The sequence below is a fragment of the Nelumbo lutea genome, chromosome 6 (assembly GCF_056320005.1).
Source record: "Nelumbo lutea isolate HS-2025 chromosome 6, American lotus-T2T, whole genome shotgun sequence".
NCBI classification, from domain to species: Eukaryota; Viridiplantae; Streptophyta; class Magnoliopsida; order Proteales; family Nelumbonaceae; genus Nelumbo; species Nelumbo lutea.
In genome coordinates, this window is record NC_142689.1 from 53871013 (window position 1) to 54015191 (window position 144179).

The window sequence follows — 144179 nt, forward strand, 5'->3', positions numbered from 1 at the left end:
AATTTGGTGGGTTGGCACTTCTAAACATCCTAAATCTAATGGATGTAATGGATCTTTGATCAGGGTATAAATTAATTAATTTAGTTCAGATCATGTTCTTAGCTTATGGCTTTCCAATCAACAAGATGGCCTAAAATGAAATCTTACTTTTTCAATAGTCAAATGGAGGTGTTTAGTCGTAAAATTTGACATGGTAGTGTTTTCTGGTTTCTGAATATAGTGGTGAGGTCTGATTGGTCGTATGAAGTTGGGATAATAGGTGATAAGCTCTAATTAATAAGATTTGTTAAAATAGGACATTGGCTTTATGAGAAGTCAAATGGGTGAATTTTGAATTACAATTTGGTGAGTAGGCATGGATTAAGGGGAAGAGTCAAGTGGATATTTCTTATTTGAGAAAAATATGATCAATCTTAGTAATCATTTTGAGCCCTCAGAATGGAATCTTGATGTTTTTGCGGTTGATCATTGTAAATTTGTGGTGAAATTTACTAGTTGATTGTTTCCTACTGATTTCGAGATGTTGGATATGTTGGATTTGATTTTGAATGGTTGAAATTTGAATATTGCATGAATCTGAAGCCTTAGAAAGAAAGTTAGTGTAATGAACAATGGATTTTTAGAGTTTAGTCATGAAAATTGACATGTAACCAAGTTATAGTTTTCCAAGTCTATGAATGGTGTCTAATCAGACGTTGATGTTGATCTCAAGGTTGTTATTTGCCTTGTGGATTGTGTCAAATGAGGGCATTTCAGGTTTTAAAGAGTGTCAAGTCAATCTGGTTATGTTTCTAAGTTTTCAAAGTCTAAAAAGGGGTACAAAGAGGTAGGGTAAAGGGATCGAGTAAAAATTGGGTGCTAACAATAACTCCTCTTTTTTCCCCCGAAGACAATCGAAGTATTTATTGATTGAAATTTTTAAGAAACATTTACAATAGGTTTATACTCTTCCTTCTGGGTTTGTAACTTCTGGTATATTCTACTCATCGGATTGCCAAATTAAACTGTTGCATTAATTATTGAAACCTCCTTTAAAGTTTGGTAATTGCAAACACCTCCCCTGAACTTTGTGATACTGTTGTAATTAGACCCCTTCATTAGAATCTTTTGAAGAGGCATGTAAATGTCCAAAATACTCATAGGCCTTGTTCACTTTTCAATAAGTTACTTTCCTAGGTAAATACACTTACCCAAGTATTTCCCATGAAAAACTTATCCGATAAGTGCATTTATCCATGATCTTTTATTTCCCATGTAAATAAGGTAATGACCATTTTAGTCATAATAATCTTATATTAAAAAGGGCATTTTTGTCCCATTCAAATGTTGGCAACTTTGCCCTTAGGTGGAAAAATAATTTACCCACCTAAGAGATGGGCATCACTCACCCAAGTGCCCAAGAAAAATAAACTTTCCCTAGTCCCAAAATAAATCTAAAATAAGAACATGGATTCTTTGTCAATGAGAATCAAAGTCCCATTGACCAACTTTCCCTCCTCTCAAAATCTAGAAAAAAAACCTCCCCATACAGTTACTTTGATAAAAATGTTTATTCTCCCTGTTTTCTCTACAAATTAATCACTACCGCACACCTTTCCAATTTCTTTTCTAAAATTGATTTATTTTTCAAATTTGCCCTTTATATCAATCGCTTTAAGGTAAAGCTACAACTTTAAATTATCTTTTTTTATTTTCATAAAAGTTATCTTGTCTTTCTATAGAAACCAGCCTCACTAATAATTGAATGTGTATTTTGAACATTTTTATGCTCATTTTAAAGGATTCTAATAGAGAGGGTCTACCTCTCAGAACCTGTCAGAAAGTTCAGGAAGGTAATTGCAATTACCAGACTTCAGGGGAGGTTTTAGCAATGGTCTAAAATTTCAGCGGGGAGGTTTCAATAACAATATACCCAAATATTTTATACCTGGTTTTTTCGGAACCTCATTTTCTCATTCAGACCTCTAATTTAAACCAATGAAAACCGTCCAATGGGAGAAGGAACGAGAAGTTTATTGAAAAATCGGTAATTGGCTGATACAGACCGATACCATAAGCATAGATTTGCGGATAACTGGATATGGATGGAATGACTAAATTTCAGCCACTCTGTGCCACATGTGGATACTTTAAACCTTAGCAATTATTTATAGTCTAATAATTGGGCCTTTTTAATGAAACGGAGCCTGCCTTTCCAATGTCGTCTCTCTTTCAGGCTTACTGCACTGCACGCACGCACTCTCATTAGATTAGATAATATTTTCTAACTTGATGAGATTCACACAATTGCACTGATGAACGTATTTACTTCAATGGTCAGGGACAAGAACACCATAGACCACGCTACTTTCCAATACAAATTTCAAACAATAAGAAAAATAAATAAATAAGTAAAAATAAAACACAAGAACACACAGACCACGCTACTAACCAAACACCCCTAAAAAGGAGGGGACAAGGAAAAAGAAGAAAAATTAAAAGGAAATATAAAAAAAAAAAAATGAATCGCTTGGAAAAGCAAAAAGCAATCTCACCAATCAAACTGCATAAACCAAATATCATTCCTGGGAGACCACACATTTGTTTCATTCCCTTGCCTCCACCTTCAAGTTCCCCATTTCCAATACTATTTGAAGGTTAGCACAGGCTATAAATTGCATTATATGCAAGGGATCTACAAACAACTGTATGCCGCAATGAACTTTACAGGTTTATGCAGCAATAGGAGGATCCTGCATCCAGTAAAATGTTAGCTTAGAAAAAGCAACTGATCCAATAAAAGAAAAAAGAATATGGAATGATCAAAATAAATAAGAATATGGGGAACAAGGATCAGCTATGACATAGTGAAAATAAACTCCTAGTTATTAAAATGAAATAAGGGGCTGAAAATTCCTTGAGAACACAAGTTTAATAAAGGTTTCATCCAACAGTTAACAATAAATAAACAAATAAAAGCAAAATGCTAAAAAAAAAAGTCAACGTGTGAAAAGGAAAACCTGCACTTTTACCACAATTTTGGATGGTAGCCATCCATTGTAAATAGCACATCAGGATATGGTCATCCAGATGTATCAAGACCACTAATAGAATTTTTCTCTTGACAATTTGCCAACAGTCGAATTACAGCAAGCCAGAAAATTAAGATCATACAAGGGGAAGATCATAGAAAATGTGCACTCCAGATCTGCTACAAACAAAGGTGTACAACAGGCTACTTAAGTACTTAACCAAACAAGAATGAACACACCAGTTGATTGGTTACATAACCCATTCTACACACCTTTGTTTGTAGCAGATTCCAGCCTGAAAATGTGATCTTAAGTGGTAAAAAACATAGCTCTTGATAAAACAAAAGGGAGGCACAGGATTTGTTCAGTTCTCTTTTTCCTTCCCCAGTTTTTAACCACATTTGCATCAGTTCAGGCCCTTCTGTTGTCATTAGCAATAATCGTTTCAGGCTCTCCACGCTTTTCAGAAATGACTCTTACAAGGATGTAAATAAGGCCATGAAGTTATAGGGACCTACCTTCGCAGTCAAATTTGACACAGCTAGCTGAAACTTTTCTCTAGTTTTTGTACCTGCTACTTGCCCAACCCTTGCCACCTTACTGAAAGCTCCATTTAGCCAAGCTGCTCCTGCAGTTACATACCTGTCCAGGCATAAGCAGATTTATTCTTAACCAACTAACGCACCAATTTGGAATTCAGTACAGTAACTTGGTGTAACTTGATAAGATGGAACCAACTTAGGTCACTTCACAATTACAGCACTATTGAGCAATGGTTACTATCAGCTATTCCATCAAGTATCAAAAAATGAGTAGATTGGAAAGAGTTGACTGCAAGGAAATATAAATATCATTTTCCTCTTTTTATTTTACAACAAATTCTCCAACATGAATCATTTCCCTTTGGCCCTTGATAATGGTACTATGTCCCATCAAACACTGCCAAAACAACAGTAGAAAGGAAAGTTGGTAAGATGATAGGGTCCATAATACAATGCGGTGGTAAAGTGAAATCATGCTCTACAAGATAGATGAAGTAAATGTGGAAGGGTAAAGAAATCAATCTGCACCAATCTTAATTATTTCTATACTGCACCTCTACTCTAGTGCCAAGTGAGACTGATGAGGATCAACCTGCACCAACCTATGCTCATTTGGCATCGTTACGAAGACATAGGGCCCACATGAGAGCTGGGTTAGTAGTGGATCAACTTGGGAAAACCCTAGAGTCTTCAATCAACCTTAAGGTGCTCTTTGTGTGGTTGAGTTTGTTGCTGGATAGGACTTATTTAGTTTTCTTACATTTCTGGACAGAAAGGATATTTTTGTAATTTTGCATGTTTGGGGGGGGGGGGGGGTTATGTTTGGGAACAGGTATTAGTTTAGTAATTTCCCTTTGTTTGGCTTAATGTCTGTAATTGTTTGGGGCAAGTTTAGTCTAATGTAACCTCTTTTTGTGCTAACTTCGGGGGGGCAAGTTTCTTCCTTTGGAAGCTTCATCTCATTAAGCTTGTAAAGCTCATTTGGAGAATAGTTTTGGCTGATGAACAAAGAAAGTTTCTCCACAGAACTTGGTGTGATTGCCAAGATGGAGTTGTTATTGCCCTCACCCTTAGGTGTGATTGCCTAGGGTTTTTATTTATTTCCATCTCTTCTATTCTTTCTAGTTTCTACATTAGTTCTTTATTTGTGCTACACACTTAGACATAAGTCGGTTACAAGAATAGTGCTGAATCACAAAGATCCTGCATTAGCTTGGTATCAGAGCAAGGATCAGAACTATAACAACTCGTAGTGGGAAGAACTTTAAAGGGAGATTGACTGATAGGCAACGGGATGATTTCGTTTACATGATCATGAAAAGGGTTGATGCATTGGAGGCTCAAGTCAAGGAGTTACAGCAAGGTTCTTAACAGCCACAAGTTAATGGTGCAAATACCACTAGAGAGGCTTCTTCTAGTGCCCCAAGGAATGGTGGGGAACCCATGGCTGAAGCTGAAACAAGGAGGGAGAGGGTTTCAGCATCACCGATGCTAAGCCCACGAGCAATGCGGTTGTACGAGAGGCCTGAACCACAAGTCCATGATCCACAAGATTATGGGTATGACAAAGATGATTTTGGAAACTTTGACGGTGTTGATTTGCAAGATAATGATGTGGATGCTTCCCTTGTGAATGTGGTGAGACAAATACTTTCTGTTCCAAAGAAAGAGGAGGATTGGAGGCGGGCTACTATTTTTCAAACATTGGTTAGGTGTGGAAATCAAGCTAAAAAGCTTATTATTGATGGTGGTAGCTGCATGAATGTGGTATCTGAATCAACTGTTGAGTGCTTGAAGTTTCCAACAAAACCACATCCTTACCCATACAAAGTTTCTTGGATCGATAACACCTCCCTTCTAATAACTAAATGGTGTCTGGTCTCTTTTTTCTATTCATCAATATTTAGATCCTATTTGGTGTAATGTTATTCCCATGAATGCTACTCACCTTTTACTTGGACGACCTTGGCTATATGATCAGGATGTATGCTGTGAAGATATATCTTGATCTACACTATTAGAGTAGTCCTTGTTGTACAGTACCGTATTCTTATTCTTTTATTTGTTCTTTTTATCTTTCAGCCCTGTAAGGGCATTCTTGTAACTGTACATATCTTTTATCTCTTTAACAAAAGAGACTCTTTGGGGGTGGGGGTCGACTATTCTAGACACCCCTAAATCTGTTTTCTTCTTGCTCTCAGTTCAGTTCACATGGTATCAGAGCAGGTTGCCCTTTGATCTTCCTACTCTCTGATCCACCTTGTTTTTGTGATCTATTGAGAACCTGCATCTCTGCGGAGTGGTCCTGGACTGTTTTGATCTCTCCAGGAACCCCTTTTCTGTTTTTTGCGCATCCAGAGAGAGATTTTATTAGATCTCTCTCGTTTGAATTCCTTTTGTAGCAAGATTTGAAAGGAGTTGCCGCCTAGCCCTTCTCAACATACTCTGAAATTTTTACGGAGATCCATGAAGTTTTGAGAGAGATCTGGACTCTTCTTCTAAGCGGCTGCGCCCAGACTTTCCTTTTCTAGACTGTATTTTCAGTTTTCCTTTGTTTTGGATCTTGAACAATCTTCGGTGAAAGTAAGGGGTTTCTATCTCAGTTTTTTTACTCTCTTGGATTGATTACAGCCTATTTTAGTCGTTTTTGGATCAAGTTTTACTTTAGTTCAGTTCCTTTAAACTTCAGCCAAACCCTATTTTGTGCTACTTTCTTGCTGTAATGACTTCAAACAGAGGTGATGTCATTCCTGTGAAGATGAATGGACAGAACTATGTGATGTGGAAGTTCCACTTCGACTTTTATGTTAAAAGAAAGGGTTTAGAAGGATATCTGAATGGAACAGTCACCGAACCAGCTGAGACCAAGGCCAAGGCTTTACAACAATGGAAGTTGGATAATAGTAAACTTGTTTCTTGGATTCTGAGTTCTATTGACTATCATATATCTGTACCCATGAGGAGAATGAAAACAGCATATGAAATGTACATGTATCTAGAAAAAGTTTATCAACAGTCTAACATATCTAAACAATATCAGATAGAATCAAAAATATTTTCTCACAGCCAAGGAAGCACTTTGAGAAATATCTTCGGAAGCACTTTGAGAAGAGAAAAGTGACTCAATTCTTGATGAGACTTAAACCTGAATATGAGATAATTAGGTTCAACATTCTAAGTAGGGGAACACTTCCAGATATGGATTCTGTTTTAGGAGAACTTCTGAGGGAAAAGACTAGACTTCTCATTGCAGCTTGGGTTTGATGGGAAGATGGCTGAAGTTGGGGCTAAAACAGCCTTTGTTGCTCATGGGGGTAAGAAGCCAACCTCAAAGGACTTCTCCAAAACCCAGACTACCCAGTACTATAAGAAGAATAATGTGTGTACCTATTGCAAGCAACATGGTCACATCATTCCAGATTGTCCAGTCTTACCAGCTAAGGGCTCTCAGAAAAAGACTCAGCCCCGGGCCTATCGAGAAACAAATGGACAAGCAACAAACACTATATCTACCAAGGGTGAGTCTTCAGTGAAAGGTGATTCAACAGGTGTCATGGATGAAGAAAGGGTTCGACAACTGGCATCTTCTACTATTTCCTCTGCTTTCTCTGCTATTGGCTTGTCTAGTAAGTTCTCTGCATATTGTTCTTCCCCTTCACATGCTTAGATTATAGATTCAGGTGCCACCAACCATATGACAGGAGCCTACCTCAATCACCCAATCCCTTCCACTAAAACTCACCATAAACAATATTATTACTGCTAATGGTGAAAAGTTAGACATCATTGGTAATAATGATTTGTCCCTTCAACTGTCACCAACTAGATTCTTCCCACTCTCCAAAACCCTCTTAGTACCCAACCTTACTACTAATTTGATTTATGTTGGCCAACTTGTTGATGAAGGAAATGTTCTCATTTTTTCTCATGATGGTTGCTTGATACAGGACCGGTACACTGGGAAGGTGAAAGGGAAGGGGCGTAGGCTGGGCCGTCTGTTTGCACTGGAGTTCGAGAAATCTCAATCAATGGCATCCTCAGCTTTACTTAGTTCTTCTTTGTTGATTCTATGTTGAGTTATAGAAATAATGTTTGGGATTTATAGCATAATGGGTCATCCATATTCCCAAAAATTAAAATTTTTGTTTGACTCTGGTTTGATTAAGAATAAAATTCCTCTTGTTCATACTTTTGATTTTCTTGCACTATGTGTTGCTTGAGTAAAAGTCATGTTTTACCATTTCTTCATACATCTGAACATGCCACTAAACCTTTTGAGATAATACACAGTGATGTTTGGTCTGCTTCTATTACTTCATGATTGGGGTATAGATATTTCGTATTATTTATAGATGATTGTACCAGATATACTTGGATCTATTTTCTACGACACAAATCAAGAGTCTTTGGTGCATTTAAATTGTTTCATACTATAGTGAAAAATCAATTCAAGTGCAACGTGACTATCCTCCACTCAGATTCAGGGGGGGAATATAGAGATGGAGACTTCCTGGCATACTTGAGGAGTTATGGAATTCAGTCTCAGCGCAGCTACCCAGACACTCCACAACAGAATGGTGTGGCTGAACGGAAGAATGGACATATTCTCAGTGTTATGCGGACATTACTATAGGTGTCTCATGCTCCAACTTCGTTTTGGGTAGAAGCAGCCAGTACAACCGTGTATTTGATCAATTTTCTTCCATCCTCTGTTCTTGGCAACACTTCTCCTTTCCAAAAACTTTTTGGTTATCCCCTAGATTTCTCTAGCCTTCATGTTTTTGGTTGTCTTTGTTTTGTTCATCTTCCTGTTCGTGAACGATCTAAATTAACTGCTCAGTTTGCTATGTGTGCCTTTGTGGGATATAGTCCTGACCACAAAGGATTTTTGTGCTATGATCCTGCTATCCATCATATTTGGATTTCACGAAATGTTGTGTTTCTGGAACATATCTCCTTTGCTAGGGTTGCTAGATTGTTTGCTCCTTCCATCTCTGTTTTGCAGGACTTTGATTCAAATGACACTACTACTTCTTCAACTGAGAGAGATCTTGTCTTCACCCGCAAGCAGCTACGTGTCCCGGCTCCTGTGCCTACAACCCCCCTTCCACCCGGTCCAGAGCATCCATCTCAGATATCCTCTGTAAGTGATACCTTGACCCAAGATCCTCCTATTTCAGATAGTAGTTCAGTTATTCCACTTCGTCATTCTACCCATATCTCTCGACCTCCTAACTGCTATGGTTTTCCTTCAAACCATAGTTCCTTTTTTGTTGTACTTTCTTCCACAGATATCCCTAGATCTTATTAGCAAGCCATTAGAAGTTCTTAGTGGAAAGAAGCTGTAGATGCTGAAATTCAAGCCTTCCATGAGAATGATACTTGGGATCTTGTGCCAGCTCCTCCAAATGCTTCTATTGTTGGAAGTCGTTGGGTCTATACGATCAAACTGAAGTCAAATGGTTCTCTTGATCGATATAAGGCCCGGTTAATTTCCCAAGGATATAGTTAGGAACATGGGATTGATTATGAAGAAACGTTTGCCCCGGTTGCTAAGATCACCACAGTTCGAACTCTTATGACCATATTTGTTGTTTATTCCTGGACTATTTACCAATTAGATGTGAAGAATGCTTTTTTTCATGGTGAATTAAAGGAGACAATCTACATGAAACCTCCACCTGGATATTACAGTGATCCTTCACGTGTCTGTAGCCTGAAGAAGTCTTTATATGGTCTGGAGCAAGCACCCAGGGCTTGGTTTGAGCACTTTTGGGATGTTGTTGCAGCTGGGTATATCAGAGTTCCTCTAACTACTCCCTCTTTGTTAAGAGAAGACCCCAGGGTATCACTATTCTCCTATTGTATGTTGATGACATGCTTCTAACGGGGGATGATCGTGATGGCATTTGTGAGCTGAAGTCCTTACTTCATAACTCATTCCACATGAAGGGCTTGGGTTCTCTCACTTCTTGGGTTTGGGGGTTCATCATAGCAGTCGAGGGTATTTTATTTGTCAACAAAAATACGCCTCTGATCTCGTCAAACTAGTTGGAATCACTGATGAGAAACATGTTGATACCCCCCTGGAGCCGAACGTCAAGCTATCTAAATCCGAAGGCCTCACCCTTCCTAATGCTACCTTGTACCATCAGCTTGTTGGCTCTTTGATCTATCTTACTATGACCAGGCCTGATATTTCACATGTTCAGGTCGTCAGTCAATTTGTCTCTACCCCGCGACCTCATATGACTATTGTTCGCCGCATCATCTATTATGTTAGAGACAGCCTCTCAGGGACTGTTTTTCTCTTCCTCATCATCGATACAGTTGAGGGTTTATGTTGATGCCGATTGGGTTGGTTGCCCTGACACTCATCGATCTGCTACTGGGTGGTGCGTCTTCATGGATGACTCTCTCATCTCTTGGAAATGCAAGAAACAACAAACTGTCTCTAAGTCTTCTACTGAAGCCGAGTATAGAGCTATGTGTTTTGCATGTAGCGAGATTGTTTGGCTGAAGTCCCTTTTCATGGATCTTAGTATTTCTCTTCCTACTCCTATCCTTTGTATGCTGACAACATCAACACTATCAAAATTGCATCTAATCTAGTCTTTCATGAGAGGACTAAACATATCGAGGTGGATTGTCACTTTATTAGAGACCTTGTTGCAGGCTCTATATCTCTTCCTCATGTAGCCTCTCACATGCAGATTGCCGACATCTTCACCAAGGCCATGACTAAAAGTCGACATCTCATTCTTGTGGGCAAACTGATGGTGATGTCTACGCATCAATTTGAGGGGGAGTGAAGATATATCTTGATGTACACTATTAGAGTAGTCCTTGTTGTACAACACCGTGTTCTTATTATGTTATTTGTTCTTTTTATCCTTCAGCCCTGTAAGGGCATTCTTATAACTGTACATATCTTTTATCTCTTTAATATAAAAGAGACTCTTTGGGGTGGGGGTCGACTATTCTAAACACCCCTAAATCTGTTTTCTTCTTGCTCTCAATTCAGTTCACGTATGCCATTGTGGATAGCTAAACACCTATGATTCATGTTTAATAACCTATAGGTTATTTTAAGGCCAATGTCAATAGAACAAATTAGGAATTATGGTGGAAAGACGTCCAAGCATGCTGCTGAATTGAAGGCCTTAAACATGATCACCAAAAATGAGTTTGAGTTAGAGAGCAGAGGGGCAGGCATCATGTATGTTGTAGCAGCCAAAGAAGTGGAGAAAACAGCACCTATACCACTTGTAGATGCATCTCTTGAAGTGCACAAGTTGTCAGATTTTTCAGATGTAGCACCGGAAGAACTTCCTAATGAGTTGCCACCAATGCGCAACATCCAACATGCTATTGATTTTGTCCCAGGTTCCCAACTTCCCAACTTGCCTACATATCGCATGAACCCAATAAAACATGCTGAACTTAAAAGGCAGATTGAAGAGTTGTCTAAAGGTTTCATTCAAAAAGGTCTTAGTCCTTGTGCAGTTCTAGCCCTTTTGACACCAAAGAAGGATGAGTCTTGGCATATATGTGTTGATAGTCGAGCCATTAATAAGATAACCATCAAGTATAGGTTCCCCATTCCTAGATTTGATGATATGCTTGACATGATGGCTAGTCCAACAATCTTTTCCAAGATAGATCTTTAAGAGTGGGTACCATCAGAATAGAATTCCACCCGGTGATGAATGGAAGACAGCATTCAAGACCAAGGATGGCTTATATGAGTGGTTGGTCATGCCCTTTGGTCTCTCTAATGCACCTAGCACCTTGATTTATTTATTTTTTGAAAGGTAACGTAATAATTTTATTGAATCAGCAAATAACTCAATACAACAAGAGAGCCAGCCACAAGTAGCTGCTCAAATTTTAGGACAAGTTACAGATCCCAGATCAAAGTGGACTTAACTAAAACAGGTACATTTAGTTCTTTAAAATCAGGTGTAACAGCCACCCAAGAAATCAGCTTGCCGACCACCTGCTCTACTATCTCCTCCGTGCTCTTAGCTTTATTGCTGAAGATTCTTCTATTCCTTTCAGACCAAACTGCCGACATCGCTGCCGCAGGAATAGTTCTCCAAATTAAACTCCCTTTTTTCTTCAAACCTTGGAGATTCCAGCAAAGCAGCAGATCTTTAACTAACTTTGGCATCGCCCAATTAAGACCAGCCACTCCAATGAAATGATACCAGACTTCTGAGGAGATAGGACAATGTAAGCACAGATCGTTGGTGGATTCAGGCAACAAAGCACACAACCCACACATCAGAGAAAGGAGCTGAATGCCCCTTCTGTCCAGGTTGAGTCTTGAGAGACATTTGTTCAGCACCATAGTCCAAACAAGGAATACAGAATTCGAGGGATCACAGGACTTCCATACTTTCTGGTAGGGGAATGCAGTACTACCCATACTACTAAGCTTTAAGGTCAGGGGTTTGACTGAGAAGCAGCCATCCTTACTCCATTCGTCTTCACCTACAATGTCTATCGCCTGCTCCTGTAAAATCTGTAGAAGTTGCACCACACCTTCTATTTCCCAATCAAATAAATCTCTTCGGAATTGAGGACTCCAGATCACTGAGTTGTTAGAAATCACATAGGACTCTGCCACTGAAATTTCTTGATTACTACACATTGAAACAGAAGGGGAAACGCCTCAGCTGAAGGTCTGTCCATGCACCAAGGATCTTTCCAGAAATTCAGCCTATTTCCACTTCCCACTTTAAGACTCACTCCCTCATATATCACAGGAAAAGATTTTAGAATCCCTTTCCAAACCGAACAACCCCACTTTAAGTCTCACTTCCCACTTTAAGTCTCACTCTCTCTAATGCACCTAGCACTTTTATGTGGGTTATGAATCAGGTACTCCAGCCCTTTATTGGTCATTTTCTTCTTGTTTACTTTGATGATATACTCGTATATAGCAAGGACAGTGATACACATATTGCCCACCTTCAACAAGTTATAAGGGTTCTCCGTCAAGAGGAGCTCTATGTTAACTTCAACAAGTTATGCAACACCATTCCTCCGTCTTCCAGACTTTTCATGGGTCTTTGAAGTAACTTGTGATGCCCCTCATGTTGGGATTAGAGGAACTCTTAGCCAAGAGGGTCATGCTTTCTTTAATGAGAAACTTAATGAGGCTAAGCAAAAATACAACACCTATGACAAGGAATCCTATGCTATAATGCAAGCCTTGCGTTATTGGCGAAACTATCTTATTCCCAATGAATTTGTTCTCTTTTCTGATCATGAAGCTTTGAAGCACATCAATTCTAAAAAGAGGTTGAATCAACGGCATGACAAGTGGATTGCATTCCTCCAAAAATACAATTTTGTGATCAAACACAAGGCTCGGAAGGAGAATAAAGTAGCTGATGCACCTAGTGAGTGGTCTATATCCTCTCTACTATGGTTGTACAGGTGGTAGGCTTTGATTTGTTCAAAGAAACCACCTTACATGTCGAGATTTCAGCATTATCTATGCAGATTTACAGTCAGGAAAGCAAGCAACACACCCAGAATTTTCATTACATGATGGCTTTCTCTTCAAAAGGACTCATCTGTGTCCACCCAATACCTCACTTAGGGAAGAGATAATTTTGGGAACTATATGCAGGGGGTGTAATAGGTCATTTTAAAAGGGACAAAAACTATTGCCATGGTTGAAGATTATTTCTATTGGCCAGGACTCAAAAGGGATGTAGCTTAGGTTATCAAGCAGTGTCGTATATGTAAACTAGCAAAGGGAAGGAAACATAATGCTGGTTTGTACACTCCACTCCCTGTTCCACATTCTACCTGGCAAGACCTTAGCATTGATTTTTTGCTAAGCCTCCCTAAGACTCTACGGGGCATGATTCCATCTAATGTTGTGGTTGATTGCTTCTCCAAAATGGCTCATTTCATTCCTTGTAGTAAGACATCTGATGTTGTACATATTGCACAACTATTCTTTAAGGAAGTTGTGCTTTTGCAAGGCCTACCCAATACTATTGTTTTAGATAGAGATGCTAAATTTATGAGTTACTTTTGGAGTACTCTTTGGCCTAGTTGACTTTCTTCAACTTTTTATCCTCAAATCGATGGGCAAACTGAAGTTCTGAATAGAAGCTTGGGATATTTTCTACGTTGTTTGGTGGGTGATCATGTTACACAGTGGGATTTGGTGTTGCTTATAGCTGATTTTTTCTACAATAGCTCCATGAATAGAAGTACAGGTCACAACCCCTTTGAGATAGTGATGGGATTTCAGCCTAAGAAGCCTATAGACCTAGTTCATTTTCTATCAGAGGCAAGACTAAGTGCAGATGCAAAAAATTTTGCTAACCACGTCAAGGAGATCCATGATGAGGTTAGGAGGAAGATTGCAACCAGCAATGAAGCCCATAATTCTCATGTTGACCTATGAAGCAGGTTTACTGATTTTAATGAAGGGGACATGGTAATGGTACGAATCAGGCCTGAGCGTTTCCCTAAAGGTGTTTATAAGAAGCTCCATTCAAGAAGCTCAGGTCCCTTTAAAATCAGAAGAAAATCAACTTTAATGCTTATGTACTTGGTTTGCCGGAGGATATGGGTATGAACAATGGAGGATTTAATGTTGTATCATATCATGGTGATGCAACCAATATGGACCAACCCATAGGCCACTTACCACCCACCCCCATTTCCAAGGAAGAGACTGAAGATGTTATTGATGATCAAATTGTTTCAACCAAGGTTCAAAGTATCGGAAACACCAAGTGTACTGTGTATTGAAAGGCAATTTTAAGATGTGTATTAGGATACAATTTGGATACATGTGTATCAGAGAAAAATTAAGATACGCATGGAAACACTATAAATACTTTAACAAATCATAAAATAACATCAATAACACTAAATATAAGGCCTCAATGAAGTTTACATACATTAAATTGATATATTTTAATGCTTTTATGAAGAAATACATCGTAGTCGATTATAATTTCATTAAAAATCACTATGCTTAACTATAATTTACAAATTGTAATTCTTAAGTTTTAAGGGATGGGAAAACCCAACTATCCTATCCTACCATTAAGCATGCATTTGCACAACTTCTAAGTGCAAATATAATTAATAGTTATTTCTTATTTAAATAATTACTATTTATTTTTTATTTTCAAAAATTATAAAAAATTAAAAATAAATAAATGTTATATAATATATTCAAAAAATACTTATTGAAGAAGAAATTTCAATTGCTCTATGGATATGATAGATCATCCATAGATTTATAATATATTCAAAATAAAAAATCAAAAAAAATATATTGAAGAAATTGCAATTTCTCTATGGATATGATAGATATCCATAGATCTAAAACATACTAAGTCTTTCTAGGCAAATAATAAATACGTTTTCAAAATTTTTGTTACTTTATATTTTTCCCAAATCTCTTCATAAAATTTCCACAAGTCTACTCATAACACATGAAAAAGTGATTTTGAACATAAAAAATGTAGATCAACATAAATTTAAATATTTTCAAGCATTCAAGCAAAAAATATCACAAGATATTATGAAAATTTGAAAAAAAAAATACCTATTTTTGTAATATTTTTCAAAACATGAAAAAACTTCAAAGACAAGAAACAAAGTACAACAACTACAGCCTCCTAGGGAAGGGGTAAACTCTCTTAACCCTTCCCAAGGATAAGCATAATAATAGAAAAAGCAATTCAAAGACAATGATTCACATTTTTTTTTTGCATATCTAGCACTTTATGAATGAGGTTTGCAGTTTTAAAGTCATTTGGGGGTGAAAGAAGGCTTATTTCAGGGAAGGAAAGCTTTTTTCACTTTTTATTTTTTCCATTTTTTTCATGTATCTTTTTTGTAGCATATCAACCGATATGCTACCGATACGCCTAATACACCCCTTGGTACACCTCCAATACAACCCGATATAGTCCGATACGATGGAAAAAAGGCGATACAACTGATTTTCCACCATATCTTGTATCGGATTTTAAAAGATACGATACAATACGCCCCATATCGGGCGTATCGTGTTGAAAGTTGAAACCTTGGTTTCAACACGACATGGGGTATATCGCAAGTTTCTTGTCAAATGGGAAGGTCGTTCTCACTCTAATTGCACTTGGATCACTACCAATGAGTTCCAACGCCTGAATTGTGATATGTATGAGAGGTACCTTTCCCTTTACTCGATAGAGGTCACAAAGCTGAGTTTTTCCAAGTTGGGGAGAGATTATGGGGATCAACTTACAACATATCAAAAGAGAACCAAAGCTACTCCTATGCTCATTTGGCATCATTACAAAGACACAGGGCCCACATGAGACCTGAGTTAGTAGTGGATCAACTTGGGAAGACCTAGAGCCTTCAATCCACCTTAAAATGCTCTTTGTGTGGTTGAGTTTGTTGGTTGTTGGACAGGACTTATTTGGCTTTCTTACATTTCTAGACAACAAAGGTATTTTTGTAATTTTGCATGTTTAGGGGGTTATGTTTAGGAACAGGTCTTAGTCTAGTAATTTCCCTTTGGTGTGATTGCCCTCACCCTTAAGTGTGATTGCCTAGGGTTTTCAACTTATTTCCATCTCTTCTCTTCTTTCTCCATTAGTTCTTGTTTTGTGCTACACACTTAGACCTAAGTTGGTTGCAAGAATGGTGTTGAATCACAAAGATCCTTCACCAAAGACTTGCCAAAAGCTTAGAAAAATGTCTTGGATTAACCATGTTTAATGTAAAAAAAAAAAAAAAAAAAGTGATACATATAACTAAACCTCCTTGACAAGGTCCATTGTACTTGTCATCAAGGCAAAATTGATCAAAATAAAGATTTTCCTTTCAAGTATTATTGCATTTTCTAGAGGGTGACTCCAGCTTATAACTAGAAGATCTACATGGAAGAACAATCATATAAAATACATGATTGTACATTCCCTCCCTCCCTCTCTGCTTTACATTAAATAAAACAGTTGATCCACCCTTGTTCTTTCTTTTTTACTCTCTATCTTAATTTTATAATATAAAATTGTAACCTTATTTAGTTACTAATTTGATATGGAATTGATCTACTAAATGATTATTATATTAGTATTATTTCTGGAACTGTTGAAATTAATATATTTGAAATACTATTGTCCTTGATATGATGATTTGCCATGTCTTGAGAGTACTTAAGAAAGAGTTGTTATTTTTGAAATAGAGAATTAGGCAAAATCTACTTTTCATTTTATGAAATTCTCATTGCCTAGGTGCCCCACCGTCACACAGAATCACTTAGATGCCCTGACAATTTGGCAGTGACTAGAGGTCTAAATTCCTCTTGTCCTCTCCCACAACTTTACTCTTAAAATCACTTTGTGATTGTATATTTAGCAAAATTGTTTAAAAGAAAATTGTAAGGTGACTGCCTAATCAACAAAAGCCACTTTTGCTAAAGGTACAATCTGATCCATGGACTTTTTATCAATGATATGGAACTTTTAACCAGTGGACCAGAGAATTTTGCTGAAGGAATGAGACAGAACACCTAGTAGTCTAGTACCTACCTGCTTGTTTTGACAGCTGATCCTGTGTCATTCAACTTCCTTTCTGCTGCAGTTAATGCAGCCATTGTTTTATCCGATACATGCAACCTTTGATCCACTGACCTCACTTTCTCATTAACCACAGAAATTCCAACAGTTACTTTCTCTGTAAGCCCAACTCTCCTGTCAAAGGATATGACCTTGGCAGATGCACTGGCTGTCAATTGGTGCTTTTCATCAAATGCTTTAGCTTTATTCATAGCATCTTGTCCAATAGCTGAGCCTTTAGCCAGCATGCTTGCAACAACATCCTGAGCTTTACTGGCATATATCCGTCCATTTCTAGAACTGCTTTTAGTCTGTAAAAAAGATAGAAATACACATTCAAAAGATTAACAGCAAAAACAGAATAAAAGCAGCAAGAAAATCGAGGTGCCTACAAAGTAAACCATTATGGGCTGAAAGCCTGAAAAACACAGAATTGCATCAACCATGACAGACTTGCGGACTTAGAAAATAGAAATATTGTTTCCATAGGCACAATCATAATCAGTGTACCAAAGGCATGATCATGATCACAATTATTCATTTCTAAATCCCACTTCAGCCATATGATGACCAGATGTATACAGGCATAGATATTTTTTATGAGTGACATAGACAGATTAGAAAACAAGAATTCAAATCTCCAATTCCTAAATCCTGGATATGATGTTTTAATGTGATTTGGGTGAAGAGGACTGCTAATTCCTTTGCTGATGGGCTAGCAAAGCAAGGGGTGAATAGGGATTCGATTTTTTGGGCTAATTTTTTATTTTCTCCTTGTACTCTTTGATGGGGAGTTAAGTCTTTTTACCTCCCCTTTGTACCTAAGCTTCACATAGTTTCGTATCTTTAATAAAGTTTCTTGTTATTGATCAAAAATAATTGTTTTAATGTGATTTATCAAAACATATCATTCTACATATTTCAAGAGTTCATGCTCATGTTGGGCATCTATCATGTCTGGTATAGGTATCTGCATATCACAGCTTTACCCAAAGGCATGATCATGATGATTCAAGATCACTTCCCTAAAGGTATTAGGAATATTTTACCACAAGGAAAAATGTGATATCAGAAAACTAGCATTAACCATATTTATCAAAAAAAAAAAAAAACTAGCATTAACCATAGTTGTCAAGGCGTGGCCTAGGCGACAAAAATGACAAGGCGGGCGCCTTTTATAATATCATTTATATTGCTGTATCTTATTAATGTATGTGTTAATACATTTTATTATATGCTATATATATATCAATTATTCTTTGTTTTAATGTTTTACTATTGAAATTTAAAAGATCAAAGGGTTTTGAGAAGAGAAAAAGAAAGAAAGAAAGAAAGAATAGAATAATAATGTTATTTTTTCTATTCTCTCTCTCTCTCTAATTAAATAAAACAGAAACTCCATCCTTGTTTTTTTTTTCTATTTTACTTTCCATCTTGAATATTTATCATATAAAGTTGATAACCATCTTTAGCTGCTAATTAATATGAATTTTCTCTATTAAATACTTATTATAGTAGTATTATTTTTTGAAAATAATGAAATTAATATATGTAAAAGATTTTTATCTTTTAGATGTGATGATTTGCCACATTTTCAGAGGAAATTTAATGTTCTTAATAAAGAGAATTGCTATTCAATAACATACATGCTGAGTGGTATATAAAACTAGGAAACTAGCCAAAAGTCAGATTTTTATATTAGAAAATTTTTATCACCTAGGCGACTAGGCGACTAGGCGCCCCAGTGTCGCCCAGAATTGCCTAGACGCCTTGAAAACTATGGCATTAACAAAGTCAGAGTTCTAGTGCATTTCTAAGGCTCCTACTATCATGCCACTGCAAAACAGTCCTTACAGTTTATTCCCACATGCAAAATGAATATAAACTTTAATTATTGAGCACAAGCAAAATCTGTACAGGAATTTTATTGGTACCTCAGCATTTGGTACAGGGTTTCCCTCTGAAGCTACAGTTGCTGTACTGTCCATTATCCTTACTTCCTGCATGAAGTACAGTCAAGAATGTCAAAATTATTTAAGGAGCACCTACATGTTTTATAGTTTTATAGGAAGCTACGACTGGAGCTTAGCATCACCTCAACCTTTGGTACATAGTTTTCAACAGGTGTTATAGTCACAACCCGGTCTACTATGGTTGCCCCCTGCATGATGAAAAGAAAAAATAAATCGCTTACAAGTTCCACAAAAGCATTTAACAAAATAGGAATCAGAAAGCATCTAACGAAAAAAAAAATAAAAAATAGATAGAATCAGAAAGCACTGACTTGTGAAGTTAACCAATCAGTTGAGGGCCATAATAACACATCACTACATAACTAACTAGTTGGCCCACACCCACAATGTACCCTAGGGCAACTAAGCATAGAGTAGAAAGTAGATTAACTCTATGATACTGAGATACCTATACAAGGGTGTCATATCATGTTGGATACCTCAATTATAAGTTCCATATCTGATTTGAATTAAGCCGAGTCTTTGTCGCAACTGGGTAACATGAGATCAATTAGGTTGACTATTGACTAACTGGTCTAGCCAACCGAGGTTGTGTTTTGGTACCATTGCCATTTCAAGGTCAAACATTTAGAGACACAACGGCATGTCATGAAAATTGTTTGGTTGATATTTATGCTGACTAGGCATTGAAAAAGTGTTTGGAGCAGTATTGTGTTTCTATTCGCATTGCTACATGAAACATTTAAACGAAATATTTATATTCAATGTAACACTACCCTACTATACTTATCACTCATACAATAGTCTAATTTAAAAATAAATGTTTTTCGATGTTTGGCTCATTATTAAACATAGATTAGCATCTAGATGCAGATCTAAAGGTTCTAGAAGCATCGAACCAAAAAGGAGAACCTTTGTTTTGGAGGTAGGGTTTATGGCTATTAGATGGTGTATAGCCATCATAACTTTTTACCAAAAAAAAAAAAAAAAAAACGCTATCATAGCTAGTACGTGATGCACCAGAATATATCTCTACACTGCCACGTGGGACGCCAACTAAGAGCGACATCATTGGACTTCTTATTCAAATGGGCAGCTGATGAATGTTTCCTCCAAACACCCCCTAGCTTATGTTTCTGAAGAAACTGTTAGACAATGTATGCCCTCAGCTCCAATAGTGTGTTGTAAACTAACAATTTTTTTTTGATAAGTGTATTGTAAATAAACATATATTATGAGTAAATCAGTTATATCTATTAGATCATGTACCAATTGGTTTGTTTCTGTGAATACCAGTTGTACGCTATATGAGAATTATGTATCAACTGATTGATAAACTTGGGAAGTTATTTATTTATTTATTTTGGATCCATAGCTTATTCAAATGGGCAGCTGATGAATGTTTCCTCCAAACACCCCCTAGCTTATGCTTCTGAAGAAACTGTTAGACAATGTATGCCCTCAGCTCCAATAGTGTGTTGTAAACTAACAATTTTTTTTTGATAAGTGTATTGTAAATAAACATATATTATGAGTAAATCAGTTATATCTATTAGATCATGTACCAATTGGTTTGTTTCTGTGAATACCAGTTGTACGCTATATGAGAATTATGTATCAACTGATTGATAAACTTGGGAAGTTATTTATTTATTTATTTTGGATCCATAGTTTTTAATGCACCAAGGCAAGGCTAGGCGACAGGGGGGAGCCTTGTCGCCTAGGCGATGGATTTCTTTTAAGTAAAACCATATATCCTAGGGTAGTGTTATGGGCCCGGGCGTAGGATCTCGTCACGGGTCGGTCCACGGGGAGAACCTCTAGCTTCCCCTTGCCCCTCCCTTTGCATGCAGACCCTATCGTGGCGACCTAAGGGTGATTTGTTCAAGAGATCACCCTAACTCTCCTAAACTCTTTCCTTGACTGAAAACCGAATGCCTTTATTCTCAATTCGCATATCCTTAAATAGGAGATTACAAGAGGTGGGAAGGACTCCCTGTAGAATTCGACTACTTAAAGATAAAGATAAATCACACTTTAAGATCAATCAGACTCCTACTTCTAATGGATAAATCAAACTCTAGAAGATAAGGAAAACTACTAAGGATAAGATAATATAAGCTGAAAGCTGATAAGATAAGTTGTCGCCTTGTGGGCCCCTCCTCACTGCTGCTGCCGATGGTTGTATGTCCTCCCCACAAACGCATCCACAACATTACACCCCTCCTAGGCGACGAGCTTGTCTCCAAGCTCGAGATCTGGGTAGGCGTCTTGAAGAACAGTCCAGGGGATCCAGGTGGCCTCAGCTGATGGTAGGTCGTCCCATTCCACTAGGACTTCGAGAGTACCCCGATTGACGCGGAAACGAACCAGAGCCCGAGGCTGGAGAATGGATCTGTCGTCCCTTAAGGGTGGTAGGGAAGGTACCTCATCAGGAGTACCTGTAAATGGCTTGAGCAAGGACACGTGGAAGGTATCATGGAGTTTGTTGTGCTCTGGTAGCTCAAGCTGATATGCAACTTTCCCGATTCGTCGTAACACCTTGAAGGGCCCGTAAAATTTGGGAGCCGGTTTAGGGGGAGATCTGCCTTTGAGAGAGTGTTGCCGATAGGGTTGGAGCTTCAACCACATGAATTGTCCGGGCTCGAAAGTTAATTCTCTGTGGCACTGATCGTAGACATTCTTCATGTGTGTCTGAGCCTGCTGTAAGCGGAGAGCGACTTCGGCCAAGAGGGCATCGCGATCTTGTAGACTACGATCGATTTCTTCCAGCCATGTCGAACCGGGTTCGTAGGACAATAGGCGGGGGGGTTCCCGACCATAGATGACCCGGAATGGAGTCATGCCAAGAGAAGAGTGATAGGTCGTGTTGTAGCAGTATTCGGCCCATGGAAGGCAATCCACCCAACGCCGTGGTTGGTCACCCACAAAACAGCGGAGGTATATCTCTATGGTACGATTTACTACCTCCGTTTGCCCGTCCGTCTACGGGTGGTAGGCGGAGGAAAAGGCTAGGGTTGTACCCCACAATCGAAATAGCTCCTTCTAGAAGGTGCTAGTAAAAACCGGGTCCCTGTCACTGACGATGGATTCGGGTAGCCCATGCAACCGAAATAGCTCCTTCCACAAGACGTGGGCAACCGAAACTGCGCTATACGGGTGGGATAAGGGAATGAAATGAGCATACTTGGAGAAACGATACACCACCACGAATAAGACCGATTTTCCGCCGACCTTGGCTAGGCCCTCAATGAAGTCCATGGAGATATCAGCCCGGATCTGTGTTGGAAGTGAAAGAGGCTGGAGAAGGCCCGCCGGGTGTAAATTTTCCCATTTTTGTTGTTGACACATGGAGCAATTCTGGATGAAATCCCAAATCGAAGCCCGCATACCACGCCAATGGAAATCGGTGTGGACGCGGTGCAATGTCATCTGAACACCTTCATGTGTGGAGTTATGAATGCTGGAGATGATGGAGGGAATTGATGGACAATCGGCTGGGAGATATACCCGTCCCTTGTATAGTACTATCCCGTCGTGAATGGACCAATTCGGGTTGGTTGCTCCAGACTGTATCTTCTGAACAAGGTCCCTCCACTCTGGTGATTGGGGCAACACGCTTCTAACGCTTTCCAATAGGGTGACGCGGGACCGAGAGATTGCACAAAGGTGTATAGCATCTTCGTCACGCCTGGACAGTGCATCCACGGCCCGATTTAAGGTCCCTGCCTTGTAGCCTACCCGAAAGTCAAACCCGAGCAGCTTACTCGCCCAGTGCTGTTGAGGTGGAGTGGTAAGCCGTTGCTCCAGTAGATACTTGAGACTATAGTGGTCCGTCTTGACGACGAAGGGTCTCTCCCACAAGTATGACCTCTAGTGTTGTACGGCCTTGGCTAGTCCAATCAACTCGCGCTCGTAGGCTGGTAGCTTTAGATGCTGGTCAACTAATTTGCGGCTAAAGAAGGCTATGGGGTGCCCTTGCTGTTGTAGTACTGCTCCAATGCCTATACCGGAAGCATCGCATTCAACCGTAAATTCCAGGTCAAAGTTTGGTAACTGCAGCACTGGGGTGAAGGAGAATGCATCCCTTAAGTTTGCGAAGGTGGCATCCGCTGCTTCATCCCACTGGAACGCGTTCTTCTTTAGCATCTTGGTTAATGGGGCAGCCAAGAGTTCTTTACAAACTTGCGGTAATATCCGGTCAGTCCTAAGAACCCGCGGAGAGCCTTGGTGGACTGAGGTTTGGGCCACTCTTGAATTGCTTGGATTTTGGAGCCATCTACCGAGACACCTTGCCCGCTGATTACATGTCCCAGATAAAGGACCTAGCGCTCCCCAAAGGAACATTTGGGCTGCTTCAGGAAGAGTTTGTGTCGGCGTAGTAGTTCCAGAATAGTTCGTAGGTGACGAACGTGCTCAACCCATGATGTACTGTAAACCAGGATGTTGTCAAAAATACAAGGACGAATCTGCGAAGGTGGGGTCGAAATACCTCGTTCATGAACGACTGAAATGTGGATGGAGCATCGGTGAGGCCGAACGGCATGACTAGGAATTCGAAGTGGCCATGATGCATCCGGAAGGCTGTTTTTTCCACATCCTCGAGGGCCATCCGGACTTGAAAGTACCATGATCTGAGATCCAGCTTTGAGAAGTACTAAGACCCGTTGAGTTCATCCAGCAGTTTGTCTACCACGGGAATCGAAAATGTCCTTGACGGTTCTATTGTTGAGTTCTTTGTAATCCACACAAAACCTCCAGGTGTTGTCTTGCTTCGGTACCAATAAAACCGACGAAGAGAAGGGGGAGCAGCTAGGGCGGATGATTCCTTGTTTCAACATTTCTACACATTGTTTCTCTATCTCATCTTTTTGCAAATGCGGGTAGCGGTATGGCCGGACGACGACGGGTTCTGAACCTGGTATTAAAGAAATCCGATGGTCACACGATCGGGCAAGTGGGAGTCCCTTGGGTTCTTGAAACACGTCCGGGAAGTCGGTGAGTAGTCTCTCCATCTCTGCGGTGTGCATGGCTTCGCCATGGAGAGTATGCACCTGCAGTCTTTTTGCCTTTACCATGGTTCCCTGCCAGGTGACTTGTTTTCCATTCAAGTGGAATGACGTGGTTAGGGCACTGAAGTCCCATAGAATAGGGCCTAGGGTGATGAGCCACTTAACTCCAAGCACTATATCAAACTTGTCCAGGGGCAATACAAATAAATCAGCGGAGAAGGGTTCAGATTCGACCTGTATTTGGATATTCCGACAGATTCCAAGGCTGTGAACTCTCTCCCCATTTGCGACTACCTGAAGTTGCGGTCTGCTTTCCACCGATAGTTTCAGTTGAAGTGTCGCTTGCTTGCTAACAAAATTGTGCGTGCTTCCTGAGTCCACCAGAATACATACTGGTTTTCCAGCCACCTGTGCCCGCAGCTACATGGTTTGAGAGTTTCGTATCCCGATGATGGCATGGAGGGAGACCTCAGGTTCTAGTGCTGTGGGTTCCTCCCGTCTTCCTCCGTTCGTCTACCAAGAGGCAAAATAGCCGCTTGCATCAGTGTCCAGCTGAGTACAGTTCGTCGCAGTTGAAGCATTGCCCTCTTGCCTGGTGCTCCGCCATCTCAGCTCTAGATAAGCGTTTGATGGGAGGTGCCGTCATGCTGCTTCCTGTGTTGGGTGCCGATCTGGAAATGCTACCTGTGTGAAGCCTTTGTTCCCTGTTGGTTGCCAAAGAAGACCCTCCTCCAGTTGTTTCCGGGTTTGTCCATAAAGTCACTGAACGCCCCATGTTGAAGGACCCTTGGCTGATCTGTAGCTTGCGCTCGAAAGCGCGAGCTAGGTTCATGGTGGTGACCAGGTTGGGAGGGCTCTGCATTTCTACATCAACTCTCAAAGGCTCGGCTAATCCAGCGGTGAACATATCCACCTACTAATCTGGGTGCACTGAGGAGGCTCTGGCAAGAAGGGTCTGAAATTGCCGCTGGTACTCGGCTACGGTCCTGACCTGCTTGAGGTTAATTAACTCCCCCAATGGGTTGCTTGTCAATGGGGGCCCGAACCGAAGGAGGCAATAGGACTTGAACTGGTCCCAGCTGAGTCCTGGTTCCTCCTGCTCTACCCGGTAGAACCAGAGTTGTGCTTCTTCTGTCAGATGATACGCGGCTAGACTGACCTTATCCCTCTCCTCCGTGCGCTGATTGCGAAAGAATTGCTCGCAACGATACAGCCATCCCAGTGAGTTGCCGCTGTCGTTGTATGAGGGAAACTCCAGCTAACTATACTTGGGTATGACCGTTGTTGTTGGGGTGGCAATCTTTCGTTCGCCGGATGCCTCCGCCAATTCTAGTCGACGGCTGTTGGTGGTGGTCGCCCCTTCAGGGCTCCTCTCCCTGGTGGAGAAATACAACTCGAGTAGACGACGAAGCTCTTGGACATCTTCCTTGACTTCTCTCACTTCCGCATGGTTCTCCACGAGTCGGTGTTCCAATTCGTGGACCCTGGATGATAGTTGCTCCATATCGCCCATGACGTTTGGCTCTGATACCAAAATGTTATGGGCCCGGGCGTAGGATCTCGTCACGGGTCGGTCCACGGGGAGAACCTCTAGCTTCCCCTTGCCCCTCCCTTTGCATGCAGACCCTATCGTGGCGACCTAAGGATGATTTGTTCAAGAGATCACCCTAACTCTCCTAAACTCTTTCCATGACTGAAAACTGAATGCCTTTATTTTCAATTCGCATCTCCTTAAATAGGAGATTACAAGAGGTGGGAAGGACTCCCTGTAGAATTCGACTACTTATAGATAAAGATAAATCACACTTTAAGATCAATCAGACTCCTACTTCTAATAGATAAATCTAACTCTAGAAGATAAGGAAAACTACTAAGGATAAGATAAGATAAGCTGAGAGCTGATAAGATAAGCTGCCGCCTTGTGGGCCCCTCCTCACTACTGCTGCCAACAGTTGTACGTCCTCCCCACGAACGCATCCACAACAGGTAGTTCCCTAGGTTCCATAACCATCTTCCCTTAACAATTATCCATAATTTTCATAAGTACAAATTTCATGTTTTAAGTATAGAAAATCAACATTTTATGAGAAGAAAAGGAACAAAGGAAAGAAAATTCAGAAAATATAGGGGCTGAGCCCCTACTTTTGTTATAGGAAAAGAAGAAAAGAAAAGGTGGAAGAAGAAGAAGATCTGTAAGAAGAAAATGTGTTGATTAGACAAAATTTTAAGTTCTTCCCTTGCTTATTGGTTCAGGTTCTGAAATCTTTGAGAATTCAATCAAGGATCAACACTTCGATACGATACGCCTTGTATCGGGTGTATTGTATTGTATCTTTGGCACTCCAACACACATGTTTACAGATGTTTTCCCTTTTTTTTTATAATTGAAATAAATTTATTAATCAGCAATAGACAATAGTACAAAGTCCCCGAGAAGAGGCACAAGTTGCAACCTCTCCGGGCTAGTTAAGTACAGATTTCCATATTAATAATAACTTACAAAGTAGCACAAAAAAGATCTTCCCTAGAAGCCCCCTGTTTGGCTAAAGAATCAACCATAGAATTAGCAAACCTGCTAACCCATTTTACCTCAAATCTCATATTGCTAGTTAACCACTTTACTTTTTTTATGAGATCTTTGTAGCCCCAAATGGTAGTATCCGGGTTTAGAAGCCACCTTGTTACCACCTAAGATTCCCCTTCAACTAGGAGATGCTCCACCCCATGCTGGTTAGTGATCTGAATTCCATGTACTGCAGCAAGAATTTCTGCCCTTGTGGAGTCCCCCACTCCCACCGGTCCTGAGAATAAGGAAATTATGTTGCTGTCCTTATTTCTCAGGACATCCCTATACCTAAAGGCCCGGGGTTACCTTGGCTACTTCCATCAAAATTCAACTTGATGACACCTTCCAAAGGAGGAACCCATTCTGACAAAATTCTATTCTTCTTTGTTGAAGTGTTGGCTATTACTAACCAATTCTTCCACAAGTCATCAAAGGAGAAATCATCAAATATATCCAAGATTTTCAGCCAATGGGTTGCTCTTGTTAGGATGCAGTCCTTCACTTCATTAATGTTCTTTCCTTCTCTAAGAAGATTCTTGCATTCCTTTCCTCCCTTCACTTCATTAATCTTCTTTCCTTCTCTAAGAAGATTCTTGCATTCCTTTCCTCCCAAAGAGTCCACAAAGTGGCTGCCCTGACACATTTCCACATGACCTTGACTGTTTTAGTGTGCCAAACAAAAAAAAAAGATGGGTTAAATAACGAGCTTAAATCAGAAGGCAAACAAATAAAAAGATGGGTTAAATAACGAGCTTAAACAAAGGCTCCAACTCCATAAAGCTGTAGCAAAGGAACAGGAGATCAGCAAATGGAAGCAGTCCTCATTCTCAGCCTTACACAAGGAACACCAATTTGGGGAAAGACAAAGAGAAGGTCTCTTTTTCCGTAAGTTTTCCAAAGTATTGATTTTCCCATAGTAGACTTCCCAACAGAATACAGCAATTTTCTGGGGAATAGGTCGCGCCCAGACTTCTTTGAAAGGAAATCCTTGGGAAATGGGGTTAGAACTGAGGGATTTTAGAAAGGAAGAACAAGTAAATGTTACTTTTGGAAGAGGAGTCCAAACTCTTTGATCAGAAAAAGTGGAGTCCAAACAAACGGATTCTAGTAAATGAATTAGCTCAACAACGCAACTCGACTGACCATCCCTTAACCCTCTACGAAAGCCGAAGTTCCAGTTTAAAGACAAGGGAGTTAACGGGCTCGAGAGAAAATTTGCAGTTGGCTCATTTTTGTGAAGGAAAAGGGAATAGAGAGAGGGGAAACAATCTTTGAGGGGTTGAAGTACCCACCCAAATATCCTCCCAGAACAGAATAGCATTATCAGAACAAGCATCATACCTAATGAAACTGAGGAAGCGAGGGAGAATACCAGGTATAGTCTTCCAAGCTATAGTAAGGGTAGCTTGACGAGATATCCCGAAATCCCAACCATTTCCTGAGAAGCCATGAATGCTTGCCATCATCTCATGCCATAACTCTCTCTCTCTCTCTCTCTCTCTCTCTCTATCTCTCTCTCTCTCTCTCTCTCGGGACCATCTCCATAACCACTTCCCTAAGAGGGCTACATTCTTCAACACTATGTTCCCTATCCCTAGACCCCCTTCTTCCTTTGGTTTGTTAACTATCTCCCATCTAACTAGATGATCCTTTTTCACCTCTCCTAGTTCCCACAGAAAGTCCCACATTCTCTTCTCTAGTTTCTTAGCCTCCCTTGGAGGAATCCTGAACACTGAAAGGAAGTAGGTTGTTGGCAAGTGTAGCCTTAATTAAAGTCAGCCTACCCCTATTGGGATGTAATTCTTTTTCCAAGCCGCCAAGCACTTATCAAATTTCTCCACAAAAGGGGCCCAGAAACTACTTTCTTTAGGGTTAGCTCCTAAGGGTAGCCCTAAGTATGTCAAAGGCCAAGAAGAAGTGTTGCAACCTAAGCACTCTGCAATGGATTCAATCTCCCTATTCTCCATGTTTATTCCAGCCACACAACTTTTATCAAAGTTTACCCTCAAGTTAGAGACACTCTCAAAGGTTCTTATTAAATTCTTAAGGTTCTCCACCTTGCTTAACTCATTACCTTCATAGAAAATAAAAATATCATCAGCAAACTAAAGGTGAGTTATTGGAATGCCTCTACCCCCTATTCTCCATCCCTTTATTTGGCCCTCCTCATCTGCTTTGGAGATGCCTCCTCATCTACTGAAAACATTAGCAACAAGTGTAAAGAGGAAAGGGGAGAGTGAATCAACTTGTCCTAAACCTCTATTGGCTAGAAAGAAGTCCTTAACCACCCCATTCACCAAGACTGAATAACGACAAGAATTTAAACATCCACTTATCCAATCACACCATTTATCCCCAAATCCACGTCTTCTTGATATCTCCAGCAAGAAACTCTAGTCCACTAAGTCATAGGCCTTCTCCAAATCCAGTTTGCAAACAAAGCCTTTTTCTGCCCGATCTCCTCATCTCTTCCACACTCTCATTTGCAATAAGGATAATTTGTGTTAAACAATGTATGCCCTTAGCTTCAATCAGATTGATGTACTTATTGTCATTTACTGTAAATGAATAAAAGTGCATAATTGATTCATGTGATTTGGTGTGTTTCTGTGTAATACCCTTAAACTGGACACTTATGAGACTTGTGTTAGTTTAGAATTTTCACAGTCATTGGATAGATCTTGAGAGATTTATCCTGCCAAGGCTAACACTGATGTGCCACCAAGTTGGTTGGGGTGGTTTGTCTCAGCTGCCAAGGTGAGACCTGAGGTACATGAAGTGTGGGTTTTCTTGAAACCCTGAACCGGACCAAATTCCAGTATTGCCCTGGACCTTGGAAATAGATGGGCAAAACTAGAATGTTACACCTGACCCCTAGACTCGATTATGGTACTGCACTAGGTGTCTGATTGGGCTGCCTTTGATATGCCAATCAGTGAGATCCTTGGAGGAGGTCAAAACCTGGGTAGGTTGGGGCAGGATCAACCCCTTTGTCAGACAAAGTGAATGATCAAGGAATGCACTCTCTGATGGAAACCTAAACTGTCGGCAGTGGATTTCAAATGTGTTTCAAATTTGTTTTGCAAAATATATTTATATAGAGATATACATACACACACACACACACACACACACACACACACACATATATATATATGCAATAGATTTTAATTCCCGGGATCCATGTGAGTAGAGAGTGCAACACTGTACCTTGCAGCCAAGGGAGAGGTCCTCTCTTGTCGGGCAGTGTTTGATCATTAAGGTTTGAGAGGTTAAGTGTAAAACCATTTAGGGATAATAAACTTAATGGGCTAATCTCACATAAATCGATAGTCCCTGGGCCTTCATAAGGTGGTTGGACTCAGGGACCATCTAGTGTAGATGTTGGGCCCACTAGAGCCCATATTGATGGGTTCAGGGGTTTATTCAGCCAAGCCTTGTAACAGAGGCTAGGCTGAACCCATATGGCTTTTGTAGAGATCAATGCTAGGGTCCCACGCCATACAAAGAGAACCAAGTTAGCCGATAGTTAAAGGAAGTGAACCTGAAAGCTTAATGGGCCTTAAAAGCCCACATCGAATTGGGTATTTAATTAGATTAAATAAGAAGGTGGTGAATTGGGTTTATAATTAGAATAGGATTAGTTGATGGATAAGATAAGTCTTATCCATTTAAGAGTCCAGATTCAAATACAGATTTGAATCAAATGAATTGTTTCCTAATCAGATTAGGAAGTTGATCCAAAAGAAGATTATAAATAGGAGGGCGAATTCTCTTCAGTAAGAGACATACAGAGCATTTCTCCTTTTGCTTTTCTCCCTCTGTTCTTGCCGCCACCTACCCTATTTGATCTCCATCTTGGACTGATCAAGATTTGATCTTGATATTATTTCTTGCTAGAAGAAATAATCTTGAAGTTGTGCTCACATCCTTGGCATGATTCTTGCTAAAGAATTGGGGTTCTTGCTGAAGAATCTCCCATGCTGATCCTGCCTCGTCCTATGCTGTGTCATCTTCAGTGGAGGACGGATTTGGCACTCTCTTTGGGCATGAACACCTACATTGGGAGGACCATTTGCGTGGATTCCATATCAGGTATCTCTCTCCCTAATCTTTGTTTCAGATCTGGTCCGGTTTGTTTCAAGAACAATCCTTAAAAAATGCAGTTTTTCTAAAACTGGGAATAGGATTCTTGGAAGGGAGAAAGAAATTTTTGAAATTTCACCCAATGGCCATCCATATGATGGATCTCCCTTCCCTTCAATTTGTATATCCTGTATAAAGGCTCCTTGTGCTTGGATAATGAGAGAAGGGAGAATAACTTTGGTCCTCCTAGAGAGCACTTTTGCTAGAATCTTATAGATGCTTGTCACCAGGCTGATTGGCCGAAAATCTTTGGGGTGTTTGGCATCAATCTTTTTAGGAATTAAGGCTAGAAAGGTGGCATTGCTTCCAGGACTTGCAATATGTTTATCCTCAAATTCTCTAATGGCTCCAATTAAGTCTTCTTTGACTATGTCCCAACAATCCTAATAAAATGCCATTGTAAATCCGTCTAGACCCGGTGCCTTAGCCCTATCCATAGAAAAGACTGCTTGTTTAATTTCCTCTTCCTCAATCATTCTTTCTAGCCATCCCCTATATGTTTGGTTCAAAGTTGATCAATTCTCCTCCCCCACTATTAACCGATTCTCTAAGGGTCTTTGAAAGATTGATTTGAAATGATCCACAATCCTACTAGCAATCTCCTCTTGAGAGGCTATCTCCACACCATCAACCTCAAGCTTTAGTATCAAATTTTTCCTTCTTCTCCCATTAGCCATAGCATGAAAGAATTTGGTATTCCCATCCCCTTCCTTGATCCACTTATGTCTAGATTTTTGTCTCCATGATATCTCCTCCCTCAACAAAATCTCCTCTAACTCCTTTTTAAATTTCTCTCTCTTTCTCTATCTTGCTCATCCATCATCCCTTGGGATTCTTTTGCATCTAAATCCTCAATCTGAATCAATAATCTAGCTTTTACCTCCTCCACTCTTCCAAATTGATCCCTATTCCATTCTTTTATTTTGCCTCTCAACCTTTTTAATTTTTTGTGGAATCTAACCCCATCCCATTTCACTTCTCTCATCTCTTCACTCCACCATTCCTTAACCTTAGACAAAAAGTCCAGATGTGTCAGCCACATATTCTCAAATCTGAATGGTCTAGGTCCATTACCAAGAGGTTCTTGTCCTACTTCTATAGGGCAGTGATCAGAGGTTATCCTAGGTAGGACCTTAGCCACCAAACCTCTCCAGTGGCTCTCCCAACCCTCATTAAATAGGAACCTATCAAGCTTCGAGCAAGTTGGGTTTTCTTGGAAGTTGGACCAAGTGTAGGTAGCCTGTAGTAAAGGAAGTTCTCGTAACTCACAAGAATTAATGAAGTCATTGAACTTCCTCATACTAGTTGTGATGGTCTGTCTGGGATTATTTGACTCAGTTGTGAATCTTATTGCATTAAAGTCCCCCCCCCTCCAAACACAAAGGGCCTTCCCATAAACCTTGAATTCCATGAAGCTCCTCCCATAATTCATTCCTCTCTCAATGATTATTTGGACCATACACATTTGATAGCACCCAAATGAAGCCATCTTCCACCATCCTGAATTTTAGGGATACAATAAAGTTTCCTATTAGCTCCTCTATTGGTTCTACAAAGTCCTCCCTCCACAAAGTTACTATTCCCCCCGAGGCCCCCAACGACGGAGCTGAGCACCATCTATCCCTCTTATTTTCTAAATCTCTCTGACCCACCTCCTATCCAATTCAACTAATTTTGTCTCCTGCAACATCACAATGTCAGGTCTTTCTCTCCTAAGTACCTCCTTAGTCGATCTCCTATTTCCGGCACTGCCCAAACCCCTTACATTCCAACTGATTATCTTCATTAACCTTCAAGAATTTAGCCCTCTAGGATAGTGTTCCTTCATTTAGAACCCTTTTTTCTTTCCCCCCTGCCACTGAACTCGATATCCCCTTCAATGTCCATTATTAGTCTCTCTACTTCAGACTTTTTCTTCTTTTTCCTACCCTTATTTGATTCAGGGTTTTTTGGAATCACCTCTATCATTTCCTCCTATTTATATTCCTCCAACAGGGCACAAATCTGCTCCCAAATCCATTCTAGTTCCTCTAGTTTCCTCTCTACCAACCCAACTCCCTTCTCAGTTCGGACTCCATCATTATCAATCGCCACTCCCTTCTCAGTTCGGACTCCATTATTAGTCTCTCTACTTCAGTCTTTTTCTTCTTTTTCCTACCCTTATTTCCCACTGACTTCCTATTCTGCCCTTTATTTCCTAATTCCTACCCCAATCTTTTGGGTCTTGCATTTGATTCAGGGTTTTTTGGAATCACCTATCATTTCCTCCTATTTATATTCCTCCAACAGGGCACAAATCTGCTCCCAAATCCATTCTAGTTCCTTTAGTTTCCTCTCTACCAACCCAACTCCCTTCTCAGTTCGGACTCCATCATTATCAATCGCCACTCCCCTACTGCCATTTGGTTGGTCTGGTTGGGATTCCAGGACATCTGTTACATGCAAAGAACCCATATTAGTATCTAAAACCAAATGGACAGGCTTACCTAAGTGTAACAGAGATGATTGCATGTGGACCGGATGTTGGGTATCAATTCTTGGAGTCAAGACTAGGCCCTTCCCCTTTTCCTGACTCAGCCGTGGAATTGGAGTAGGTTCGACCAATACTTTTTCACCCTCTACAGTCAAAGAAGCTTCACTAATCTTTCCCTCTGCATGAATCCTTAGGTAAGGCTCCATGTCTGATTCCTGTCTCTCTAGCCTGATGTCCTGACTAGGTTGCGCACATGGAGTAGACTCGTTTATTGGTGGGGATGTAATCTGTTGTACCTCTTTAAGTGTTCCCAACTCCATATGTCTTTTCTATGACATACCCAGTTTAGGAGATATCTATTCGCCGCTGTTAAGGCTCAACTTCTTTGCGTTTTGACATTGCCAGTCTTGCAAGTCCATTTCCTCCTCTAGGAATAACAGTTCAATGTTTAAGCTACCCTCTTCCAATATATCTTTTGGTTTTTGAAGGTCGATACTTCCTATGATGGGTTTCTCCATATTCTGAATCCGAGTCAGAAAGTTCTTCATCATCTGTCGATCTGTCCAAAACTGAGTCGAAAACCTCACTGCTCTTCACACACCTCTAGTTACGGCGCTCATGTTCATATCGAGACATCTTCTTTGTGGTTCTCCACTGTAAAGAGCTGGAGACCTTCGCTGAACTGTGTGTGTGTGTGAGAGAGAGAGAGAGAGAGAGAGCTCGATGAAGACGATGGTATACACTTTTCACTTTTTACTGCCTACTTGAGGTACATGCCTTGTCACGTGCTCCTTTAAGTCATCATGCGCCCACCTGGACCTTGGGTCAGTTAAATGTAGCCCACTTAACTTTTTGGGCCTACTGGGCCTAGGATTACAAGTTAGAATTGGATTTGGGCCTACTGGGTGGGCCCCCATGCGGTTTCCTGATGCTACCAAGACCCTTGCCCGACACAATGATTCACCTCCCTCATCCTGTATTGCGCTCGGATCTTTCCTCTCCTTTGAATCATTCGACATAATTTGCTTAGCGCCACAAGCAACTACCCGAGCAAAAGTAACGTAGGTTTTCACATTGTTGCCTTGTGTCACACGTCTAAGACTTCTATTAGTTTCCTAACCCAAGTCTTTTGGGCTGCCTAAAGGTTGTGCTTCCATTCTTGTGAAATTTCCTTGTCTCTTTTTTCCAGCCAACTTCAAACTGCCACGTAGCTGCAACTCCTCCACCTTTTCGTCTTCCTCCTGCCTTGCTTCTCTCTGAAGGGTAGCTTCAATGGAGGACAGTGACCATACTGGGAAGAAGAATCCCTCCATAGCTACATTTACCTTCCTTGGTATATCTTTTGGTTTTACTCCACCTAGTAAAATGGCTGCACTTCGCAGGTCTCCCCAGAAAACACCATCAACGCGAGCTCCACACAACAAAGCAATTGAGTTTGCTGTTTCTTGATTCTAGAGATTGAACGGCAGCCCAATCACTCAAACAGTAACATTATCTTCCACTAAGAACACTTTTGAATTTGATGAAAACGACCATTTAAAAACCGAGAAAGTTCCCAGATCATCTTGGATACTTAGTGCTCTAACATTTACCTGGTTTTCAAGAGGGTCCAACACTGTCTTAGCAGGACCGAACAAGGTTACAATAAAGCTGCTTCTTAGTTCCAGCTTGCTCTTCAACAATTCTGCAACTTACCAGTCTGTCACCACCCCTCCAGCATCAACCACTAGCATTCTCTCCCATTTTCCTGTTGTCCCATCTGCTACCAATGAAGGGTCCCTCCTACTGTTTGCCATGGCCAAAAAATTTTTGTTTGTTTCCTCTTTTTTACACAGAAACTGGCTTCTGATTTCTGGTCATTGTCCACTTTCATCAACTTTCAAAGGCTCTTTTTTCTCCATTTTCCTTCTATTTAGGAAGTTTGTTAGTATCCCAGCAATCCTTATCCACCCTTGGTCATTCTTCCATTGAGGAAGGCAAATCATTTGTTTCCTTCCTTTAGAGAAATATTCAGTAAGAGATATAAATGCACCTTTTGCATTCCCCTTGTTCTCCAACACATACCTCCTACCCGATCCTGAGAAGTTTTCTTTCCGATTTATTTGCTTCCCTTTAGCAGCTGCATCAGAGACAAACTCTTTCACCCAATCAATCATTTCTGAGCCTTCCACAAGGATTGTGGCTCTCTTCTGTTCTCTTACTTTCAAAACCAGTCTTCCTTTGATCCGTATTTCTTCGAAGAGGAAATCTTTGGCCTCTATCCTCAGAGCTGACCTCCATTTTGCTTTCTCCACGAAGCCTCTATCCACAGAGCTGTTCTCTTAAAATAACATATATATTTAAAATTGAAATTGAAAACCAAAGAAATAAAAAATAGGGGGAGTATCGTTATAAGTATTGATACACCTCTGCCAATATGAGGTGTATCAATACTTTGAACCATGGGTTCAATACAGCAGTTACCAATGTTTGTGTTGATTAAACCCTAACAAATAAGAAAATAATAAAAAGAAATTAGTACATAAACACATATAATGAGTATTCTAGTTTAATAATGTTGAGTGGGGCCACCGATTTGTGTTGTTGAGTGGGCCAATTTGTGTTTAGTTTATTTTCTTTTAAATTAAGAAGTTGTTGGGCCTTGGGCCATTAGTTTTTATTTTTAAAAGGGTTGTAACTATTTAGTTTGAGTTTCCGCCCTACTAAGGGCATCTTTGTAATATCTCATATTTAAGTTAAATATAAATAGAATGAGGGGTTGGCGGCTTGGGTAATGATACATAATCCTAGTTGACCTTCTTCTCCTTCCTTCCCTTTTCTCTTTCTATTGCTGAAATCTACAACTTTCTCCTCTTCCTTTCACAAGAAGCTTGATCGAATCAGCAGATAGTGGTTTCTACTTGGTATCAAAGCAGGTTGAAGGTTCTAGAAGTGATTCTCTCATGCAGCCCTAGATCGGTCGACTGCATGGAGATTTAAGAGGCTAATCGAAGCTCTCAAGTAAGCCTATTTAGTTTGAGTTTCCGCCCTACTAAGGGCATCTTTGTAAAAGGGAAGTCCTGTTTTTGTTGGACTCTTCAATTTTGACCTAGGTAGTGGCGCCCTAATTTTTTAGGGTTCCTTGGAGTTTTTTATAAGGGGTGATTCAAGTCCCACGTGGTTTGGAGGCTTCTAGAGAGGGCAGTTGCTTTTTCTCTCTCGTTGGTTCCAGAAGATGTTTTGTTTGTTCTTGCTACATTTTTTATTTGTTTTCTATACCCTTTTGAGAAACATGGAGGGACACAGAGTTGAATATAAGCCCGGGAATGAAATGGGACCTGTGGGAGGAGGTGCTGGGACCCCTTCGGAGCTGGAACCATTACTACAGTTAGGTTGGATGGTACAAACTACTTGGAATGGTCCCAATCTGCAAAGATGGCCATTGGGGCTCGTGGAAAATTGGGGTATATTACTGGTGAAGAGGTGAAACCTGAAACTGGCAACTCCCGGTGGGTGCAGGAAAATTATATGGTAATGACATGGTTGTGTAATTCCATGTTGCCACATATAAGTAAAAATTTTTTTATGGGCAAATACTGCTAAGGAGATATGGGATGGGGTTGCAGAAACATATTCACAAAGGGAGAATGTTGCTAGGGCTTATCAACTGAGAAATCAGATTACTGCTACAAGGCCGGGAGATAGATCTATTGCAGCCTATGTGGCAGGAGATCGACCATCTAGAGACTTTTGCTTGGGAAACCACCAAGGATGCAGCTACCCATCAAAGACACTTAGAGAAGTATAGGGTGTTCGAATTCCTTGCTGGCCTTAACCCTGAGTATGACATTGCACGACAGCATCTTCTTTCCAGGGACAGTGTCACTCTCTCCCAAGCATATGCCTTTGTGTCAAGAGAGGAGTGCAGGAGGGATGTATTGATGAAGAATCTCATTTTTTATCAGTCCGCTATGGTAAGTGCTGTGAAATCTAAACAGAATGGCAATGAAAACAAGAAGGAAGACAAAAGGGACTTAGTCTGTGACTACTGTAAGAAGCCTAAGCATACAAGAGATACTTGTTGGAAGCTTCACCCACATCTTGTGCCGACCAGATTGAAGAATAAGAAAGGAAATGCGCACATGGCAGTTACTGGTGACACTCCGGCCCCCCTACTACAGCTGCTTTGGAGTCCGTTGCAGCTGCTACAGTAAGGGCTGAGCTTGAAAGGTTTGGGTTACTTCTGAATCAGAGGGATACAGTTAGTTCCAGTTCAGCCACAAGCGGACAACAAGGTACAGGTAGCACAGGTGGAGCTCACTCTACCTCCTTTGCCCACACAGGTAGTTCACATGTCACTGCAAACTATGTTTCTGCTTCAGGTAAGGAGAGATCTCCTTGTATTATAGACTCTGGAGCCTCAGAGCACATGACCCATTGCTCCACTACTTTCTCCTCTTACCAACTCTGTTCTGGCAGAGATAGGGTCTCCACAACTAATGGATCCCATGTTCCTATTGCTGGGAAGGGATCTGTCAAGATTAATGATTCCATTTGTTTACCCTCTGTCATCCATGTGCCAAGATTGAGCACCAATTTATTATTTGTTAGTAGTTTGACTAAGAATCTGAACTGCTCAGTAATTTTTTCTCCTGGACGCTGTATTTTGCAGGATCTGGATTCAAAGAAGACGATTGGGAGTGGTCGTGAAGTGAATGGAATCTACCTCCTGGATGCTCTTCCTCTTCACCAAAGTCATCATGTTTGCAGGGACAGTGAGTCCAAATCTATGGATCAGATATACTTTGGCATAATCGTCTGGGCCATTTGTCTTTTTCTTCTTTGAGTTCTTTGTTTCCAAAACTATTTGAGTCTGTGAGTCTGTCAAGTTTGAAGTGTGAAGGTTGTGAACTTGGAAAGCATTGTAGACACTCTGTTAAACCTAGTAATAAAAGATGTTCTTCTCCTTTTGATGTTATTCATTCAGATGTGTGGGGCCCTTATCATGTTCCCTCTATGGGTGACTATCGCTATTTTCTCCTGTTTGTGGATGATTTCTCTCAATATTCCTGGATTTACCTGATGAAATCCCACGATGAAGTACCATCCTTGGTGAGGCAATTCCACCAGATGGTACTAACACAGTTTGGAACGAGAATAAAGATGTTTAGATCTGACAATGCTAGGGAATATTTTGAGAGACACCTTGCCTCATATCTGTTGGAGTATGGTGTTGTCTATCAGAGTAGTTGCTCCTACAGTCCACAGCAGAATGGTGTTGCAGAGAGGAAGAACAGACACATTGTTGAAACGGCAAGAAGCATGATGATCACAGCTACAGTTCCGATTCGTTTTTGGGGTGATGCAGTTCTCACGGAAGTATATCTTATTAACAGGGTGCCTTCTCGTATACTTGGATTCAGCACTCCATTCAGCCTTCTTTTTCCTCAGGGGGAGATGTTTCATATTCCTCTAAGGGTGTTTGGGTGTGTCTGCTTTGCGCATATCGTTGGTCCTTACCGTTCGAAACTTGATCCCAAGGCAAAGAAATGTGTCTTCCTTGGATATACAGAGAATCAGAAAGGGTACCACTACTATGATCCAGTCTCTGGGAACCGGTTTGTTACTATGGACATTACCTTTTTTGAATCTACAAACTTCTTCTCAAGGAATCCTTCTCAGGGGGAGTGTTTTGGGGAAATAAGTCGGCAGTCTATCCCTCTCCCAGTTCCAGTCCCTGTGTCTACTCTTGTGCTTGACCACCACCCGATGTCACCTACCCTGCCACCTCCTTTGCGTTCTGTCTCACAGCATTACTCACGGCAGAGACTTCATAAGGCGGTTGATTCCACTACAGCAAAACTCACACCACTTCCTGTCGATCCCTTGGAGACTCCAGATTTGGCTTATACGGATTCAGGTATTCCTCTTGATCCCACTAATATTTCAGTTCCCATTTTCCTACTAACACTGTTACAGATAACCTTGATCTCCCTATTGCTCTTAGAAAAGGGAAGAGAAAGTGCACTGCTCATTGTATTTCACAGTACTTATCCTACAGTGGACTTTCTCCTTCCTACCATGCTTTTCTCTCTTCTCTTGATTCAGTGTCTATACCCAAGGGTGTTAGTGAGGCTCTCTCCAAACCTAAGTGGAAGACAGCTATGCAGGAAGAGATGGAGACTTTGATTAAGAATCAGACATGGGAGATTGTGGACCTACCAGAAGGCAAGGAGACAGTTGGATGCAGATGGGTTTACACAGTAAAGTATAAGGCAGATGGAAATAATAGAGAGGTACAAGGCAAGACTTGTTGCAAAAGGGTACACACAAACCTATGGCATTGATTATCTAGAGATTTGCGCCAGTTGCAAAGATGACCTCTGTTCGAATACTCCTTTCTCTTGCTGCCTCATACTCTTGGCCCTTGTTTCAACTGGATGTGAAGAATGCTTTCCAAAATGGAGATCTGCAAGAAGAGGTGTATATGGATCTTCCAGCTGGTTTTTATGATGATGCTGAAAAGGGAAAGGTATACAAGCTGAAGAAGTCACTATATGGCTTGAAACAATCTCCTAGAGCATGGTTTGACAGATTCAGAAAGGCCATGATTGTTTTTGGCTACACTCAAACTCAATCTGATCACACCTTGTTTGTGAAGCGCATGGGATCTTTGGTGTCAATCCTAATTGTTTATGTGGATGATATTGTTGTCACTAGGAATGATCTGAGTGAGATTGATAGTCTGAAGAAGAACCTGTATAAGGAATTTAAGATTAAGGATCTTGGAGAACTGAGATACTTCTTAGGCACTGAAGTTGTAAGATCGAAACATAGAATTTTTATCTCTCAAAGGAAATATGTCTTGGACCTTCTCCAAGAGACAGGGAAGCTTGGAACAAAGGCAACTAGCACCCCCATTGATCAGAACCATAGAATCAGTGCATCAGAAGGTGAACCGGTAAAGAACCTTGGGAGATACCAAAGACTTGTGGGTCGGCTATTATACTTGTGTATGACAAGACCAGACATCTCCTATGTAATAAGTGTAGTGAGTCAATACATGCATGCTCCACGAGACCAGCACTGGAAGGCAGTTGATAGGATCATTGCTTATTTGAAGGGACATCCAGGCACAGGCATATTGTTTACTGATCATGGACAGTTGAAGCTAAAGGCTTATACAGAATGCGGATTGGGCAGGATGCCTTGATGACAGAAGATCAACTTTAGGAGTGTGCACCCTAGTTGGGGGTAACCTAGTCTCATGGAAGAGTAAAAACAAACAGTTGTGGCAAGATCAAGTGCAAAAGCCGAATATAGGGCCATGGCACATGGAGTTTCAGAACTTCTCTGGATCCGATCTCTGTTAGAAGAAATCGGTGTACAGGCAGAAGAACCTATGATGCTATACTGCAATAACCAGGCAGCAATTAATATTGCCCATAATCCAGTCCAACATGACCGAACTAAGCACATTGAAGTAGATAGACATTTTATTAGAGAAAGGGTAACTTCTGGAGAAGTTTGTCTTCCATACATTTCTTCTGATCTGTAGCTTACTGATGTTCTCACAAAAGGCGTTGCAAAGAATAAGCTGGAGCATGATCTACACAAGTTGGGAATGTGTGACATCTACTTCCAACTTGAGGGGGAGTGTTGAGTGGCGCCACCGATTTGTGTTGTTGAGTGGGCCGATTTGTGTTTAGTTTATTTTCTTTTAAATTAAGAAGTTGTTGGGCCTTGGGCCCATTAGTTTTTATTTTTAAAAGGGTTGTAACTATTTAGTTTGAGTTGCCACCCTACTAAGGGCATCTTTGTAATATCTTATATTTAAGTTAAATATAAATAGAATGAGGGGCTGGCGGCTAGGGTAATGATACACAATCCTAGTTGACCTTCTTCTCCTTCCTTCCCTTTTCTCTTTCTATTGCTGAAATCTACAACTTTCTCCTCTTACTTTCACAAGAAGCTTGACCGAATCAGCAGATAGTGGTTTCTACTAATAATGCCTATTTTATAATTATAATGTCAAAAAAATAAAAATATAAAAGTATTTTATAACATAGTGTACAAAACTACTTGGCGATTGGGCGAGGCAAGCCTCCAAGGGCGCCTTGTCGCCTTGACAACTATGTTTGGATCAGCAACTCAGAAGATGAATTCATTAAGAAAATAATGAAGAACAACAAATTGTGAAGGATACAACTGAGCCCAAAACATAGATTGTCTTTGTACCCCTTGCTTAGCTAGACCATCCACCAAACAGTTGGCAGATCTTCTGACCCATTGGACTTGAACGTGTCCCTAGAAAGCCATTTGAACCTCCTAAGGTCATCCTTTAGATGCCAAGAGACTCCTTCCCCTTTCTTTAACCAGTCCACCACTAGTTTGGAATCTCCTTCAATGATGAGCCTTTCAAAACCCAACTCCTGTTCCTTTCTGCAGATATTTAGGATTGGTTTTCTCTTTGTTTGGATGCAAGTGGAATATGCCAATGGAGATTGAGATGTTGTTTGATCCAATCTACCTTTGTGTGGCCAAAGAGAAGGGGAAGAATAATGTGGAGATGCACTAGAGCAGCAGTGATTTGGACCTTATGGGAAGAAAGAAATGCTAGGATCTTCCAAGAGAAGGAGAGAAGCAAACAAGAAATTATGGACTGTGTAATAACCAGGGTTATACATTGGTTACTATGGATTTGTTTAGACAGTTCTCCTTTAATGATATTTGGAAGAATTGGTTTTAAGTGGCTTCTAGATCAGTACAGAAGGCTAAAACAAGGTTGATATGGGTACCTCCCATTGAAGGTTTTTTTAAATTAAATTTTGATGGGAGTACTTAAGGCAACCCAGGTCCTTCTAGAATTGGAGGAGTCATAAGAAGTAAGAAAGGGAATATATGATAGCACTTTTTCAGGACCGGTGGGAAATGGAAACTCTGTAAAGGCTGAACTGTATGCAGTCCTACAAGGTGTTCAGATTGCAAAAGAGATGAATTTGGAGAATCTGGTGATTGAAGGGGACTCCAAGGTGGTGGTGGGCTGGCTAAAAGATCCAGATTTGGTGGCATGGTGTTATCGAGACGAAACGAAGAAGTTCAGATGGTTAACACAACAGATGAGTTTGATTATACAATGTGTGGGGAGGCAGGCTAATGCTTTGGCTGATTCATTAGCTAAGCAAGGGGTAATTTGGGATCAGTTGTATTGGGCTCATTTGCAATTCTTGTACTGATTTTTCTTTATGAATGAGGCTGCACCTCGTGCCTCCTTCGGGGAAGCTTATAACAGTTGCTCATCTTTACTGGTTTAATAAACTTTTAAAGAATTTTTACTAGCAAAAGAAAAAAAAAAAAAAAAAACTATGGAGCAATCTAATCTCAGCTGCTAGTGTTGGACCAGGTCACCCAAGGTATAAGAATTTTATGAAACACTAAACAGGACAATTTCCAAGGTATAAGTTATCTAGAAAATTGCATGTGACCTCCTAACTTAATAATGATATTGCACCAAGTATTAGGCTACTCTATTTTTGATATACCAACCAATGAAATCCTTTTGGGGTCAAATGCTTAGGTATGTTGGAACATATTACAATCATATTTGAATAAGTAATCATTGTTATAGAATCAACCACTCTCTCTAATGGAAACCAGAAACCACTGGCAATGTATTTCAACTTGTTCTGAAATCAGATTTGCAAATAATTAATTGTTTTTTTTTATTAAAGTCTTGCAAATGGTTTTAATTTCGAGATCCATCTGAGTGGAAAGTGTGAAACTGCATTTTGCAGTTGGGGAAGAGGTCCTTTCCTATCGACAGAGTATTGATATTATTAGCTAAGAGATTATGTGCAAGTGTTTGATTAAGCTAATACCTGCTACCTGATAGACATTTCTCAGTTCAGGTTAATAGACTTGGGCACATGGCTAAAACCCAAGTGCATGATGTTGGATATTATTGCGCTAACATTAGGCCCAAACAATTCACTATATTAGATATAGTTAATTTGGCCATAGTGGATCCCACACCTATAACACCATATAAGGTTGATCTCCACTTGGTATTCTAAGAGAGCTTTTTTGTTTCAAGGAGGTTTGCTGAAATACAGATTCCTATTTTCAATAGGAAAGTGTCTAGTAAGATTACCTTGACTGAATTAGAGAATTGTTATTTTCAGTCTCCTAAATTTGTTAGGAGAATCTTTCTTGATTGGAATTCTTCCCTTAGCGGTTAACACTCCCAAATAGCTGGAAATTTTCCTTTTGGATTGCACTAGGATTCCTAGAGTCCTATATATACAAGAGGAAAGGTTCTAGCACTAGCAGCATTCGCCCAACTCATAAAGAGAGCAACCAATTCAACCATAGAGAAACTGATCCACTTTCGGCCTAGTTTTGTAAGAAAACTTGAGACTGTTAATCAGTTATTTCAGCAAGAAATTGAGAGAAATCTCTGAGGGTTCAATCCACTCACCCCTGAAACAATTGTGTGTTCAGTTTGACCGAATTTACTTGGTTTGATCATTAAATTGGACCACACCATCTTCAGCTTGGTGGTGGTTTTTCTGGAAATCTACCTTGGGTGTGAACACCACTTTTGGAGCTGCACCTGTGGAAGTTATCATCAGGTAATTCTCTAATTTGATTAGACCGGATCTAGCATGGTAATATCAGATTGATCCTACATGAGAAAATCATTTTCTCGCCCAGAGAAATTTGTTTCTCATCGCCAATATTGGATAAAAAACAGATTTTCATTCTTGAACCTTGCAAGAACTGGACCTTTTCAAGCCAACATTGGCATTTCTTCAGCAACGTTATACGACTGTTTTAACTTAAAACAGTCTCAACCAAACAGAAAATTGTCATGGAAACTCAAAATGCCTAGGTGGCACTGATGTGGCAGCATTTCAACTAGAAACAGCCATGATACCAAACACCACCCTGGTCAACTACAAAGTTGTCTAATCTTTACTTGTCTTCATCTCTAATATTTAAAATAACGTTATATATTTTTCTATAGTGGCATGTGGTTGGGAGATGGTAATATAAAATAGAAACAAGGAATGAGATACAAAAACAACAGTGAATAAGTTCTTCTAGCTCTATGGAATTGCCACAAGCAAAAGGGCCAAACCAAATAGACAAATTTGCAGTCTTTCTTTGAAAACAAAGATTCTTACTCCCTATCTCAATCCATCCAGCCTTCCTTTTTATGCTTGCAAAAAAAAGACTGTAAACCAAGTTTTCTGCATAATTTTTTTATTGTGTATTTGTATTTAGCATTGACTTATGTATGATCTTCCATAAATATCTTAAGCTCAAATAATATAATTCTAGTGGTTGACTAGTCAATGTTTGGGCACCAAATAGTTACAACACCTAGGTAGGCCAAAACAATTAGCCATTGCCTCATCGTCTCGACAAACTTATAAAAGTTAGCATTTTTTGGAACTTTTTCCCTTCCCACTATGTTGGTGCTTGTGGAAAGGAGGCAACAGGTGTTGTAAGTACATGTAGATCAGTATCGCGGAGATTGCCATGAAGACCATGACAATACAAAGGTGACCACGATAGAACCTGCAATGAGCACTATATCTATTGTCGAAGATGTCACAAAAATGTAACCGAAGAAATTTGCGATGATTTAAGATTGCACAAGAATGCCGATGCCACGAAGGCACTTGCGATGTTCTCATGAGAGAAAGCTATAGTTGCCAATTATGTCTATGCGAACCTGCCAACAGAAGACACCGTGCAAGTAACCACGACGGTACTCTATTACCACTAAGTTTTGTTATCGTTTAAGATGACTTTACCTTCAACATGTGATTGTGATTAAGCACAAGGGCTGTAGCCATGCGTGTGCTCACGTAAGGGTCTCAAGAGACAGGAAACTCTAATCCCAAGAGATTCTCATTGGACACATGGCGAAACCCTAAAGGGGCTTACCCGTTAGGTACTCGGTGAATCATAACCACCTTTCCGAGACAGGAAAGCTCCCTTTTGTCATTTTCTTGTCTCCCTTTATAGCCTCAGCTATTCATCTATAAGAGAAGGCCCAAAAGACCTCCATAGGAGATCGTCTTGAGAGCACTGAGAGAATCACTGCCTTCCTACCTCCCTTGCTAACGTCCTCATATCCTTCTCACTAAACTCCCCCTCCCTACACACTCCCAATCATCCTCTATCCTTCAGGGAGACCAACCTCCCTTGCCTTACCACCCTGCCTACGTTAGAATCTCTAGTTACTTCCCTGATCACAGAGAGGCCACCAAAAGGAGCAACATTACCCCCATTCGGAAGGAACCCATTGAGAATGGAGATTTATCCCTAAACAAAGAGACTGAGGTCCCAGTTCCCCCCAAAATCCGGGGATTGTGCAGACGAAGAAATCCTATCCCACAAGGTCTACAAGTTCGAAGGCTGCTTCAAATGGATGGAACAACAACAAACAAACCAAAACAAGACCCGAGCCTCCACCCTTCTCCAAAAATCTTACTCTAGCAAGATTCTCCACAAGCCTTAACCCTGTTGGATACATAGCACCCCAGCAATGGCCGTTGTACGATGGGTAGAAAGGCAGTCCTTAGGAACGCGTGAGCAAATTTGAAGATGCACTAGGGTCCTTCACCTTCGACGAAGACCTTAAGTCCGAGAGTTCTCCAAGTCACTGATCAGATCAACCTATTCGAGGTTCATTAACCTGGCATCGGGAAGTTTGGATTCGTGGGAGGAACTCGCCAACAAATTCCAAGCCAAGTGGTTCACCCTAGAGCAACAACTCACTATGGCTAACTTGTGCATCATCGAGCAGTGCTCTAGAGAGGACCTCCTGGCTTAAGTGTTGCAATGCCAGAAGCTCACCCACATAGTATTCGATGAGCACGCCTTGGAGGACTTCGTTGAGCAATATGTCCAAGGAATATAGCCGGCATACTGGATCAAAATCGAGAACGTCGAGCTGACCAGCTTCAATCAACTCTAGCGTTGCGCGAAGAGAATGGAAAGAATAGTCGCTTCTCTACCTTCCTAGCAATATAGGTCCAGCCAATAGTACCAGCAGCCGCGACATGAGGCATACACAGTTAATTGTAGACAATGCACCAACTGGGGACCCAGGCGAGTTACCTATTTCAGACCTGGGAGCCAAGGGAGACGTGATGATGGCCCACCTCCACCCCCACCACCTCCATTCGGATGCACCAAATGCAAGGTGATCTTAATCATGAACAAGCTAGTGGAGGATCGAGTCATAAACCTACCGCCCCACCACCTCATGTTAACCCAAAGAAAGACAAACATGGACCATGGTGTTGTGATTACCACCAATCGAACACACAAGACCTCATGGATTACTTTTGCCTTGCAGCGAATATTCGTCCAGAAGGTAAAATTAGACGAATTCTTGAAGCGACAGCCAGCCAAAGTGGACCAACCTCCTGCCCAATCATCGACAAGGGGGTAGCACCAACGTAGTCAGGACAATCAACTATGGCCATGCAGCACCGAACACTCTTCTCACGCGGTTCAAGCAAAGCAATAAACCGCGCCAATTTTTTATGAAGCAAGAGGCTGCCAATTCAACACGAAGAGTTGTGATAAGGGCCCCAGTGGAGACATTCAAACGCCCACAAGATCAACACAAACCGAGCCACTTCAACATCGAATTCTGCAATGATGACATGTTGGCCACCAACCCTCATCATAATAGACCTTTGTATATCATATAGCCAGGATCTACGGGCATGAGATGCGACGGCCACTAGTTGATCAAGGAAGCTTTATAAACCTAATTCCATGCACACGCTACGGCCGATGAAGATTGCAAAAGATGACGTTCGTGGGTTGCTGATGGAAGTCACAAGCTTCAATGAAAATATCTCGGCAACATGTGGCTCTATCATGCTCCTTGTGGTCATAGGACTATTCTTTATCGAACATGTGGCTCCATCATGCTCCTTGTGGTCATAGGACTATTCCTTATCTCGGCCAACTACATATCACCAATGCATCAAAGCTAGAGACATTGGATAGGTGGTTCACATACCTACCACTAGGGTACCATTCAGGTGATTAGAGGCACACCTACAAGATGCAATCTACTACACCGAATTAGTAGATGGCAGTGAAGCTCGAATCACGAGGATCAAGTGAGTAGAACAGGTATTTAAATCAAAGGAACAAGGAGACTACGTATTGGGAACATAGTTAAACGGAACACAACCCTTATAGGAAAATGGCTTTGGAGATTCCCCTTAGAAGGAGATAGGCTTTGGCACAAGATCATTGGAAGCATTCACGATGTGGTGGACAACGGTTGGGAATACAAAGATAGAACCTCATGCAACCTCAAATTCCCTGTGGAAAGTAATCTCTGAGGTATTACCAACCTTAATTTTATCCGTTTTGATGTGGGTTGCGGGGATCGTGTCTAATTCTGGAAAGACCTTTGGATTGGGAATACCCCCTTAATCTAGAATTCCCAGGATTCTTTTCTTTGTCAAACCTTAAGGCGGAACCTATTTCTAGATTTGGGGGACCACCAAACTCTGTTTTAAACTGGGACTTTAGCTTCAAAAGGGGTTTAAAGGATAATGAGTGTGATTCACTTATACTATTACTTTATTTGTTGGAAAAGGTGTTTCTAGACCAGAACTCTCTAGATGGCAAGGGTTTAGTTTCCTCCCCCATATCGTATGCTTTCTTTTTCAACCTACCCATCTACTCAGACTCTTTGGGGGTAAATTTCACAATGAGAGAAATCCAGTGCAAACCAATTCCTCCCAAAGTACAAACTCTTTGTTGAGAAGTGTTCCTTGGAAAAGTTAACACATGGGACATGCTACAGAAAAGAGGGCCAAATAATTGCCTCTTTCCTCATGTGTGTATCCTCTATAAGGCTTGTGGTGAGACCCTTCCTTATTTATTAATCTCCCACTCCTTTGTGTCATGCATTTGAGACTTTTTCTGTTCTCTCTTTGGTTGTAGGGCTCCCCCGCTACATGTAGTTAGTTTATTCAACCCCAACTTCTTGAAGCAACAGAAAAAAGGGGAAGATGTTTGTGGAGGACAATAAGGGCAGCCTTGGTCTGGATTATCTAGGAGGAAAGAAATAATCAGATTTTCAATGAAAAGATCCAAGGAGGAAGTGATTGAATCTATAAAAGTTAGATCAACACACTAGGTAAAAACATTGGACTTCTTTAGAGACGTTTCTACAAATGACATATTATGGAAATGAACTGAAGTGGTACAAACACACACATAAAGTAGTTAGAATGGATTGGAAACCACAAGAGGTAAATAAGTTGAAGTTAAACTTTGATGTTAGCTCCTTTGGCAATCCAGGGAGAGCAGGCATAAGGGGAGCTATCAGAAACTTTCAAGGAGTAGTAAATGGCTCTATTCTCAGGAGCAATAGGCTTTGGAGATTCAGTATAGGCTGAAATTATGGCTCTACTGCAAGGTTTGAAACTAGCTTCGCAACTAGGAGTTAGAGATTTAGAAGTTGAAGGAGATGCACTCTTGGCGATTTATTGGGCAAAGAAAATACAGTCAGCACCCTGGAAGTACAGATTTGCTTTCAGGGAGATTGATCATCTTGCAAGAAAGGTTAATGCAAAGTTTGGATGGGTAACAAGAACAGCAAATGGATTGGCAGATGTTTTAGCAAAGCAGGGGGCAGACAGAACAACCTTATTTTGGGCAAAGCTGTAATTGCTGCAGTGAAAATGAAACTGGGTGACCTATGTACTTGAAAGCTCTTGTTTCCTTTGTAAATTGAGCAGCTCAATAACTAAAACATTTGTAATCTTATTTCAAGTTAATATATGAAGTTTATTTGCTGATCAAAAAAAGGCTCAAAACAACTGAATTTTTCTCTATCCTGAATCCTGATGACAGTATAACCAACCAGTGCATTAACATACTTGCATACATAAGACAGAATCTAACACTCAAGAGGATGAGATGGTTGATTGCATTTGCATAAACAACACTCAATTAGTCTTCTATATTCTAATCTGTGCTAATCTTCAATTTTATTACTTCAGTCACCACCATATTGAAATAAATGGAAATCATGTTATTGATCTAAAATAGTAAAAGGAAACCATTTTTTTATCAATGATAAATCGAAACTACTATGCATTTTTTTAAAACGGTTCACATTTAAGAGTATTATATACAAACAGACACTAATATTCCAAATAGATGCTACGCCCGGCGAAGCTTTAATCCAGAAATCAGTAAATTAAGTTAAGAAATTACAATAAAGCCAGAAACCAGGCCAACAAGAAAATCGGCTAATAGGATGGTACCGATAACAGCAAAGCAATTTCCAGTGCTTTCGGATCTTTGAATGTGACAAACGCAATCTTCGATTTCCCAGCTTCACTGCACACAAAATCCCAAAACATTTAATAGAACCCAACTCATCCTACACGAAGCAAATGCCAGAAAAAAAAAAAATAGTAACTAACGAAGAGAAGTTCTACACATTAAAATCCTAAGATTAATTTTTGCAAAGAGAAAAAAAGAAGAAGCAAATAGATTATCATATCTATAGTTAATTCGAACCTACAAGGATCTCAGAAGGAGAAGAAGTACAAACCATTGGATCTCTATGTGTTCTATATCTCCAGAAAAAGAAAAAAAATCCTGAATTTCTCTTTCTCCAGCTAGATCTGATACATGTCCTACTTCAACCGTTCTAGTCTGAAAATTCAAAAACAAAAATAAAAATAAAAACCGAAGAAAAAACTGAGATTAACCACCAAGGATCATAAAAAAATAAACAAGAGTTTAACCAACCTGCATTATTTTCACAAAATACCGTTCTGTGCTCGTTTCTCTTCTGTTCTCTCCCGCTTCCTCGCTTGTTCAGTAAAGAAGAAAACCTTAAAAACCAGACAAGTTGGAAGAATGTAAGCAAGATAGGAGAATAGTATCTCATAGATACCCTCCAAAACCTGCGATAATATCGGACACGACCTCGAAAGGACATCACGCCAACGGCTGTTAAAGTGTTAATGGGTCGGGTCTGGTTCGGGACAGGGAAACCATCCGAACCGGCTTAAAATTGCCATGTAGAATTTTCAAACTAGTCAAGCCAATTAGACCCGATTATATCTAATCTGCTGCGGATTATACCCAATCTACTGAAGATTATTTTCAATACCATATCTAATATAATATATATATTAAAATAACATAAATATATATATATATTAAATTAATATAGTCAAACTAGAGCTCTCTCAAATATGTGGCTTTCTATTAATTCAATAAATGGGATCTCAAATGTGAAGTTTTTAGTATCTCAAATATGGGGTTTTAACTTTTAAGTTTCAAAAAATTTATTTTTAGACACCTCTAAACATGTTTCAACAAAGTAAGGGCCTATTCGTTTCCTCTTGGGTAAATCCACTTTCCTAACTTTTAGGTAAAATATTCTAGAACGTGGGGGGTTTTAGTATTTCTAAGGTTTTTTAATTTCAAAAGAAATTTTCTTTTTTAGACAACAACCTATTTCAACAAAGTGAGGACTATTATTATCACTTATTTATCTCTTGTTCATTTATTGCAGCTTTATGGGATTATATTTTTGGGTTGTTTGAGAGTAGGTGGAACATGTCATCTAATATTAGTTTGTTGTTCAGTCCGTTTACTTTTGAGTGGCATATAAAGAGAGGGAGAATTATGTGGAAGTGTATTTAAGCAGCAATCTTGTGGATTGTTTGGGGAGAAAGGAACACCAGTTTTTTTTTTTTTCTCTTTTTGAAAATGAAAGAAGTGTATCAGAAGTTAAGGACTATGTTTTGACAAAGGCAATTAAATGGTTGAAAACATCTGTTTGATAGTTATTCCTTTGATGACCTATGGAAGAATAGTAGTGGCTAATACTTCTACCAAGAAAAAAAAAAACAAACTTTTGATACAATGGGTGCCACCTGGGGAGGAGTTTGTTAAGCCGAATTTTGATGGGAGTAGTAGAGGTAACCCTGGACCTTCGAGTATAGGAGGAATTATGAGAAATATAGACAATATTATCCTTATACTCAAGGCATGTGGATCTGGGAGACTCTATAAGGGCTAAATTGCTTATTGTGTACAAGGGATAAACCACTTGCTTATTGAAGGGGGCTCTTAGGTGGTGGTGGGATGATTGTTGAATCCGGACTGTGTGATTTGGGGCTATAAGGATCCCCTTAAAAAATCAAATGGATAACAAGAAATATGACAATTAGAATCTAGTGGGTAGATAGATCAACAAACTCAATGGTTGACTCACTTGCTAAATAGGGGATTTCTCGGGACTCTTTATTTTGGGCTACCTTGTAACATGTTCATTTGATTTTGCATGTTGTAATTAATCTAAAAGGAAAGGGTGCATCTCTTGACTTTCCTTGGATCACCTGTAACTCTTGTTTTCTGGATTAATAAAATATTTATTCATTGATAAAAAAAACCTATTTCATCAAAGTGTTGGTAAAGCCTACTTTGTTAATTTTCAAATAAAAAATGCATCTTTAAACAAATGACAATGTATGATAAGAGATAGAATTAGAGAAGGAGAATGGGACCTACATAGTAACAGGTCTATACTTTCAACCGAATTCAACATCACATCCAACACTCTACATTCTCATTCATCTTTCATTCTCTTTCTCTGATCAATTTCAAATTCTCAACATTAGTATAGTCTTCGCATCAAACATGCAATTTCTCATAGCTTACCAACTTTGAAAGTTCATTTCATTGGAGGTTCTATTTTGGACATTTGCGACTTCAACCACTCATTTAGGTTAATTTTACATTTCATCTGAAGGGATAGGAAATTCATCACATGGACGCCCAAATATTGCGGAATAAAGGGGGCAAATTTCAAAAATTTTTCTCTCCCTTCAACTAGGAATCGAATTCCCTATTTAGAAAATCATATTTTCAATGATCATTCTTGAACCATAAACTAAACCAGATCTGAACCAAAAGGAGTAGGGAGAAATAATACCTGATACAGAGAAATAGTCTCTCCCAATGGAGGTGTTCACGCCTAAGGAAGGATCCAAAATCTACTCCCACTGAAGATGGCGCAGTGCAGGGTGGAGCAGAATCAGCAGTGTTCTTCCAAAAGTGATAATCAAATTAGCCCAGTTCGACATGGGCTTAAGGCCCATTTAAGGTTATGTATTCATTTAGCCTTCCAAACTACTACCCAGTTGGGCTTCGTTGTATGGCGTGGGACCCAAACATTGATCTACACATCAGCCACATGGGTTCGACCCAGCATTTGTTACAAGGCCTGGCCGAATACACTGTTATGGACAGTGCACCCCCTGAAACCCATTAGATGGGCTCTATGGGCCCAACACTTACCCTAAGTGGTCTTTGGGCCAAGCCACCTTGTAACACCCAGGGACTGTGGGCAGATACAAGATTAGCCCATTAGGTACTATCCTCAATGGTCTTACACTTAACCTTTCAGCCCATAATGATCATACACTGCCCGACAAGAGAGGACCTCTCCCTCGATTGCAAGGAGCAGTGTTGCACTCTTTCTTGTATGGATCCCGGGAATTAAAACCTTTTACAAATCATTTAGAAACCATAATATATATACTTTTATATCTCATATAAAATATATTTTGCAAACTAAATCTCAACGATTGAAATCGGCTGTCGGCAGTCTTGGTTTCCATCAGTGAGAATACATCCCGGATCATTACCTTTGTCCGACAAAGGGGCTGATCCTGTCACTATGATCACCCACTTAGATGAATTCTCAGACTGTCCCAACATACCCAGGTTTTGACCCCCGCTAAGGATCTCACTGATTGGTACATCAAAGACAGCCCAATCTGACACCTAGTGCAGTATCATAATCGAGTCTAGGGGTCGGGTGTAACTTTCCAGTTTTGTCCATCAATCTCCAAGGTCTAGGGCAATACTGGAAATCTGGTCCAGTTCAAAGACACAATTAATCCTACATTGTATGTGCTTAGTGTCTCACCCCGGCAACTGAGACAAGCCACCCCAACTGACTTGGTGGCGCCACAGTGTCAGCCTTGTCAGGATAGGTCTCCCCAGACCGACCCACTGGCTGTGAACATTCTAAACTAACACGAGTCTCATTAAGTGTTCAGTTTAAGGGTATTACACAGAAACATACCAAGGGAACATGAATCAAATATGCACTTTTATTCATTTACATTAAATTCATAAAGTACATCATTTTGATTGAAGCTAAGGGCATACAAAATTGTCTAACATCATCTCACTTTATCTTATACTTATAGAGTTTTATGTTACATCTCACTTTGTTTTTTAATCTTGGTCTCATTAAAATATATGTAAATCCTTAAAAACCTTTCTTAATGCAATATATGTCAAGATTTAAGTCTCTTGGATTCCTTCAAGGGCCCTCTCTCTTTCATTTGGGATGATTCAATTATTTTCTCTTATTTATTTTGAGACTATAAGAAAGAATCTGTTTTAGGTATCTTGGAATTTTATTTTTCTTCTCCAAACTTTATAGAAAAGATTTGCAAACAAAGTAATTTGTTTAAATGGTGTTAAAGAGAATAAACATATAATTTTTCTAAATTTTTCTCGACCTTTTGTGACAATTACCACCAGGTATCGGAGTGGCAACCAGTAGTTTTTAAGACATAGATGAGATCATCAACCATCAGTGATCACTTTAATTAGAATAATATGAAGAGAGTGGTCTTCAAAGAATAGGTCGAGTTTCATTAATTGTAAAGTGATTGTACAAGGCTGAATATATACAAGAACAATAAAGAATAAATTGGAAATAATTACAAGTATAGAAACAAAAAAAATAAGGAAGGAGTTTCATTAGGAAACTTCCTAAGAGGAGAGTTTTCTTTTTGCTTTGATTGGTTTCTCTACAATAAGAACTCTTTGTATAGTACCTGGTCCTTCTTTAGCAGGAAGACTAGAGTCTTCTTTGGTAAGAGATCTAGAGCTCTCTTTGGTAAGAGTTCTAGAGCTCTCTTTATCAATAAGACTAGAGCTATCTTTGGTAAAATTTTGGAAAAAAAAAATACTCTCATTCGAATAATCTCAGAACATTCCAGTCTTAAGGATGTCAAATGACAAATGTATCTTTGAGTCAATGGAACTCAAATTGTGCTCGATAGGTAGTTGTTCCCTATTGGTTGTGCATTTGATGGAGAAATGATGGGCGACCATCTTTTGGCTGGTTGTTTTATCCCTTTTCGTCAAACACTCTTTATTATTCATTTCACTAGTTATCCCTTTGAGCCTTTTTAGGAACTATTCCTTCGGATAGACCCTCCTACGAGGCGGATGTCATATGTTTGATTGTGTATGAATCTCAACAAGTTCTTTTGAAATAAAAGAAACAAGAAGAAGAATTTTGGAGAAAAGTGGAAAAATAAAGAAAGAAAGGAAAATAAAGCATCAAAGAAGAACTGGGGAAACCAATTGATACTAAGAATGAAGAGAGAAATAAACAAGAAAAACAAATGGGGCATATGTGATGATCAAACCAATGAGACATTGTTCCGTAGTGACATCCGTTCTCGGCTTTTGTTTTGACCTTACCCATTTACATTTCGTCATATAATAAAGCCCTCCTTGATCACCCAGGTGCATATCCAATAGTATTTAAAGACATGAAGAGCAATTTGTTTCATGTTTTGTAAGAGTATTTAATTCAAGAAAAATGAGATCGAGAGCATAATTTTGAGTAAAGCCCGAAATGTGGATTCAAGCATTTAATACCCATCATAGTTTAAGTTTCTTGAGCCTTTTAACCATTGTTTTAGAACCATTCTCCTAGGCCATGTTTCATCCTAATTAGAAGTTCTCCTTGATCCTAGAGAAATTGGTAATTATCATTGGACAGAGATGAGTGGGTTGGCAACAAAAAAAATAGAGAGAGAGAGAGAGAAAAGAAAATAAAGAAGAGTCGAATCTGGTGATCCTCTAAAAACTAGGGGCAAAATAGTTAAAAGAAAAAAAATCTATTCATAAAAAATTGAATACCAAAGAAATTGAAGTGATTAATCATTGGAAGTGTAGTAAAAGTACCAATCAGCCCAGTTTGAGCAAATTTAGCGCCATCCCCTTTTGATACCTACGATCAACACCAAATGTTGATGTGAAGCATAATCTCCTTTGTGCAAAATTGAGCAGTTATCTCATTTGTGAATTATCTTTTTAATTGGTCCAAATTGGGGTAGACCCCCTTCCGATACATGCTCTTGATGTGAATCTTTGATCAACAATCATTGCATATCAAATGTTGATGTCATTTAAGATTTGAAATGCGTTGACCATTTCATTCTGAGGCGGAGGTGGCTACTTTTGTCTCTTATTCAAGTTTGGGAAATTCTTCATTTCAGTTATCTTTGAGAATTCATTGATTTGAATCATTTGAATTTTGTATATCATCTTTACTGTATTGGGTCTTAAATCATACCTCATTTTGTTTACAAGGAAAAATGCATTGTGTTTTTCTAAATTGATTGACCAGTTAAAAACTCCACTTGAAAGTTAATCATGACTTGATGAATTGCGTTTTCCAGTTAAGCATACCATGCTTTTAAAACCATCTAGTAAGATAATCATATCTTTTTTTGCCTTATGGCATATAAATCAATGTTTGATCAAGAGTCAAATTTGTTTCAAAGTCTCATGTGGCATAAAATCAAAGTTTTGTGATAATTACATCATGGCATAGCATGACATTTGTTAATTGCATCGTAGCTTATTGCACATTAGATTTGAAAATCATTTGTTAAAATCATTCATTCAATTTAAATCTATTTCAAAGTCCCTCGTGGCACCAAAGTCAGTTACAACATTAAAGTCCTTTATGGCACCAAATTCCCTCGTGGCATAAAATCAAAGTTTGTGATAATTATATTATGGCATACCATGACATTTGTTAATTGCATCGCAGCTTATCGCACATTAGATTTGAAAATCATTTATCCAATTTAAAGTTGTTTCAAAGTCCCTTGTAGCACCAAAGTCCGTTACATCATTAAAGTCCTTCATGGCACCAAAGTCCCTCGTGGCAGATAATCAAAGTTTTGTGATAATTGCATCGTGGCATAGCATGACATTTGTTAATTGCGTCACGGCTTATCGCACATTAGATTTGAAAATCGTTTGTTAAAATCATTCATATGGTTTAAATTTATTTCAAAGTCTCTTGTGGCATCAAAGTACCTCATGGCACCAAAGTCCGTTACGACATTAAAATCCTTCATGACACCAAAGTCCATCGTGGCAGAATATTGGAGTTTTATGTATAATTGCATCATGGCATAACATGACATTTTCTAATTACACCACGGAATATCACACATTAGATTAGGAAAACCATTTGTTAAAATCATTCATACGAGTCAAATTTGTTTTGAAGTCTGTCGTAGCGTCAAAGTCCTTCGTGGCACCAAAGTCCCTCATGGTAAAATATCGAAGTTTTGTGGATAGTTGCGTCATGGCATAGCATGACATTTTTTAATTGCATCGCAGTTTATCGTGCATTAAATTTTAAAATCATTTATCTAAGTTAAGTCTATTTCAAAGAGGGGTAGCTATTAACACCCGATTTTTGATCGGTCCATCGCCTAAGCCTCCAATTCACCTCAAACACCCAATCAAACCCTTCTGACCTGTCTGAAACATCCGAAAACCCAGAAAACCCAAATTTCATGCCAAGAGCCCTCAGATCCACCATTAAACCTACTCGATACCTATCCAATGACCCCGATCGACCCTCACTTACACCTCAACCATCAGACCCGAAACATCCTAAAACACTTACCCATGAAATTTGAACTCAACATTCTTTCGTTCACATGTCCATCAAACAAAGATTTCATTTCGACCATTCTTACACCCACAACCCATATCCACTTGATCAGAACACATCTAAACCAATCAAACTTTTCCAATCACCCCAGAATACCAAAAAACCTGAAATTCCAACTCAAAACACCTTCATTTACCCTCAATCAAACCAAGATTCCATTTCAAGGTTCTAGATTGACTAGATTTCAAGTCCACCCGATTCGGGCCCAACCGGCCCAATCCAACCTTACCAATTACCTCAGATTACCTAGAAATCATACCCTGTGAAATTTCACCCAAAACTGCCTTCATTTGTCCCTTCATCATACAAAGATTCTATTTCGAGCCTCTAGATTAACCAAAAACCCTTTCCGGATCTGTCCAATCCGGGTGCAATCGGGCCAATCTGACCTCACCAATCAAATGAGAATGTCCAAAAACTCTACCCCATGAAATTTATTCAAAACTACTCCCATTTGCTTCTTCTTCCAAAATGATTTCGTTTTGGCCAATCTTACTAGCCCTCATGCATCAAACCCCTTCTCTAAATTCAGGCCCAAAATACCCTTATTTCCCGATTTATATAAAACTACATGGGAGTTTTGTTATAGTCAAAACCCAGGGGAGGTTTATATGATTGTCAAAAAAAGTAGGGAGGTTTTATATTTTACCCTTTAACTTTTAATTGAAAAAGTTTCATAGGTCAAATTGAAAAAAGTAAGATAAATTTATTCTATTAACTTGTCAACTATTGAAATTTGAAAGGGCAATTTTGATATTTTGAATTATGTGAAAATATGTCCTAATGAGTAATAACTAATAAGGCTAATTTAGTATCTAATACAAATGATTGAAGGAAGGTAATTGCAGCATTTTCAAAATGGAGGTTTTTATGATTGCTATAAACTTTAGGGAAGGTTGTTATATTTTACCTTTTTTGGTAAAAAAAAAAAACAAATTCAACTATGATACTGAAAAGATATGATATAGGAAAAGCTTATAGCCAATTAGTTCGCATCACAAAAGAGGCGATCAATTAGGTGGTATTAATCAAAATTCATAAAGGTGCTTTAATTGGTTAAAGCTTTTTCAGTACCATGTCTTTCCTTTTTTGTGGCTACATAATTTCCCCATTTTTTATTAGTATTGTATTAATCTTATGTGATGAGCTCTGGTGACTCAGATTTTTATGCTTGTAGTCTTTATTAGACGGTTTATGTCCTTAGCTCCAATAAGCTTGATGTACATTATGACATTTATTGTAAATTAATAAAATACATATTTGATTTGTGTTATTATGGTGTGTTTTTGTGTAATACCCTTAAACTGGACACATATGAGACTCGTGTTATTTTAGAATCTTCACAGCCATTGGATAGATCTGAGGAGATTTATCCTATCAAGACTGACACTGATGTGCCACCAAGTTAGTTGGGGTGACTTGTCTCAATTGCCAAGGTGAGACCTGAGGTACATGCAGTGTGTGTTTTCTTGAAACCCTAAATCAGGCCAAATTCCAGTATTGCCCTATACCTTGGAGATAGAAACTGGAATGTTACACCTAACCCATAGACTCAATTATGCTACTGCATTATGTGTTGGATTTGACTGTCTTTGATATGCCAATCAGTGAGATCCTTAGAGGAAGTCAAAACCTGAGTATGTTGGGATAGTCCGAGAATTCACCTGAGTGGGTGATCATAGTGACAGGATCAACCATTTTGTCAAACAAAGTGAATGATTGGGGAAATGCACTCTCTCTAGTGGAAACCTAAACTGCCGGCAGTGGATTTCAAATGTGTTTGAAATTTGATTTTGCAAACTATATTTATATAGAGATATATATTATGGTTTCAAATTGTTTGAAATAGATTTTAATTCCCGGGATCCATGTGAGTAGAGAGTGCAACAATGTACCTTGCAGCCAAGGGAGAGGTCATCTCTTATCGGACAGCGTTTGATCATTAAGGGCTGAGAGGTTAAGTGTAAGACCATTGAGAGTTATACCTGATGGGCGAATCTTACATCTGCCCACAGTCCTTAGGCCTTCATAAGATGACTGGACCCAATGACCATTTAGTATAAATGTTGGGCCCATTAAGAGCCCATGGCGATGAATTCAGGGGTTCATTGTGTCCTATAGTTAATTCGGCTAGGCCTTGAAATTAGGGCTAGATTGGACCCATGTGGCTGATGTGTAGATCAATGATAGGGTCCCACGCCATACAAAGAGAGCCAAGCTAACCAATATTAAAAGGAGATGAGCTTGAAAGCTTAATGGGCCTAAAGCCCATTTTGAAGTAGGTTAATTGGATTAATTAAATAGGGCGAATCTAGGTATGTATCAGCAAATAAGGATAAAAGTTTAACTAAAGAGTTCAGATTCAAATATAGATTTGGATCAAGAAACTTATAATTTGATTAGGAGTAGCTGATCTTGATCTATAGATAAGATAAGGGATTATCCTTATCTCTTAAAGAGTTCACATCCAAATAAAGATTAGATTAAGAAATTCCTAATCAGATTAGGAGATTATCTCTTTAAGAATTATACATAAAAAGCCGGGTGAACCTGAAAAGGTTTACATAGTTTGACTGTTTCTGCCTCCAGTTTTCTCTCTCTACTGTTGTCGCCTTACCCTGTTTGTTTTCCATTTCTTGGAACTGATCAAGATTTGATCTTGATATTGTTTCTTGATAGAAGAAGCAATTTTGGAGCTGTGCTCACTACCCCATTCAAGTCTTGCTGAAAAACTACTTGTTGATCCTGCCCCATCCTAAGCTGTGTCATCATCAGTGGAGGGAGGATTTGGTACACTCTTTGGGCGTGAACACCTGGGTTGGGAGGAGCTTTTTGCGTGGATTCTGTATCAGGTATATCCCCCACTTCCCTTTTGGTTTCAGACCCAGTCCGGTTATGATTCAAGAACAAACCTTGAAAATACATTTTTCTAAAATTGGGAATACGATTCCCGGATGAGAAAAAAAGAAATTTTTGAAATTTTGCCTAACCTTCCTATAGGGTTCGGCCATCCATATGATGGATCGCCCATCCCTTCAGTCTTCCCATGCATTTATTATAACAACAGATGTAGATTTGTCCATTACACTCATAATGAGTTGAACTGAAGGGCTTTCACAATTCTAACTGTCTGATTCAGTTGAGTAAAAAAGGCAATAATACTTTACACTAAAGTAAGTAGACAACTAACAACAAAAATAACAAAATATATATGTAGACATATACCATAGTAGGTGCAATAAGCAGTAAATGGATACACGGTTGAGATAAACACCAAGCTTAGGCAAATCAAATAGCTAGTAGAAAAGCCAGAAATACAACAAATCTTCTATTGATTCTAAACATAGTGGATGAGATAGAAACACACGAAGAAGCAGTTGAGGAGTAAATTAGTAGAAGTGGGGAGTCGAGACATGAAAGCAATGATGGATTTTGGCCTAAACTTGTTCAATGCAGTAGGGGATTTCATTTGGATTTGTCTCAAGAGGAAGAAGATGATGAACAATGATCTCTCTCAAAATTAGAATAATTTTGAAAACATTAAGTTAAATTTAAAAGGAGGAAGTATGGACAATTTAGTAATTTTTTGGTATTTTAGGGGTATTTTGATATTTCTAGGTTTAAGAGGGTCAAACCGAAATTTTGGGTTAACGGTGGGGGTTTTGGGTTAAAAATATGGAGGGTGGAGATGGGTCCAAGTATACATAGTGCTTTTATGTGTGTAGGCTAATGATATTGACTAAAATAGAATCTTTTTGTATAGAGGGAAAACAATGGTATCTTTGGTTGAAATTTAACAGGGTAGGGTTTTTGGGTCTTTTGGATCAATTAGTATGGTTAGATTGGCCCAACTGGGCCCGAATCAGGTAGATCTGAAGGAGTAATGATTCAGTTAATCTAGAGCTTCAAAATGGTAAGAACATTTTAAAACAAATGGTAAAACACATTAAAAGCAACTTATCATATGAAACCATTTAGTTTTTTTGACAAATTAACCCCTCCTAGGTATCAGGAACCTTATGGAATTAGGACATATTTACCATAAAGAAAAAATATTTAAAGACAAATAGAAAATAACATTAAAAGTAATTCATCATGTGACAATTAATTATTTTTGGCAAAATGAACTTTCCTAGGTATCAAGGAACGTTACAAAATTAGGGTATATTTTTTGTAAAGGAAAACATTTAATTGAAAACATAATTGCAAAAAATAACTACAAAAATGCTCAATATTTTTCAACTTTTCTTTTTCGAAATCATTTAATTAGATTTTAGTGAAACATTTTGAAGACTTGATAGAATGTCCTTTGGTTGATATAGCATAACTACACTTCTGTTAGGTGAGAAGCATCCTTCCATTCAAGGACAATCTATGCTTGAAAATTTTGGTAGAACAATCGATAAATTCAATGGCAGTGCAAAGGATTATGCATTTAAGTGTGTGAGATCATCATTAAGATGATAATGCATGATTAATATGATGCCTCGAGTTATTATTTCTATTTGTGCTCTTTAGGGATGATAGGGGAATTTGCAAATTCAACACAAAATTAGGATTATCAAAGGTTGTGATGTTTCTGGACATGCTATCACATGCTTAGAAAAAGGTGAAGGAACTGCTATCAAACTTTCATTATCGTTTCTTTTTTCTTTCTTTTATTATTTTAATTTTTTTTAAAATCATGATATATTTTGATACGATTGGAAATAAGAACACTGATGATGATGAAATATATGTTAAACCGCAGTGTAATCAAATTGAAAATTAACAAGAATCATGCTATGCCATGATGCAAACATACTCAATAATAAAAGATGCACTATGCCACAATGCAAATAACAATCCACTATGGATCAACAAAAATTTATGTTGTGACATGATGCGATCGGAGAATTTATTACATATCAAAAACTTAATAAATTTTATGATATGCCATGATGTAATTTTTAAAATATTTATAATGAAAAAGTTCATTATGCCATAATGAAAATCGGAAAATCCATTATATGCTAGAAATTAACAAAATAATGTTACGCCAATATGCAATTTTTAAAATATTCAAAATTAAAAAAGCACATTATGTTGTGATACAACTCGAAATATCTACTATATATCAGAAAATCAACAAAAATCATAATATGTTATGATGCATTTTCAAAATAAAGTACTCATAATGATAAAAGTACGATATGCCATGATGTAATAAGAAAATCCATTATATGTTGGAAAACCAACAAGAATTCATGCTATGCCATAATGCAATATCTAAATAGAATAATATTGATGATAAAAGCACGTTATGCTATGATACAAATTAGAAAATCCATTGTATATCGAGATATCAACAAAAATCATGTTAAGCCATGGTGCAACCGAAAAATCACTATACGTCAAAAAATTAGCAAAACACATGTTATGTTATAGTGCAATTTCAAGATAGAGATCTTATGATGTTAAAAGCATAATATGTAGCAATGAATTTGAAAAATCAAATGTATGTTAGTAAATCAATAAAATTCATATTTTGTTATGATGCAATTTCAAAATAGGATACTTAAAATGTAAAAAGCACGATACACCATGTTGTAATAAAAAAAATCCACTATATGTTGGGATATCAACAAAATTCATGTTATGCCATGATACAATTTCAAAATAAGATACTCATAATGATAAGAGTGTGATATGTTACGACACAATTGAAAAATCAATATCCTGGGATATCAACAAAGCTCATGCGAAGCTATGACGATAAAGTGTTATGTTGCAAAGCAAATTGGAAATCCACTATATGCCGGGAAATGAATAAAACTCATGTTAATTTATCAATTTTTAAAACATTTATGATGATAAAAAGTGCTATGCCGTGATGCAAATTGAAAATCAATTATATGTTGAAAACTTAGCAAAAATCATGTTAAACTATGATGCAATTTCAAAATAAAATACATACAATGATAAAAGCATGATATGCTGTGATGCAATAGAAAAATCCATTATATATTAGGATATCAAAAAAATTCACAATTTTATCAACTGAAGACTCCCAAACTTGAATGAAACAAAAGCAACCACTTTTTTCTTGAAAAGCAATGATCATAACAATTCAAACTTCAAAGACATAAACATTGGTTATGCAAACATTGCCAATCAAAGATTCACATCAAGAAAACACCCATTGGAAGGGGGGTTGTCCTAGTCTAGATCAATAAAAAGGGTGAGTCACAAAGAGAATGATTGCTCAGTTTAAGGTAGTAAAGCTAATGATTCATTAAAAAGAGTGCTTATGGCAAGCTTCAAATGAGGAAAAAAATTAGACGTGCTCAAACTAGGTTAAGTGATAATTCCACCACACTTTAGATGATTGAACACTCAACTTGCTTGAATACTAATTCCTTGATGCATTGTGCTTTGAATGAGATCTTTCGTGAGTCCTTTTGCCTTTGGTTTTAGAGAATAATCAGGTTTGACTTTCTTCTTTTCTTTTTCTCTTATTTTTTCCTATTTTTTTTGTTTCTCATTTTTTTTAACAATTCCTCAATTCCACTCCTTATGGTGCCCTTCTAGGTTTTTAGTATCACTTTTAATTCCTTCCTTGCCAGTCCACCTAGTTTTGTCCAGTGCTAATTGCCAATTTCTCAAGAATCGATGACAACTTCTGATTAGGACAAAACATGGCCTAGGATGGGGATTCCAAAATGAAGGATAAAAGGCTTAAGAAACATAACTACAACATGCATCGAATGCTTTAATTGACATCTAGGGCTTTACTCAAGGATATGCTCTTGTGCTTTTATTTCTTCTCAATTTAACACTCTCATAGTCACAAATGAGAAAGTACTCTTCATGTCTTTCAATACTATGGGTTGTACACCCGGCTAATCAAGGAGGACTTTATTCTAGGACGAAATGTAATAGGTAAGGTTGGAATTAAAAATGAAAATAGATGTCACTATTGGAGAAAAACTTATCAATTTGACCATCATATCTACCCCATTTTTTTCTTACTTGCTCTTCATTTCTTTTTCCATAATAATTGATTACCCTAATTTATCTTTGTAACTTCCTTTTCTTTTTCTTCAGCTTTTTAATTCGTTTATCTACCTTAATTTTTCACATTCATTTTCTTTCTATCTCTTTATGCACTACTGAATATCTGGTGTTTGCCTCTTGGGAGGGTTCCCAATGACTATTGCAAAGGTAAAAAAGGGGTATAACTAGTGGACTCACGAAATAAAAGAGAATTTAAAACAAAAGGGATAAAGCAAACGACCAAAAAAGGGCCTCCTATCATTTCTTCACCAAATGCATAACCAATAGGGAATAATTACTTATCAAGCAAAATTTGAGTTTACCTGTTTCAAGGGTATTTATGTTATTTAACATCTTCAACACTTGAAAATTTTGAGGTTACTCGAATGAGAGTAATCCTACTCTTGGTGAGGTAGCCCTTTGCTTTCCCATCTCTCATTCCTATTCCTTAATTTTTAATTCTCTTTTTCTCTTCTTTTTTATTTTCTTTTTCTTTTTCTTCTTTTCTTCTTTTTTCCTTTTTTCTAAAAACCTTTCTTCAATCCTTTGAAAAAAATCTTGTGAATTTGATTGGTTTGACAAAGAAGAAGGTCCAATGGATCAACTTAATGGGCTAACTACCAATGTTAACAATAGTAAGGACATCTGTGGAATAAAAATAATTGATAATGGCCTCTAGTCCTTTCCCTGGTTTGTTGGTATCAACACTCGATTTTTGCTCGGCCCACTACCCGAACCCCAAAATTACTCCGAACACCCAATCAGACCTTTCTGATCTTTCTAAAACACTAAAAAACTAAAAAAAAGTCCCAAATTTAAACTAGAAGCCCTTTGAACCATCGTTAAATCTATTCGATAATAATCGGATGGCCTCAATTAACCCCCATTTACTATGCTTTGACCTTTAGATCAGACACCACCATCAAACCCTAAACATGCTAAAACACTTACCATGAAATTTTAACCTAGGATTCCTCTATTTAACATTCCATCAAGCAAAGATTCCCTTTGAGCCCCCTTGTTAACCTAAACACCCATAACCTAGATCCCCTTGATCCTAACACCTTCGAACCAATCAAACCATGCCACTGAAATATGGATATACCAAAATATTTGCCTACAAATTTTCAACTCAAAATTCCTTTGTTCACCACTCAATTAAGCCAAGGTTCCATTTTGGACCCTTCGTTGACCCAAATTCTTATAATCATGACCCCCTTGAACCAATCAAACATCACCATTGATCCAAAATGCCAAAAAAAACCCTTCACTGTCAAATTTCAACAAACAATACCTTTGTTTGTCATTTCATTACACCATGATTCTGTTTTGAAGCTTTAGATAATTGAATTACCATCCCTTTAGATTTGCCCGACCTGTGTCCAGTTGGGCCAATCTAACCCAAGCAATCAATCCAAAAGGCCCAAAAACCCTACATGCCAATTTCTAGCAAAAAATACCCATGATTGCCCACTTATCTAAAAAGATTTCATTTCGGCCAATATCATTGGCCTATACACAAAAAAATACCGTGTATACTCAAATCCATCTCCACTCTCCATGGTTTGACCCAAGAATCCCCGCTATTCAATTAGAATTTCAATTTTGCCCTCTAATGCCATGTTTGGGAGTGCTTAAATAAGTGCTTATTTGGGTTGGGACCACACCATTAAGCACTTATTGGTGTTTAGGAATTAAGCTCAAAATAAGAGCTCATTTTAAAAATAAGGGCTTATTTTTAAGCCCAATTTCTAGCTTTTTTTAAGTGCTTATACAATAAGCACTTATTCAAAATTTTTCTTTAAGAATTGTCCTCATTAATTTTTAGAATACCAATTTATACCCTTTCAATATTGTTACTTTTAGCAACAACATTGTTACTTTTGTGAAAGCACTTTTATGAAAACACTTTTTTATAAAAGTACTTTTATAAAAAATATTTTTATGAAAACACTTTCATAAAAGTACTTTTACATGAAAGCACTTATACGGAAGTACTTTTATAAGAGCACTTTTACGAAAGTACTTTTATAAAAATACGTTTATGAAAGTACATTTATAAATGCACTTTTACGAATGTACTTTTATGAAAGCACTTTTATAAAAGTACTTTTACCAAAGTACTTTTATGAAAACACTTTTAAGAAAGCAGTTCTATCAAAGTACTTTTATTCATTCACTTTTGATTGGATATTTTGAAAATTTGGCTTAGTTTGGAAGGAGTACAAATTTAAATATGTAGAGTGCAAAACCTTGTATTTTGTATTATTTTGTTTGTATTTGTACTATACATATTTGCATTTGTACTCCTTCCAAACTAAGCCTTTGAAAGAAAATGAAAGACAAAAGAGTCATAAGTGCTTAATTGGAGGAAAAGACCACCAAACGTCCAATATAAAATAAGTTTTATTTTTTAAAATAAGCACTTGAAAAAGCTGGGTGCCAAATGTAAATTAGTGCTTATTCAATAAGTACTTATTTTTAACATAAGGACTCAAAAAAATGGCCTTAACTCCAAAAGTATGAAAATGCTCCAGAACCCCTAAAATTACTAAAATGCCCTTGCTTTACTATAAATGTAAACCAAGTGTAATCCCCCATTTTTACTATTAATCTCTTTCTTCCCCTTGACCTACAACGCTGGATCGGCTATAGGATTTCTCCTCCAATCTCTCATCTCTCATTTTCTTTAATTTTTTGCTGCTTTCTATCCATTCTCTATTCTCCATCAATCCATTCTCTCTTCCATTGAACTAGAGAACCAATCGAAGCACTGTTCACCGTCTTCTAATGGTTGAGACATAGTGGCAGTCGAACATGGGCGGCAACAACCAAAACATCTCCTCTTTCTTACTTTTTTTCCTTCTTCCCTATTCTTCCTTTTCATCATCATCATCATCATCATCATCATCATCATCATCCCCTTGTTCATGTCATTTTCAGATTGCCCTCTACCTCTGTTCTCTAGTTGCAAAAGAGATTGCACAATAGTGATATTCAATTTTTTTTCTCTTAGATCTTAGGTGACTTCTCATGATTCACCAAAGTCCTCCTTATATCTTAACATTTACATTGATTTCTTTCATTGTTTCAACTCGTTAATACCAACCACCAAAACTTTGTTTCGCTCGCCGACTGAGAAGAGTAGCCATTACTTGAGGTTGTGTTCTCCCTAGTTTCAAGCAAGATCTACTCCCAGTCGGTCGGTTCTTCTCTCAAAGTTCTCAATTGTAGTCATCCATAGTTATCATTGTCCAAAGTAGAAGAACAAACAGACTTGGTTCCCCTGTGTGATTTTGAGAGGGGGGAAAGTTGGCCAATGGGATTTTGGTTCCCATTGACCAAGAATCCCATGTTCTTTTTTCAGATTTATGTGGGGACCAGTGAAAGTTTATTTTCCTGGGTATCACTTACCTGGGCAAGTGATACCCATCTCTTATATGTTTTCAACACCAACCCAATCCAGCCATTGTTTTCCCATACTCTCTTTACTAATGCATAGAGTCAATGTGAGTTGAAAGAATCTTGACCATATTGCTTTTCATTCTTTTTCTTTTTTTGTTTTGAAATTATTTTTCTTCTTTGATATCATTCCTCCCTTTGCTTCATTTTCTTTTCTTTTCTTTTCTTTTTACTTTGAATTTAAGTTTAGTTTAAGTTGGAGTACTAATAAGCTTCAGATCCTAATGCCCTTTCTTGTATCTCAATTACTTTGTTATAGTTGTTCGCTGCATTTTATTGTGTTTTGGTTCAATTTGGGTGTTGAGCTTGTTCAGTTTCATTAACTATTGTGTGTTTAGACATTGCGTTTTAGCTTGTGCTCAGCTACATAGAATATATTTGTTCAAAGGTCGCTTGGTTCTTTCTCAGTAAACTGTATTTAGAAATGTTGGGTTTTCTTTGTTATTTGGTATCAACAGAACTAAAGTTTGATAATAAAGGGAGTGGCTGATCAAAGAGAGTAAAACAGATCCAATAATGAAAGAAGGAAAAAATAGAAAAAGACATCAAAGAATAATAATAATAAGATACATAATTATGCATAGATAAGTAAAAGAAAATATAAAAAAAACATAAACACAATACCCATGTGCGAGAATAAGCTACTAATAAAAATGAAAAAGTTTAAAAATCAAAAATCAAAAAAGGGAAAAAATAAAAATATAAAAATGTATGGACTGATGAAACAAATAAACAAATAGGGTAGCGTAAGAAAATAGAAAAAGTAAGTAAATAATAATAAGAAAATAAAAAAAAATTAAAAATTAAGAAAAATGTTAATAATAGATAAATAAGTAAAAAAAAGAAGGAATGGTGAAAATAAAAGAATAAACAAAAATTAATAAAATAAAATCAAAATAGATAAATGCATAAATAAATGAATAACAAAAGAAGAATAAAAATTACAATAAATAAAATAGGGTAAATTCTTTGTTGTTGGTTATTTTCAACTTGTTACTTTCTCTATCATTACTATGCTTTGGATTGATTATGTAGTTGCAATCAAGGTTCAAAGTATCGATATGATACGAGTTTTGACCGTATTGTATCGGTACTTAGAAATGGCTGAAACTCTATTTTTTTTAGTATTTTTTTCAAATTTTGGTTTTTTGGGAAGCTTTTATCATGCTTTTTATTATTAAAAAAAATCGGGGGTCCGAAACTCCTGAAAACAAGCATTTCAGACCGTATCTTTTTCAAATGATAGGATATGATATGCCCTGTATCGGGCGTATCGTATCGATACTTTGAACCATGGTTGGGAGCATGCTTTGTTTGAGATACCATGTGGGCCCCACCTATTGGACTTAGGGGAGGGGTGCCTAACCATTTCCCTCTCGCATCTAAGTCTTACCTAGACTGGTTAGCCAGTGCCTTGGGTTTAGAGTCATTGTTAAACCAAACATGCTTTCTGATGTAGATCCTAGAGGTCCCATACCTCCATTTTATATAACTGATGGGTAACGACTCCTGATGTAGTGCGATCTGGTTGCTCTCGAATGTCAGGTGACTCGAAGGCTGATTCAGATGATACCTTGTTAGGGTCGAGCTATAGATGGCCGAGCTGTTTTATTCTGTAAGAGAGATAGAGTTAGAGTGCCCGGGCTATTTTTACCCGGGTTGGGTACTCCAATGCTTGAGTCAGAGAATTGTTTCTGAAGGTTCTTTAGGAGATAAGAATGCTTGAGAGCTTAATCGTGCGTATCTTTACTGGTAGGAATGTTTATATAGGTGTGAGTGGCCTGAGCCTTCTCACAATGGGTCTCTTATTATCGTGGAGCCGTTTATATAGGTGTGAGCGGCCTGTCCAATTAACTCTGATGCATGCAATGCGATAGGCCAGCCTAACGGTCGATGCATTAACGCTCCAAAGATCTCTGGCTAGTAACATATCTATGGGACAAGTCAGCGGGCTTGCCTTGTAGAGTCGCCATAGGTTCTTATAGCTTAGTCTGTCTCTGGGGTATGTCACTATATGTCGGGGGACCCGTTATCTTGGCCTGGGCAAGGTGTTTTAGGATGACTTGCTGAGCTAGTTCTCTTACTCAGTGCAGATGTGTTGCTTGAAGGCCATGTGTCGCGATGTAATTCAGAGTACCAAATTACCCCTCATCAATTGCCCCCCACTCTCAAGCCTGTGTCAACTCGGTGAAGGGAGTAGCTCTCAATAATGTAATTGGTTCGATAGGTTTGTAGGTTATCCAACTCGCTCTCCTGATCTGGTCCAAGACTTGGCGGGACTGCGACGGATTTCAAATTTCAAATTTGAAAGAAGAGTACACACAGTGGGCGCGTGAATTTTTGAATTCGAAATTGCCCGCGTGCGGTGGCTTTGTCTCTATTGTCGATCTATTGTCACCGCATCTCAACCATTTGCCTTTCTGCCCTATGGCCTATAAATATTGGGTCCCCAATGAGGCCCCACTTGTAGTGTTTTTGGATTTTTCTCTGAGGAGGAGGTGTTCAATCTGAGGAGGTTTTGGTCGAAGTGCTGCCGTCGGTTCATCAGTTGAGATTCTATTCATTGTTGGCATTGGTTTTCCCTATTTTTCTTTCCGATGAGTAGCTTCTTTTACTGATGTATTTTGATCCCTTGGGGAGTAGGTCGCATAACCATAGGTGGGCTGGAGAGGTAGGTTCTTCGGGAGAGGATTCTCAGGGGAAGTCTTCTGGTTCTTTGCTAGGGACGGGAGCAGAGGTCCAATGAGTAGAGTCCATTTTTGGTCCAACCGAGCTCTCTAGAGAGCGTACTGTAGAATTGTATAGTTTTTACCCAATTCCTATCGAGTTTGATTGTATCCAGCCCATCCCTGATGAATATCCCTGAAGTCATGGCTGAGATGTTGTTTGTGTTTTTGAGTAGGCGTTGATCATTGACCATTGATTTCTCCTACATCCTTTTATTACATTGGTGTTGTCTTATTACAGTGTCGCCTTAGGTCAGCTTCACCCCAACGCAGTCCAAACTCTAGTAGGGCTGATCTCCTTGTGCCACCACTGCGGCTTCCCTTTAGACTTAGATATTTTCTCTGGGTTGTGCACTATGAAGAAAGTTCCCGATGTTCCTTACTGTTTCTACCTTCCCTTTTGCGGTGGCTATAAGGTGTTGGTCGACTTTCCCTCTAAAATTAATGATTGGAAGAGTAGGTAATTTTTCCTTTTTTGTAGTAGTGGCTAGAAGATGGATATTGTTTGGCGAAGGGATTGTTAGGGCTTTAGTGTAGAGTTCGATGGAGAGCTGTGAGTTGTGGTTCAGGATTTTGTCCGCTGGAAGGTTCTTGTAGAAAACCTTTTGGCCAAGCTTGAGTCGTGTAGGTAGGTCGGCTGACGGGTTGTCGAAGCCCTCAAAATTAATTCTAGTCCCACCTTACAACAAAATTGTAGTAACAATGGTACCAGGTCGAATCCCACAGGAATATTCAGTCTTACCAACTCTGATCCAAGGGTTCGAATTGAGTCAATTGGTCATCGATCATAGGTAAAAATCAGCAGTCTTGCAATTCAAGCATTTAACCTTTGGATTTATTAGGATAGCCATAATAAACCTCGTGTTTTCCTAATTTAGTTGACCAAACCCAGCATTCAATCAACACTTATCATTGACCGACTGGGCACCATAGCGTTCCATATCAATTAATGATAGCAATAACATCCATGAAAACAATTAAACCAAAATAAAAATAATTGAGATAGCTGCAATTATCCAATCTTGTTCCGTTGATTCCCTTTAGGTTAAAACATGCCAATACATTGGTCAAAGGCGGTCATGAACAATTGACCCAAAAAGATATTAACCTAATTTCTACTTGTACCACTATTTGTGACAATTATGGATCATCGAATTATGGATAGCAGTAGGAAGATCAGCATTAGTTAATTTGTCAGATTAATCAAATTTCTACTTGTACCACTATTCCTTGATTAATTGATTGATGCCTAAAGCTGGTCCCCCCCCCCCCCCTTTATATAGCTTTAGGAGGAGGGGCTCTCTCCAACTCCTCTTAGGAGATTATCCTCAAAAATAGAAAGTCTTAATCAATTTTGATCTAATTCTATCATATCTCTTATCTAGTAATCAAAATCCTCTTATCCTTTTAGAATTACATTTGAAATTTAAATCTGGTGGGACTCTTTATTCTTGAATTCGAGTTGGGCTTTTTCAATAAATTGGGCTGCTACAAGGCTCTTCTGTGAATTGAGCTTCAGTTGTGGGCTGGGCTTCTCTACGAATTTTCTCTGAGTTCGAGCCTAATTTTGACTTTGATTCAGACTGAATCTGTCTACACCTAGAACATGAAAGTTGCGGAGTTCTCCCTTATCTTTCCGGTGTATCTTGAATCATCTCAATCGGAGTCCGGATGTGAGAGTTATGCACAGATTATTGAACGGTGCCGAAACTTTGCAAAATCGTCCGATTAGCCTTGTTTTCCTCCTGTCGCTTTCTTGTTTGCCCTGAATCGAAATACAAGAGTAATGAGTCCAATTAAGTGTTAATTTAATGTAAAAGAATGAATATTTGGGGATAAAAATATGATACTTTTTATTCCCATCAAATCCCCCCACACTTAAACCTTGCCCGTCCTCGGGCAAGACAAAATTCAAGCAAATATAGAACAAGAACAAAGTAACGATCCTACCGTTTTTTAAACTCAACTCTCCTTCATCTTTCTCCACAAATATTCTAGATAACTATTGCAAACCATTAAATCAACACAACCAAGTCATACATGACTCATTCATCAGTCAATCCAATTTTTGCTACTGCAAACCAGGTAGTAAATAAGGGAAAACCTTTTTATCTTCTCTCTCTTTTTATTTTCTTTTTCTCTCATCTGAAGAAGTGAGTGCATTTTATGCTCCATCTCACTTTTGGATTACCTAGTCAGTAGGTGCATTTTATGCTCCATCCTACTGTTTGAATTGCTAGCTAGTAGGTGCATTTTATGCTCCGTCCTATTATCAGATGGCTTGGCTGGTGGTGCATTTTATGCTCCATCATACCATCAGATTACTTGACCGGTAAGTGCATTTTATGCTAAATCCTATCAATTGTGGCAATGGTGAAGTATTTACCCTATTTACTTAAACCTAAATTTAGGACTAGCTTAAAAGGGATGGTTTCAGATGAATGGTGTACTCTCTGATCATATTTCTTTACTCAGTTCACAAGAATATTCCTAGAACACTGTTTCAAATGATTCCAAAAGAGTTGAGTTTTTTTTTGAAAAGCAAATGCAGAAAAATACGACCTAAATCAAAATTTAAAACGTAACCTAAATTCTAACATAAATTCCCTCCCCCACACTTAAAACTTACATTGTCCCCAATGTGAAGTTAAATGCAAAGAAATGGCAGAAAAACTAAACTAGAAATGTAAAAATAAAAAAAAAGGAAAAAGCAACTTCCCTATCATGGATCCTCTAACTCTCGTGGTCGTAGCTTTCGGTGTGTCCTCTTTCATCCATCATGGGCGGGTTCAAATTTGGAATAGGGGCCTGCAAAATAGATGGAAGGAGTTTTTTGTGAGCTGGAGGTAAACTAAGAGTTATAGTTTTAAAAGATTCCAACTCAAAAGTCGAATTTTACAATTAAGGATTCAACACAAACTCTGTTAGACAGTTTTGTATGCCCTTAGCTTCAATCAAAATGATGTACTTTATGAATTTATTGTAAATGAATAAAAGTGCATATTTGATTCATGTTCCCTTAGTATGTTTCTGTGTAATACCCTTAAACTGGACACTTAATGAGACTCGTGTTAGTTTAGAATGTTCACAGCCAGTGGGTCGGTCTGGGGAGACCTATCCTGACAAGGCTGACACTATGGTGCCACCAAGTTGGTTGGGGTGGCTTGTCTCATCTACCAGGGTGAGACCCTAAGCACACACTATGTGGGATTAATTGAATCTTTGAACTGTACCAGATTTCCAGTATTGCCCTGGACCTTGGAGATTGATGGGCAAAAACTGGAAAGTTACACCCGACCCCTAGACTCGATTATGATACTGCACTAGGTGTTGGATTGGACTATCTTTGATGTACCAATCAGTGAGATCCTTAGCGGGGGTCAAAACCTAGGTATGTTGGGACAGTCTGAGAATTCATCTGAGTGGGTGATTATAGTGATAGGATCAGCCCCTTTGTCGGACAAAGGTAATGATCGGGGATGCACTCTCACTGATGGAAACCAAGACTGCCGACAGCCGATTTCAATCGTTGAGATTTGTTTTGCAAAATATATTTTATATGAGATATAAAAGTATATATATTATGATTTCGAAATGATTTGCAAAAGGTTTTAATTCCCAGAGTCCATACTTGAGAGAGTGCAACACTGTTCCTTGCAGCTGAGGGAGAGGTTCTCTCTTGTCGGGCAGTGTATGATCATTATGGGCTGAGAGGTTAAGTGTAAGGCCATTGAGGATAATACCTGATGGGCTAATCTTGCATCTGCCCACAGTCCTTGGGTGTTACAAGGTGGCTTGGCCCAAGGACCACTTAGGGTAAGTGTTGGGCCCATAGGGTCCATGTGATGAGCTCAGGGGATTCACTGGGCTTTCTAGTGAATTCGGCTAGGCCTTGTAACAGACTCAAGTCTTGTCTTCAGAGCTAAGATCACAGAAGAGAGAATTTTGCACCCTACAAATTCTCTTTAGCCGTCTCCTTCCTGTAGCCGCTGCCTATAGCAGTTTGATCTCCATTCCTTGGGAGAAATCAAGATTGGATCTTGATTCCAATCTTTTGGAGAAAAGATTGGTAGGAGTTGTATTCACAAGCCGTCCGGGTGATTTTGGGAAGAATCAGGTTCTTAGGAATGACACTATTGATTCTGCTCCACGTTGCACCGCGCCATCTTCAGTGAGCAGATTTTGGTTTCTACCTTGGGCGTGAACACCTCAATTGAGAGATATTATTTCTCTGTATCAGGTATTATCTCTCTCCTCCTTTTGGTTCAGATTTGGTTCAGATTTGGTTCAGTTTATGGTTCAAGAATGATCATTGAAAATATGATTTTTTAAATAGGGAATTCAATTCCCAGTTGAAGGGAAAGAAATTTTTTTTGAAATTTGCCCCCTTTATTCCGCAATCTTGGGCGTCCATATGATGGATTTCCTATCCCTTCAAACTCCTTTTCTGCTTGTTGTAATTGATCAGGACCATTGTTAAGTGCAACTTTCAGTGTGTCTTCATCATCTAGTTCAAAAGTTTGCTGCACTAAAGTGTCAGTAATATCTATAGAAAAAATGAATGTGCACATGACGAATCTAACTCTTCCTTTATATTCATTTGTGCACTCAATTCGAGTTCCTCATTCATATCTTCTTCTTAAAAAATTTCCTTATTGGAACTCTCAGGTGGATCTTGTTCTTCCTCTTCTTTCTGCTCTTCATCCACTTTCCTTGGCGAAGCAAGTTGTGACTGTAATTCCTTCCCACTTCTCAGCACCATTGCACTAGCATTCTCCTTGGGATTGACGACTGTCTGTGATGGTAATTTTCCAGAGTTTTGCGCCTCTAACTTGCTAATAGAAGTAGCAAGTAGACTGATTTGGTTCCCTAAGCTCTGGATGTTGCCCTTGTTTTCTATTGGAATTGCTGAGTGTTAGTCGCTAGAGCCTTAACTATCTCATCTAAAGACATACCTGAACTTGAGGGTTGATTTTGGGCTGGGGTAAGTGTTGGAATTGGAGGTTGTCTGTTGAAAGCTTGAGGCTGGAATCTCTATGGCCCTCCTTGATATACATAGCTCAGATTGGGATGATCCCTCCACCTAGCATTGTAATAGTTAGAATAGGGATCATATTTGCGTTGAGGTTGGCCAGGAAATCCTCCTACGACATTGACTTGTTGCATTGAATCATCTTGCAATGATAAGCACATGTCCGTAGGATGCCCAGGAATTGAGCATACGCCACAAACTGCAGTCATTTTTTAATTGCCTTGTAGACAATTGACGAACCAAAGCAGTTAGATCAGAAAATTGACTTTCCATATTAGAATAGCTTACCTCATTAACACGTCTGATAGCTCCATTTGTTCTTGCTCCAAATTTTTGAGAGTTCTTAGCCATGTTGGAGATCAATTGCCAAGCCGCCTCAGGTGTTTTGTCTTCTCAATTTCAGGAATATATTCTAGTTCACCTTTTTGAGAAAAACGAGTCATAAAACAAAAGAGGTTAGCACAAATGGAAGGCATGAAGCTAAGAAATTAAAATAGATCCCCGACAATGGTGCCAAAATTCTGACAGGTTGTCGAAGCCCTCAAAATTAATTCTAGTCCCACCTTACAACAAAATTGTATAACAGTGGTACCAGGTCGAATCCCATAGGGAACCAGTAAATAATTTCTTAGCTGAATGCATAATTTAAAGAGTGAGAAATTTGAATAATTAAAATTCTAAAATAACAAAAGAGAAAATAACAACTAACAAGGAATATTCAATCATACCAACTCTGATCCAAGGGTTCGAATTGAGTCAATTGGTCATCGATCATAGGTAAAAATCAGCAGTCTTGCAATTCAAGCATTTAACCTTCGGATTTATTAGGATAGCCATAATAAACCTCATGTTTTCCTAATTTAGTTGACCAAACCTGGCATTCGATCAACACCTTTCATTGACCGACTGGGCGCGATAGCGCTCCATATCAATTAATGATAGCAATAACCTCCGTGAAAACAATTAAACCAAAATAAAAATAATTGAGATAACTGCAATTATCCAATCTTTTTCTATTGATTCCATTTAGGTTAAAACATGCCAATATATTGGTTAAAGGCTATCACGAACAATTGACCCAAAAAGATATTAACCTAATTGTTACTTGTACTACTATCGTGACAATTACGGATCATCGAATTATGGATATCAGTAAAAAGATCAACATTAATTAATTTGTCAGATTAATCAACATTAACTTCCATAAGAACATGTACAAGAATCAACGAATACTTGAATTAAAAGCAAGAAATTAAATTAAACACATAACCTCACGATGACACAATCGAATCAACAATCCCCCTTGAATCAGAAAAGAAAAGCTCAGCCGCTTATAGTTGTCGTCTCCTTCTTGCTTTGCTTCCAAGATGGATGGACCGTTTGCTTGCTTGATTCCTTGATTGATTGATTGATGCCTAAAGCTGGTCCCCCCCCCCCCCCCCTTTATATAGCTTTAGGAGGAGGGGCTCTCTCCAACTCCTCTTAGGAGATTATCCTCAAAAATAGAAAGTCCTAATCAGTTTTGATCTAATCCTATCCTATCTCTTATCTAGTAATCTCAATCCTCTTATCATTCTAGAATTACATTTGAAATTTAAATCTGGTGGGACTCTTTATTCTTGAATTCGAGTTGGGCTTCTTCAATAAATTGGGCTGCTACAATGCTCTTCTGCGAATTGGGCTTTAGCTACGGGCCGGGCTTCTCTACGAATTTGCTCCGAGTTCAGGCCCCATTTTGACTTTGATGCAAACCAAATCTGTCAACACCCAGAACATGAAAGTTGTATAGTTATCCCTTATCTTTTTAGTGCATCTTGAATCATCCCAATCAGAGTCCAGATGTGAGAGTTATACCTAGATTACTGAACGCTGCTGAAACTGTGCAAAATCATCCGATTAGCCTTGTTTTCCTCCTGTCGCCTTCTTGTTTTCCCTGAATCGAAATACAAGAGTGTTGAGTCCAATTAAGTGTTAATTTAATGTAAAAGAATGAACATTTTGGGATAAAAATATGATACTTTTTATTTCCATCACCTTCAAGTCTTTTGTATATGCTTTTGGTATTTTAATGGTTTTTTAGCTCGGCTAACCCCTCTTTCCCTTTTTTAGATATGGCGAATATGGAGTCAATGTTGGTGCCATTTAAAAGGAAAGCTTTGAGGAAGAAGCGAAGGGCCGAGCATCGTTCAGCAATGGAGGGTACCTTGGCCAGTGCCAAGGTAAGGTTGCTGTTATTTGCCCCTCTTGTCGTCAAACTCGAGGGAGGCGGCAACCTAATGAGTACTGACCGGGACTCCATGGGTCCAGTTGCCTTTCAACCTTAGGTCAGCCAAGAGGAATGTGTTGTTGGCCCTTCTACCTCAGACATACCTCCCTTTGTCCCGCACGTCGACATCTCTGTGATCGATCATGTAGCTGGCCCCTATGTAGCTCTTCGGATGGTAAGGGGCATGTTGCTTCCTGAGGGTGTGTGGTATTACCGTGGCTTGGACCTGGTTGACGTTGGAACTCAGATGACTAGTTGTATAATTGAGGTTTGTCTTCTTTCGAAGCTTGTCTTTCGGTTCTATGACTCTTGTTCTAATCATTCCTTTCTTCTTTTGGTAGGTGAACACCATGGGGCAGGTACTATTGGATCAGGTCACTGTAGGCTAGAAAGAGAGAGGTGAGCTGCAGGTTAGTGTTGACGCGCTGCAGTCTCATATGCATGAGATCCAAATCAGTGCTAGGGAAGACTATTAGTGATTCATCGAGCTGAGCGGGAAAATGTAGCGTGAGCTGGACGAGGCCCGAGAGACCATTGCCGCCCAGGAGTGCCAACTGGAAGAGAGGCAGACCAAGTATACTGAGGATATCTACTGAGCCGAGGTCACAACCATTGATCATTTCCATAGCTCTCTTGAGTACACCCAGAAAAAAGTGGAGTGTTCAATCCCCGTGATGCAGAAGGGGTTCAAACTTTTCCGCCACTACTTGAAGACTTTGCACCCCAATTTCAACTTTGGCACTTTCTCTATGAACGATGTGCCGAATGAGCATTTCGTGCAGTCAATGGGGAGCCCTTCACTCCTAATGAGGGTGAAGAAGTAGATGGCAAAGAAGAGGGCGAGGAGGGCAACGATGCCGATGATGAGCTGTAAGGTGATAATGAGGAATAGGTCGACCTTATTGGTTTCTTTTTCTTCTGATGTTTCCAGGAGCTTGCGAGCTCCTGTAAGTTGATATCTCTTGGGCCTGCATGCCTTGAATATTGGACTTTCTATTGTTGAGTTTTTTTACATGTATGTACCTCGGGCCTTGGCCCCAATTACTTAATGAAATTTAGTTTTCTCACATCTGATATCTTTTTGAATGGAGCTTCTTTCTGTTATCTATCATGCAAGTCGGTCAAACTATCATTAGATAAGCTAGGTGTCTTAATGTGAAGGCTTTCTTTTGGCCAAGCTATTGAGAGGTCAGCTCGAATGCCTTAGCAAATTTTCATGAATTCGTGGTCATAGCTCAGAACTTTTCTTCTATGCCTTCTTTTGACTCAGTTGTTGAGAGGTCGACCTAGATGCCTTAGTGAATTTTTACAAGTCCGTGGATGTAGGTTAGAACTCTTCTTTTCAGAGGTAGTATCTTCTTAGGTTGTCTATATTCCACACATGGGGTACCACCTTCCCCTTCAGCGTTTCAAGCTCGTAGGTATTTTCACCTATCACCCTAAAGACTCTATAAGGGCCTTCCTAGTTTGGTCATAGCTTTCCCAAACTGGGCTCAGGTACTATAACCTTTCTGAGTACTAAGTCACCAACCCTGAATTGGCGTTTCTTAACTTGGGCGTTATAATACCGAGCCATTCGCTGTTGGAATGTTGCAGTCCGAATGTATGCTAAGTCTCTAACTTCTTCTATCAGGTTGAGGTTTGTCCGTAGATCTTCCTCATTAGTCTCTTTGTCGATTGTGTCGGGCTGTAAGGTCGATACTTCAATCTCTGTTAGTATCATGGCTTTAGTTTCATATGTAAAGTTAAAGGGCGTTTCACTTGTCGCCGTCTTGATGGTCGTTCAATAGGCTCATAACACGCTGGGCAGCTCATCCACCCACAAGCCTTTAGCTCAGGAAAGCTGAGATTTGCGGCCATAGAGGATTTCCCTATTCGTTACCTGGTCCTAACTGTTAGCCTACGGATTAGCGACTGAGGTGAAGTTCTGTTTTATCCCCATTTCCGCACACCAATTCTGGAATTTGATATCTTTGAATTGCTTTCCATTGTCTGAGATCAAAACCTTAGGTAATCTGAATCTACACACAATGCTTCTCCAAAAGAAATTCTACACGTTTGATTTGTAATGGTCATTAGTGGCTCGACCTCTCCCCACTTCGTAAAGTAGTTGACTACTACCACTAAGAATGTTTTTTGTCTAGTTGCCGGTGGGAAGGGGCCCAGTACGTCGATCTCCCATTGTGCAAATGACCACGGACTGGTAAGGTACTTTAGGTTGGCAGCCGGTTGGTGCAAGTTGTTGGCACATCGTTGGCATTTGTCGCATTTCCACACTAGCTTGATCGCGTCTGCCTTCATTGTGGGCCAATAATACCCTTACTACAAGGTCTTTTGGGCGAGTGCTCTGCCCCCCAAGTGTCCTCTACTGAGTCCTTCATGAATCTCATGTAAAACCTGGTCTACTTCAGCTCGGTGCAGGCAACGTAGGTTGTGTAGTGTGAATGACCTTCTATATAACTACTCGCCTATGATCATGTAACAAGCTACTTGTCGCTCTATCCTCTGTGTTGCGTTATGCTCTTTCGGTAATATTCCATGGTGCAGATAATCACTGAGCGGATTTATCTAGCTCGACTCTGTTGTCATCACTTGGACAACTTCTTCTACCACCCTTTCTATAGATGAGTGTGGTAAGTCCTCTATGTAACCTGTCCTTTTCGTCGAGTCAATTGTATTGGCTAACTTAGAGAGTGCGTCATGTTAGACAGTTTTGTATGCCCTTAGCTCCAATCAGTTTTGATGTACTTTTGACATTTAGTGTAAATAAATAAAGTACATGTTTGATTCATGTTGTGTGGTATATTTCTGTGTAAGATTGTTAAACTGGACACTTAATGAGACTCGTGTTAGTTTAGAACACACAGCCGTTGGATAAGTCTGGGGAGATTTATCCTGCCAAGGCTGACACTGGTGTGCTGCCAAGTGTTGGGGTGGCTTGTCTCAGCCTCTAGAGTGAGACCCAAGGCACATGCAGTGTAGGATTACTTGAATCCTTGAACCGGACCGGATTTCCAGTATTGCCCTGGACCTTGGAGATTGATGGGCAAAATTGGAAAGTTACACCTGACCCCTAGACTCGATTATGATATTACACTATGTGTCGGATTGGGCTATCTTTGATATGCCAATTAGTGAGATCCTTAGCGGGGGTCAAAACCTAGGTATGTTATGACAGTCTGAGAATTCATCTGAGTGGGTGATGATTGGGGATGCATTCTCTCTGATGGAAACCAAAATGTCAGCAGTTGATTTCAATCGTTGAAATTTTGTTTTGCAAAATTTATATATAAGATATATAGATATATACATTTTCAAAATATTTGCAAATGGTTTTAAATCCCGAGATCCATGTGAGTAGAGAGTGCAACACTGTTCCTTACAGCCGAGGGAGAGGTCCTCTTTTGTCGGATAGTGTTTGAATATTATGGGCTGAGAGGTTATGTGTAAGAACATTCAGGGTTACACCTGATGGGCTGATCTTGCATCTGCCCGCAGTCCCTGGGCTTTTATAAGATGGTTTGGCCCAGGGACCACTTAGTGTAAGTGTTGGGCCCATAGAGTCCATGTGATGGGCTTAGGGGGTTCACTGGGTTCTCTAGTGAATTCGGCTAGGCCTTGTAACAAAGGCTAGGCTGAACCCATGTGGCTGATATGTAGATCAATGCTTGGGTCCCACACCATACAAAGAAGCCCAACTGAGCAGCAATTTGGAAACTTATTGAGCACTGATTACTTATTGGGCCTAAAGCCCATTTCGACTTAGGCTGATATGATCACCCACTTAAGGGGGCGTATTTGGGATTAGGGTTAGCTAAAGGATTAGGGTTCTAACCCTATCCACTCTTGGAGGCCAAATTGAAATGTGATTTGAATCTGGTAACCTCCTGATAAGATTAGGAGTGGGCTGACCTAATCTATAGATAGGATTAAGATTATCCCCTATCCAAATGCTGATTTGGATTGGGATAACTCCTAATAGGATTAGGAGGTTTCTTAATCACTAAAAAAGAAGGAAACCCTAATCTTGAATTACAATAATTCGACCTAGGGTTTTGCAGAGACCACTTCTGCAAGCTTGAGATAGATCTCATCTTCCTAAGCTGAAATCTGCATCCATGCCACTTTTTGCCTTAGGAACTCCTCCAGTCGCCGCCACCTTACTGCTTGGTTCAAACTCCTCTGAAGGGACGATCAAGAAGTTGGTTCTTGAGATCAGTCTTTGCTGAAAGACTGATTTGGTTCGGTGCTCTAAGCCTCCAATGAATTCTTGCAAAGAGTTTGGTACGTAGGATGTACACTATTGGTTCTGCCCCATCGTTGCTGTGTCATCTTCAGCGAGAGCAGATCTTGGATCTTTCTTTGGGCGTGAACACCGACGTTGGGAGTTCTTGATTCTCCGTATCAGGTATAACCCTTTCCTTGATCTTTGGTTCAGATTTGGTTTGGTTTGGTTCGAGTAGGTCATTGAATAATTGATTCTAAAATAAAGGAATACGATTCCTAGTTGATTGAAGGGAGAAAAATTTTTGAAATTCGCCCACCTATTCCACTGCTTTCTTGGTGTCCACACGATGGATTTCTCCCTCCTTTCACATTAGCCTCAGTGTTTTCTAACCATGGTATCTATTGGATATACCAAGAGTGGAAGCCAAGCAAGAGTTCCCATACCTTGGCCAACTAGGCTAACATGGCGGGTTACTAAGCCTCGTATTGTCCATTCACTTGGTTGACAATGAGCTGAGAGTCACTGCATACCACAAGATGTTTAGCCCTGATTTCCTTTGCTAGTGATAGCCCGACTATAAGTGTCTCGTACTCAGTCTCATTGTTCAAAGTTCAGAATAAGAACTGGAGCGCGTATTCTAGTTTTACTTCGCTAGGCCCATAGAGGATTAACCTAACTCCGCTTTCGCTCTGGTTGAACAAGCCATCCACATGGAGTATCCAGAGCTCCTCATCCCAGACTGGACTATCCCGAGCTGGGGCAGGTCCTGTGTTGGTTGAGGCCTCTGAAGTGGTTGCTAGCTCGACCGTTTTAGGGGTTGGTGAGTTGAAGGTACACTCGACGATGAAGACTGTTAGGACCTGCACCTTGATTACTGGTCACAACTCGTACTGGATATCATATTCATTGAGTTTGATGCCCACTTCTTAAGTATCCCTAAGACCTCGGGCTTCTGAAGGATTTGCCTTAGAGGCATGTTGGTCAAAACTATGATAGTGTGAGATTGGAAGTAGGGTCTTAGCTTTTAAGCTGCTAACACTAGAGCAAATGCTAGTTTCTCTATGTTTAGGTATCCGGTCTCGACGACATGTAGTACTTTACTTACATAGTACATAGGTCACTGAACCTTTTCTAATTCTCTAACTAGGATCGAGCTAACTACCTCATCACTCGTGGAGCAATAGAGCTTGAGCTCATCCTCGGTCTTAGGTTTAGTCAATAAGGATGGAGTACTTAGGTATTGTTTCAACTCATTAAAGGCGAGCTAACACTCTTTGGTCCACTCAAAGTCTTGGTTCTTTTTAATTGCTTTGAAAAATTGTAAACACTACCCAGTCGTATGTCTTGTATTGCGTGGATTTTTTTTTTATGTTTGCTCTAATGCCACGTCGGCTAACTATATATCCAAAGAACTTACCCGACATCACAGCGAAGGCGCACTTGTTCGGGTTGAGTTTCATTTTGTACTTTCTTAAAGCATTAAAAACACATTCCAAGTCGGCAATCAAAGAATTTGAAAACCAAGTTTTGACAAGCATGCCATCTACATAACACTCTACTTTATTTCTAATTAAATTTGAGAAAACATTGTTTACAAGTTATCGGAAAGTTGCTCTAGCATTTTTAGTCTGAAGGCATGATGACTTTATAATAGTACAAGCCCATCTCGGTTACAAAGGCAGTTTTCTCTTCCTTAGTCAGGTCCATAGAGATCTAGTTATAGTCAGAGAATGCATCCATGAAACTCAACAGCTTGAACGCTGAGGTCGCATCTATTAGGCAGTTAATTTGCGGGAGAGGGAAGCTCTCTTTTGGGCATGCTCGGTTCAGGTCAATATAGTCAACGCACATGCGCCACTTGTCGTTGGCCTTCTTTACTAGTATTGGATTTGCAATCCAGCTTGGGTACTGGGCTTCTCTCATGAAGTCCGGTGTAAGCAGCTTCCCTACTTCTTTGTCCACTACTTTCCATCTTTCCGGGGTGAGGTTCCTTTTCCTCTACCAGACTGGTCTGATCGTGGGGTCAACATTTAAATTGTGAGTTATTATTTTAGGGTATATCCGATCATTTTTGCTGCTGACCAAGCAAAAACATCTAAGTTATTAAGTAGAAAACTTACCAAGTTGGAGCGCACTGGTTCAATTCGATGAGCCCCTATCTATACCGTCTTCTTTGGATTGGTCTTCGAGACTGGCACTAGGATGGTATCTTCCATGTGCCGAGCTCACTCATCTATGTTCTTAGGAGGCAGATCCAGGTCGATGTCAATTGCAATCTTGCCTTTCACCTTCAGGGCTGCTACGTAACACTTGCGAGACTCTAGTTGGTCACCTCGCTACCTCCAGCGGTTGGGAACTTTATAGTCAGGTGGTACGTTGATACTACCACCCGGAGGTCGTGCAGGATAGGTCGGCCTAGGATGACGTTATACGGGGAGGGAGTGGCAACCACTAAGAAGTCGTGATCAAACCGAACTATGTTGGGGGGTGACCTGCTGCAACTGGTACCCTCACCGACCAAGGGGCTAACTACTTCCCCGCTAAAGCCAACCAAGGGTACATCTGCTGGCTGCAAATCTTTTCTATCGAGCTCCAAGCGCTCGAATGCTTCCTTAAAGATGATGTCGGTTGAGCTCCCTGAGTCGACTAGGATTCTCTTCACTTTGAAGTCATTGACTAGTAACTTAACCACCAGGGCATCATCGTGCGGATATTGTATTCCACATTTGTCATCTTTTGTGAAGTATATCACTTCTTCTTTTCTGGGGCGCTTTGGTGGATGGTCGTTGTCATGCTCAAGTTCTCTAACAAAGTTCTTCCCCACCGAAGTAGTACATCTGACCACTATAGACCCTCTAGTGTTCATGTTAATGACCCCTCGGACAGGTCGCTCTTGTTGTTGGTTTATTGGAGCCAGGTCTCCATCTTGTTCCCTACTCATTTGAGGTGCCTCACTATGTTGTTCAGCAGGTTGGCCTTCTTCTTCTCTTTTTATGAACTATTTGAGGTACCCGCGTCATATTAGTTCCTTGATCTCATTCTTCATGTTCCAACAATTCTTAGTGTCATGACCTATGTCACAATGGAAATGGCAGTATTTGTTAGGGTTTTTGTTAGTGGAGTCGCCCTTCATCTTGGGCGACCACTTTACATACTCTGCTGATTTTATTTGCATTAGTATTTCTCCCCTTTTCGCATTCAGGGGGTATATGTTTTAGTGTATAAAGGGGGAGTTCCAGATCACTGGCCTAATCTAGAGCTCTGATAAGGAGACTTGCTTTTTCTTCTGGGTGAGCTGCTTCGCTGACATCTTGGTGATTGACTTCTCTTTGGAGACTTTCTTTTCCTCTTTGACTTGTTGCTTCCTTCTTATTCTTCAGTTCGCTTCCTCTTTCCAGACAACTCTAACCGTGATCCTTGGGCTTCTTCTACTTTTATGAATTTGTTCGCAACTACAAGGAATTTCTCCATGGTAGCTAAGGGTTCAGTTCCATCTCCCAGCGTAAGTCGAGGTGATGTAAGCCGTTCTTGGCTACGGTGAGTTACATTGCTGGGTCATAGAACTGGTGCGCATCGACCCTAGCGGGAGCCACTATGTGATCGACTACAGGGGGAGGCACATTCAATGGTGCGATGGTCAGGTTTAGAGGGACTTCTGTTTGTCTGATGGTCATTGAGGGGACTTCTGGGATCATCCCAAGCTGCCTAGTGACTTGATTGTTGTTGTTGGAGGGCTGGTTTCTTGAGGATGCCATTTGTGTTAGGACGTGAAGAATAAAAGGATGAGAACTTAAGCTTTTGTGTCGTTGTTCCCATAGATGGCGCCAATTGATGTAATGCAATCTGGCTGCTCTCGTGTGTAAGGTAATTCGGACGCTGATTCGGATGATACCTTGTTAGGGTTGAGTTGTGCTAGGCCGAGTTGTAGATGGTCGAGCTGTTTTGTTCTATAAGAGAGATAGAGTTAGAGTGCCCGAGCTATTTTTACCCAGGTGGGCACTCTGATGCTTAAGCTAGAGAATTGTTTTTGAAGGTTCTTTAGGAGATAAGAATGCTTGAGAGCTTAATTGTGTGTACCTTTACTGGTAGGAATGAGGACTTTATATAGGTGTGAGTGGCCTAGGCCTTCTCACAACGGGTCTCATATTCTCACGAAGCCATTTTCGCTTGGTTGGGTGAGTAATTACGTTGGTTACACAATCTACATGCGGGTTACGGTCCATCCGATTAACTCTGATGCGTGCGATGCGGTAGGCCGACCTAATGGTCGATGCATTAATGCTTCGGAGATCTCGGGCTGGTAACATATTTACAAGACAAGTCAACAGGCTCACCTTGCAGGTCACCATAGGTTCTTACAACTCGACCAGTCTCTGAGGTAGGTTGCTATATGTCGGGGGACCTGTTAGCTCGGCTTAGGTGAGGTGTTTTAGGCTGACTTGTCGAGCTGGTTCGCTTACTTAGCATCGAGGTGTTGCTTGAAGGCCACGTGCCACGATGTAATTTGGAGGACCAAATTACCCATCATCAACTCCAAATTACCCTTCATTTGTAACCTTCATCTCGTGCCACATTTCTTCCTAATAAGCAAAAACTCTTTGGTCTTTGAAAAATTAGTAAATTAGCACTAGATAGACCTATTTGGTCGGTAATGAAAGATCATAATTATAACTTTTTCCATTGAAGTATCAACTCCATAACTCACCATTTATGTTAGCCAAAAAAATAAGGAAAAAAGAGAGAAAAAAACTATGGCAAACACCCCTTGTGATAAAAGTATTTTCTAAGGTGGATCCTCGATCAACACTTCACAATTCCATTATACATGCTTTTGAAATGAGTGAGTTTCTAAGTGATGATCCTGAGGAGAGGTACACACTTTTATCCGATACAAACCAGTTGTAACCCACTTGGACATAATTACTTTCATATGAATTGAGGTTGAAGGCATTTTAGCCCTTAAATTTTAAAGCTTTTCCTTCTTACCATTCTCATATTTCATGTTCTTCTACATTATCTGAGAATTGAATACTTTTTTCTATATTACAATTTGAGGAGATGTTTGACATTTCTGATGCATACTTAGACCCTATCTTGGCCTGCCATCACATCACACCCTTTTCTTGCTTATATATGTTGATTATTCTTAGCTTTTTCATGCAAACCATTGCTTTATTTAACAAAAATCCCACAGTTCTATGTTTTCAAAGGCTTCTTAAGAAATTGACTTGATTAAAGATTTTTGATTAAAGTAATTGAATATCAACTTCATTAATTATACTTGCCAATATTCAATTGGTCATGTCAACCTCCGATTTAACTAGAATATTTTATTAGGAAAAGTGCCCAATGCATATTTCTGATTTTCACTTCAGAGTTATAAATATTCAAAATGTCAAAAGCCCATACTCTATGCATCCATACCTGCCCGTAAATTAGCATCAATTCCAAAATGACATCTACCCTTAATGTAATTTAAGCCTACAAATTCTGACCCTAGACTGAACCGTCATTCTCCCATTTTATTATCATTAAGGGGTAAATATACAACAGAATATTCTTGCACAAGAATGCAACTCTACAACATAAAATTTACCTAATAATAATAATAATAATAATAATAATAATAACTAGAAAACGGAATACATAGACGATAAGGGAAAGGCCCGGGCAGTCCTACCTACATGATTCGATCGGACAGTGCAGGGAGCCTTCTAAAGAAGTTCAAAGCTGGTGGTGACATCCGATCTCGGAACATCGGATGGCGCAGATAATAGAACCCTGACGCCATTGCGACCATCTTCGATGGGACAAGATACAACACGATGGCTACGATGAAGCACAGCCCCACAAAAATTGCCGTCGCTCGTGGGTCCCTCCACGTCACTAGAGCCTGCACTCGCTCTCCCTGCGTCGCGAAGTCTCCTAACACTGTTTGTACACGTGCCGCAAGAGTCCGTAATTTATCATACCTAGCGCGTATTATTTCTTGTGATCTAGTACTCGGTACTGTATCGAACTCCTCATCTAACTCGTCTCGATCAATGAATTCTGCTTGAGAGATCTTTGGGCAAGGTTGCGGAAATGGGTCCCGCGCTCGAAAACGGTAGTTCCATGCTCCGATCACAAACACGTAAAACAAGAATGTGGGGATGATCAGATCTGGAAACCACACGAGCATCACGAGTAATGCATGAACGAGCAGCGTAGCGGTCGGGTTCTTCCACGAACGTGTATCATCCACCCACCTTACCACATCGATAACCCCTGCGATCACGTTGATGATCCGAAACCAATTGGCACGTACTTTTCGCATGCTGAACGCGTGCGAATCTAAGTCAAGCATGTAAAGCACCACCTCACGTCGCAATGGCGGTTCTGATCGAGACAAGTGTAAGGCCACGATCTTTGATGCTGTGCTCCTTAACATCTCCTGTCGAAAGACACCAAGAGGCCTGATATGGTGCATCAGAGGCAGTAAGGGTTGTGTGTACACGTGAAGCATATCAAGGGTGGGAACAGCACGAGTGAATCGTACAGCAAGCTCAATATCACCCATCTTCTTCACTCCTGTGGGAGTCAAAAGGAGCAATGGATACGTATTCCTGTACACTCTGTCTGTCTCTAAAGTAGATATACGTATTCGTACTTTTCCAATACGAAAATCTGGACGCGTGGATTCTTTTGGACCATCCTTTTCGTATACTCCCCAGTTGTCAAATACACCAACTGTGAGTACTGTACACGGATCATACACCTTCCACGTGTACTGTTCATTCCACTTGGGGTCCAAGCTATCTGCCACGGTACGTGATCGTACCCACTTTTGTCCGTACTTGGCAACTGCATATGCGTCGGTTGATCCCTTACCGTTGATTGTTTTCATCGGAAGAAGATTCTTGCATCCAACGATTCCAAGCTCGACCGCACCAACAGGTGGTTTCCAGAGCTGTCTCGCGGTTGGACGGTAGTCGCTACACACATGAGCTGCTTCATCCATAACATGATATCCACCGTCGAAGCAGAGGCGCAGGTGGGCCCGACCTTTGTAGGCCCTCTTCTCGTTGTCGGCGCCTTCAAGACTGAACCACCGGGATACCACTTTCCGGTCATCCACCCGCCTTTCTATGGTTGCAAGTGGTATTCTGGCCACCCCCAACACCACCGTTCCTTTTGATTGCCGGTTTTCTAAGCTGAAAACAAGGTGATCGCAGAACGGTTCTGCTGCGACAAAGATGAGATCTTCATTCCACGAGGGTGATCCGTTACGGCTCACAGAGATTCTAGTTTTCAATACCTGAGCCCCTAACTGAGCTTTGACTTGGAAACTTGACTCTCTGGTTGCCGTCGATGGTAGAATATCTTGAGCTTCGATCACCGTTGCTCTGAGATACCATAACTTGGGTGAAAGATAGACTTTTGACCGCGAGCTTACATTACCGGCTGTGTCGGTTTTCCATGCATCAGAAAATGCCTCATCAGCTTGTGTGCCTATCCACGTGGCAAGCATCAGATCACCGCTGTGGGCCCCGCCACCTTCTAGTCGATACCATTGTGGGGCCAGGGGGCTATCAGGTGGGTCCCTTAGCGGGATCTCCGTGATGTCGAAACAAACACCACCGAGGAAATTTCCTTCTGCCGCGTCGGATGTGGGATTGGATGTGGCTGGATCCCACACAGAGACTTCCAACATGGACGATGACTCTGGTGCGTCCCGGCCGAAGGCGAATGTCTGGTCCCATTCGAAGAATGTGGCTTTCCGGGCGGGTTTGGATCTTACCTGGCAGCTCGTAACCGCGATCTTGACGACAGGATTGCCGTTGGTTGGGAGGGATCGGGCTTTCACCACTTTGACAAAGAGGTAGTGCATTTTCTCAACAAGATCGTAAGATGACCGCTCCCCTGGAATTCTATCAGGTGGGTCCCTCGAGGAATTCTCAGCAGTGGCTGTCCTGTAAATAGGACGTGCGGCATTGAACACAGCGGCTCTAACTTCCGGCATCGTGGCTGTTACCGTGGCTGACATCACTTCTGCAGGAAGCGGGGCCTCTGGTGCGGATTTATTTTCAGAGTCAACTTGCGTCGGTTGTTGTGATGATGGATCGACTGGATTTTTACTTGCTTCAGGCTGTGGTGGGTCAGATTTCGGTGGTTTCATAGGCTCAGGGTCAGGGGTATTTTCTGGCGGTGGTCCTGCAGGTTCTGCAGCTGAGGCTAGTTCATCTGGTGATGATGGAGTCGCTGTTTCATCGAGCTTTACGGCCTCGGGTTGAGGATCTGCTGGGGCAGGTGGGTCAGGCTCGGCTGGCTTCTCAGTCGCTGTTTCAGCCTTGACGGCATCTGCTGCTGTTGCCTCTGCAGAGGCAGGTGCTTCAACTTCTGCTGCTGGTGGGTCAATTTTCTTTTCCTCTGCAGGTGGTGGTGTTGATGGGGGCGGTGGTGAAAGTGGAGAAATGAACTCATCTATGTAGTAAATCTTCAAACCAATCTCACCTTGAATCCAAGTAAACCAGCTTTTCTTCTCCAAAGGAAAATAAATTAGCGCCTCTTCTCCCTTCCTCACAAACTGGGCTGAATTCAGCCTGACGCGGCCAAGAAAATTGCTTCGGCGGGTAGGCCCCATTCGCCTATCATGGTAGACATCAATTTCAAGCATGTCGCCAAATACGTCAGACGGACCATCAACATTGAACTCAAGCACCTCGTTCCACGTTGGGTTCAAATCACGGATCACCGTTTGAGTCCTTCTCCGTTGCCCATAATAATCAACCACCACATATGGACTGGACGTCCCCTGCCCATCCTTGGGCATGAGATTACGAGCATCAACAACCTCCGCAATTAGTTTCCGCATCGTAGTTGCCATAATCAGAGAGTTTCTGACTTAGAATTATTGCGCTTTTCCGACTGTTTTTTTGTATAATCACATCGTTTAATTTGATGCAGGAGGAGCCAGAGAGAGAGAGAGAGGGGGAGAGAGTTAGAGAGAGAGAGAGAGAGAGGGAGATAACTATGTTGCAATAGTGGTGAATTATGAAGATGAAAGGATTAAAGAGAGAAAGAGAGAGATAAAGTAAACTGGCGGTGGTGGATTTCCTAGTTGTAAAAGAAGGGGAGAGAAGAAGAAAGCTGAGATAATGCCATAATGGAGGTGCTTAACGTGATGGGCAAGCAGCCTTATGGCCTTGGCCAGGCCATCTTTTCTACTTTGCTTCGTAAACAAAACCAACACTTTTATTGAAGATTCTCACAATCAAGACACCTTTTATCAACAGGAACTTCTGTTGGGTCCATGCACTGTGTGTTAGATGTAGGAACAACACTTTTCAAAGATACGTGGCTTTTTTATGGCTTGAATCACCGACCATTGTTAATTTTGTCGACTGCAATCTTTAGTGTAAGTGAGAAAATTGACGACGTATGCTTTTTCTTGCATTGCTTTGTGGCACAGGCTAGTGGGGGTTGCATAGGAGGAGGCGTACGTGGACAGGCGTCCAGGATATACCATGCATGCACGTCGAACTGAGCAAGGAAAGCTGATAATCGAGGGTGATTGCTTGCTTTGTGCTAGTTGGGTCGGGCTGGAAGTCAATTTTTCTTTTTTTCCGATCGGGCGGCCAAGGTAACATGGTGTGGTAATAATTTAAAGGGTGTTCGCCACTATGTATGATCTTATTTTATAAAATAAGAACTGCTGTTTCAGGAAAAAAACTTAAAATGGGATGATCAATTGAACTAGGGTTTGGTCAAGGTAACCCGTTTCTACACTACAACAAAAAATGGCCTATAGATAACATTAACCACCGTCATAGATCTATAGTGTCGGTTTATTCACAAATGATTCTCCACCGGCCAGTCGGTCACAACGGAAAAGTCACTATAACGTCCCTTCGCTGGTAAGTAGTGAGGGATAAATTGGTCAACTTTTTGTGTTTATTTGTTGATAATATTAGGTCTTACGTTATTTTTTTGAATAAATCTCTTAAACTATCCTTTCTGATTACTTACATGAACGAAATATCAAATTTATCTTTCGCTATTTATTAAATTTTCAAAATAAAACCCAAATGATGAAAAATCCCTGATTTTAAAGTTTACTTGATACCAACTGTGACTGTGGCTGTTCAATGAGGCCCCGGTTTTCTGTTGGAAGTTGCAGCGGTCCCGGTTTACTTGATACCATCTGCCGTTTCCCTAACCAGACTAACCTCTCCCTCTCCAACAACTCCATCAACCCCTCTCTCCCCGATGACATCTCTGCCTGTCAAAAATTGTAGCACCTGGACCTCTCGGAGAACTACCTTGTGGGTCCAATCCCGTCCACACTTGCTAATATTACAATTCTTCGTAGCCTCATCCTGAGTGGAAACAATTTCTCCGACAATATTCCAGAGAGCTTTGGATGATTCCAGAGACTTGAGGAGCTGGCTCTCATCGGGGATCTCCTCAATGGAACCATACCTTCTTGTAAATATTTCCACTCTTAGAGTGCTTAATCTGGCTTACAACCCGTATACACCCAGTCAAATTCCGGCGGACATCGGTAACTTGACGAACCTGGAATTTCTCTGGCTTACTAGGTCTAATCTCGTGAGGTAACTTGAGGAACCTGGAATTTCCGGAGAGATCGAGGTAATTAACCACCAGTAGGCTCCCAAGTTCCTTTGGAATTTCTCCGAAAAGCCCATTGTAGAGAGGTACAGCACACTGAGCTTCGTCATTGACTGGATAAGAGGAACGAAGGGGGACAACGAAGTCATCTCGTTCTTGTAAATATTTCTTTTGGAACGAAAGGCTCATCACTGAAGATTGAGATCCAGAGGAACCAAGTCATCTCGTTCCCATCCATGGTGATTCCCGGACCTTACGGACAGAGCTTGCTGGCGGTTCCAGAATGGCTGAACAAGGGGGACAACGTATGGAAGACGACAGCTACGACATTACTATTGGCGGAGCCGGTTCTGTGCAGGCTGGCTCTCACCTCCTTAACCATGTAGTTGCTCTCTTCTCAATCTCATTATAATCTTTGGAGATGGTTGTAACCGATCTTTCAGCCAAAGATTCATCACTGAATGGGTCTAATGGTCAAAGGTTGTGGTGGAGCCAATGCAACTTTAATTGAGTCATCCGTTTGGGTTCCCTTGAAGCATCAGAGGTTGTACCAAAGCCATTCTATCTCAAGGGACAATTCCGACCTTCTTTCCCTTTTTCTTATTCTTCATCCCTGTTTGAGAACACTTAAAAGAAGTACTTATCTAAACAAGTACTTCTTTTAAGACATGGGGCCACACATTAAGTGGTTTTTAAGTACTTATGGGTGTTTGGTAAAAAAGAGGGTAAGAAGTAAGGCGACTTTGGAGTATTGGAATCTAGAAAAAATGGTATTCTCTTTTAGGATCGTTGAGATGTGTCTGACATTAGATGAGGTAGCTTATCTCCTACGAATGCCTATTGAAGATGAGATTGCCTTCCAGTTGCCAAGCAGGGGTACAAAGCCGACTTGTGCCAATTCATAGCATGCAAAAAGTCTCAACTACAGATGGTAGGTGAAGAATCCATTACAATCCAGTTTCTTCTAAATCGTAGCACCCAAGTCTTCAAATCATATAAGCCATAGAAAAATAGGGAATGACAGAAAAATGTCTTGCTCATGGCGATCGTAGGACATCTCCTCTTTCCACTTGACCACAAAAGGATTCATACAATACTAGTTATAGTATTGCATCAAATCAAAGAAGCATCATCAGTCACCTTGGTTCCCATGATCTTAGCAGAAATTCTAAAGGGTCTAAACATGTTGTAGACACATAGAGCATGGTCGTTCTGTGGATCCCTCCAGATCTTGTAGTTGTGGTTGATACAACATCTGTCACATTTTTTCATCCACAACGGAAAGTTTTTATCTCAGCCCACATACAAGGTAAAAGAAATATTGAGCACTAATCCACAAACAACAACATTGACAGAGAAACAAAACATGGCGTATTTGCAAAGGGCCATAGAAGGAAACATTAATTGGAACATTGGGTTGTCTATCCAAGAAGGGTGCAATCAACCTCACTTAGTCGCAAAAGGAAAAAAGAGCATGGTTCTAACAGGTTTATATGGATCAGTACCATACGTCTCAATACGAGTCCTAAGGCAACTAGGCTTCTTATAGTTCATTCCAACCATTGATGACATCAAAGGGGACATGGTTAATCTTATCAAGTATTGTGGAAACATGGAAAGGAGGGTCAAAGAGCATTGGGTTCTGGTAAAAGGGAATTCTCTACCTTGTTGCCAGCCTCCAAGCCGATGTGTGTTGTACATACAGGGATTGGGTGTACAGTCAAGGTTTTCCGTCACCCCTAGCGCCACCGTCTGAGCTCCCCACCCCTGTAAGGCCTTCATCCAAAGGTACCATATCAAAGGAATCCCTCAAGCACCCTTTAGATTACCCATACTTGAAAGCAACACTATAACTTCATAAGCAAAATAGATAAATCAAAGGAAAATGGAAATAGAAGAGTCAGATTTAAGGAAGGAACTTATGGAATTAAAAGAGAGATTGGAAAGTCAAAGGAAAAAGTTGAGTGAAGCCCAAGCAGTTCATTTTGAAACAATGAAGATATTATTAGAGGCGCTTCAAGAGAAGCAAAGGTTGGAAGTCAAAACCAAGGAAACTTGACGCCAGCTCCATCAAGCTAGGAATGAGGCTTTTAGTGCCAATGTCAGATACGAAGAGTTAGTCAACCGCATGGAAGCATACACAATGCAAGCGGCAAATCGAATGGTGATACTCAAAGGCACTTTGACTTACTATGGCATTGACATTCCTCCCAACTGATCAATATTATTGTATTTCCTTTTCTTTTTGAAAAAAAGTGGATGTAATGAACATTAATGAATGAGCTATCTTTTGTTTTGGGCCATTATTGTTTCACTCAAATACTAACAAAATCATCAAATTCATCAAATTAACTCATCAAATATCAAATTTGGCAAATTAACTTGTCAAATAGCAAAGATCAGAATCAAAGCATCAAATCAACTCATAAAATAGAAAAAATTAAAATCAAAGCATCGAAATCAAATATAAGTTGTCAAATCAATTCATCCAATCAAAGCATTAAAAATCAAAATCAAATTTACCAAATTCTTCAAGCCAATTCATCAAATATCAAAAATCAAAACATAAAAACCAAAATTAAGTCTACAAAGTTCATCAAATCAACCCATAAAATATAATAAAAAAAAAATCATCAAAATCAAAATAAAAACCAAGAAAAGAAAGAAAATAAAAAAATAAAGAATAAAAAAAGTCAAATCAATCTCATCAAATGTTGAAAAACAATATCTTTGTTTTCTCTCTTGCAACCAGTGAATAATTTTTGACCTACTCCAGGCCAACACGAGGGCCAATAGAATTGTGACCCATTCCTTCGCCCGCACCATGGCAACCGAAGGCACGACCTTGGAGGGCTCAAGGCAGCAGGACACAACTAATGTGGAGACTGCTATACCCGTTACTGTTTCATATAGTGAATTTCTCCGTCTTCAAGAAAAGTTTTCAGAAATGTATGCTCGGGTGGATTAACTCTCAGAAAGAAATTCTACAAACCCACAAACCACTACCCAAGCTCAAACCTTTTCCATCCCCACCACTACTGGGATGCCTATCCCGTTCGTATTCATTGCAGGTACCACATCACTGACTCCAAGGCCACAACCTACCATCTTCACCAAGCAACCCACAACTCCAAAAGTCAACCAAGTCAATGTTAGGCAATTTTGTATGCCCTTAGTTTTAATCAGTTTTGATGTACTTTTGACATTTAGTATAAATGAATAAAGTGCATGTTTGATTCATATTATGTGGTGTGTTTTTGTGTAAGACCCTTAATTTGGACACTTAATGAGACTCGTGTTAGTTTAGAATGTTCACAGTCGTTGGATAAGTCTGGGGAGATTTATCCTGTCAAGGCTGACATTGGTGTGCTACCAAGTGTTGGAGTGGCCTGTCTCAGCCGCCAGGGTGAGACCCAAGGCACATGCAGTGTAGGATTACTTGAATATTTGAATTGGACCAGATTTCCAGTATTGCCCTGGACCTTGGAGACTGATGGAAAAACTGGAAAGTTACACCTGACCCCTAGATTCGATTATGATACTACACTATGTGTAGGATCGTACCAACTTAGAAGTATACCAGTGGAGGAAATGACATCAAAACTGAGGTATCCGATGCCTAAGGAGGAAATGGTAAGGATGCTCATAAAAACTCTAGGTGAGCCATATTATTTAATGTTGATTGCCCAACCTCTTAAGGATTTTAATGATGTTGTCAAGGGGGCCACAAGGATCGAGGAGGCCATAAGGAAAGAAAGAATCAATCCTTCAATTGGGAGAGTTGGCTTAGCCCAAACCCTTGTTAGAAAACCCTCCATCAAGAAGAAGTTAGAAATGAAGGGATAAGTTATCCATCACATGGACGCCCAAAGATTGTGGAATAAGGGGGCGAATTTCAAAAATTTTTCTCTCCCTTCAACTAGAAATCGAATTCCCTATTTAGAAAAACATATTTTCAAGGATCATTCTTGAACTATAAACTGAAATAGATCTGAACCAAAAGGAGTAGGAAGGGATAATACCTGATACAGAGAAATAGTATCTCCCAATGGAGGTGTTCACACCCAAGGAAGGATCCAAAATCTGCTCCCACTGAAGATGGCACAGTGCAGGGTGGAGCAGAATCAACAGTGTTCTTCCAAAAGAACTTGACCCTTCGCAAATATCAACTGGATGACTTGTGAATACAACTCCAACCAATCTTTTCTCCAAAATATAGGTATCAAGATCAAATCTTGATTTCTCCTAAGAATTGGAGATTGAACTGCTGGAGGCGGCGACTACAGGAAGGAGGCAGCAAGAGAGTATTTGTAGGGTGCAGAATTTTCTCTTCTAGTAATCTCAGCTCTGAAGACAAGGATCTGTGGATTGCATTGCATGTCTAAAGGCTGCCGTCCCCTCCTCCTTTTATAGACTTAAAGGGATCAGCTCCTAATCCCATTAGGAGTTGCAAACCCAAATCATATTTGGATTAGAAGTCCCTTTAAGTGATAAGGGATAACCCCTATCTTATCTGTAGATTAGATCAGCCATCTCCTAATCTAATTAGGAGGCTTCCAGATTTAAATCTTATTTAGATCTTGGACTCTCTAAGTGGATAGGGTCTGGGCCCAATCCAATCAGCTGATCCATCTCAGAATTCGCCCCTTAAGTGACTAATCAAATTTGCCCAGTTCGAAATGGGCTTAAGGCCCATTTAAGGTTATGTATTCATTTAGCCTTCCAAACTACTGCCCAGTTGGGCTTCCTTGTATGGCGTGGGACCCAAACATTGATCTACACACCAGCCACATGGGTTCGGCCCAGCCTTTGTTACAAGGCCGGGCTGAATACACTATTATGGACAGTGCACCCCCTGAAACCCATCAAATGGGATCTATGGGCCCAACACTTACCCTAAGTGGTCCTTGGGCCAAGCCACCTTGTAATACCCAGGGACTATGGGCAGATGCAAGATTAGCCCATCAGGTACTATCCTCAATGGTCTTACACTTAACCTCTTAGCCCATAATGATCATACACTACCCGACAAGAGAGGACCTCTCCCTCGGTTGCAAGGAGCAGTGTTGCACACTCTCTTGTATGGATCCCAAGTAGGCAAGACAGTTCATTTTCCAGTGGCTGGTCTTTTTGCAGAAGTGACAGGCATCCGATGCTTTGTCTTTTTTCTGCTTCTTACCCTTAGTGGCTTTTTTCTGAGGTTTCTTTGCCTTCCTCTTTCTCTTGCCTGTCTTGCTAGCTTCAACAAGCATAGCTACAGGCTCATCCTTTTTAATCAGTTCTTTGACTCTTTGCAACATATTGCTGAGCTCTTGCAAACTGACATTTAGCTTGTTCATGTTATAGTTCATGATGAACGGATTAAAGGAAGGGAGCAAAGAATTAAGGATAGCATCTATCTAGGTCGCAAGGTCCAGCCCGGATCCAAGAGCCTCCAGTTCGTTGATGTAACCCATCATCCGAAGACAATGGTCGTGAACTATTTCAAGACCTTTTGTCGAGTAGAATGATTATACTCTTCATACATCGTCTTGAGACTATCCAATATGTCTTTAGCAAGTTCGATCTGATTGAACTGCCTCTGTATTGGGTTGTCCAAGGAGGCAATGATGTAACACCGGGCAAGGAAGTTTTTCTCCTCCCATTCCTAATAGTCTCTCCTTCGGGCCTCAGAAGCCCTATCACCCGGACGCCTCGGGGTAGGATTCTTTGCCGCTTTGTCCAGCTTTTTAGAAGCTAGGACCAACATAAGATTCCTGTACCAGTCGACATAGTTTGGGCCTTTAAGCTTGTTGTCGTCAAGAAGCTTTGCAAATGATTCGTTTGCCATTTTCTGATAAAAGAGCAAACATCAGTCCACAACCTAATTTGATTCATGTTCATTTCATAGATATGGATTTTAATCTACGATCCATTTCCATTTATGCATCTCTGAGATTTCCCTCATTTCTCAGTGATGGAGACTATGGGTTGTCTCTGGAAATGTGGGAAATCACATAGGATGTATGGAGCCAACTGTTTCAGCTGCATAACTCCACCACCTTTCTGTGAAGGATCATATCCACTCATCATATGAGTTTTCCCTTTGGCCTCTGTCAGACATGGTTCAGAGCCATTTTCAGGTAAACCTTTCTGTCCAGTGAGTGCTTATCCATCATATTCGTGAACGCCAAGGTACCGTGAGAGAGTTCCCATTTTCTGGTGAAACCCCTCCCATATCGGTCTATGACGCCCCTATCATCTTATGAAACACTTAGACAAGCCCAACAGCAAATGGATAACGCATTTTCTGGTGCGTTTCCTCATTATTGATGGACTCCCTATCACTTGCACTCATATTAGCTGGAGGGAACTGTTAATTACGCCCTAGTTTGATTTAGGTCAAACCAAAGTGGCTCCCACTAACTTTCATAAAGTTAGATTTTGGTGGGCCTTAAATTGGCTAGGGTTCCGCACGTAACCTCTTGATGAGGTGTGGGGCCCACCATTGAGGGAGGTCATCCAATGACCAAAAGGGACACTATGGCAATGATGTGCATTCAGCCATGGTGTGCGCAAGAGCCACTGTCGAATGAGCATGGGCCAAGCGCTTATGGCCCATGTACGCAGCACATCATACATCCATACATCTCATGCAGGGATAAATTGATCAAATCAATTAATTATCTGTAAGGCCCATTGGAAGCCTGTTTTAAATCCATAATATTAACCATTAATATTATCTAGGTATATGGGATGAATTAGTGTTACCCAGTTCGGCCCATATAGCTTTATCCTTTGAAGTGGGCTTTTAGTAGTTTTAACTATTTAAAACTGGGCCTTTAAAGGTTGGGCCGAATTAACCATTTAATTAAATATCAATCCTCAGGTCCATTAGTGGGAAAAATAGGGTTGACTTTCAGCCTTGATTAAACCCTAGATTTGGTCCAAACAGTTTGAACCAATCTTGGTTCGAATGGGTCTAGGTTTGATCTTTAATTAAATCTTTAATTCAAGAAAATAATATAAAATTAAAGAATTGATAAAAGAAAATCAAGAATCAGTTAAACAGGGCTGTTCGCACAATCCATCCTACAAAACAGAGGTTAGATCAAAATTTTGCAGTTTCACAAACTACAAATCGTAGATAGCGAATGTTCCATCTGCAAAATCTCCTTCTCTACGAAATCTCCCTTTCTGCGCTGCCATCTTCGATCCAAAAATAAAAATAAATAGAAATCCTATTTCTATTAATAATTACATCAGATCAAATGCCTATACATTGAGTCTAGAAAATAAAAAAAAATTATTTACAGACCAAATGTAATAAATAAATTAAGAAACTGCAAATCTTGTAGTTCTCCCTGCGCAAATCAAGAATTCGATTTCCTCTTGTACGAACAGCCCATAAATCAAGAAAATCATAAAGAACTATTCTAAACAATAATCAGATTTATATAAAATTAATTTCAGACTATTTGCCCATCAATTTTGGGAACAAATTTCCCAAAACCCATATCTGCAAATTGGGTACAACGCCTTCTGCCTATTTGTGTAGGTTCAGATATGAAACATAATAGTTTAGGATTTGAACCATGGCTCTGATACCACTGAAGGGATAGGTTATCCATCACATGGACGCCCAAAGATTGTGGAATAAGGGGGTGAATTTCAAAAATTTTTCTCTCCCTTCAACTAGGAATCGAATTCCCTATTTAGAAAATCATATTTTCAAGGATCATTCTTGAACCATAAACTGAACCAGATCTGAACCAAAAGGAGTAGGGAGGGATAATACATGATACAAAGAAATAGTCTCTCCCAATGGAGGTGTTCACGCTCAAGGAAGGATCCAAAATCTGCTCCCACTGAAGATGGCGCAGTGCAAGGTGGAGCAGAATCAGCAGTGCTCTTCCAAAAGAACTTGACCCTTTGCAAGAATCAACTGGATGGCTTGTGAATACAACTCCAACCAATCTTTTCTCCAAAAGATTGGTATCAAGATCAAATCTTGATTTCTCCTAAGAACTGGAGATCGAACTGCTGGAGGCGGCGACTGCAAGAAGGAGGCGGCAAGAGAGTATTTGCAGGGTGCAGAATTCTCTCTTCTAATAATCTTAGCTCTGAAGACAAGGATTTGTGGATTGCATTGCATGTCTAAAGGCTGCTGCCCCCTCCTCCTTTTATAGACTTAAAGGGATCAGCTCCTAATCCCATTAGGAGTTGCTAACCCTAATCATATTTGGATTAGAAATCCCTTTAAGTGATAAGGGATAACCCTTATCTTATCTGCAGATTAGATTAACCATCTCCTAATCTAATTTGGAGGCTTCCAGATCTAAATCTTATTTAGATCTTGAACTCTCTAAGTGGATAGGGTCTGGGCCCAATCCTATCAGCTGATCCATCTCAGAATTCACCCCTTAAGTGATAATCAAATTAGCCCAATTCGACATGGGCTTAAGGCCCATTTAAGGTTATGTATTCATTTAGCCTTCCAAACTATTGCCCAGTTGGGCTTCGTTGTATGGCATGGGACCCAAGCATTGATCTACACATCAGCCACATGGGTTCGACCCAGCATTTGTTACAAGGCTTGGCCGAATACACTGTTATGGACAGTGCACCCCCTAAAACCCATTAGATGGGCTCTATGGGCCCAACACTTACCCTAGGTGGTCTTTGGGCCAAGCCACCTTGTAACACCCAGGGACTATGGGCAGATACAAGATTAGCCCATTAGGTACTATCCTCAATGGTCTTACACTTAACCTTTCAGCCCATAATGATCATACACTACCCGACAAGAGAGGACCTCTCCCTCGATTGCAAGGAGCAGTGTTGCACTCTTTCTTGTATGGATCCCGGGAATTAAAACCTTTTACAAATCATTTAGAAACCATAATATATATACTTTTATATCTCATATAAAATATATTTTGCAAACTAAATCTCAACGATTGAAATCGGTTGTCGGTAGTCTTGGTTTCCATCAGTGAGAGTACATCCCGGATCATTACCTTTGTCCGACAAAGGGGCTGATCCTGTCACTATGATCACCCACTTAGATGAATTCTCAGACTGTCCCAACATACCCAGGTTTTGACCCCCGCTAAGGATCTCATTGATTGGTACATCAAAGACAGCCCAATCTGACACCTAGTGCAGTATCATAATCGAGTCTAGGGGTCAGGTGTAACTTTCCAGTTTTGCCCATCAATCTCCAAGGTCTAGGGCAATACTGGAAATCTGGTCCAGTTCAAAGACACAATTAATCCTACATTGTATGTGCTTAGTGTCTCACCCCGGCAACTGAGACAAGCCACCCCGGCAACTCGACCCACTGGCTGTGAACATTCTAAACTTACACGAGTCTCATTAAGTGTCCAGTTTAAGTGTATTACACAGAAACATACCAAGGGAACATGAATCAAATATGCCTTTTATTCATTTACAATAAACTCATAAAGTACATCATTTTGATTGAAGCTAAGGGCATACAAAACTGTCTAACAAGAAAATGAAGTACATGCTATTTCCCTATAGATATCTTCAGTAAGATCTCCATTCAGGAACGCGGTTTTGACATCCATTTGCTAAATCTCATAGTCATGCTATGCTATTATGACTAGTAGGATCCTAATGGATTTAAGTATGGCCACAGGAAAAATGTTTCCTTATAATCGATTCCCTCTTTCTAAGTGTACCCTTTTGCAACAAGACGAAACTTGTAGGACTCAACCTTACCATCAGGGCCCTTCTTCCTCTTATAGATCCATTTGCAACCAATTGCTTTTACCTCAGAGGGTGGATCTAATAGAGTCCATACTCCATTGGTCTCCATTGAGTCCATCTCAACTCTCATGGAATCTACCTACTTAAAGGAATCTATGTCCAACATAGCTTCCCTATAAGTCATGAGATCCTCTTCACTGGTCGTGGCTTCCACCAAGTAACTTTTTTGGTCATAGCCATAACAAACTGGAGGCCTGGATGCCCGAGTAGATCTCCTAGTTTGGTTATTAATTGGAGCTTGTGGGACATCTCCCACTACCCCTGAGCTCTCCTCATCAAGAACAACTTCCTAATGATGATTGTTCAGGATGTAATCTTCCTCCAAGAAATAGACATGTCGACTACAGAACACTTTTTGCTCTCCTAGGTCATAGAATAAAACCCTACAAAGCTTTTTGGGTAACCTACAAATAGGCAATGACTGGTCTTATATTCCAATTTTTCATAGAACAATTTCCATTCTTGATATTCCCTCCTACGAGCCTCAGAAGTCCTATCACCCGGACGGTCCAGAGTAGGGTTTTTAGCAACTTTGTCAAATTTCTCTTACTTCATAACCAACATAAGGTTATGCTACCATTCAGAGTAATCTGAGCCCTTAAGCTTATTATCGTCCAACAGTTTGGCAAAGCAAATATTAGTCCACAACCTGATTTGATTCATGTTGTCTACATAGATATGGCTTTTAACCTATGTTCCATTTCCATTTATTCATCTCTGAGATTTCTCTAATTTCTCAGTGACGAAGACTGCAAACTATGTCTCTAGAAATGTGGGAAATCATATACAATGCATAGAGCCAACTGTTTCGGTTACATAACCCCACCACCTTCTGTGAAGGATCACATCCACTCATCTCATGAGCTTTCCCTTTGGCCTTTGTCTGATAAGGTTCATTGCCATTTTAGGTTAAACCTTTCTATCCAATAAGTGCTTATCCATCATATTCGTGAATGCCAAGGTACCATGAGAGAGTCTTACATTTTAGGATAGGCCCCTCCCACATTGGTTTATGATGCCCCTATCATCTTATGAAACATTCCAATAGATCCAACAACAAATGAATAGCCCAATTTTATGGTTCATTTCCTCATTACTGAAGGACCCATCTTCATGCTAAAGATGGAAGGCCTTTAGAGAGTTCATTGTATGAATCCCCCTATCACATGCACTTATATTTCAGTGGAGGGAACAAGATATTACACCTTAGTTTTATTTAGGTCAAACCAAAGTGGCTCCCACTGACTTTTTCAAAGCTTGGGGAGGAAGCTGATGTGGGGCTCATCAAATAGGGAGATCATCCAATGATCTTATGGACACCATTGCAATGATGTGCGTTCAGCCCTGGTGTGCGAAAGAGCCACTATCGAATTAATCATGGGCCAAATACTTATGGCCCATGTACGTAGCACATCATACATCCATACATCACATGCATGAAACAAATTGATTCAATCAATTAAAATATCTATAAAACCCTTAATTAATGTTATCATATAACATTATCTAGGCACATGGGTTGTATTTCAAAAAAGCAGTTCGACCCATGTAGCTAAATCAGGGCTGATTCTGTTTGATCATATTAAAACTAGGTTTTTACAGAGGTGGGCTGAATTAAAACTTGAAGTTGGCCATCAACACTCTAGCCTATATAGAATTAGGGTAAGAAAAACCAACCCCATCGAACCAACAGTCCAATCCAACCAGTTTGGACTAAATCTAGTACAAATCGGCCCAAGTTTTGGTGTCATGTTCAAGATTTAATTCAAGAATAACGATCTAAAAAAGAAATTAATTCAAGATAATCAAATTATCAAGAAAATGGAATCAGAGGGCTACACTGTGATTTTCTTGGACATCCTGCAAACCTACAAAGAACAATTAATTGCAGATTGCAAAATCGATATCTGCAAAATTGTAGATTGCAGAACTTCTTTCTACAAAATCTTCTTCTCCTCTGTTGCACACTCCAACAATCTCTAGATGGAAATAAAGTAGAAAAACCTAATTTTTTTTATTATTACATCATATCAAATTCCTATACAATTTGTCTAAAAATAAAAAAATTATTTATAGACCAAATTGAATAGAAAAGAAATAGTAGGGTGTGCCAATCTTGGCACCTAAAAAGATCCGTTCTCCATCACATGTGCAACCCAAATATTCAAGAAACATTCATAGAACAATTCTATAAATATGATAGAATAATAAAGATTTATTTTCCAGATCATCTGCCCATAATATGGGAAGCAAGTCCTAGAAAAAATGCTAACTGCGCAAATCTGGTAAAACGCCTTCTGCCCTTTTGCGCAGATTCAGATCTAATCTAATTTGGTTCAAGACTTGAGCCTGGCTCTGATACCACTGAAGGGATGGGAGATCCATCAGATGGATGGCCGAACCCTATAGGAAGATTGGGCGAAATTTAAAAAATTTCTTTACTTCCATCCGGGAATCTTATTCCCAATTTAGAAAATTGCATTTTCAAGGTTCGTTCTTGTAACCAAACCAGACCAAATCTGAAACTAAGATTAGGGAGGGATATACCTGATATGGAGTCCACACAAAATGCTTCTCCAAATATAGGTTTTCATGCCCAAAGAGTGTACCAAATCCACCCTCCACTGAAGATGACACAACTTAGGATGAGGCAGGATCAGTAGGTAGTTCTTCACCAAGAACTTGTGATTCTTCAGCAAGAATCGAATGGGGTAGTGAGCACAACATCAAAATCATTTCTTCTAGCAAGAAACAATATCAAGATCAAATCTTGATCAGATCCAAGAATTGAAGATCGAACAGGGTAGGGTTGCAAGATCAGGAAGAAAAAGAACTAAAGGCAAGATCAGTCTAACCGAGTTGTCTTCTCTCTATGTTGTGTGTCTTTTTCAAGTCCACCCTACTCTCTATTTATAGCCTTAAAGAGACAACCTCCTAATCTGATTAAGATTTTCTTGATCCAAATCTTTATTTGGATCTATACTCTTTAAGTGATAAGGATAATCCCTTATCTTATCTGCACTTCAAGATCGACTTATTCCAAATCAAATTAGGAGTTTCCTGATCCAAATATTTTTTTGGATCTGGACTCTTTAAGTTGATAAGAGTTATACTCTTATCATTATCAGCTGATCCAAACCTAGATCCGCCCCTATTTAACTAATCCAATTAACCCAGTTCGAAATGGGCTTTTAGGCCCATTAAGCTTTCAGGCTCATTACCTTTTAATGCTGGCTAGCCATTGTTACAAGGCTTGGCCGAATTCACTGCTGAATACAGCGAACCCCTGAGTCCATCACTATGGGTTCTTAATGGGCCCAACATTTACACTAAATGGTCCTTGGGTCCAGCCATCTTATGAAGGCCCAAGGACTGTGGACAGATGTAAGATTAGCTCATCAGGTATAACCCTCAATGGTCTTAAACTTAACCTCTCAGCCCTTAATGATCAAACACTACTCGACAAGAGATGACCTCTCCCTCGACTACAATGTACAGTGTTGCATTCTCTGCTCACATGGATCTCGGGAATTAAAACCTTTAGCAAACATTTTGAAACCATAATATATATAAGCATATCTCTATATAAATATATTTTGGAAAACCAAATTTCAAACACATTTGAAATCCACTACCGGCAGTTTAGGTTTCCGTAAGAGAGAGTGCATTTTCCCGATCATTCACTTTGTCTAACAAAGGGGCTGATTCAGTCACAATGATGACCCACTTAGATGAATTCTTGGACTATCCCAACATACCCAGGTTTTGACCCCCTCTAGGGATCTCACTAATTGGCACATCGGAGACAGTCTGATCCGACACCTAGTGTAGTATCATAATCAAGTCTAGGGGTCAGGTGTAACATTCTAGTTTTGCCCATCTATATCCTAGGTCCAGGGCAATTCTAGAATCTTGGTCCGGTTTAGGGTTTCAAGAAAACCCATACTGCATGTACCTCAAGTGTCACCCTAGCAGTTGAGACAAGCTACCCCGACCAACTTGGCGGTACATCAGTGTCAGCCTTGGCAAGATAAATCTCCCCAGATCTATCCAATGGCTATAAAGATTCTAAACTAACACAAGTCTCATATGTGTCTAGTTTAAGGGTATTACAAAGAAACACACCACAATAACATGAATCTAATATGTACTTTATTCATTTACAATAAATGTCATAATGTACATCATGCTGATTGGAGATAAGGGCATACACTGTCTAACATATCAAAGTCATCAAAATCAAATTATCAAATTCATCAAATATCAAAATTATCAAATCATCAAATAATCAAATTCATCAAATATCAAATATTAAATTAATCAAATATCAAATATCAAATATCAAATTCATCAAATATCAAAATAAAATTATCAAATTCATCAAATATCAAGATTATCAAATCATCAAATAGTCAAATTCATCAAATTTATTAAATCAAAATCAAATCATCAAATATCAAATATCAAACATCAAAATCAAATCATCAAATTCATCAAATATCAAAATTATCAAATCATCAAAATCAAACTTGATAACTATAATTATATAACCCTAACAAGTGCACTAGTTATCAAGTAGTATAAAGATATCGTTCCCATGAGGATTTAACAAAATAAGTATTAGAACTATAGCTTCCCTCCATTATTTGGACAACCGAATTTTGGATCTAACAATAGGAACTACTGAAAATTAAAGATAGAAAAAGAAAAGAGAGAAAAACAAAGGCAATCAATGACTGAACTTGCAACGATTTAACTGAAAGTGCCAGGACTATGGGTGGGTTTAAATTTGGAATAGGGGCCTGCACAATAGATGGGAGGAATTCTGTGTGAGCTAGAGGTGTTTTAGTGGAAGGTTACAATTGCTTGGTAGAGGTCGGTTCATCCAATGGTAAAAATTTTCCTTGTCTTGGCGTGAACCCTTCTTGATCAGTCTCCAAATAGTTCAAAACCTCCTTAACTTCCTTATCCAAGACCTGTACCCTTTTACAAGAATTAAGAATGCAACTTTCTAAAGGATCGTCTAATTTAGATGCATTAATTTCAGCTGCCCAAACATCAATGTAATCGATTGCATATATTTCATGTTCAATTGTGTTAGGATATTTCATGGTTTTAAATACATTAAACACTACTTCTTCACCATTGATTCTAAGAGTAAGTAGACCTTTTTGCACATCAATTAAAGCATATCTAGTAGAAAGAAAAGGTCTCCCTAAAATTAAAGGCATTGTCCTATCTTCCTCCATATCCAATACAATAAAATCGGCAGGAATAATAAAATTGCAAATTTTGACTAAAACATCTTCTACTATTCCCCTAGGATATTTAATGCTTCTATCAGCTAATTGCAAGGTAATAGTAGTAGGTGTTAGTTTATGCAATCCAAGTTTTTCAAAAATAGAATAATGCATTAGATTTATACTGGCACCTAAATCGCATAAAGCTTTCTCAAACTCAATACTCCTATGGTGTAAGGAATAGAAAAACTCCCTGGGTCCTTGAGCTTTGGGGGCAATTTATTTTGAAGAATTGCTGAGCATTCTTCGTTTAATTTCACCATTTTGCATTCCTCCCATTTCTTTTTATTTGACATCACCTCTTTCAAGAATTTGTCATATTTTGGCATCTGCGACAATACATCAAGAAGAGGAATGTTAATATGTATTTTTCTAAACACCTCTAAAACTTTTTCAAATTATTTATCCAACTTAGCTTTCAAAACTCTTTTAGGGTAGGGGAGAGGAAGTTTAATGGCATCTAAATTTAGTTTAGGTGTACTCCCTTCGATCTCCATTTGTGAATCGGCTTTCTCAACTTTTTGATCATCATCCTTGATCTCGCCAATAGTCTTTCCACTTCTTAAGGCAATGGCGTTCACTTGCTCCCTTGGGTTCTTCTCTGTATTGCTAGGCAATTGTCCCTCTCTTCTTTCTGACAGCATGCTCACAATCTGCCCCACTTGAACTTCTAAGTTCTTAATAGATGCCTCTTGATTTAAGAATCTCTTTTTATGATTTTGGAACTTTGCTTCAGCAGTATTAATGAACTTAGAAATCATGTCCTATAAATTTCCCTTCTTCTCTTGCAGGGGCGGCTGTTGTTGAAATCTCATGGGTGCTTTTTGCTGGTTGTTATTCCATGAAAAAATTGGATGACTCCTCCACCCTGGATTGTATGTATTCGAATAAGGGTTGAAATTTGGCCTGCCACCATGAGAAACAAAATTAGCACTTTCATGTGAACTTAAGGATTACCTATCTGACAATCAAAATTTATATGTCCCAATTAGCCACAAAGATCACATGGATTACAAGATGACATATTTATTTCTGCAACACTAAGATTATCTAATTTTTAATTCAAAGTAGCAAGATAAGTAGATAAAGGTGAAAAAGAATTTAGATGATGTACTTCCCTTCGATCAGCATGTGATAAGAATAAAAATTATCATATTTTTGTCCATAAATATTTAGTCTTTTATACTTAATTAGTACTAAATTGGAATCATTATTCTTGTTTTTTGATTCAGGGCATGAAAGAAGGCATAAGGAGAAAAACAAGGCTAATCGGGTAATTGTGCACAGTTTCGGTGCTACATAGTAATCTGGGCATAACTCTCCCATCCGGACTTCGATTGAGATGATTCAAGATGCATTGAAAGATACATCAAAGTCAAAATTGGGCCCGAAGTTTGAGAAAATTCATAGGGAATCCCAGTTCACAGCAGAAACCCAATTCATTGAAGAAGCCCAATACGAATACAAGAATAAGAAAACTACATATAGTCATATCAGATTTAATTTTCTGATGTAATTCTAGAAAGATAAAGGAGATTGAGATTACTAGAAAAGAGATAGGATATGATTATATATAAACTAATCATTAGGAATTAGGACTTTCTATTTTTGAGAAAGAACTCCAAAAAGGAGTTGGAAACAACCCCTCTTCCTAAAGATATATAAAGGGGGGGGGGGGGGAGGACTAGCACCATGAATCAATCAATCTGGTGAGCAATCAAAAGTCCTCCAAGAGAGTTTCAACTTTCAAGGAAGTAGTCAACAACCTTGGAGGAGAAGAAGGCGGTGGCAAGGTGAAGACAAGCTCATCGATCTCAACTTCAACGACGACATCATGAGTTCTTTCTTATACCTTGTTTGTTCAATCTATTTTATCATGAACTAGTTTATTTATAGCTGGGGCTATGGAAAGCCTAATCACGACCCTAGATTGATTTTTATTTAATTCAACCAAGCTGTTTTTATTTTCATATTTTCTATGAGTTATTATAAGTAATGCAATTAGGAGCTTGGCCACCTCTTAGTTGATTTGGTTTATGTGAATGAATCGAAAGGGGGATTCATATAACAGATGAAATAACTTATAGTGTGAATTGAATGGTATATAGGAATATATATATATAAATGATTCATCTGATGATACAGGTTTTTCATAGAGCTTAACACACTTTCTATCTCGAGAACTTTAATCGAGGAATCAGAGGGTTACTTGAAAGAAGTAGGTTTGGTATATCCTGGAAGGGAATATTAAATAATTTAGGAAATACCTCATCTTATGAAAATAATAAATTATCTTGGTTAATTTAATAAATTGATATTCATTGGAAATGCTAGGTGGACCAATAGTCCTGGTACTTTCAGTTAAATCATTGCAAGTTCAGTAATTGATTGCCTTTGTTTTTATCTCTTTTCTTTTTCTATCTTTAATTTTCAGTAGTTCCTATTGTTAGATCCAAAATTCGGTTGTCCAAATAATTGAAGGAAGCTATAGTTCTAATACTTATTTTGTTAAATCCTTGTGGGAATAATATCTTTATACTACTTGATAACTAGTGCACTTGTTAGGGTTATATAATTATAGTTATCAAGTTTTTGGTGCCGTTGCCAAAAATTAATCCTAAAATAATATTAGAACTTGATAACCTTGGTTAATTTGGATTTTACTCTTTATTTAATGTGTTCAAATTCTTCCTATGTTCGGATTAGTTAGTGTATGACACGCACTAGAGGCGAAGAACTAGCAAAATTCAACCCTGAAATAGAGAGAACCCTTCACATACTGCAAAGAGCCAACAAAAGTAAAGAGAGAGAGAGGGTTGAAGGAGGCGGACTAGTAGATAAAACTGAAAAAGAATCTTTTGGACTATGCTTGTCCAACAATTGATGAGGCTACTTTTAGCATTTGCAAGCCAAAGATTTAATCCAATAATTTCAAGATCAAGCCTGCGTTTATCCAAATGATCCAAATGAGTATTCAATGATGATCCTAATGCACATATCGTTAACTTCCTAGAAATATGCGATACATTCAAGCATAATGGAGTTAGCGATGATGCTATTAGGCTTAGACTTTTTCCATTCTCATTACGTGATAGAGCTAAGGATTGGCTTAACTCACTCCTTGCAGAAAGTATCACTATTTGGAATGACTTAACTAAAAAATTTTTGGCTAAGTATTTTCCTCCCTCTAAAACAACAAAATGTATCAATGATATCACTACTTATGTTCAACTAGAGAGGGAATCTTTGTATGTGATGTGGGAATGATTTAAGAAGATGCTTAGGAAGTGTCCTCACCATGGAATACCAGTTTGGCATCAAATTCAAACTTTTTATAATCATATTACTCCATCTAATCGCTCAATCATTGGTGCAGCTGCAGGAAGCACAATCATGAGGAAAACTCCAGAGGAAGCCTATGATCTAGTGGAAGAGATGGTATCAAATAGCTACCAATGGAATAACGGCTGAGCTGATCGAAGGGGAGTGCATCACCTAGATTCTTTTTCAGCTTTATGTACTCAGCTTGCTACTTTGAATAAAAAATTAGACAATCTTAGTGTTGTAGCAATAAATATGTCATCTTATAATTCATGTGATCTTTGTGGCCAATTGGGACAGATAAATTCTGATTGTCAGATAGGTAATCCTTAAGTTCACATGAAAGTGCTAATTTTGTTTCTCATGGTGGTAGGCCAAATTTCAACCCTTATTCGAATACATACAATCCAGGGTGGAGGAGTCATCCAATTTTTTCATGGAATAACAACCAGCAAAAAGCACCCATGAGATTTCAACAACAGCCACCCCTGCAAGAGAAGAAGGGAAATTTAGAGGACATGATTTCTAAGTTCATTAATACTGTTGAAGCAAAGTTCCAAAATCATAAAAAGAGAATCTTAAATCAAGAGGCATCTATTAAGAACTTAGAAGTTCAAGTGGGGCAGATTGTGAGCATGCTGTCAGAAAGAAGAGAGGGACAATTGCCTAGCAATACAGAGAAGAACCCAAGGGAGCAAGTGAACGCCATTGCCTTAAGAAGTGGAAAGACTATTGGCGAGATCAAGGATGATGATCAAAAAGTTGAGAAAGCCGATTCACAAATGGAGATCGAAGGGAGTACACCTAAACTAAATTTAGATGCCATTAAACTTCCTCTCCCCTACCCTAAAAGAGTTTTGAAAGCTAAGTTGGATAAATAATTTGAAAAAGTTTTATAGGTGTTTAGAAAAATACATATTAACATTCCTCTTCTTGATGTATTGTCGCAGATGCCAAAATATGCCAAATTCTTGAAAGAGGTGATGTCAAATAAAAGGAAATGGGAGGAATGCAAAATGGTGAAACTAAACGAAGAGTGCTCAGCAATTCTTCAAAATAAATTGCCCCCAAAGCTCAAGGACCCAGGGAGTTTTTCTATTCCTTACACCATAGGAGATATTGAGTTTGAGAAAGCTTTATGCGATTTAGGTGCCAGTATAAATCTAATGCATTATTCTATTTTTGAAAAACTTGGATTGCATGAACTAACACCTACTACTATTACCCTGCAATTAGCTGATAGAAGCATTAAATATCCTAGGGGAATAGTAGAAGATGTTTTAGTCAAAATTTGCAATTTTATTATTCCTGTCGATTTTATTGTATTGGATATGGAGGAAGATAGGACAATGCCTTTAATTTTAGGGAGACCTTTTCTTTCTACTAGATATGCTTTAATTGATGTGCAAAAAGGTCTACTTACTCTTAGAATCAATGATGAAGAAGTAGTGTTTAATATATTTAAAACCATGAAATATCCTAACACAATTGAACATGAAATATATGCAATCGATTACATTGATGTTTGGGCAGCTGAAATTAATGCATCTAAATTAGACGATCCTTTAGAAAGTTGCATTCTTAATTCTTGTAAAAAGGTACAGGTCTTGGATAAGGAAGTTAAGGAGGTTTTGAACTATTTGGAGACTGATCAAGAAGGGTTCACGCCAAGACAAGGAAAATTTTTACCACTAGATGGACCAGCCTCTACCAAGCAATTGCAACCTTCCATTGAAACACATCTAGCTCACACAAAACTCCTCCCATCTATTGTGCAGGCCCCTATTCCAGATTTAAACCCACCCATGATGGATGAGAGGGGTAAACATCGGAAGTTGCAACTACAACATCTGGAGGATCCGGTTTATGATTAAAAACATAGAAGTTTGTTTTTCTTTTTTCTCTTCTTGTTTTTATAGTTAAGTTATTTCCACCTTTTTTTTTTTACCTTACATTGAAGACAATACGTAGACTAAGTGTGTGTGTGTGTGGGGGGGGGGGAGAGTATATGATTTTATTTCAATTAAAAAAATATCAAAACCTCAACTCTTTTGAAATCAATTGAAACAATGTTCTAGAAAAATTCTTGTGAACCTAGTAATGAGGTACGATCAAGGAGTACATGACTTATCTGAAGCCATTTCCAATTAAGCTAGTCCTAAATTTAGGTATGGAAGTTTGTATTTCTTTTTTCTCTTCTTGTTTTTATAGTAAAGTTATTTCCACTTTTCTTTTTACCTTACATTGAAGACAATATGTAGACTAAGTGTGTGTGTGGGGGGAAGAGTATATGATTTTATTTCAATTAAAAGAAAAAATTATCATAACCTCAACTCTTTTGAAATCAATTGAAACAATGTTCTAGGAAAATTCTTGTGAACCTAGTAATGAGGTATGATCAAAGAGTACATGACTTATCTGAAGCCATTTCTAGTTAAGCTAGTCCTAAATTCAGGTTTAAGTAAATGGGGTAGTTGTTTTACCATTGCTACAATTGGTAGGATGGAGCATAAAATGCATCTACCAACCAAGTAATTCAATAGTAGGATGGAGCATAAAATGCACCTACTAGCTAGAAAATTCAACAATAGGGTGGAGTATAAAATTCCCCTACTAGCGAGTGATCCAAAAGTGAAATGGAGCATAAAATGCACTCACTCCCGATAAAAAGAGAAAAAAAAGGGAAAGGAAAAAAAAGAAAATTAAAAGAGAGGCTTTCCCTGATTTACTACCTGGCTTGCAGTAGTAAAAATTGGATTAACTGATGAATGAGTCGTGTATGACTTGGTTGTGTTGATTTAATGGTTTGCAATAGTTAACCTAGAATATTTGTGGAGAAAGATGAAGGAGAGTTGAGTTTAAAGATTGGAAGGATAGTTGTTTGTTTTGTGTTTGCTTGAATTTTGTCTTGCCCAAGGATGGGCAAGGTTTAAGTATGGGGGGATTTGATAAGAATAAAAATTATCATATTTTTATCCCTAAATATTCAGTATTTTATACTTAATTAGTATTTAATCGGACTCATTATTCTTGTATTTCGATTCAGGGCATGAAAGAAGGCGTCAGGAGAAAAACAAGGCTAATCGGGTAATTTTGCACAGTTTCGGCGCCGTGTAGTAGTCTGGGCATAACTCTCCCATCCGGACTCCGATTGAGATGATTCAAGATGCATTAAAAATATAAGGAAAAAATCTACAATTTTTGTGTTTTGAGTTTTGATAGATTCGAAATTCATCAAAGTCAAAATTGGGCCCGAAGTCTGATAAAATTCATAGAGAAGCCCAGTTCGCAACAGAAGCCCAATACGAGTACAAGAATAAGGAAACTGCAAAGAATCCTATCAGATTTACTTTTTTGATGTAGTTCTAAAAATATAAAAGAGAATGAGATTACCAGATAATTGATAGGATAGGATTAGATCTAAACTAATGGATTTAAGCATAGCCACCGCGAAAAGGTTTCCTCATAATCGATTCCCTCTTTGTAAGTGTACCCTTTCGCAACAAGATGAGCCATGTAGGTCTCAACCTTACCATCGGGGCCCTTCTTCCTCTTATAAATCCATTTGGAACCAAATACTTTTACCTTGGGGGGCAAATCTACTAGAGTCCTGACTCCATTGGTCTCCATTGAGTCCATCTCAGTTTTCATGTTATCTACCCACTTCAAGGAATCTATGTCCATCATAGCATCCGTTTAAGTCATGGGATCCTCCTCACTGGTCATAGCTTCCACCAAGTAACTATCCTGGTCATAGCCGAAATGAACTGGTGGCTTGGAAACCCTAGTAGATCTTCTAGGTTGGTCATTATCTGGAGCTTGTGGGAGATCTCCCACTACCCCTGAGCTCTCCTCATCAAGAACAACTTCTTGACGATGATTGTTCAGGATGTAATCATCTTCCAAGAAATGGGGATTTTGACTATAAAACACCTTCTGTTCTCCTGAATCATAGAATAGGTAACCCACAGAGCCTTTGGGGTAGCCTACGAATAGGTAACGACTGGTCTTGGATTCTAATTTGTCCGCACTCATTTTTTAACACGTGCAAGGCAACCCCAAATTTTCATGTGTCTTACACTTGGTTTCTTATCGGTCCAAAGCTCATAGGGAGTCCTCGAAACTAATTTGGTTGGAATCTAATTCATTATGTATATCGCAGTCTCTAATGTGTAACCCCAAAAGGATGTGGGCAACTTTGAGTATACGAGAAATGATTGGACCATAGCCAATAAAGTCCAGTTCCTCCTCTCTGACACATCGTTTAGTTGTGGTGCAGCAGGAGGAGCTAGCTGTGATACTATCGCATTGACCTTTAAGTAGTCCTTGAATTTGTCAGAGAGATACTCGCCTCCTCAATCTGATTTAAGGGTCTTAATTTCTCTCCCTAACTGCTTCTCGACCACTTGTCTGAACTCTTTGAACCTTTCAAATGATTCAGGCTTGTGTCCCATTAGGTACGTGTAACCATAGCAAGAGTGATCATCGATGAATGTTATAAAATAAACGTGTTGGTTACATGTTCTAACACTCATTGGACCACATATATCCGTATATATAAGGTCAAGTGTGCCTGTACATCTTTCAGGCTTACCGTTAAATGGCCATTTCATCATCTTACCCTAAAGGAAAGGTTCACAGGTTGGAAGATCTTCTACAGTTAGAAAATCCAAAGGACCATCCTTTACAATCCTTGTGATACGATCTATGTTAATATGGCCAAGTCGGTAATGCCACAAGCACGTGGGATTAACTATATCACAGGTTCTTTTCTTGGGGATGTCATTTGATGTAGTTTCAGTTATGTTAGTTTCAAGAGAAGGATGGAGAACATAGAGACCATTCTCAAGTTCTCTGTATGTGAGGAATTTGTTATTTCTTTTGATAGTAATCGTTTCACTAAAAAGAACAGAATATACATCCGCACACAGTTTTGGAACAAAAATCAAATTTCTTCTCAAATTCTGTTCATAAAGACAATCTTTTAGTACAATAGTTCTTTCTCTAAAAATTAACTTTATAGTTCCTATAGCTGTAGTTACAACACTTGTAGAAGTCCCCAAGTAAAGAGTTACTTCCCCGTCAATCAGTCTTCTGCTTATCCTAAATCCTTGCAGTGAGTTACACGTATGAGTCGAAGCCTCGAAGTCAATATACCAAGAAGCAAAAGTTACCAACAAATTGGTTTCTATGACACAGGATTCGAAATTACCTTGTCTCTTGGATTTCAGGTACTGAGGACAGTTCCTCTTCCAGTGCCCGGTCTGCTTGCAGAAGTGACAAGCATTTGATGCTCTATCCTTCTTCTGCTTCTTAGACTTAGTAGGTTTCTTCTGAGGCTTTCTCTTTGCCTTCCTCTTCTTCTTGCTTGATTTGCTGCTTCAACAAGTATAGCAATGGGCTCATCCTTCTTTATCAGTTCCTCGACCCTCTACAACATATTGCTGAGTTCCTGGATGCTAACATTTAGCTTGTTCATGTTGTAGTTCATGATGAACTGATTGAAGGAAGGAGGCAGAGAATTTAGGATGGCGTCCACCTTCGTGACATGGTCAAGCCCGGATCGAAGAGCCTCAAGTTCATTAACATCTGCGCGGTCATGAACTGCTTTAAGACCTTCTGCCGAGTAGAACGATTATGCTCTTCGTACATCATCCTTAGACTATCCAAGATTTCCTTGGACAATTCGATCTGATTGAACTGTTGCTGTATTGGATTATCTAAGGAGGCTATGATGTAGCATGTTAGACAATTTTGTATGCCCTTAGCTTCAATCAGAATGATGTACATTATGAGTTTATTGTAAATGAATAAAAGTACATATTTGATTCATGTTCCCTTGGTATGTTTCTAGGTAATACCCTTAAACTGGATACTTAATGAGACTCATGTTAGTTTAGATTGTTCACAGCTAGTGGGTCGGTTTGGGGAGACCTATCCTAATAAGGCTGACACTGATGTGCCACCAAGTCGGTTGGGGTGGCCTATCTCAGCTGCCAGGGTGAGACCCTAGGCACATGCAGTGTAGGGTTAATTGAATCTTTGAACCGAACCAGATTTCTAGTATTGCCTTGGACCTTGGAGATTAATGGGCAAAACTAGAATGTTACACCCGACCCCTAGACTCGATTATGATATTGCACTAGGTGTCAGATTGGGCTGTCTTTGATGTACCAATCAGTGAGATCCTTAGCAGGGGTCAAAACCTGGGTTTGTTGGAACAGTCTGAGAATTCATCTGAGTGGGTGATCATAGTGACAGGATCAGCCCCTTTGTCGGACAAAGGTAATGATCGGGGATGCACTCTCACTAATGGAAACCAAGACTGCCGGCAACCGATTTTAATTATTGAGATTTGTTTTGCAAAGTATATTTTATATGAGATATAAAAGTATATATATTATGGTTTCTAAAATGTTTGCAAAAGGTTTTAATTCCCGGGATCCATATAAGCAGAGAGTGCAACACTGTTCCTTACAGCCGAGGGAGAGGTCCTCTCTTGTCGGGTAGTGTTTGATCATTATGGGCTGAGAGGTTGAGTGTAAGACCATTAAGGATAATACCTGATGGGCTAATCTTGCATCTGCCCACAGTCCCTGGGTGTTACAAGGTGGCTTGGCCCAAGGACAACTTAGGGTAAGTGTTGGGCCCATAGAGCCCATTTGATGGGTTTCAGGGGGTGCACTATCCCTAACAGTGTATTCGGCCAGGCCTTGTAACAAAGGCTAGGCCAAACCCATGTGGCTGATGTGTAGATCGATGTTTGGGTCCCATGCCATACAAGGAAGCCCAATTGGGCAGCTGATAGGAAGACTAAGTGAGCACATAATCTTAATGGGCCTTAAGCCCATTTCAAACTGGGATAATTTAATGAGTTAAATATGGGGCAAATTCTGAGATGGATTAGCAGATAGGATAGGGTCTTAACCCTATCCACTCAGAGAGTCCGTGATACAGTTAATCCCATGTGCTTGTGGCATTACAGACTTGGCCACATCGGTTTGACCGAATCACAAGGTTGGTAAAGGATGGTCCTTTGGATTTTCTAACTGTAGAAGATTTTCCCACTTGGGAACCTTGCCTACAAGGCAAAATGACAAAATGGCCATTTAACGGTAAGCCTGAAAGATGTATAGGCACAATTGACCTTATACATAGTGATGTGTGTGGTCCCCTGAGTGTTAGGACACAGAGTCAACACGTGTATTTCATCACCTTCACCGATGATTTTTCATGATATGGTTACGTGTACCTAATGAGATACAAGGTTGAATCCTTTGAAAAGTTCAAAGATTTCAGATAAGAGGTTGAGAAACAGTTAGGGAGAGAAATAAAAGCCCTTCGATCAGATCGGGGTGGCGAGTACTCTCTAACGAATTCAGGGACTACTTAAAGGACAATGGGATAGTATCACAATTAGCTCCTCCTGCTACACCACAACTTAACGGTGTTTCAGAGGGAAGGAATAGGACCTTATTGGATATGGTCCGGTCGCTTCTCATACATTCAGAGTTATCCACATCCTTTTGGGGTTATGCATTAGAGACTGTGATTTACGTGCCGAATCGGGTTCCAACCAAATCGGTTCCTAACACTCCATATGAACTTTGGACCAGAAAAAAACCAAGTGTCAAACACTTGAAGATTTGGGGTTATCCAGCACATGTTAAAAGAACGAGTGCAGACAAGTTGGAATCCAAGACCAGCCATTGCCTATTTGTAGGCTACCCAAAAGGCTCTGTGGGTTACCTATTCTATGACCCAAGTGAGCAAAAGGTGTTCTGCAGCCGAAATGCACAATTCTTGGAAATAGATTGCATCCTAGACACCCATCGTCAGGAAGTAGTTATTGATGAGGAGAGCTCAAGAGCAGTGGAAGATGTCCCACAAGTTCTAGGTAGTGACCAACATAGAAGATCCACTCGGTATCCAGACCACCGGTCCGTTATGGTTATGACCAGGATAGTTACCTAGTGGAAACCTTGACTAGTGAGGAGGATCCCGTGACTTACGCGGAACCTATGTTGGATATAGATTCCTAGAAGTGGGTGGAGGCCATGAGAGAAGAGATGGACTCATTAGAGACCAATGGAGTCTGGATTCTAGTAGATCTGCCCTCCGGGGTAAAAGCAATTGGTTGTAAATGGATTTACAAGAGGAAGAAGGGCCCCGATGGTAGGGTTGAGACCTTCAAAGCTCGTTTGGTGGCGAAAGGGAACACTCAGAAAGTGGGCATCGATTATGAGGAAACCTTTTCGCCTGTAGCCATGCTTAAATCCATTAGGATCCTGCTAGCTATAGCAGCGTATCATGATAATGAGATTTGGCAGATGGATGTCAAAATTGCATTCTGGAATGGAGATCTTACTGAAGATATCTACATGCAACAGCCGCAAGGATTCATTGCTGCTAGTCAGGAACACATGGTATGTAAACTAAATGGATCCATTTATGGAATTAAGCAAGCTTCTAGGAGTTGGAATATCCATTTTGACTCTACTGTCAAATCGTTTGATTTCAAGCAGAATCCGGATGAACCCTGTGTTTACAAGAATTACAGTGGAGATAAGGTTACCTTCTTGGTTCTATATGTAGATGACATTCTACTCATTGGAAATGATGTAGGAATGTTAACTACGGTGAAAGTGTGGTTTCACAGCAATTCTCCATGAAAGATCTTGGAGAAGCCTCCTATATACTGGGTCTTCGACTCTATAGAGATAGATCAAAGCGGATAATAGGATTATCCCAATCTGCTTACACTGACAAAATAGTCAAGAGATATAGCATGGAGAACTCCAAGAAGGGAAATGCTCATTTTAGGTACGGAGCACATTTTATGGGTTTCAGAGGGTGCACTGTCCATAACAGTGTATTCGGCCAGGCCTTGTAACAAAGGCTGGGCCGAACCCATGTGATTGATGTGTAGATCAATGCTTGGGTCCCACACCATACAAGGAAGCCCAACTGGGCAGTTGATAGGAAGACTAAGTGAGCACATAATCTTAATGAGCCTTAAACCCATTTCGAACTGGGCTAATTTAATGAGTTAAATATGGGGCGAATTCTGAGATGGAATAGCAGATAGGATAGGGTCTTAACCCTATCCACTCGGAGAGTCCAGATTTGAATGTGATTCGGATCTAGGAACCTCCTAATGAGATTAGGAGAAGGCTGATCTAATCTATAGATAGGATAAGGGTTTATCCTTATCACCTAAAGGGATTTCTGATCCAAATATGATTTGGATCAGCAACTCCTAATTGGATTAGGAGCTGATCCTTTAGGGTTACACAAGAAGGAAGGGGCGGCAGCCTTTAGAAGACACATACTCACATCCTCTTCAGAGCTGAAATCATAGAAGAAAGAATTAAGCAACTTTGTAGAATTCTTTCTTGCTGCCTACCTTGCCAGTTCGATCTCCAGTTGAGGGAGAAGTCAAGATTTGATCTTGATATCAGTTCTTTGTGAAAGGACTGATAGGAAGCTGTGCTCACGTGCCATCCTACTATTTATTGCGAAGGAATAGGTTCTTGGAGGAGAACAACAATAAGAATAAGACCAATAGAGACTTCATAAGGGACCATTTGAGCTGAATGGGGTCTGCTCTTTCTTTTTTGGGAGAGTATGCCAATATGATCTTAATGAGGTGCGGGGCTTTGCATCTGACATTCGTTGGGCTTCCCTCTTCGGGAGCCTGCGTCCCGGCGTTTTTGTGCAATAAACCCCTCCGGCCGCTGATTCTGCTCCATCCTGCACTGTGCCATCTTCAGTGGGAGCAGTCTTTGGATCCGTCCTTGGGCGTGAACACCTCCATTGGGAGATATTACTTCTCCGTATCGGGTATAATTCTCTCCCATTGCTTTTGTTTAGATCTGGTTCAGTTTATGGTTCAAGATTTATCATTGAAAATATGATTTTCTAAATAGGGAATTCGATTCCCAGTTGAAAGAGAATTTTTTTTGAAATTCACCCACCTTATTCCACAAGATTTGGGCATCCATACGATGGATCTCTCATCCTTTCATAGCAACGGGCTAGGGAATTTTTCTCTTCCCATTCCTGGTATTCCCTCCTACGGGCCTCAAAATCCCTATCACCCGGATGTTCTGGGATAGGATTCTTAGCTACTTTGTCCACCTTCTCTGAAGTGAGGACCAGCATAAGGTTACGGTACCAGTTAGCATAGTTTGTGCCCTTAAGTTTGTTGTTGTCCAACAGTTTAGCGAATTGTTCGTTTGCCATTTCTGATAAAGGGAAAAACAAATATTAGCTCACATCCTAATTTGATTCATGTTGTTCACATAGGTATGGCTTTTAATCTATGTTCCATTTCCATTTATTCATCTAAGAGATTTCCCTCTTATCTCAGTGACGGAGACTACGAATTATGTATCTGGAATTGTGGGAAATCACATAGGGTGCATGGAGCTAACTATTTCAACTACATTACTCCACCACCTTTCTGTGAAGGATCATATCCACTCATCTTATGAGCTTTCCCTTTGGCCTCTGTTAGACAAGGTTCATTGCCATTTTAGGTTAAACCTTTCTGTCCGGTGAGTGCTCACCCATTATATTCGTGAATGGCAAGGTACCGTGAGAGAGTCTTCCATTTTAGGATAGGCCCCTCTCACATCGGTCTATGATGCCCCTATCATCTTATGAAACATTCCAACAGATCCAATAACCAATGGATAGCCCAATTTTATGGTGCGTTTCCTCATTGCTAAATGACCCATCTTCATGTTAATGATGGAAGGCCTTTAGAGAGTTCATTATATGAATCTCTCTATCACATGCACTCATATTTTAGGAGGGAACAAAAGTTACGCTCTAGTTTAATTTAGGTCAAACCAAAGTGGTTCCCATTGACTTTCATAAAGCTAGATTTCGATGGGCCCTAAACAGCTAAAGTTTCGTACGAATCCTCTCGAGGAGGTGTGGGGCCCACCACAAAGGGAGGATCATCCAATGAAATTTAGGGACACCATGGCAATGATGTGCATTCAGCCATGGTGTGCGCAAGAGCCACTGTCGTATTAGCATGGGCCAAGTACTTATGGCTCATGAACGTTGCACATCACATGCAGGGATAAAGTTGATCCAATCAATTAATATCTGTAAAACCCATTATTAAAGCCCAAAATAATTCACAATATTACTTATTAATATTATTTAAGTATATGGGCTGAATAGAAAAGAGCAGTTCGACCCATATATCTCTAATGCAAATTAATGGGCTTAAGCAGTTTTAACACATTAAAGCTGGGCTTTACAGGTGTTGTTCGAATTAGATCTTACAATTAACTATCAATCCCTTGACCCAAGAGTGAAAAATTAGGGCTGTGAATAGCCCCTATCGAACCACAGGGTTTATTTTTAATTCAAGATTTTATTTCAAGAATTGATCTGAAATTAAATTACTGATAAAAGGCATTCAAGAATCAGTACTAGGGCTGTTCCTAGAGCTGCTACCCTGCAAAACAGAGGTTAGTTCGCAGCTTACAGTTTCTCAAATTGCAAATCGTAGATGGGGGAACCCTAATCTGCGAAAATCCTTCCTTCTGCACAATCGGCTTTGATCTTGATTGAAATAAAATAGAAAAACCCTAATTGTCTATTAATATTACAACAAATCAAATTCCTATACATTTAGTCTGGAAAATAAAAAAAAATTTTAGACCAGAATGTAAAAGAACTACAAAGTGCAGATTTCTTGCGCCAATCATGATTACGATCTCCACCGTACGAACAACCCATAAATTAAGATAAATATAAAGAACAGTTCTAAATATAAATTAGATTTAAAAGATTTAATTTCAGACCAATAGCCCTTAATTTGAGATCCGATTTCCCAGAAAATCTCTTATTTGCGCAAATAGGGTAGAACGTCTTCTGCCTATTTGTGCAGTTTAGATCTGATCAATTTTTTGGTTCAAGATTTGAACCTGGCCCTGATACAACTGAAGGGATGAGAGATCCATCATATGGATGGCCGAACCCTACAGGTAGGTTCGGCAAAATTTCAAAAATTTCTCTCTCCCATGTGGGAATCACATTCCCTATTTTAGAAAATTGCATTTTCAAGGATCAATCTTGAATCCTAAACCAAACCAGATCTGAAACCAAAAGGTAGGAGAAGGAAATACTTGATATAGAGTAGTAGTAACTCCTAATGAAGGTATTCACGCCCAAGGAGATCACCAAAGACTTCTTCCACTGAAGATGACACAGTGTTGGGTGGAGTAGAATCGGTAGGATGATTCTTCAGCAAGAACTTGATTCTTCACCAAGAATTTGATGAAGGGCGAGTGAGTATGACTTCAGATCAGTTTTTCTCCAAAAAATGATATCAAGAACCTTTCTTGGTCACTCCTATAGGTGGAGATTGAACTAGCAATGGCGGCAACAACAGGAGAAGGAAAGAGCAGAAGATGGCATCAATCCAAGTGTAGTTGTCTTCTCTCTTGTATCAGTAATCTGATTGGGTGAATTGGGGTTCACCCTCCTCTCTATTTATAGCCTTAAAGAGAGCTTCTCCTAATCCCATTAGGAGTCTCCTAATCCAAATCTTGTATTTGGATCTGGACTCTCTTTAAGAGATAAGGATAATCCCTTATCTTATCTGCAGATAAAGATAAGCCATCCTAATCTCAATAGGAGTTTCCAAATACAAATCTTTATTTGGATCTGTACTCTCTGAGTGGATAGGGATAACTCCCTATCCTATCTGCTGATCTAAATCCTAGAACTGCCCCTCTTTAATTAATCATATTAAACTGGTTCGAATTGGGCTTTAGGCCCATTAAGTCCATGTGCTCTCTTATCCTCCAAACTGCTGCCCAGTTGGGTATCCTTGTATGGTGTGGGACCTAAACATTGATCTACACATCACCCACATGGGTTTAGCCCAACCTCTACTACAAGGCCAGGCCGAGTTCACTACAAGAGACAATGAACCCCTGAGTCCATCACCATAGGCTCTTAATGGGTCCAACATTTACACTAAATGGTCCTTGGGTCAAGCCACCTTATAAAAACCCAAGGATTGTGGGAAGATGCAAGATTAGCCCATCAGTTATTACTCTCAATGGTCTTACACTTAACCTCTCAGTCCATAATGATCAAACACTGCCCGACAAGAGAGGACCTCTCCCTCGACTGTAAGATACAATGCTGCACTCTCTACTCACATGGATCCCATGAATTAAAACCTTTTGCAAACATTTTGAAACCATAATATATGTATATCTTTATATAAATATATTTTGCAAAATAAATTTCAATGGTTGAAATTGGCTACCATCAGCTTTGGTTTCAGTCAGAGAGAGTGCATCCCCGATCATTTACTTTGTCCGACAAAGGGGCTGATCCTGCCACTATGATCACCCACTCAGATGAATTCTTGGACTGTCCCAACATACCTAGGTTTTGACCCCCTCTAAAGATCTCACTGATTGGTATATCAAAGACAACCCAATTTGACACCTAGTGACGGTTCAGGGCAATACTGGAATTCTGGTCCGGTTCAGGGTTTCAAGAAAACCCACACTGCATGTACCTCAGGTCTCACCCTGGTAGCTGTGACAAGCCACCCCAACCAACTTGGTGGCACATCAGTGTCAGCCTTGGCAGGATAAACCTCCCTAGATCTATCCAACGACTGTGAAGATTGTAGAGTAACACGAGTCTCATATGTGTCCAGTTTAAGGGTATTACACAGAAACACACCACAATAACATGAATCAAATATGTACTTTATTCATGTACATTAAATGTCATAAGGTACATCATTCTGGTTGGAGCTATGGGCATACACTATCTAACAGACACCACTTTAATGTTTGTGTGATGGTTGCATTTACGCACTAAGGCCTGGGATGGTTCTATGCCTTCCAAGCGAGGGTATTGCACTATATGAACTTCAACCTTGACCAAAATTCCAACGGAAAAATATCCTCCCCTAACCTCTTGTCCCTCACAAAAATCACTAGGTGCTTTTTTTTTCTTTGTTGTTTAGCAGTTCACAACCTCCAACAAAAAGGGGCAACTGTTAGCACCCAATTTTTGCTTGGTTCCTTCTTTGACCCATATATGAAGGGATGGGAGATCCATCATATGGATGGCCGAACCATGCAGGGTGGCTGGGAAAAATTTCAAAAGTTTTCTTTCTCCCATTCGGGAATTGTATTCCCTAATTTAGAAAAACTACATTTTTCAAAGTTTGTTCTTGAAACAAACCGGACCTGATCTAAAACCAAAAGATGGAGAAGAATATACCTGATACGGAATAACAGTAACTCCCAACATAGTTGTTCACACCCTAAGAGATCACCAAAACCCACATCCACTGAAGATGACACAACTTATGTTGAGGCAGGATCAACAAAGAGGTTTTTCAGCAAGAACCCTAATTCTTTAGCAAAAATCACATAGGGTGTGTGTGAGCATGACTTCAGATTGTTTCTTCTAGGAAGAAACAATATCAAGAACTATTCTTGATCAGATCCAAGAGAGGAGATTGAACTGGGTAGGAGCGGCAAGAGTTGAGGGAGAAAACTACAGAAGAAGAATTCACCTACTTAGGAATTCGTGCCCTTATTTACAACCTTCTCTGGATCAACTTCCTAATCAAATTAGGAAAGAGTTTCTTGATCCAAATTTAATATTTGGATCTAGACACTTAAGTAGATAAGACTTATCTTATCCTACTACTGATAATAATTAGATTATAAACCAGATTCGCTCCATTTAATTAAAATACTTAAGCTCAATTAGAAATGGGTTTTTTGCCCATTAAGTCATATAGCTCACATTCACTTTCAAGTGCTGGCTAGGCTGGCTCTGTTTGTATGATGTGGGACTCTATCATTGATCTGCATATAAGCCACATGGGTTCAGCCTATCCTCTGCTACAAGGCCTGGCCGAATTCACTACTGAATACAATGAACCCCTGAGTCCATTAGTGTGGGCTCTAAATGGGGCCAACATTTACACTAAATGGTCCTTGGGTCCAGCCACCTTATGAAAACCCAAGGACTATGAGTAGATGTGAGATTAACCCATCAGGTATATGAAGTGTTGAGAGATCCATCACATGGACGCCCAAAGATTGCGGAATAAGGGGCGAATTTAAAAAATTTTTCTCTCCCTTCAACTGGGAATCACATTCCCAATTTAGAAAATCATATTTTCAAGGATAAATCTTGAACCTTAAACAGAACCAGATCTGAACCAAAAGGAATGGGAGAGAATGATACCTGATACAGAGAAGCAATATCTCCTAACGAAGGTGTTCACGCCCAAGGAAGGATCCAAAGATTGCTCCCACTGAAGATGGTGCAGTGCAGGATGGAGCAGAATCAGCAGTGTTCTTCCCCAAGAACTCTGTCCTTCGCAAGAAACAGCAGGATGGAACGTGAGCACAGCTCCCTTTTCAATCCTTTCTTAAAGAATTGATGTCAAGATCCAATCTTGACTTCTCCCACAGCTAGAGATCGAACTGGCAAACAGGGCGGCAAGATCAGGGGGCGGCAAGAGAGTATTCGCAGGGTGCAGAATTCTCTCTTCTTGATTTCAGCACTAAAGAGGATCTGATGTGTTTCTTGGTCTCTCTCAAGGATGCCGCCCCCTCCTTCCTTTTGTTAACTTGAAAAGATCAGCTCCTAATCCCACTAGGAGGTGCTTATCCAAATCATATTTGGATCAGCCTTCTCTTCTAATGATAAGGACAAACCCTTATTTTATCTGCAGATTAGATTAGCTTTATCCTAATCTTATTAGGAGGTTTCTAGATCTGAATCACATTCAAATCTGGACTCTCTGAGTGGAGGATTAAGACCCTATCCTAACTGCTAATTCATCTCAGAATTCGCCCCTTTAATTAACTAAATTAATAGCCCAGTTCGAAATGGGCTTTAGGCCCATTAAGCTTATGTGCTCACTTAACCTTCCTAACTGCTGCCTAGTTGGGCTTTCTTGTATGGCGTGGGACCCAAGCATTGATCTACACATCAGCCACATGGGTTCGGCCCAGCCTTTGTTACAAGGCCTGGTCGAATACACTGTTAAAGACAGTGCACCCCCTGAAACCCATCAAATGGGCTCTATGGGCCCAACACTTACCCTAAGTGGTCCCTGGGCCAAACCACCTTGTAACACTCAGGGACTGTGGGCAGATGCAAGATTAGCCCATCAGGTATTATCCTCAATGGTCTTACACTTAACCTCTCAGCCCATAATGATCATACACTGCCCGACAAGAGAGGACCTCTCCCTCGGCTGCAAGGAACAGTGCTGCACTCTCCACTTATATGGATCTCGGGAATTAAAACCCTTTTGCAAACATTTTAGAAACCATAATATATATACTTTTATATCTCATATAAAATATATTTTGCAAAACAAATTTCAACTTTCTATCATCTGGGTCTGACTGGAAATCGGCATCTGTATACCCTTGGATTTGTAGTGAGCTACCGTCGAATACTAGACAAAACTCTTTTGTCATTCGAAAGTACTTAAGTATGTTTTTCACAGCAGTCCAATGCTCCTGCCCTGGGTTGGTCTGAAATCTGCTTACTACACTCACTGCCTGAGCTATGTCAGGACGAGTGCACAGCATGGCATACATGATGCTCTCTACGGCAGAGGCATAGGGAACGTCTTTCATGCCATAAATCTCCTCAGAAGTCTTGGGAGACATCTTCTTGGAGAGAGTGACTCCGTGCCTGAAAGGAACATTTCCTTTCTTGGAGTTTTCCATGCTGTATCTTTTGACTATTTGGTCAATGTAGGCAGATTGGGATAATCCTATTATCCACTTTGATCTATCTCTATAGAGTCGAAGACCCAGTATATAGGAGGCTTCTCCAAGATCTTTCATGGAGAATTGTTGTGAGAACCATACTTTCACCATAGTTAACATACCTACATCATTCCCAATGAGTAGAATGTCATCTACATACAGAACCAAGAAGGTAACCTTATCTCCACTGTACTTCCTTGTAGACACAGGGTTCATCCGGATTCTGCTCGAAGTCAAACGATTTGACGGTAGAGTCAAAATGGATGTTCCAACTTCTAGAAGCTTGCTTAAGTCCATAAATGGATCTATTAAGTTTACATACCATGTTTTCCTGACCTGCAGCAATGAAGCCTTGCTGCTGCTGCATATAGATATCTTCAGTAAGATCTCCATTCTGGAATGCAGTTTTGACATCCATTTGCCAAATCTCATAATCATGGTATGTTGCTACAGCTAGCAGGATCCTAATGGATTTAAGCATGGCCACAGGCGAAAAGGTTTCCTCATAATCAATGCCCTCTTTCTGAGTGTACCCTTTTGCCACCAGACGAGCGTTGAAGGTCTCAACCTTACCATCGGGGCCCTTCTTCCTCTTGTAAATCCATTTGCAACCGATTGCTTTTAACCTGGAGGGCGGATCTACTAGAGTCCAGACTCCATTGGTCTCCATTGAGTCCATCTCTGCTCTCATGGCCTCCACCCACTTCTGGGAATCTATGTCCAACATAGCTTCCGTGTAAGTCACGGGATCCTCCTCACTAGTCAATGTTTCCACCAAGTAACTATCCTGGTCATAACCATAATGGACTGGTGGCCTGGATACCCGAGTGGATCTTCTAGGTTGGTCACTACCTGGAACTTGTGGGACATCTCCCACTGCTCCTGAGCTCTCCTCATCAAGAACAACTTCCTGACGATGGGTGTCCAGGATATAGTCGATTTCCAAGAATTGCGCATTACGACTGCAGAACACTTTCTGCTCACTTGGGTCATAGAATAGTTAACCTACAGAGCCTTTTGGGTAGCTTACAAATAGGCAACGGCTGGTCTTGGATTCCAACTTGTCTGCACTCGTTCTCTTAACGTGTGCTGGACAACCCCAAATCTTCAAGTGTCTGACACTTGGTTTCTTTCCAGTCCAAAGTTCATATGGAGTATTCGGAACCGATTTGGTTGGAACTCAATTCAGCACATAAATCGCAGTCTCTAATGCGTAACCCCAAAAGGATGTGGGTAACTCTGATTGTATGAGAAGCGACCGGACCATATCCAATAAGGTCCTATTCCTCCTCTCCGAAACACCGTTAAGTTGTGGTGTAGCAGGAGGAGCTAATTGTGATACTATCCCATTGTCCTTTAAGTAGTCTTTAAATTCGTCAGAGAGATACTCGCCACCTCGATCTGATCGAAGGGCCTTAATTTCTCTCCCTAACTATTTCTCGACCTCTTGTCTAAACTCTTTGAACTTTTCAAAGGATTCAGACTTGTGTCTCATTAGGTACACGTAACCGTATCGTGAAAAATCATCTGTGAGGGTGATGAAATACACATGTTGATTTCGTGTCCTAACACTCAGGGGACCACATACATCAGTATGTATTAGGTCAAGTGTGCCCGTAGATCTTTCAGGTTTACCGTTAAATGGCCATTTCATCATCTTGCCTTGTAGGCAAGAATCACAAGTGGGAAGATCTTCTACAGTTAGAAAATCCAAAGGACCATCCTTTACCAACCTTGTGATTCGGTCAACACCGATGTGGCCAAGTCGATAATGCCACAGACACGTGGGATTAACTGTATCACGAGCTCTCTTCTTAGGGATTTCAGCCGACGTAGTTTCGGTTATGTTAGTTTCTAGAGAAGGATTGATGAACTTACAATTTATCTATATTTTATGAGGTTTTTGCATGAAATTTTATAATGGTTTAATTAAATTTTTGCCGTATTTTAGCTTGATTGCAAGAAAGATTTCAGGGGGAGCCAAATCAACAAAAAGAAGGCAAAAGCAAGAAAAGAAAACCCAAAAATTTATCAAGTTCAGCCCGGCCCAGCCATGAGAGCAAGAGAATTTCATTCGGCCCAAGAAGAGCAAGTGAAACTCTTTGGAAAATCCAAGGGAAGAAGCCTAGCTATGAGGAGAATTCGGCCCAGCAAGGAAGGCCCATTTTTAGCCCAAATAACAGCCTAGAGTGTAGCCCACATGAGCTCAAAAGCAAGCTAAGTTGTAGCCCAAATAGCAGCCCAAAGGGAGCTAGGGGCGGCAACTTCTAGGAGTTTCTTGAAGAGAAGGAGGGAGCACTCTAGAAGGTTCATGAGGGGTGTAATACACCCCATTCTAGAGGCTTCAAGAAGGGGCAAGAGCCTCCTTGAAAAACTATATAAGGAGGCCTCTAGGAGGGGAGAAAGTTGTTCAATTGCTTGAGAGGAAGGCTCTCCCACTCTTAGAGGTTCGGCCACCTTGAGAGAAGAGAAGAGAAGAAGGCTAGGCGCAAGGAAGAAGAAGAAGAAGGGCTGAAGGAAGTTCAAGACAAGCAAGCTAGAAGAAGAAGGTGAGTTCGAATTGAGAGTTTGTGATTCAAAGATCTTCTGTAATAAATCATTTGTAGTTTCATTCTCTTTTGATTTGAATTCAGTTTCTTAGTTATATGTTCTTTCTTCTTTCTCCTTGTTTCCATTCTTCCTTGATGTATTTCAGCTTGTAAAATTTCAGTTCAGCAATCTAATTCTTTTTGATTCATTCAAATGGTCATGCATTGTATTTGAAGTTTCTTGAATAAGGGTGTGATTGTAGATTAATTCGGCCAACTAACCTTCAAAACTCAGATCTGAATTCTCAGATCTGAGATTGCAAGATCTGAATTGCTTGAAAGAGAATTCAGATCTGCAATTTTCAGATTGGGCGAATTAATCTACAGCTTGGAATTCCTAGAGTGCTTGAGAGAGACTCTAGGAATTCAGATCTATTATTCAAGAACTGAATTGAGTGCAAGGTTAGAGATAACTTGCACAATTCAGTTGGTGATCAATTCAGATTTGAATTGATGCCTTAGAAGTGTTTGAAGAAATGCATGCATGAGGATTAGATTCTTGCTAGAGATAGAAGAACCGTCACTCATGCATAGGATGAACATGCACTTGAGAGAGGCTGTTCATGACCTTGGGGTTTCACCAAACCAAGGCTCAATCATGATTCATTCGAATGATCCAAATTGATAGATTGCTGAATTCTGAGATTGACATTTACTGCTTACTCTTCTAACCTGAATTGAAGGCAATTGGACCAATGATTTAGATAGATTTTAATTTAGGATTTCTTAGCTTTCATTAGAGTTTTGATTTATTTGTTGATCAGATAAGAAATGTTCAATTTAGTATTGGTAATTGTTTCCTAAATCCTCGTGGGAACGATACTTCACTCACTACTTTATTACTTGAATGGCTAGTGCACTTGCTAGTGTCACAATGAGCCACACATCAGAAACCTTTTCGCCGGTGGCTATGCTGAAGTCTATTAGGATCTTGCTAGCTGTAGAAGCTTACCATTACTACGAGATTTGGCAAATGGATGTCTAAACTGCATTTTTGAATAGAGATCTTACTAAAGATATCTACGCGCAGCAACTGCAAGGATTCATTGCTGCAGATCAGGAACACATGGTATGCAAACTTAATCGATCCATATATGGACTGAAGTAGGCTTCTAGGAGCTAGAACATCTGGTTTGACTCTACTATCAAATAGTTTGACTTTGAGCAAAATCTGGATGAGTCCTATGTTTACTGGAAAACCAATGGGAATAAGGTTATGTTCTTGGTTCTGTATGTAGATGATATTCTACTCATTGGGAATGATGTAGGAATGTTAACTATGGTGAAAGTATGGCTTTCACAGCAATTCTCCATGAAAGAGTGCATCCTATATTTTGTGAACAGTGCCGCTATGTTTCAACCAGTAGATGACGGTGAACAGTGTAATTCTCTAAGATCTTTCACTCAGTCCCTATGGCTGTAGCTACAACATTTACAGAAGTCTCGAAGTAAAGAATCACCTCTCCGTCACTCAGTCTTCTACTTGTCCTGAACCCTTTCAGTGAGTTACACGCATGAGTTGAAGCCCTAGAGTCAATACACCAGGAAGCAGAAGTTACCAACAAATTGGTTTCTATGACAAAGGATTCGAAATTACCTTGTTTCTTACTCTCCAAGTACTGAGGACAATTCCTCTTCCAATGGCCGGCCTGCTTACAGAAGTGACAAGCATCTAATGCTTTGTCCTTCCTCTACCTTTTTGTCTTGCTAAATCTCTTATGAGGCTTCTTCTTTGCCTTCCTCTTCTTCTTGCCCGATTTGCCATATTTTACAAGTATGGCAATGGGCTCATCTTTCTTTATCAATTCCTCGACCTTCTGCAACATATTGTTGAGTTCTTGGATGCTAACATTTAGCTTATTCATGTTGTAGTTCATGATGAATTGATTGAAGGAAGGAAGGAAAGAATTTAGGATGGTATCAACATTGGTGACATGATCAAGCCCTGATCCAAGAGCCTCAAATCCTTGATGTATTCCATCATCTTAAGACAATGGTCATGAACTTGCTGGTTCTTGGACATCTGTGCGGTCATGAACTGTTTCAAGGCCTTCTGACGAGTAGAACAATTATGCTCCTCATACATCATCCTTAGACTGTCCAAGATATCCATAGACAATTCAATCTAATCAAACTATCATTGTATCTTATTATCTAAGGAGGCTATGATGTAGAACTTGGCAAGAGAATTTTTCTCCTCCCATTCTTGATAGTCCCTCTTGCAGGCCTCAGAAGCCCTATCACCCAGACGTTTCGGAGCTGGGTTCTTAGCTACCTTGTCCAATTTCTCAGATATCAGGACCAACATATGGTTACGGTACTAATCAGCGTAATTTAGGCCCTTAAATTTGTTGTCGTCCAACAAGTTAGCGAATTGTCCATTTACCATTTCTGATAAAGGGAAAAACAAATATTAGTCCACAACCTTATTTGATTCGTGTTATCTACATAGATATGCATTTTAATCTATGTTCCATTTCCATTTATTCATCTCTGAGATTTTCCTCTCATCTCAGTGATGGAGATTGTGAATTATGTCTCTAGAAATGTGGGAAATCATATAGGGTGCATGGAGCCAACTGTTTCAGCTACATAACCCCACCATCTTTCTATGAAGGATCATATCGATTCATCTTATGAGCTTTCCCTTTGGCCTCTGTCAGACAAGGTTCATTGCCATTTTAGGTTAAACCTTTATGTCTAGTTAGTGCTCACCCATCATATTCATGAACGCCAAGGTACCGTGAGAGAGTCTTCCATTTTAGGATAGGCCCCTCCCACATCGTTCTATGACGCCCCTATCATCATATGAAACAATCCAACATATCCAACAACAAATGGATAGCCCAATTTTATGGTGTGTTTCCTCATTACTGAAGGACCCATTTTCATGTTAATGATGGAAGGCCTTTAGAGAGTTCATCATATAAATCTCCCTATCACATGCACTCATATTTTAGTAGAGGGAACGAAATATTATGCCCTAGTTTAATTTAGGTCAAACCAAAGTGGCTCGCACCGACTTTCATAAAGCCAGATTTAGATGGGCCCTAGACGGATAGGGTTCCACATGGTTCCTCTTGAGGAGGAAGATGGAGTGGGGCCCACAATGAAGGGAGATCATCCAATGATCTTAAGGACACCATGGCAATGATGTGCATTCAGCCATAGTGTGTGCAAGAGCCACTATCGAATTAGCATGGGCCAAGTACTTATGGCCCATGAACATTGCACATCACACATCCAGACATCACATGCATGAAGAACATAATTGATCCAATCAATTAAATAACTATAAAACCCATAATTAATTCCCATAAAAATTCATAATATTACTGATTAATATTATCTAGGTATATGGGCTGAATTGCAAAGAGCAGTTTGGCCCATATAGCTTTTATGATGAAATGGGCTAAAGCAGTTTTAACATATTAAAACTGGGTTTTACAGTTGCGGGCTGAATTGCATCTTGCAATTAACCATCAATTCCTAGACCCATGAATAAAAAATTAGGGCTGAGAACAGCCCCCACCGAACCAGTTTGGTCCAATCTGGTTCGAATGGGTCTAGGGTTTGATTTTTAATTCAAGATTTAATTCAAGAACATGATAGGAAATTAAATTATTGATGCAAGACATTCAAGAATCAGTAGGGGGGCTGTTCGTAGGACTGCTACCCTACAAAACAAAAGTTAGATTGTAGCATGCAGTTTCCAAAACTGCAAATCACAGATGGTCGAACCCTAATCTGCGAAATTCTCCTCCTTGCGCTTTCTGCTTCAACCAATTACCAAAATTGCACTTAATTGATAGATTTAATTGTCTTTTATTTTAGAAAATTGGAAAATGCAGCTGAAAGGAGCTTGAAGCACAATCCTAGCATCGATTGGATTTTCAAAGGGGACTAGCACGATTTCAGCAGAAGACTTGAGCATGCATGGCATGGGCATGCTCTATCAATGTCACACTTGGAGGAATTCAGCTAAATTGGAGGTGTGAATCACTTGAATTTAGTAGAGTTTATTTCATATTGTACTTCTGAAAAGAGTCAGAGTCCCATTTCAATTAGAATCCTTATTCCTATTTAGGGATAAGAATGATTAGATAAGGGGGTGATCATTATCCCTTAATGAGGATAGACTTCTATTTGAGGAAGAACTCCTAAGAGATGTTGGAAACAACCTCTCTACGGCTATATAAGGGGGAATAGAATAGCAAGGACGATCATCTTGGGAAGCAAAATATATACTTCTTGTCTTGGAGCTGCGTTCTCTCCATGAAGTGCAATTAAGCTCTTATTTTCTGGTTAAAGGTTAAGGAAGCTTTGGTTCAACAACAATTGTGAGATCTAATTGATTTTTTTCAGTTGATTGTTTCTTGTGTATTTATATATTTTCTGCAATTTCCTGTGATGATTATTTTTATTGATTGAGCAAAAAGGATCCATTGCTCAATCGATGAAATAGTCTATTGCTGATTAGATCATCAAATTCGTATATGTTTGTTAAATTTAATCTTTGTGGTGAATAACATAAATCGTTTATGGACAAGTTTTTGATTTATGTTATGAAAATATATGATCTGATTTAGATGAACCGAGATTGTGTGTTCATAGATTAGAATTGGGTCTCTCTAATTCTTAATGCTATTGACAGATTAATCCTAAGAGCTTGTTTAGGGTTGTCTATCAATAAGAAAGGTAATCAAAGAGCTTGTTTTGGTTGTTAGTAAATCAAGGAGAAATTGGCTATTAGAGCTTGTTAATAGCTATAACCAATTTACTCATGAACACATGAATTCATCCTTGCATTGATGATCAATTGCATGAATCAAAGCTGAACTTATCCCTTCAACCATAAGTTGCCTCCTTTTGATTTAATCTTTATTTTATTTGCATTCCTTTTCTTTACAACAACCCAATCCCTGTGGATACGACCTTTCTCATCGCTATATACAAAAGTATCTATTTCGAGCAGGACTTTTATTTTTGTTGGATTCAACACCCATCAGAGATCCATCATATGGATGGCTAAACCCTACAGGTAGGTTTGGAAAATTTTCAAAAATTTCTCTCTCTCCCATGTGGGAATCACATTCCCTATTTTAGAAAAATGCATTTTCAAGGATCAATCTTGAACCTAAATGAGACCAAATCTGAAACCAAAAAGGGAGTGGAGGGATATACCTAATACAAAGTAGTAATAACCTCCAATGAAGGTGTTCACACCCAAGGAAAGATCCAAAGACTGCTTCCATCGAAGATGACACGGTGCAAGATGAAGCAGAATCAACAGGATGGTTCTTCAACAAGAACCAAATTCTTCAACAAGAATCTGATAAAGGGCTAGTGATCACAACTTCAGATTACCTTTTTTGCCAAAAGGTAATATCAAGAACTCTTCTTGATTGCTTCCACAGGTGAAGATCGAATTGGTATGGTGGCAAGAGTAGGAGAGAAGGAGACAGTGCAGTCAAATTGTGTTGTCTCTTTTTGGAAATCAGCAGTCACTCAGATGATTTCTGTTGTATTCTCAGACCTCAGAATCTGTCTAATGAAATAGGAAATGAAGCCGTGCAGGATCTCTCTAAGTTTAGCCAAGTAAGCAGCCATAGTGGGGTCACGAGCTTCATATTCACTGGTGACTTGATTGACCCCGAGCTGTGAGTCGCTGCATATGATGAGGTGCTTTGCCTTCAATTCCCTTGCTAGGGTTAACCCAACAACCAATGCTTCATACTCTGCTTCATTGTTTTATGCCACAAATTTGAACCGGATTGTGTATTCCAGCTTCACCTCGCTTGGGCCATACAGAATCAGTCCTACACCGCTTCCCTACTGATTGGATGAGCCGTCAACATGGATAATCTAGGGCTCTTTGTCCCAAGTCGGACCTGCTCTGATCGAGACCAGTGCCACACTTGTTGAAGCTTCCATCATATGTTCGAGTTCAGCCAGCTTGGGAGTTTTAGTATTGAATGTGCATTTTGCCACAAAATCGGCCAAGGCTTGGTCTTTGATTGCTGTCTGAGGTTCATATCGGATATCGTACTCACTTAGTTTGATAGACCACTTTGTCAATCTACCAGACACCTTGGGTTTGAGCAGAATCTGTCTCAGAGGCTTGTTGGTGAGGATGACGATAGTGTGGGCATGGAAGTATAGGTGAAGCTTGCGAGCTGTTATGATTAGCATGTCCGCTAATTTCTTAATCTTCGGGTACCTGGTTTTTGCATCCTACAAAACTTTACTAACATAGTAGATGGGTTGCTGGACCCGATCTACTTTCTTGATTAGTACCGAGTTGACCACCTTGTCACTTGCAGAGAGGTATAGCTTTAATACATCCCCTTCCTCAGGTCGAGTCAAAATTGGGGTGGTACCTAGATATCTTTTTAGCTCGCTGAAGGCGAGCTGACATTCTGTAGTCCATTTGAAGTCCTTACTATTTTTTATGGCTTTAAAAAAGGGTAGGCAGTGATCTGTCGACTTGGACATAAAGCGGCTCAGGGCGGCTCTCCGACCAGTCAGCCTCTGAACCTCTTTTATTTTGTAGGGTGGTCTCATATCTAGGATGGCCTTTATTTTTTCTGGGTTGGCTTCGATGCCACGTCGGTTGACTATATAGCCTAGAAATTTACACAAGGTGACTCCGAAGACACATTTGTTTGGATTTAATTTCATATTGTATTTTTGCAAAATTTGAAAAACACTTTGTAAATCATTCAAAAAAAAATTTGAAAACTAGGTCTTCATGACCATGTCATCAACATAACATTTGATTTTATTACTGATTAACGGCTCAAAAATTTTATTTACAAGGTGTTGAAAGGTTGCCCCAGCATTTTTTAGTCTGAAGGGCATGACCTTGTAGCAATACAACCTGAGCTCATGCCCCGGCATTTCTTCGTCAGCAGGGTTCATCACGATCTAGTTGTAACCAGAATAGGCATCTAGGAAGCTCAACAATTCATGCCCTGAGGTCGCGTTCACTAGACGATTGATCTTGGGTAGCAGAAAGCAGTCTTTCGGGCAGGTTGTATTCAGGTCGGTGTAATTGACGCACATGCACCACTTACCGTTGGCATTTTTTACTAGGACTGGGTTAGCTACCTAGCTTGGGTAATGGACTTCCCTGATGAAGTCTGCCGCTAGGAGCTTCCTGACCTCTTCATTAACTACCCTTCATCATTCCGGGGTGATGAGTGGCTCGTTGATTGAAGCACTGATTTGGAGATTTTTGGCTGGGTCATTGGCTGAGACCAGGATGGGGACCGTATCCTCTGTTGGGGTAGTCTGCTCGTTGGCATATTCCGCTAGTCGTTCGAGCTTGACATCAGCGGCTAGCTTTGCTTTCCCCTTGAGAGCAACTACATAACACTTGCGAGATTCAAGCTAGTCACCTCGCATAACTCCTACTCCATAGTCCGTTGGGAATTTCATCGTCAGGTAGTAGGTGGATACTATTGCATGTTGGACATGTGTAATGGGTTGGTCTACTATGGCGTTATAGGGAGAGGGAGTCATGACCACCAGAAATGTATGCTCAAACTTCATGATATTTGGCCACGTGCCAGCCTCTACAGGTATTGTGACTCATCCAAGAGGTCTGATCTCCTCACTGTTGAAGCCTACCAGGGGAGTGTCTACCGGCTTTAGATCGCTTTGCTGTAGTTGTAGCTTGTTAAAAGATTCCTTAAACAGTATATCGACCGAGCTACCTGAGTCCACCAGTATGCACTTGACTTTGAAGTCATTGATCCTCAGTTTTATAACTTGAGCATCATCATGAGGATATTAGATCCTGCGTGCATCATCCTCTATAAAGTATTTTGATTCTTCATGCTGAGGTCATTTTCGCAGGTTTTCTTCTTCATTTTCGGCTTGCGGATTGAGGTCCGTCTGGCTGCCAATGTACACTTCGGGATGGTGGACCAACCAGTAATCATGTTGATTACCTCGTGGATCGGTCTTTCCTCGGGAAACTATCGCGGTGGCTGCTCGCTCTTCCTACTGGTCTCGGGGGCATTCCTTCTCTGGTCCCCTTGTCGGTCTGCTTGCCGATCTGCTTGGCCTCTCTCTTCTTGCTGTATAAAATTTTTCGAGTATCCGCGGTGGATGAGCTCCTCGATCTCGCCGTGGAGGTTCTTGCAATTTTCCATGTTGTGCCCGTGATCTCTATGGAAATGACAATAGATATTCTAGTTCCTTGTTGCATGATCTCTCCTCAACCTGGGAGGCCATTTAATGAAGGAGGAGTCCTTAATGGCCGTTAGGATTTCTCCTCGCTTAGTGTTTAATGGCATGTAGTTCGTTCTTTCAATAGGTGGGGTCTTGAAGCACTGACCTAATTTGTGAGTTCGCGAGGGAGGCTTCTGGATTTGTTTCTTCTCCTGCTTGGGGACTTGCTTTTTCTTCTTTTTGGTACACATTACTTGTGTCTTCATTGTCTCTTTTTCTTTTTTTCTGTTGGGTTGTTAGCCTTCTAATTGATTTCCTCTTCGGTACCAATGAACTAATCGGCTACCTTGAGGAATTCGGTTATGTCCTTTGGTTTATTGGCCCCCACATGCCATTTAAATTCCCTATGGGTTATTCCTTTCTTAGATGCCATGAGTCTTACCGCTGGGTCTAGGTCTAGTATTTATAGGCAGGTGTCATTGAAGCGCTTAATGTAGCTTCTGATCGACTCTCCTTTTCTCTGAACTACATTGAGAAGGATTTCCTATGACCTCGGGCACTTCTTACTGGTGATGAAGTGCGATGTAAATAAATCTATAAACTGTGACCAACTTTTGATCGATCCCGACGTGAGGTTCTGATACCAGGTCCGAACTACACCTTTGAAGGTAGTGGAGAAGGCCACCCACATACAAGACTCATCAGCCCCAGCTAGGTGCATTTGGGACTGGAAAGAGTCCACATGATCATTAGGATCGAAGGACCCATCGTACTTGTCTAAGGGAGGCATCTTGAAGTCTTTAGGCATCGGGGTTGCCAAGAGCTCGGGAGACAGGGGAGACGACCTGGAAAGTAGGGGAGGAGTGGCCTTTGTAGCCATCGAGCTTGCTTCTTCCTTACCTTTGGCTTTCCCTTCTTGTTGGCCCAGCCTTGTTAGCTGGCTGTTCTGAGCCGAGGTATGACGTGCCTTGTGACATCTCCATTGATGTTTCTTTATTGGCTCGACATTGGTGCTACTAATTTTGGTGTGCTCCAGTACCGCTATCTCGCAAAGTAACTCCTGGCTCCTTATGGGATTCTAGGGCTGGCTTTCACAAACAGAGAGGCCTTGTCTAGAGAGGGATTCTTTGCGTTCATCTCGCTACTTTTCCTAGCATGACTGGAAGATGCCATTGACGTAGAAATAAGGTTGGTAACTATAAGGAAGAGGGATGACTTTTCGATCAGTTCCCATAGATGGCACCAATTGATGTAGTGTGATCTTACTACTACCAATTGAAGGGTTATCTGACTTCCAATCGAGTAGCGAGCTGGATCAATCTATAAGATGATGGATCAGAGAACACGGGGTGGCTTACCCGGCGAGGTCGCTCCAATGCTTAAGTTAGTACGTGCAAGCTAAATGCTTTGAGAATTTGAGAGCTTGAGAGCTAGAGAGTAGAGTGATCACGCGTACCTGGGCCCTAGAAGGGTTGTTGCTCTTATATAGCTGAGCTACCATGGGTTTCACGAAATGGTTCTGGGATCTTTGGCCTGAGTGGATGAGATCCATTTCTACTTTAATCGGGGAGCAATATATTAGTCAATGAAGTCTATCATTTCAACCCGATCCAGGCGGGGAGAGGATATGGTCTGCCGTTACACGAGCGTGTTCCCCTGAGGTTCGGAGTCTACTGGAGAAACTTCTAGAGTCGTTACGTGGTGGTTCAGGTTGTTAGCCCCGAACTGATACTTCAGTTCTTTAGTTCCAAACTAGATTGAATGCCGAGGTGCCCCGACGAAGAGGTGATTCTATGCCGAGGTGACCGAACACCCAAGCTCAAATGTTGCGAACTAGGCTTGCCAGGCTGAGTTGTCATCCCTTAGTCAGGTCGTGTCCACGTGTCCCCTTCTCGCTAGGTCACACCAAATCATCCTTCATCAACTACTACTTCGTATCTGGTATATCCCTCTCCTCCTCTTTTGGTTTTAGATTTGGTCCGGTTTTGGATTCAAGAATGATCATTGAAAATGCAATTTTCTAAAATAGGGAATGCGATTCCCAGATGGGAGAGAGGAATTTTTGAAATTTTGCCTAACCTTCCTACAGGGTTCGGCCATCCATATGATGGATCTCTCATCCCTTCATTGTGAAGATTCTAAACTAACACAAGTTTCTTAAGTGTCTAGTTTAAGGGTATTACACAAAAACACATTGTCTAGCAATAATTGTCAATAAGTACATCAATTTGAATGGAGCTAAGGGCATACACTATCTAACAATTCAGCAGCTCGCTACCTCCAACAAAGAAGAGTAGCTTTTAGCACCTAATGTTTGCTCGGTACCTTCTTTGACCCATCTCCTTCATTCTGGATGCCTGATTAGACCACACCAATCACTTTAAAACATGGCTAAACCCTAAGAAACCAAATTTTTGCCCAAATGCCCATAAACCAGATTTAGCTAATCATCCATTAGAGATCCCATTTCGACGCATATAAAACCACGACACTCCTCGAACCTAAAACTCATGATTTGTACATACCGAACATGATCAAACCCTTCCAATAGCCTCATAATCCCAATCCATATCTACCCACCAAATTTTATCCCAAAATTCCTTCATTTGTCCTAACATCAAGCCTGGATTCTGTTTTGGTGAGTCTTATTGATCAAAAGCTCACCTGTCACAAACCTCCGTCATCCAAGCCTTTTTTTACCAATCTGACCCCACCAACATGTTCAATGATCGAAGAATCCCAGCACATCAAATTTCATGATTAAACACCTCCATTTGGTCGTTGAAAAGCAAGATTCCATTCTGGACCCTCTCATTGATTGAAAAACCAACAGCTAAGGCCATGATCTGAACTAAATCAGTCAAACCACACCTCTGATCAAAGATCCTTCACTTCCATTAGATTCGGGATGTTTGAAAATGCCTACCCACCAAATTTCATTCCAAAATTCCCCCATTTGATCATTCATTAGACAAAGATTCAATTTCAGCAAATCTTATTGATCTGAACTTGTCAGCCACAGATCCAAATCTTATTGACCCCGTTTGTCCTGTGACGGTCAGACACAGGCTTAGCCTTGCCTACGCTTGGCAGGCTTACGTTAGGGACATCACCGTCATTTTTGCTTGTAAGATTTTTAGGAGAACTGATGTCATCTTCAGGTAGACCACCAAAATCTTAACGTACTCTTTGAGGAGGGGTGGTCGACCTCCTTGGGTGCCTAACCTTGGCACTCCTAGACCATCATCCCCTTGTGGGGCGGCCCTGGTTAACGACTAGCATGGCTGCCAGGGTTCCTTATGAGCGCACACTTGCTCATGGGGACAGTGTTGGACCGGCACTGCGCTACCGATACTCAAGGGAGGCTTAGCATGCGGGCTTGGCTCAAGCATGTCCCTTCACCATGCCAGCCCCTTGCCCAAGCTGAGTGAGCTACCCCATTGCCTCTAGCTCATGGGTATGTTTCGGCCCAAGCAGTTGCCTATCATCATGGCACATAGGTGCCTATCATCATCGGCATTCAAGACCTATCACATCGGCGCATAGTTGCCTTGCATTATGGTTGTCCCCCTTTAGCATGTAAGCGGCACCTACCAATGGACCGGTCTGAGGCAGGAGAGTGCCCCGGCCATTGGATTTGAGGTCATGATCCAGTGCTACTAACTTTGGTGTAGCCATCCCATTGGGCAACTCCTAGCCTCTAAGCGCATAAAGGCTTGTCTTGGTCTACCTTGGCCTGGACGCTGCATGGGTTTCTTCCACTATAAAACTACCCCCGTGACTGTTAGTATTAGAGCAAGTTGGCCAATTGTTGCCGCAGTTGGTTTTTAGTAGATTAGCCCAGAGCTAGTTGAAGCGGTCATTTCGAGAGGCAACATTGTGGGGTGCGGTCCCTAGGCACTTCCACCTAGGATTGAGCAGAATTCAGATCAGGCCTGGGAAGAGGCCATTTCCTTGTTCATGTCCCCATTCCAATGACACTAAAACAGCTTCCCTTGTGGGGGCAGACGCGTGAGCCTTGATAGGAATGCGGGTACACTACCCGAACCAGATTGCTTATCAAGCCTAGCAAGAGGCCATTCGTTGTTCGTGTTCCCATTCTAGTGACCCTAAAACAGCTTCCCTTGTGGGTGCAGACACATTGGTTGTTGTCTTCATGTGGGGGCAGACACGTGAGCCTTATTAGGAATGTGGTTACACTAGCTGTTGGAGCATGGCGGCTCTACACTAGCAAAGTATCAGATGGACATGCTCAGTTTTCAGGTGGATCACTTGTAGTAGCAAAAGCTCATCATCAGGCGAGTGCATGTTCGGCAACTCATGGGTAAAAGTTGTCACACTCGCGTTTGAAGCGGTCAGGTCTCCTTGAGGCAGTAGCAGTGGGGCCCCCTCAGAGTGAAGATGTAGCCCAAGTCGGCAAGGCGAAGTGTAGTTTCGAGGGCCAAGAGAGCATAAGCCATGGCTAGGTTTGAGTAACCCGAATCGGCGAGGTGAAGTCTGCAGTCTAGCATGGTGAAAGGATACCCAGGTCATCGCCAACATGAGGAGTAGACCTATCAGCGTGTTCGGTAGCATCACTGAAAAGCTACCAAGAAGACGGTTGAGCCTTGAGGTAAGATGATACATGGGGCGGACCTCTGCGAAGCACCACACACATTTCTTCGAGGGCCCTTCTTTCACAGTTCAACGTCATAGACATTGCGCGGTTTGAGTAACCTCAACACTGGAGGAGTGAAGTCCAGGCAGGCTGGCATGTGGAAATGGTTCCGTCCCCATAAATGGACACCAACATAGGCAAGACCCGGGTTGACCAGGTGAGCCTTGGAACTGGTGGAGAAGTGGATGGCGCGGGACTCAGATGCCCATTCACATGAAGACCATTGTCGAGGTCAACAATGGATTGAGTGGGGGAGCCTATGACGGTCAAACATAGGCTTAGCCTTGCCTACGCTTGGCAGGCTTACATTAGGGACATCACCATCATTTTTGCGTGTAAGATTTTTGGGAGAACTGATGTCATCTTCAGGTAGACCACCAAAAGCTTAACGTATTCTTTGAGGAGGGGTGGTCGACCTCCTTGGGTGCCTAACCTTGGCACTCCTAGACCATCATCCCCTTGCGGGGCGGCCCTGGTTAACGGCTATCATGGCTACTAGGGTTCCTCATGGGCGCACACTTGCTCATGGGGATAGTGTTGGATCGGCATTGCGCTACCGATACTCAAGGGAGGCTTGGCATGCAGGCTTGGCTCAAGCATGTCCCTTCACCATGCCAGCCCCTTGCCCAAGCTGAGTGAGCTACCCCGTTGCCTCTAGCGCACGGGTATGTTTCGGCCCAAGTGGTTGCCTATCATCATGGCACACAGGTGCCTGTCATCATCGGCATTCAGGAGACCCATCACATCGGTGCCAAGTCACCTCATCGGCGCATAGTCGCCTTGCATTATGGTTGTCCCCCTTTAGCAAGTAAGCGGTGCCTCCCATGGACCGGTCTGAGCCAGGAGAGTGCCCCGACCATTGGACTTGAGGTCATGATCTAGTGATACTGACTTTGGTGGAGCCATCCCATCGGGCAACTCCTAGCCTCTAAGTGCATAAAGGCTTGTCGTGGCTTACCTTGGCCTGGACGCCGCACGGGTTTCTTTCGCTATAAAACTACCCAAAATA

At 40.0% G+C, this 144179-nt stretch overlaps 2 protein-coding genes and 1 long non-coding RNA gene across 6 annotated transcripts; all 3 read right to left on the reverse strand.

Moving 5' to 3' along the window:
- Nucleotides 1–2286: 2286 nt before the first annotated feature.
- On the reverse strand, nucleotides 2287–50301 carry LOC148848931 (RNA binding (RRM/RBD/RNP motifs) family protein). 4 transcript variants are annotated; one of them, XR_016100652.1, is made up of 8 exons: nucleotides 50119–50301; nucleotides 49919–50022; nucleotides 49626–49701; nucleotides 19253–19312; nucleotides 19086–19151; nucleotides 17125–17462; nucleotides 3530–3950; nucleotides 2287–2732 (listed from the first exon to the last, which is right to left on the reverse strand). XR_016100652.1 is itself a non-coding variant. In XM_088949272.1 (8 exons), the coding sequence occupies exons 1-8, from the start codon at nucleotides 50122–50124 to the stop codon at nucleotides 2712–2714; spliced, it is 795 nt and encodes a 264-aa protein (XP_088805398.1). In that variant the 5' UTR covers nucleotides 50125–50301; the 3' UTR covers nucleotides 2287–2711. The 4 variants fall into 4 exon arrangements, 2 of the variants coding, with proteins under 2 accessions (XP_088805398.1, XP_088805397.1); XR_016100651.1 differs by having other exon boundaries at nucleotides 19247–19312; XM_088949272.1 differs by having other exon boundaries at nucleotides 3530–3653.
- Nucleotides 50302–76601: 26300 nt separating this feature from the next.
- Nucleotides 76602–77414, reverse strand: LOC148848932 (uncharacterized). Its single transcript, XR_016101502.1, has 2 exons — nucleotides 77291–77414; nucleotides 76602–77193 (listed from the first exon to the last, which is right to left on the reverse strand). It is a non-coding gene; the product is annotated as an uncharacterized LOC148848932 (long non-coding RNA).
- A 10013-nt stretch (nucleotides 77415–87427) lies between these two features.
- LOC148848933 (C2 calcium/lipid-binding plant phosphoribosyltransferase family protein) lies at nucleotides 87428–91134 on the reverse strand. The gene has a single exon (XM_088952650.1). The coding sequence runs from the start codon at nucleotides 90794–90796 to the stop codon at nucleotides 87611–87613; it is 3186 nt and encodes a 1061-aa protein (XP_088808776.1). The 5' UTR covers nucleotides 90797–91134; the 3' UTR covers nucleotides 87428–87610.
- Between the last annotated feature and the right edge of the window lie 53045 nt (nucleotides 91135–144179).

What these genes read in the sequence shown, in the direction of transcription:
- LOC148848931 (XM_088949271.1), bottom strand. An exon ending in GAACACATAGAGATCCAATG is followed by an intron (nt 49,702 to 49,918) that starts GTTTGTACTTCT and finishes TTTTGTGTGCAG; the next exon opens with TGAAGCTGGGAAATCGAAGA. An exon ending in ACCCTGTACCAAATGCTGAG is followed by an intron (nt 17,463 to 19,085) that starts GTACCAATAAAA and finishes TCTTTTTTACAG; the next exon opens with ACTAAAAGCAGTTCTAGAAA.
- LOC148848933 (XM_088952650.1), bottom strand. Translation starts at nt 90,796, where the DNA reads ATGGCAACTACGATGCGGAAACTAATTGCGGAGGTTGTTGATGCTCGT.